This window comes from Anomalospiza imberbis, chromosome 24 (assembly GCF_031753505.1).
Source record: "Anomalospiza imberbis isolate Cuckoo-Finch-1a 21T00152 chromosome 24, ASM3175350v1, whole genome shotgun sequence".
NCBI lineage: Eukaryota > Metazoa > Chordata > Aves > Passeriformes > Viduidae > Anomalospiza > Anomalospiza imberbis.
Window position 1 is genome coordinate 1,001,177 of NC_089704.1, and position 140,387 is coordinate 1,141,563.

At 52.6% G+C, this 140,387-nt stretch overlaps 1 protein-coding gene and 2 long non-coding RNA genes across 4 annotated transcripts; 2 read left to right on the forward strand and 1 right to left on the reverse strand.

Annotated features, from left to right (window-relative positions):
- Positions 1-6,003: 6,003 nt before the first annotated feature.
- Positions 6,004-84,135, forward strand: ETS1 (ETS proto-oncogene 1, transcription factor). 2 transcript variants are annotated; one of them, XM_068172263.1, is made up of 10 exons: positions 6,004-6,138; positions 13,994-14,076; positions 16,281-16,425; positions 59,485-59,604; positions 60,070-60,270; positions 63,518-63,595; positions 64,662-64,907; positions 69,359-69,619; positions 78,822-78,940; positions 79,947-84,135. In XM_068172263.1, the coding sequence occupies exons 2-10, from the start codon at positions 14,005-14,007 to the stop codon at positions 80,160-80,162; spliced, it is 1,458 nt and encodes a 485-aa protein (XP_068028364.1). In that variant the 5' UTR covers positions 6,004-6,138; positions 13,994-14,004; the 3' UTR covers positions 80,163-84,135. The 2 variants fall into 2 exon arrangements, with proteins under 2 accessions (XP_068028364.1, XP_068028363.1); XM_068172262.1 differs by lacking the exons at positions 6,004-6,138; positions 13,994-14,076; positions 16,281-16,425 and adding an exon at positions 36,769-37,084.
- A 13,834-nt stretch (positions 84,136-97,969) lies between these two features.
- Positions 97,970-102,920, forward strand: LOC137462152 (uncharacterized). The gene is made up of 2 exons (XR_010993603.1): positions 97,970-98,190; positions 102,884-102,920. It is a non-coding gene; the product is annotated as an uncharacterized lncRNA (long non-coding RNA).
- Positions 102,495-127,297, reverse strand: LOC137462151 (uncharacterized). Its single transcript, XR_010993602.1, has 3 exons — positions 127,165-127,297; positions 105,842-105,928; positions 102,495-102,923 (listed from the first exon to the last, which is right to left on the reverse strand). It is a non-coding gene; the product is annotated as an uncharacterized lncRNA (long non-coding RNA).
- Positions 127,298-140,387: the final 13,090 nt, after the last annotated feature.

Genomic DNA, 140,387 nt, shown 5'->3' on the forward strand with positions numbered 1-140,387 from the left:
TGCTGCTCGCTTCAGGAACAAAAAATGTTTAATGAAGGTACAGATCATTTTGCATTGGTTTAGAGAGGCAAATAAAGCATTGAAAAATGTCCAGTTTCTGTTCCACTGGGAACATCTCGCACCTTCCCTGCCCTATGGGAGAAGCAGGATAACATTTCCTGAGCTGAGTGTGTCCCTGGCATGGCTGGGTGGATGGTGGGACCCAGGAGGGCTCAGCTCCCACCTCGGCCCTGCTGGGCTTGTGGCACCAAGCACGGAACCCTCACCATCCTTGTGTCTGTCAGCTGATGGAGAACACAAAGGTCACTTTGAGATGGGGAAAAGGCCTCAGGAAAAGGAGAATTTCCCAGGTTTATCCGCTCCCCACAGAACCCACCACAGATAAATCTCTTCATTCCTCTGTCATACACATCCTTTCTCCTTCTCCTCCCCACACAGTGGCATTCCTGGTGGGAAGAGCTGTAAGCCATGGAAGAAGAGCCCAGGGATTCAAAGGATGAGCTGAGCTGGGCTGGAGTGGAGCCATGAGTCCTGAAAAACAGATGGAACCTGGGATCACCCCTGGGGAGCAGGAGCTGGTTCATGCATCCAGCTGAGACCTGTGCTGGCCACTGCTCCCGGGGGTCCCTGCCCTGGGGAACAGACCCCACGAGGCCTCCAGGACTGCCCTGAGTGAGGCACGTGCAAACCCTGGGCTCAGCCTCTGCAGCCCCTCCTCCAGATGCTGCCCAACCCCCAGCTCAGGGAATACGGGCTCACCTGGGTTGGAAAACTCTCTGTGACCAGCCAAGCGTTCTCCCAGCATGGCCAAGGATCCAGCACTGACTTGTCCCCAAGTGCCACACCCAATCTGTTAAACCCCTCCAGAGATAGGGCTCCATCCTTAGGAGCTTTTTCACTGCTCAACACTTCCCCAATATTTTTGGAGCCACTGCTTGACAGGAAGGAGGAATTCCAGACCCAGGACACTGCAGCCACCACACTCTGCTGTCCAGGCAGGGCCACCTCCACCACAGACAGCCCTGGGGACACAAAGCTTTGAGATGTGCACAGGTGTCCTCAGAGAACCACCAGCAATAAGGAGAATTCCAGCTTCCCATCCGTTCCCATCCCAGCTCAACCCTCATAAGCTGCTGATTATTTTCTGGGTGGGTTTTATGTGACATTCTCAGTGCAGTGCTAATCTCAATTTTTTGAACAAGAAGCTGCAAAGGGAAGCAGTGAAGTGATCTCAAATCACCCCCTGCATTTTTCCATGGGCTTGAGAAGCAGTTGACTTTTTAAAAATGTCATGATTTTTATCAAGGCTTTGAATTCCACCCCGGCAAGATGCAAGGAATATTTTAACAGATAAAAGAAAATAAAAATATCTCTTGGGGTTTTTTTTGCCCCCAATGCTAATAGTAAGTTAAGTAATAAAGAGCAAGTGATTAACTGGCTGCTGAATTGGTTTTGAAATCTGGCCAGATGTGTTCGAGCAGGAATTGTTGGCTGATAGCATTTTTATAATTCTGATCTCTATTTATGTGCCTGCCTGGGAAAAGAGCACTTCTGAAATCTGGCTTTATAGTCCTCGATTAAATGATTCTGGATGAGGATTTTAATTTACAGTTTGAAGAGGGTGTGTGTGATGAAATCCTCACTGGTTTTTTGTCTGAGTGTATCTGACTAATCAAAGATCCTTCTTCCAACCAAGAGGCCAAATTCTTCTTGCAATGGGAGAACGTGTGAGTAAAGACTGATTTCCCAGTTAATGTTGACAGAAATGAGAATTAATTTACCTTGTTCTTGCAGCTTTCAGGACTTTATTAATGGTGTGAGTGGGCAGGCACCTGCACAAGGAGTTTGCAATGAAAATGTTCACATTGGCCTGTAGAAAAGGGATCAGGTTTTGTGCCAACTACGCAAAATCCACAAGTTTGCATCTCAAGGGCTCAGGCTGGAGATGTTCTGGTTGGAACTTCCCCTGAGATATTGCTTAACAGCAGAGTTAGAGCTGAGTGCAAACTTCTCACTTCCTCTTCCAGAGTGAAAACGTGACCGAGTCTCTGAATGCCGGAATGGATTGGGTGGGAAGGGCCTTAAGGCCCATCCAGTGCCACCCCTGCCATGGCAGGGACACCTCCCACTGTCCCAGGCTGCCCCAAGCCCCAGCCTGGCCTTGGGCACTGCCAGGGATCCAGGGGCAGCCACAGCTGCTCTGGGCACCTGTGCCAGGGCCTGCCCACTCTTACAGGGGAGAAAATATTGTTATTGGTGGGATTTTGGGTTTTCTCACCTCCCTACACATCCATGTGTTTTTATCCATGTGAATAGAGATGAAAAAGGAATTTTTCCCCTTGTCATTTCTCACCCAGTCCTGACACCTTCATATATTCCCTGTTTAAAGCCTGTTTTTACACAGATCTGATCTCCCTTAGGAAAGTGGGATGAACCATGGATGAGCCAGTTCATCACAATGATCTTGGCTGATGTGGAGGAGATCCACATGCAGCAGCTCCCAGCCTACAAGAGCATTGCAAAAGTGACTTTTGGGGCAGTTTAAGCATTCAGGATATTCCTGTGCACCCCAAATTTTTCTGTTTTAGTGCATATCCTGCACCTGCACATCCAAAGTAATGGACATCCAAGATCTGAGCTCCTGTCTGATCCAAGGGTAGAAAAAGCTCCTTCTCTTGTCTGGTCCAAGGGTAGAAAAAGCTCCTTCTCCTGTCTGATCCAAGGGTAGAAAAAGCTCCTTCTCCTTCTTGGGAGGGGCAGAAATTTCCCCTTAGCTCAGACATTCAGCATCCTTGGGCTCCATACAGGAGGGAATTCATCGGGGTTGGTCCAGAGGGATGAGCTCTGGTGCTGTCCCCATTGGCTTTTGAGGCCAGGCAGCTCCAGAGGGTGTCAGCAGCTGGGTCCCAGCTGTGCCCAGCTCTGGGACCACTGAACATCTGGGCACAGGCTGTGAGTCACGCCCGGGTTCTGAGCAGGGGCAGAGGGAACCTGGGCAAACCTGCCATGGATTTCCAGGCACAGGCAGCTCCTGATCCGGCTGTGTCATCTTCTCCCAGGGCAAACACTGGGAAGGTTCCTCCAGCTCACGAATCCTCATTTCACTCCTTGCCCTGGGGTAACACCAATAGCAGAGATTCAGGTGCTCAGGATCATTTTGTTGGTTCCTTCTCTGCTTTCCCAGAGTAAGATGGAAATGGTGATCCATGAAGGGCTCTGGAAGCTGCTCCCCTTTAGTGGTTTATGATCTACAGGCAGGAGCACAGGGATCTCTCCCGAGGGAGGAACCTGGGGGCTGCAAGGGAGTGGAGCTGGGGTAGGTGACAGTGGGTGACACTCAGAACTGGGCTGAATTTTGCCCAGATGATCCACGCTCCCTGCCCAGCTCCAGCAGACAAACAAGGAGCATCTCCAGGTGCAGCCACTCTCCAATGCTGCTGCTCTGAGCTCCTACCCCAAGTGGTGATGAACATTTCTCAGGTTATTGGGAAAGGGGCTTTTTCTGCTGACACCAGTGTGCTGCACCTTTCAACAGGAGCCTGAGTGCCCCCAAATTTAAGCAGCCTACGAGTGCAGAACCTGTGAAACATCCCCAAGACATCTCCAATTTGGTGAAACCATCAATAACTGCTGCAGGGAAACATTAAGGGATTGCTTTATTTTTTATGAGCACGGAGCAAACCCAAAGCAGCTGTCATGGAAAGTGCAATGACTTTATGATCAATTCCATGAGCTGCCCGAAATTTAACCCTAGTTTTTGTTGAGAGCTGAAGCAACTGGTTTGGGTGACTGATGTGACAGCAGTGACCCTGAAACCAGGCAACCACGTGGAACCTGGTGATCTTCACGGTCCCTTCCCACCCAAAGCATTCCATGACTGTGATTCCAGGTCCCAGCCTCCCAGCTGGCTGCACAGCCACTCCACAGAGCTGTTAATGTCTGGATTCTGCATCCCAGCACCCTCCTGAGCACAGCATCCAGGCAAGGACATCTTGCTCGCAGCTGCCAGCAGGGTTATCCCAGGAAGAGTTGCCCAGCTAAAAATTGATTGCTGAACACATTCCACTCCTTTGGAGCTCAGATGTGACAGAGCCTTTGTAGCAAAGCCCAGGAGGCTGGAAACCTTCCTGGGGAGATGGAACCCTGTAAATCATTTCCTGTGTTAAAACAGCTACAAGAGGGGGCCCGTGCCTGGAGAGTCCAGCAGGTAACTGATTTGGGCCACCTGGAGCTGTGTCTTTCTAAATTCAGGGCTAAAGGAGAGATTTATTCATCATTTGGCAGCTCCTGAAGGACCTGGGAATAGCTTTATGTGCATAAATAATGGGGTTTTTTGCTATTTGTCACTTTGTGCATTTTAGCAACCTCCTAGTCTGGGAGAGGGGGACAGGAGGGACTTTTATCCTGTGAACACTTGTTCAGAACATCTGATTTCTCTGGGGAACATTTGGCAGCAGGAGATGCTACAGGAGCCCTGTGCAGGCAGAAAATATCCACGTGGGAGCAAACACAGCTTTGGTTTGTACTTTGCAAATGTGAACTGTGTTGAGAGTACTCAAAATACCCAGGGTTGTGCTGAGGAAGGAGTCTGCAGGAGTTATTCCTCTCTCCACACACCAACCCTTCTGCAGTGACAGTGCTCAGATGTACAGGCTGCTTTGATTTTTTCGTGAGAGTGCTGCTAAATTCCCTGGAAATCACCCCCTCCTGCAGATTCTCTGCAAGCAGAACCTCACGGTGTCCGTGCAGCAAGGCAGTGAGAGCTGAGCCCACCTGGGGTGGGGGCTCTTTGCCGCTGTTCTGTTCCAGTTTGCCGTTAGGATCTCCAGGGAAATCCCAGCAGCTGCTCCCAGCGCCCCAGTTTCTCCTGGAGCAGCACACATGGAGCCCTTGGGGCCTGGCCTTTGCCCCTGGCAGGGGCTAGTCCAGGGCTGCTCATGGAGACAGCGGGATGGGATCCGGGCTGGAGCCGGGCAGGATTTCCAGCCTGGAGCCCTCTCCTGGAGGAAAAGGCGGCTCTGCTGCCCGGAGAGCGAGAGAGGGAGAGGTGGGATGGGCACGTCCTCCTGCGCCCGGGATTTGGGGTGCCACTGGCGTTTGGAGCTCCCTGGCCAGGCTGTGAAGAGGAAGACAGGGGTGTTCGGCAAAGGCCACCCCAGATCCTGCTGTTCCAGAGCCTCTGGAAAATTCCCAGGGGCGTTACAGGAGTGAGATCGCTGCACGCGTTGTTTCTGCCCCTCTGCCGGGTCCGGGCCAGCCGGGAATGTGCTCTCCTGCCTTTCTCCTGTCTGGAGAGGCCCCGGACACTTTGAGCACCTAACTGGGCTTTGGAGAGATGCGGGCTGGGACATCCACCCCTGGCAGAGCTGATCCAGTGGCTCCCAGTGCTGCCCAGTGAGCAAATTCCCTCTGCAGCTCCTCACGGAGGGACGCTTCCCTCAGCCTTCAGGGTTTTAAAAGCGAGCAGCGGCTAGCAGGGCACCTTTTCGGTTCCAGAGGTACATGCCGAGAGCTGGCAGGATTTGCAGCAGGCTGGATCCTTCCCAGGGCTGGGGGTAAGGCAGGAGGCAGAGCAGAGCCCTGGGACAGCAGCGGTGCCGGGGCCCTTTGGAGGAAGGGGTTTCTGCCATGGGGCACCTCCGGGCAGAGGCGGCTGCTGGGCTGGCATTTGCGATCGGGGCTGCAGCAGCCTCACCTGGCCGTGCTCTGCGAGCCTTAACTCGGTCCCTGGGCAGGAATAAACTCCGCTCACGGGACTTCGGGGGCTGCAGCAGCACTCGGCGGGCAGGCTGGAGCCTCGGGTGGATTTACGGGGCACGGCACCCAAAGGCCACCCCACGGCGGGGCTGGCAGGGCGCTGTACCCATCCCCACCTCCAAGCAGCGGCTGTTTTGTTTCCCCAGCGCCGTGACATCGGCCAGAGGTGGCTCTTTCCTGGCTGGCGGCGTTCGCAGCGCCCTGGCTGCGGGGCTGACCACTCCCCCTCCCTTTGAATAGCAGCCCTGCCTCGAACACTATGGTATTTCCATCCTCCCCGGCTCCAGCGCGGAGAGCACCAGGTAGCTGGGAGGAGAGCGGCCACAAGTGTGGGAAGCCGTGGAGGATATAAAGCTTTTCCCCGGGTCCTTCAGCTGAGCCGTAAGTGGTGAGGGGAGAGGCTCTTTGAACTCTTTCGGGGGTTGGAGGTACCTGTGGACATTTTCAGGACACCTCAGATTTGGTTTGTGATGATTTACTTTTCCTCTCTCTATTTCCAGTTTCACCCAGTAATTGATTTGTGTATTTGGTACTACAGAATCTTCTATAAATGTCTCAGATGACGCTTCCCTTTAAAAAAATTATATATATATACGTATATTTAGTACATAAATTTTATATGAACATTTAGGAGAACATTATTATTTTCTACATAGAGGTGGAAGGCTATGCACTGGTATTAGTACAGTGAATTAAATTTGCGGTTCCTTTGCTGTTCTGAATTGTAATTTGGTTTTGGTGTAATATGGTTTGGCTTTGCTGGGAGGGAGGGGAACTCCAAAGTGCCCAGGGTTGGACAGACAGACCCGGGGCTGATTCCTGCTTTGCAGGGATGATTGGAAGGATTTGCTATGACCCCTCCAGGTGTTTTCCATGGTGATGCCATCCCCTAAAGGGCCCAGAGTGCCACAGGTGCTAGCATTTGCCTTTGGGAGAAGCTGGAGTGTGACAACCACAGGGATGTGCTGCCATTCCTTGGGAAGAGCAGAATCCTGCCCCCCGGCCCAGGCATAGGGAATTGTGAGTCCCTGAGGAGCCCAGCCAAGGCCTTCCCCCTTCCCGTTAGTCTGTAAATCACTGCTGTGCATGTGGCCACGGTGTTGGAGTCCCCGACAGCTTCAGCTTCCCCTCCTGCTCTGCCAGCTGACACCTTCGGGGCTACGGGCTGGGGCCGCGCTCGTTTCCTGCTGCAGCCCGTTCCTGGCGCAGCCCATTCCTGCTGCAGCCCGTTCCTGCTGCAGCCCGTTCCTACTGCAACCCATTCCTGCTGCAGCCTGTTCCTGGTGCAGCTCATTCCTGCTGCAGCCCATTCCTGCTGCAGCCCGCTCTGCTGCAGCCCATTCCTGCTGCAGCCCGTTCCTGCTGCAGCCCGTTCCTGCTGCAGCCCGTTCCTGCTGCAGCCCATTCTGCTGCAGCCCATTCCTGCTGCAGCCCATTCCTGGTGCAGCCCGTTCCTGCTGCAGCCCGTTCCTGGTGCAGCCCGTTCCTGGTGCAATCTATTCCTGCTGCAGCCCATTCCTGGTGCAGCCCGTTCCTGCTGCAGCCCATTCCTGGTGCAGCCCGTTCCTGGTGCAGCCCATTCCTGGTGCAGCCCATTCCTGCTGCAGCCCGTTCCTGGTGCAGCCCATTCCTGGTGCAATCCATTCCTGGTGCAGCCCATTCCTGGTGCAATCCATTCCTGGTGCAGCCCATTCCTGCTGCAGCCCGCTCTGCTGCAGCCCGTTCCTGCTGCAGCCCGTTCCTGCTGCAGCCCATTCCTGGTGCAATCCATTCCTGGTGCAGCCCATTCCTGGTGCAGCCCATTCCTGGTGCAGCCCGTTCCTGGTGCAGCCCGTTCCTGGTGCAATCCATTCCTGGTGCAGCCCATTCCTGGTGCAATCCATTCCTGCTGCAGCCCATTCCTGCTGCAGCCCGTTCCTGCTGCAGCCCGTTCCTGGTGCAGCCCATTCCTGGTGCAGCCCGTTCCTGGTGCAGCCCATTCCTGGTGCAGCCCGTTCCTGGTGCAGCCCGTTCCTGGTGCAATCCATTCCTGGTGCAGCCCACTCCTGGTGCAGCCCGTTCCTGGTGCAATCCATTCCTGCTGCAGCCCATTCCTGGTGCAGCCCGCTCTGCTGCAGCCCATTCCTGCTGCGGCCCGTTCCTGGTGCAATCCATTCCTGCTGCAGCCCATTCCTGCTGCAGCCCGTTCCTGCTGCCTTCTGCTCTGCTGAGCGTGCATCTTTCCCCACCTGCCGTGTCAATAATGTTCTGGCAGGCCTGTTTTTTTGGGGCATTATCTGCTTGCCCAGGGGCTGGGGGTGTGTGGAAACCTGAGGTGCTCCCCAGCACTGGGATTTGTGTGTGTCCCTTGTCCTCAGGTTCGCCACAGAGCTTTGGGGGAGAGGACCATGAGCCCCTCTGGATCACAAAGCTCTTTCCCATCTGGCAAGCTGAGGGACAAAGAAACAGAAGGTAACCCCACCTTCCCCAGTGGTTTGGGGCCCTGTGGAAAAGCGGGGTTTGGTGGGATTTTCAGAGCAGGTTTGGGAGGCTGCTCCAGGTGTCCTGCTGAGGGTCCCACAGGGATCCTGGGGGACTCCCAGCTGGGCTGTCCAGCCCTGCCCAAGCCCCTGTGCCACGGGAGAGGCTGGGCTCTGTGAGATGGGGAAGGTGTGAGAGGGGAGGGATCCCCCTCTGAACAGTGGGACACTGATCCTGTTCGTTCCCCTTGTGCTCTGTCCCAGCTGAGGGCCTGGCCCATGGCATTGTGCCTGAGTCTGCTGCTTCACGGAGGCAAATTCGTGAGTGAAACAAGAGCTGACCTAATTAACCCTCCCTTCACATCCTCCTGCAGTTGCCAGTGGCTGCTGTGAGCCAGGGCAGAGCAGGGTGATTTAATGGCAACAACTCTGGCATCCCACCTAAACCCTCTCCTTCCTGACCCGTGCTGTCAGCTCGCTGTGCATCTGCTGGGGATGCTGCTGGGGGCATTATCTTCGCTTAATTAGCAGCTGAGTAATCGATGAATGCGCAGAGAGCAGGAGAAATGTAGAGAAAAAGCAGTTTACTCCAAGCACAGAGAGCCAGGGCTTTGTGAGACTGGGCCAAACTTTAACCACCCTGGCACTCTCCCACGGCCGCTGTCACCCATCCCAGCCAGAGCTCGTCCAGCCAGACGGGAAGGCTCCTGAGATGCCCTGATATCTCGCTCAGATCTGACAGGCACCGGGGGAGGGATGAACCCCCGCTGGAGCAGCCAGGGATGCGCTGACAGGCGGCCCCTGCCCCATCCTCCCCAGAGCGCCGATCCCCCGGCAGTCAGCGCCCGGACAGCGGCCCCGGGGGCTCACATCCTCGGCCTCGCCCCTCACTTTCCCCGGGTGACCTTCTCCCGGCCCTTTAACCTCGCGGGGTATTTCCAGCGGGTGCAGAAGGGCCATTGCTGCTCTATTGTTTACCGCTGCACCTCCTACTGCCCCGCCCGCTTGCCCCGCAGGAAACCGGCTGCGAACACTCTAAAGTTATAAAATCGTAAGAAATGGGGGATTTAGTGCGGCCAGTCTGTTCAAACCACGGTAGAAAGCACACTCCTATCCGCTGCTCCTGCCTTAGGGATGCTCCTTTTGTCCGAGGCGGTGCCAGGGGCTGATGAATGGGAGGAGGGTTTCTAAGATGCCAACAGATCAACAACCCCTTCTTCCCCTGGGAACGGGGCTGGCAGGCGGCCTGGAAAGTGCCCGGATCCCAAGGGTTAAAGCCTGGCGGAAGGATGTCATTTCCACCGGCTCTTTGCCCCACCCCCTCAAAGATGATAAATTATTGCTCCATGCAAAAATGAAGTGGTTATCACCGAGCAGCTCTGGGTCAGCCAGGCAGCCCGGGGAGGGTGGGGCTGTGGCAGGGGCTGCTGCAGGTTCCTAAAGCCTTGATTCACCTTCTTGAAGCCAGAAGTATTTTGGTGGGGTTGCTGATGCTGCCCCATCCTCCTGGCTTCTTGTTGGACCCCACAGAAAAGGAATTTTCTCTGTTTATTGGGAGGGAGGAAAGCACCTGAGCAGTGTTTGGAAGCTGCAGTGACACCTTCCCTGGTGCCCAGCTGGGGCTGGGGGATGTGGGATGGAGCTGAGTGTGATGCTGCACAGAAACTGGGGAACAGTCAGGACCTTGCAGCAGAGCCATGGATGGAGCATTAAACTGGGAAACAGAGATGGGACTTGACTCTGCCACTGGGAAGTCACTGTGGCATCGCTCCACTTCCCTCTGAAAACATAAAACTGAACAACAAACAACAACCATGAAAATACTGTGAAGTGTCTTCATATACCCAACAGACAAAGCTCACTTATATCTACTATTCATTTTCAACTCCTTCTCAACTTCTACAGGGGAGTGTGTGTTAATCATGAGCACAAACAGCTTTTCCCTTTTTAAACCAAGCTTGGTAATTGACTTTAAAAAAAAAAAAGAAAAAAGAAAAAAGAAAAAACCTTGTAAAGGTGGAAGGATGGATGTTGAAATGAAATTAAAATTTTAATTTAGTTTAGAAATGACCCAAGAGTGTAATAGCATCGGCTGGTACTTGATCAAGTCCCAGAATAAATGCTGGTTCTCCCACACATGTTTTCACAATAGGACAGGAATAATAAGAGCAAACAATAAGGCTGAAGTCAAGCTGTTAAATCATTAAGGATTTTACCAAACGGTTCAGATTCCCCTCTATTTACTAGCAGCTCTCAGCAAGCTGTGGCTCTGGATTATCTTGATGTAAATCTGCAGTGATTTCCTCAGTATCAGCCAAATTACCTGCCCGGAGAGCTCCAGCCTGGAATGGAGCTCAGCTGAGCTCCCTGACAGCATCCAGGGGAGGAGAGGAACTCTTTGGGCTCTTAGAGGAAGCTGAAGAGAAGCAAAATATCGCTCAGCCATCAGGAAAACTTGCTGACAGTGAGAGATGTTTTGGGCTGTGAAGTAGTTTCCTCTGGGAAGTGGTGGAAGTTCTGTTAAAATTAGCCTGGACAAAGCACAGCAGAGCTCCCTCTGTGCTCTCCCTGCCTCGTTTTCCACACTTGCTTTTCCAGAGCACAATTATTCCACGCACAGCATCTGCTCACCCGCCTTTTCCAGCAGGGCGTGTCACCTACTGGGTGCCATCCCTGCCATCCATAGTAGGGGCTTGGAATGGTCCCTTCTGGGATTCCATGATTCTAGGTTCTTTTCACAGCCTCCAGCCTGTGTTTCTCTGCCCTTTAACCATTGTCACCCTCAAAACCTGCATCAGGTTGGGGAACTGGTTTAATTTGTGTTTAACCAGGACTTCTCTTGAGCCCACAGAGATGGGGATGCAGATTGTTGCTGAGTTTTGTGTTGTGTTCCTGCCCCTCTCTTGTGCTTTTTAACAGCTCAGTCTGGAGGGGAAGAGAAACCAGAAAGCAAACTGCCTCTGAATGTCTTGGAACTGCTGTCTAGAGATGCTAATTCAGCTCTTGCAGGCTGGTGAGGGGGCTGCTGGGGCTGCTTTGCAGCTCTGGTTGAATCCTATTGCTATTCCTTGTTACATGAAGCCTGTCCTGGGTGTCAGGATGGCTTTGGTGCTGCTGAGCTCAGCGCACAGCCGTGGCCTCGAGCAGCAGCGTGTGCTGCTGAGCTGGAAGGTTCAGCCTGAGAAAGATGCAAACAACAGCCAGCGAGGCATGAAGGCGGCTCTCGAGAGCTGCTGCGAGCGAGGTGCCTCCACCAAAGGGGAGAAAACCCCAAACCAAACCCCAGCTGCCGCTGCACGAGCTGCAAAGCAGAGAACAGGGGACTGCTGTTTGACTGCTCCTTGGGGCTGTGAGCCTCACCCTCGGACACACGTGGGTGTCGCTGCGGCAGGTGAACAGCCCCAGCTCTCTCCGGCTCCGCTCCACCCTGTCTGTCCTGCCTTGTTTGGCAGCATCAACCTTTGCTTTGGGGAAAAGGCCAGCCCGTGTGTACCTGAGATGGGGCTGAAGGTCGGGGTCAGGTGTGTGAAGGGCTGGGACTGAGCACCTTGCTCTGCCTTAGGGGATGCCCTTAATGCCAGGGATGCTCCACCCTGGGAGCGCTCAAGGCCAGGTTGGGCAGGGACTAAAGCAGCCTGGTCTCGTGGAAGGTGTCCCTGCCCATGGCACGGGATGAGCTTTAAGGTCCCTTCGAACCCAAACGTTCTGTGCTCACTCAGGTTGCAGCAATGGGCTCCATGCACTTTGTCTGGCCCAGCTGCAGCTGCCCCAGCTGCAAGGAGATTGAAGCCAAGGCGTTTTAACGCCTCGTTAGGGCGGGCTGGCAGGGCGTGCACAGATGCTGAGATTAGTTAAGGCTTCTCAGCCACACTAACTCGCACTCGATGTGGTTTTGGGTACAGCACAAAGAGAAATAGGCTGGTTGTTCTTCCACCACGTAGGGGTAGTTTTCAGTCTTGTGAATTAAAAAAGAGAAGTTTGAAAAAAAATCTGGTGTTCGAGGCAGAGTTAGTAATAATGAGCAGGAAATGAGGATGATAATTTAATACTGTGCACATGCAGGTGTTTTGTGTTGGGCCATTACTCACAGGGCGCGGGGGAGATGCTCTGGGGTCCCTGTTTGCTGAGGTGCTGAGTGAGACACAGCCATAGCAGCTCTGCCCTTCCTCGGGGGTGGAGAACTGCAGAGAGATCCAGCAGCAGCAAAGCCCCTGGGCAAGGACTGGAGGGAAGGCTGGGAGACAATCCCAGGGCCTCCAGGAGATGTTCAAGGGTGCAGTGTGGAAGTGGAGGCTGGAGGTGATGTGGTTGTGCTGCTTCTGCTGGGAAGAATTGAGCACAAAAGGTGGAGCATGAGTCTGATGAGGGAGCTGGGAAAGGGGCTCAGCTTGAGGAAAAGGAGGCTCGGGGGCCCTTTTTAAAACAAGCCTGGATGTGGCACCGGGTGCCAGGGTTTAGTTAAGGTGTTGGTGCTGGGTTGGACTTGATGATGTTGAAGGTCTCTTCCAACCCAGTCATTCTGTGAATTCTGGCTCTGCACAACTCCCTGTAAGGAGGGCATCCAGGAGGAGTTCCCTGTTCTCCCAGGAAGCAAGTGATAGGAGTAAAGGAAACAGCCTCAGGTAGCACCAGGGGAGGTTTAAGTTGGAGAACAGGAAAATTTCTTCACTCAAAGTTTGCCAAGCACTGGCACAGCTGCCCAGGGCATGGTGCAGTCGCCTTCCCTGGAAGTGTTCCAAAAATGCATAAAGTGGCACTTGGGATAGTGGTGGGCCTGGCAGTGCCAGGTTAAGGGTTGGACCGGATGGTTCTGGGATTTTGTTGCAAGATAACTCAGCCAGGTGTTTGCAGCTGCAGTGGCCACAGCCCAGGGTTCTGCAGGAGTGCAGAGGGGCTCCCCAGGAGCCAGAGCTGTGTCCTCAGGGAGGCTAGAGCAGCCCCTCTGCCTCACCAGGCTGGGAACAGCCATTCCCACGGCTCCAGGTCCCATCCTGCCCAAGCCAGCCCTGCCCAGCCCAGGCTATTCCCCTTCCCTCTGTCCTCCCAGCACCTTGGAGTCACATCCCCCAAAACACTGACAGTGCCTTGGCCCTGTGTTTCCATTGGCATTGCAAGGAGAGAGGGAGAAACACCCGCAGCTCTGATAGCAGAGCCACATTGCAGCTCACAAATGGGTTCAGTGGTGATTAAAACTCCCAGCTAATGAGCAGCTCTGGCAGGAGGACTTGCTCAGGAGAGTGAATCCCGTGTGAGGAATGCCATGTGGGACTGCAAGGCACCGATTCAGCGAGGGAAACCTAAGCTCATGTGCAAAACCAGAGGATTTGTCCTGAAAGAGGCAAAGTTCTTTGTGAGACAGACTGGGCCTGACGCTTTCACAGGAAAGGTGTTGATCTCGACAAACTGCCTTTTTTTTTTTTTCCTCTCTCTCTTAAAAGAAAAAAAATGGCAACAATTTCCCACCAATTCTCCAGCAAAGGAAATATGATCTCATCTTCCCTCAGAACAGCTCCCTCAGCTTGCAGGTGATAATTCATTCCCCATTGTCAGGCTCTCCCCTGGTTACACTCCTGCATCTGGGTGCTGCATTGTTGATACGACCCCTCTAATCACAGTATTTCCTATTAATCCAGGTATTTTTCCTCTTAACTTTTCCAGCCTGAACTCGTTAAGGTGACAGTCTGCTCCAAGCTTTATACAGCTATGGAAAGCATGGATTTAGCTGGTGCTGTCTGTTTTTATGGCATGTAATCTAATGCCCCTCTCCATTCCTGCAGGCATCTCCAAGATGATGAGTTATTATATGGACACAACCATCGGCAATGCAGCTCCTTATCCTTTGGCTTGGCCTGGAATGATGGTAAGGAATGGACAGGACAAGGGGAATGGCCTTGCACTGAATGAGGGTGGGCACAGATTAGATTTTAGTAAGAAATTCTCCCCTGTGAGGGTGGGCAGGCCCTGGCACAGGGTGCCCAGAGAAGCTGTGGCTGCCCCTGGATCCCTGGAAGTGTCCAAGGCCAGGCTGGGGCTTGGAGCCACCTGGGATAGTGGAAGGTGTCCCTGCCCATGGTAGGGCTAGGAGTGAGACTTTAAGGTCCCTTCCAATCCAAATCTCCCCATGCCTCTATAAAAGACAGGAATTGGGGCTGGTTTCCCACCCCAGCAGTTTTCTCTCAGGTTGCTGTGATTTCTCCAGCCCTGACCCAGCTCGGTGCCATCTCCTGAGGATCCAAGGTTTTAGGTAGTTCAGGGCAGTCCTGAATTCCAAGTGCTTACCCAGAGCTTCTCTGACCCTCTGGAGCCTGCAAACCTCCCCTGGAAATGGGATCCTGGGTCGGATTTGCTGCGCTGGTGTTGGGAGGATTGTCAGGGGAAGCATTGTCCCGCCGCCTGCTCCTCCTGCTGACCTTCACCTGCGATCAGTGGGATCAGCAGAGAGCAGGACAGCGACTGGGAAAGGCTCCCGTGCTTTTCTGGAGCTTTGGGACCACTCCGGTGCTCCCTCTCCCGAGCCAGCTCTGTTCTCTTTGCAGCTGATGGGTGGTTGTGTGTAATAAAGGGTGCAGTGTGATCCTGGGACAGGTTGGGCAGGGATTTGCGCCTTTTTTAGGAAAATCAGATCCATATTTAGGGAAATCTGATCCATATTTCAATAAATCAGAGAAATCAGATCTCTATTTAGAGAAATGACATTTCTAACCATTTGTCCAAAGAACTGCTGAGCATTAGAGGTCAGATAAGCTCTGGGCTGACACCTCAGGCTGCACAGAACTTGTGCTAAAACCCAACATTTTCCCCAAACTGGGAAGAAAGGCCTGTCCTGAGCCATAAAATATTCCCAAGGCAGCTTAATAGTTTTCCTTTAAATGGTTCCGAGCAAGCATTTGGCTTTTAAATATTGATTTGCCATCAAGGAAATCTATTCCCCCATGGGAAATGGTAACAATGATAAAAAATTCAAACATCCTGCATTTATTTATAGGTATGTGCATGGTATTGTCCTCTTCCAGGGAGACAAACTTTTAAATGCAATGTATTTATTGTATGGTATATATGTATATGTGTGTGTGTCCATGGTAAATATATATCTAAAACATACACACAGATGCACAATATAAATATGCTGTGTACATATATATACACTCACTTTATATACATAAATATATCTGTATAAAATAAGTGTGTACAAAATAAAATTAAAATTACATCCTGGGATCATTTATTAAAGCTTTGTTCCCAATTTAAACAAATCTATGCTTCTAAATACCTCTAGATCTATGCATAATACATGTATTTTCTTTATAAAGTACAAATTTAGCTTCATATACAGTAAAAATAAATATGGAATTTATATAGAGTTATAAGCTAGGATTACATAGGTGTGGGTGTATAAATTCTTGTATCACCCATATAATCAGTACAACTATAATGTATTGTGTGTTAACACATAATAATACAGTATATTATGTAATGTTTGGGTTCTATAATAGATACAATGTTTATGTTATATAAATTATATGTGCATCTGTACATTTCATATGAGGTGTATAACTCGTGTACTCATGTGTGCTTACCACATGTATAAACGTTTCTGTGGACACACCAATAAAACCAATATAAACAACCCAAATATAAAGCAAATAATCCCAAATAATATCCCTATAAATAGGAAGAGCAACATAAATATGACATAAATATGACTCCCTGTCAGTGCCTGGGCAGGGCTGTGCTTCTGCACCCCCTGGTGACCCCACAAATTAGTGGGGTTTTGGGGCCTGCTGCTGCCTAAAAATGACATTCCCAGTTGTGGGGAGTGGAACAAACCTCTGCCACAGAGGGAGTCCCCATGGAGACCCCTCAAGCTGCCAAGCTCAGCCACACTCTGACCTTCACTTTTCTCCTCATATTGGTTTAAAATTTTTTTAAACCAATTTAAACCTTTTTGTCCCAGCACCCCTCAGCCAGATGAGCTGGGATCTGCCTGATTTTGGGGGCAGCCCCACTGCCCCCCGCACATTTCGGGGTCCCACTCCCCTGACAGCTGCCCTCTGCTCCTTCCAGAAACAAGGAGTCCCCGGTCCCTGCGAGGATCCCTGGGTGACGTGTGGCTTCCAGGCCTCCTGCTGCCAGCCCCGGCCGTGCTGCCCGCTGTGGGACGAGCCCGCCACGCAGGAGGTGCCCACCGGGCTGGAGCACTACGGCACAGGTAGGACACGGGGGTGGCACGGGTGGGACACAGGGGTGGCATGGGTAGGATACGGAGGTGGCACCTCCCCTGTGCTGACGGGCTCGGGGCAGCCTCAGCTGGAAAACCAAGCCTGAATTCTCACCAGGCTCTCTTTGTTGTGTCCCCTCCAGATTTGCTTTCTGCCCCAGTCCTGCCTTCATTTTCTGGGGTTTTTGCCCTTATTGCCACCCTCAGGCACAGCATCACCAGGTTGGTACCTGCCTTGATGGTGCCAAGGGTCTCCCTTAGTGAAGATTGGCCCAGAAAGCAGAAAAACCCTTAAATGTTTTTTTTAATCTGTTTTCTTCCTGTTGAAGTGATGCTGAAGGATGGGAGCTTCCTTCTTCCCTGCCATGGTGTGGGAGTGCTCCTCTCCCCTTTCAGCTGGTGATTTTGCTGGTTTTTGGAATTTTGAAGTTCTGTGTGCACGTCCCTTGCATGTAGGGGCAGCAGCCCTGCTTGCTGCTCCCTGGGAGGATCCCGTGGGCAGGGTGCTGGCTGCATCCTCTGCACTGCTCCTGCCATTTGCAGGACTGATGCTGTGGCTCCTGGTTAGTGGTTCTGCAAAGTGCCATCCGTGGAGGCTTGCAAGGAAACGGGGATTTCCAAATTGCCATTCCACTCTGCTGATTTTGGGTCTCTTGTAACTCAATGCTTTGCACTGGCACAGCGTGCCCAGAGCAGCTGTGGCTGCCCCAGCCCTGGAAGTGTCCCAGGTTGGGACACTTGGAACAACCTGGGATAGTGGAAGGTGTCCCTGCCCATGGCAGGAGGTGGCACTGGATGGGCCTTAAGGTCTCTTCCAACCCAGTTCTGGGATTTTTTGATTCTTTGGGAGGTTGGTGGTCACCAGAGCTGGAGAGGAGTGGCCATGCTGGGCCATCAGCTAAAGCAACTCCTTGCCTGGGCCCAGGGAATGCCTTCCCTGCCTGGGCCTGGCTGAGGTCTCCTCCTACACCTTCAGAGTTTGGAAGCTGTTAGAAAAGCACCAGTATCTGATTCTTTCCCCAGCAGATGAATTTTCATGCTGAGCTTGCACTTTGGGCCCTTTCTTGTGGTGTGCAAGGTGGGCTGGAGTGAGATGAGCTTTAAGGTTCCGTGGAAGCCAGCCCAGCCTGGGATTCCAGGACTCCTGGATGAGCAGCTGGCAGGGCAGATGTTCTCTGGCCTGGGCTGGGTGAGGAGGGAGCAGCTCAGGGCTCAGGTACCCCCCAGCCTGGCCTGGCCACAGAACCAACAGAAAGAGCTCAAGCTGCACAACGGTGACCTTTGCCAAAGGGCCAAGATGAAGTTTATGTTTCACTTCAGTCCCACATAAGCCTGTCCTGAAGCACTTAAATCCCGTGTAAGCTCCCTGGTGGCATGTGCTGCTCTCCTGGGAGCATTCCTGCTCCTCAGTGCTGCTCGCAGACCCCTGGGGAGGGAAAGCACTGATGTTCAGGGATTTTCTGCAGCTGAGGAGTTCAGCAGAACCAGTGACTGCTGAGTCAAATGTACACTTTGAAATCTCTCCTTGGCAAAGGCTCAGGCATTTGGGTTTTTATCCTTTCTCCTTTGGTGAGCTCTTGAGTGTGAGCAGGAGATGGACACAGAGAGCTGTGCCTGTGGCTGGAGCAAAGCCCCTCTGCTATTCCCAGGAATCTTTATTCCAGCTATTTGCTCAACTCCTGTGAGTGACCTCTCTCAGCATGATGTCAGCTCTGCTCTGATGAAATCTGCCCTGGCAGCATTTGGATTTGCTCAAACATTTTGCAAATCTGTGCCTGGAAAGTTTTTTTTAGGGTTTCTTTTCCCAACCCTCTCCCATTTTCTGTGAAAGTGCTCTCTCCAGGGACCAACATATCTGCAGCCCAGATCTTCCTTATTCCACCATGGCTCTGTGAACTTTCTTGTTGGAGAGGCTGGAGCCTGCCTCAAACATTAGTGAGGCCAGGGAAAGAAATCCAAGCTGTTGCTGTCTTCCACAGGTTTTGATCCAGCTTTTAGTGAGTTGGGATGAGCAGGACAGGCCCCCGGGTCTCTTGCAATACCTAAAAATTACTTTTCAGTTCTTCCTGTTGCAAGGCAAGGTGCTCTTTCTCTGATTTGTTTTTTACTGTTGCTGGTTCTTCAGTCTAGAGCAGTTTCTAATTTTAAATGAGAGGAAACTCTTATTTGTATATGGGGCCAGGAACAGCCTTTCATTTCTCCTTTGTGTCTCAGCTGCACATGAAAACCATTTGTCATCTATTCTTCTGCTGCACCAGAGGCTATTTTGGTTTTCATGGTCTTGATGTTGGTGAAAGAAACAAGTCAACAAGGAAAATGCAAGTGTGAATATATCCTCCTGCAATAGAAACCCACAACATTTCTAAGAGTTTGAGGGCTGCTTGCGTTTAGGGAAGATGCTTTGCCTTTGAAGCTTGGGCAAGTTTATTTACACTGTGCTTGAAGCTGATAAGATTATTCTGTGATATGGATAAAGGAAAGCCTGGTGTGGATTTAGCTCATAGATAAAGCAAGAAGGGGTGGAGTTTTTTTGTCTTGAAAGGCCAACATTTGAAAATGGACTGGAGTTCAGTTTTATTTGTCAGCTTGTACCACAATGTGTGGTGCACGTGTTGGGAATGTCAGTGCCCAGGGATCACCACAGGAGGGAAAGGCCCAGCCCAGAGGTGACAGAACAAGGCCCTCCAGAGGGGAGCTGCTGGCTGCTCACGGACAGGAGCTCTGCTCCTTGGCATCAGGTCTGTAAAGGCACCTTGACTGCTCCATCTGCCCCACAACTGCAGGTGCCCCGTGCTTGCCCAAAGTGCTGCAGGAAGGATGCTGAAAGCCACACTTAGCACCTTATGGTGAATTCAAAAGAGGATCCTAATGTTTCCCCCGGGAATATTTTTTGGATTATACAAGGTTACATGTAAAACTGGAGTGGAAGAAAAGATTTGCGAGTGGAATTATCAAAGCACTGTGGGGCTCTGAGCAACCTGATCTAGAGATGGCATCCTGCCCATGGTGCACAGGTTGGAGTGAGATGACCTTTAAGGTCCCTTCCTGCCCAAACCACTCTGGGATTCTGTGATTCCATGACAATTGCAGCATGGACACAGTGCTGCCTGTGCTGCCTTTAGGAGCCAAGGCCACTTTAACAGCCCCTTCCACTCAGAGTGGATTTGTTTTCCTTACTGATAGGGGAGATAAAACTGTTGTTAATGGCAATGAGGGATGGAACCACTCTGACTCCAGCAGAAGAAGTTTCTACAGCTGTTGTTCTGAATCAGCATCCTTGGACTGAAGGTACTCCCAGCCTTCTGGATACCTCTGAAGCATTTGGGGGAGTGCTCCTGGCTTCACTGAGAAACAAATCACAGCATCCCAGGATGGCTTGGGTTGGAAGGAGCCTTAAGGATCACCTCATCCCAATGCCCTGCCGCTGCCAGGGACACCTTCCACCAGAGCAGGTTGCTTTAAGCCGTGTCCAGGCTGGCCTTGAACAATCCCAGGGATTTTTTGGAGAGCAAAAAGCTGAGCTGGTGCTTCATGGGCATCAAGTCCTCGCAGCCTGGGCTGCCCTGGTGTTGAGCTGGTTTGGCCAGCGGAGCCCAGGCCTTGCAGCTGGAGGAACACCTCGGTGTGCTCTGTCCCCACTCCAAGCAGGGGTGGACCCTGTGATCCTCCTCCCAGCCCGGCTCCCAGCCCAGCCGGGGCGCGGGCCGGGGTCCCACGGGGCCACCCACATCCATGGCCAAGCCTCCCTGCTTCTCCCCACGTGTCCCCCTCCTTTGCCTGCTCTTCTCCCGGTGGAGAGCCCCGCAGGAAAGCGTTTTCTGTGAGCGCTTTCTGGGCCGTCTTCCAGGCCCACGCTCGGAGGAAGGGGGCTTGGGGAGGAGGAGAAGGGGGGAAGGTAAAGCTGACCAGGCTCAGCCCGATGGCTTCTCCAGCTGCAGAGCATTTTCTGAGCGAAGCTTTTTTTTTTTTTTTCTAATCTGCTTTTTTTTTTCATGTCCTTTTATCCTATTTTTAACTGCGGCCTCCTTCCTTTTCTCAGCCTCCTCCAACACTTCCCCCTCCCCTGTGCTGCGCTGCCTCCCCCGCACGCTCTCGCTGAGATGAATGGGCGCCTTCTCCCAGGGCACGAACAGCTGCTGCTCCTGCCTGCAGGACAGCCAGACCTTCCCCGGGCCGGCCAGGATCACCCCTGGGCCAGTCAGCCCTTCCCCGGGCCAGCCAACCCTTCCCTGGGCCAGCCAGGATCACCCCTGGGCCAGCCAGCCCTTCCCTGGACCATCTAGGATCATCCCTGGGCCATCCAGGATCACCCCTGGGCCATCCAGTCCTTTCCTGGGCCATCTAGGCTCACCCCTGGGCCATCCAGGTTCACCCCTGGGCCATCCAGGATCACCCCTGGGCCAGCCAGGCTCACCCCTGGGCCAGCCAGCCCTTCCCTGGGCCAGCCAGGATCACCCCTGGGCCAGCAAGACTCTCCTCACCCTCTTTAACAAACCAGGAGCAGGCAAATGCAGGTTGTGCAGGAAGGTGAAGGGAAGCAAGGATGGGGGGAAATGAGGGTGAGCCCCACGGGGAGGGATGCACTGGATGGGAAATCATTCCATGGCTCAGAGAAAGCCCTGCACAAAATCCTACCCTTCCCAACTTGCTGCAGCATTCCCTGATCCACAGCTCTCCCAGGCCAGGGGCTGAGTGAGGCTTCTGGGCTCTGTTGTCACCCTCTGGCCGCTGAGGTGACACAGCCTCTCTGGGTCTGGAGCTGTTTAGGGCCTGGCTGGAATGGGGGTTTTTCACTTTTCCTTTGTGGATCTTTGGGTACTCCATGGGCTGCAGTTAAAGGCCAGTCCCAGCTGCTGTGCTGGGACACTCTGGGCTGTTGAAGGACAGACAATTTTCTCTGTTAAGGGCACTTTCCATTCTGTTGGTGGAGAGAGGAGATCCCTCCACGCCTTGGGAATGAATTGCAGGGCTGTGGGATGCCTGTGGTGTGTCTGAATCTGCTGGGAAGCATGAGCAGTCCCTGCTTTGCTCTCAGGTCAGTGGGAGCTGGAGTGCCTGGTTCCTGAGGATCCTATTGTTTCCCAGGTGAGGAAAACACCCAGGGGTTCCTGTGACGCTCAGTGGTGCTGGGACCTGCTGCAGCTCAGCACTTGGAGAGGATTATTTGCACTGAGACAACAGAATGACAAAAATCCAGGCTTTCGGTTTTCCATTTGTTTCCTGCCTGACTCTGGAAAATTCCCTGTGCTGCCCGTCCAAGACAAAGCCCCAGGGAGTTCCCTGTGCCTTGGTCATCAGCAGAGAATGAGCTCAGAGCTCTTTTCCCACTTGAGATGCAGAGTCAGCTGGGGATGAGGGATCGAGCTCGGAACAGGGCGTTGGGCCCTGCAATGAGGCTGGGAGAAAGCTGGAGTGTTGGTGTGTGGGTTTTGGGAGAAGCCTGGAGATTGTTGGGATTCTCAGGTATAACAAGGGGGTGGGAGCTCAGCAAGAGGCAGAACTCAAGTTTGGGAGCTGCAAAAGTGAGCAGCAGCACTGAGAGCTCCAGTGTGCCTTGGGGAAGGGACAACGGGATGTCCAGGAAGAAGGGATCTGAGCCACAGCCTGCCCAGGGTTTCTGTGATGCCTTTAGGCTGCCTGCAGAAGAGACCTCATTTTGGGGTGCCCTTGGAGCAGGACTGACACCTTTATAGGGATGGAGTGAGCTGGATGTACCTGCTGGATTTTCCAGAGGAGGAAACCATCCTGCACCACCAAACACTTCAGGCAGGCCACACAAAGCACAGATTGGGGGAAGGGGGGGTGTGCTGTTTGAGCTTTTCCAAGAAAATTCCTCGGAACTGTGACCTGTGGGGACACTGGGCAGCACACAACCCTCTCCAGAGGGTTTAGTTGCCCGTGGCCAGCCCTCGTAGCAGCACTTAGGGGGCCTTTGCTGGGCTGGTGAGGAGCAGGGAAGGCAGCAGAAGTGAGGAGAGGTATTTGGAACAGGCTTCCCAGAGAAGTGGTGGAATCCCTGTCCCTTGAAATGTTCCCAAAAAAGTGTAAATGTGGCACTGGGGGACATAGTTTAGTGGTGGACCTGGGACCTGGGGGAATGGTTGGACTGGATGATCTTAGAGGGTTTCTCCAGCCTTTAGGATTGTCTGATTGTGATTTCTCCCTGGATGGACAATGGGATGCCAGGAGAGCACAGCAGGGCAGGCAGAGGGGCTGTGAGGAGTGGGGAATCCAGGACCCTGTAACAGCCTGATCCTTTCAGCTGCTGGCAGCTTGGAGCACCTCTCTCTCCCTCCAGATGTTCCTTGTGTTTATGGCTGCTGGAGCAAGAGCCTGAACTCTCTCATTAATGCGTTTCTCTCTCTCTCTCTTCCTCACATTGAAGCCAGAAGTCTCAGCTCTGAGGCTGCAGCTGGGAAGGAGCTGGGGTGAGGGGTGGGAGAGGGGAGGGAGGTGTGCGCCAGCCTCCCGTCCCATTCAGCTCCCCCTCCGCTTCCCTCCCCCCGAGTCCTCCCAAAATACACATGCCCCGCAAAAAGAAAAACACTGGCAGATTTTTTATTTCAGAAAGTAAACACTTAGGCCATGGGGGTCTGGAGGTTATGGGAAAAGAGGAAACCATTGGGCTAATCAGGCCGGGACACACTTCCCCTGCTGAAATAAAGCAGAAATCGCTGCCTCACAGGGCGCCGCTGTGGTTAACCCTGGGGCTGCCAGTGCCATGGAGCGTTTTCCCTCAATCCCTGGGATTTGGTGCCTTGTGGTTCACTCTGCTGCTCCCAGTGCTGGGAGCCCAACTCTGCCCACTCATTTTCCCTTAATCCCTGGGATTTTGGGGTGTGTGGTTAACCCAGGGGCTGCCAGTGCCATCCATAGAGCGTTTTCCCCCAATCCCTGGGATTTGGTGCCTTGTGGTTCACCCTGGGAGTGAACTGTGCACTGTGGTTCAGTGCTGAGAGCTGGACCCTGCCCACTCATTTTCCCTCAATCCCTGGAATTTTGGGGCTCATGGTTAACCCAGGCACTGCCAGTGCCATCCAGAGAGTGTTTTCCCTCAATCCCTGGGATTCAGTGTCTTGTGGTTCACTCTGGTGCTCCCAGTGTTGGGAGCCCAACTCTGCCCACTCATTTTCCATCAATCCCTGGGATTTTGGGGTTCTTGGTTAACCCATGGGCTGACAGTGCCATCCATGGAGCATTTTCCTTCAGTCTCTGGGATTTGGTGCCTTGTGTTTCACTCTGGGCTAGCAGTGCTGGGAGCTGAACCCTGCCCACTCATTTTCCCTCAGTCCCTGGGATTTTGGGGTGTTTAGTTAATCCTAGGGCTGCCAGTGCCATGGGGCTCTGCGAGCTGGACCTTGCCCACAGGTTTTCCCTCAGTCCCCTGGTTTTGGTACCTCATGGTTCACCCTGGTGCTGCCAGTGCTGCAGAGCCCTGGGAGCCCAGAGCTGCCCACATGTTTTCCCTCAATCCCAGTTTTTGGGGTGGAAGGAGAGCCAGCACTCCACAGAAGTCCTGTGGCCCTTTGGGAACGAGCTGTTGGGAATTTTTAGTAGGAAATTAATTTTTTCTCTCTGGTTTATGAGCCATCCTATAGCATTTGATCATTATCCTTGCCTGAGAACTCTGCCTGTCGGCTGCAAACCTCTGCAGAGAGGAAATCTCTCTCTGCTTGGATCAGCGGGATTTGGGCAGTTTCTGCAGAGCTTTGAAAGGTTTTCAGAAAGCTCCATTTTCCCATCCTTGCCAGATTTGCATGAGGTGTATAAATTATTAGACCGTGGATTCTTTGGTCATAAACCCTCCAGGGAGGGATCCTTCCTGCCCTCTTTGACTCCAGTGTCTGCAGAGCACACGGAATGTGGGATCGGGCCGGGAGACGGGAGACCCTTGGTGCTCCCACAGGACAAGGAATGCTCTTAGCCCAGGTCAGAGCCCAGGGACCTTTGTACCAGCTTACAAAGAGATCCCAATTATCCTTCTCAGAGCCTGGCCTTGGACTTCCCAGCTCCTTTCCCATCCTGAGCTGCACACTGGGAATGGGCATGGGAATGGGAATGGGAATGGGTGTCACTCCCAGGTCTCACACCTTTTGCAGCTCTGTGTGTTTTTGGAAAGGCTGGCTGGCTAAGCAGGTAATAAGTGAATATTAGAGACTGGCCATTGCTGGCAGCCAGGTCTGTTTCATCAGACCTTGCGCCAGGGATTGCTGACTCCCTTTGCATCATTCCAGGCTGGGATTGTCAGAGAACCCGGAGAGACTTTGCCCCCAGGAACTCCAAATCTTATCCCGATGCCCACACTGCCATGTAGACCTGAGGGAATTCCCAGCACCCTGAGCTGTCCCACAAGCCTTCCCTCTGCCTGCAAAGCAAAAGCCAGCACGGAACAATCTCTAGCCAAGGGAAAGTGATCTTTCCATCAGAGCAGAGAAGGTTTTCCCTCAGTCCTGGGAGTGTGAGCGGGGGTGGTGAAAGGTGCCGTCACCGGTTCCTTGAGCCATCAGCCCCGCTCTTGCAACATTCCCACCAGGAGGCAAATCCCAGATAGCCGCAGTAGGGGAGCTGCAGACCTGCCGGGTCCCACCCTGCTATCTCAAGAATGCATTTGAACAGGAGCTGTTTCTGCAGCCTCTGGAGGTCAGGGCTTCAGATGGAAATCAGGCTCCAGAGACAGTCCCACGGGGCAAATTTCAGGATTTTTGGAGTTGGTGTTCAGCACAGATAAGCCCTCGAGAGCACAGATACTTTATCTGAGCCTTATCTGAGCTATTTGCATCACTTCAGCCTGAGAAACTGCTGTCAGACGTTTGGGGGAGGGAGAGGGGCAATTAGGATGGTCTTTCGGTTCTTTTAATTGTTATTTCCAACACAGAAACACTTTCAGAAGGATGGGACTGTCCTGTGGCCCAGCACAGCTCTGGGAGCTTGTCCAGGCTGGAGAGGGGAAGAGCAGGAAGAAGTGCCAGGCTCAGAGAAGCAAGAAGAGCATTAGGAGGGATATTCCTTGAAAGCCCTGTAAGGGATTGCATCTCTGCTCTCCTAAAATGAGACAGAAATCAGCCCGGGCTGCCCCTGCTGTCAATTGGGAATGGAAGTGATTCCTCCTTTTCTGAGCAGAGCCAGGGCTGAGCTTTCCAAAAGAGCTCTCTGCACCTCCTTTTCCAGAGTCTGCTTTGTGCCTGTGATGTTTCTCACCTTACCTGGAGCCTCTGGGGGAAATATGGGGTTCCTGATCTCTTGCTGCTCTGCCAGACCCCTCTTCATCCCAGCTTTGCAACAATGGACTGCAAGGACCCCACAGGGCAACCTCCTCTTCCCAGAGGGTGGGGGGGGGGGTCATTCACCCAAGCTCCCAGTCCTGGTGCCTCTTCCCAGCACCCATGGTCATGGAAACAGAGAATCCCAGAATGGTTGGGCTGGGGGACCTTAAAGTTCATCTTGTTCCCCAGTCAGGGACATCTTCCACTGGACCAGGCTGCTCCAAGTCCTGTCCAGCTTGGCTTTTCATGGGAGAAGGGTTCTCAGGGATAATATCTAGGAGACCAGACTGATCTTACAGCTGGATTTGGAAGATCTTGGCTCTATCACTTACCAGGAAGTCTTTAGGCATCTAAAGCCCACTGCCTTCCCTTGGAGTGAGATCCCTAAATGCCTGCAGCCTCTCCTGTGAGCCCCTGCACAGCAGTTTCTCACATTGGAGATGCAGATGATTAATTCAGCGCACATTTTATTGCCATACTTAATTCAGTGAGGTCAGGAGAGTGGCTGAGGGTCCCTGGAGAGCAGGGCTGTGCAAGTGCTTCAGATTACACACAAAAAGAGACGTCTGAAGTGAGCCTTGGCTGCTGGCGTGACCAGCCCTGGAGCTGCCTGCAATGTCCCCAGCACGTGCTGGACTTTTCCAGCCCTCCGGATGGACCTTCCCCCGTGGGCTTTGGGATCAATAGGCTTTGGAAAAGCTGCACTGGGTCAGTTATTGGCTGTTGGACCAGAGCTGGTGCAGCTGGTCCTGGGAGGGACAGGCTCCTGTGGAGGCAAGCAGGGATAATGAGGCCCTGCGAGTGTTGGGATGAGTTCCTATGGTTCCTCTGGGGGACAGTCATGGGACACTCCAAAATGGCTTCAGGGAGGTGTGGGAACAGCTTGGGATGGAGGGTGGACTTTGCACGTGGGCTTATTTCCAGCTTTAGGCTCATGAAAGGAGCTTCTCCAGGGCCTGGGAGCTGCCTTTGGAGACCTCTGATCCCCAAAGGTCAGACAGGACTTCTCTTTTGATGTTTTCCCTTCCCCTGTGATGCTGCAAGGACAGGTTGGGATGCAAAGCTGGGATCTCCACAAATCCCTGTCAGGAGGGTGGAGCCCAGTGGGGGTTGGTCTTTTCTCAGGGTGACAAGGGACTGGACAAGGGAAAACAGCCTCAAGTTGTGCCAGGGTTTGGTATTTAGGAAAAATGAAGAAAATTAACTGCTCCACCAAAGGGGAGGTTTGATTTCTAAGGAGATCCAGCCCAAACTCCTCCTTAACTCAGCAGCAGTTCTTTTTCAGAAGTCAGGAATGCCTTTCTCCCAGGTCTGTGTGATTCACTCTTCACATCTGAGGTTCAAGTTGGGCCAGGGAGCTCTTGCTTGGTCAAACTGATGTCAGCACTGAGGTAGAAAAGGAAAAAAGGAAGAGATGCCCCAAGGGACCCTGTTCATGGAAAAATTCTAATTTGGTCAGTTCCAGGCATCTTGCAGAAGAGTCTGTGCTTGGGAGATTTCAACCCAGTTTTCCAGACTCCAGAGACAGGACTAATTCTGGAAGGCAGTGATGGAAATAAAGCTGGCATCTCCTCCTGCCCTGGTCCAGCTCCTCACCACCAACTACCCTGGGGTATCTGTGACATCTCCAGAGGTGACCAGACCTGCTCTTCCTCTGCTTTGCATCCAGCCCCTGCCTGACCCCAGGAGAGCAGAGGCCTCCTGTGTCTGGCAGCTCCGGCTGTGTTTCCATCCAGGCAAACAGCCACTCCGTGGAAGTAGGAGCAGTTTTCCTTGCTCTGCAGTAATCAGACTGACAGGATAATGAGGCAGCCCAGTAGCTTTGCTTTGCCTTTTCCTTGTGCCGAGTCCCAGGCTGGGTGTCAGCTCAGTCCCCATATCTTGAGGAAAAACCTCTCTTTTTTTTCCTCTTTTCTCCTTGCTGCTGCTAAAACTGACAGACTGTTGGGCGGAAATCACCAATATTTTGTCTAAACCAAATCCAAATATTTCCAGCCAAACCTCAGCGTTTTCTGGTGCTGATGCACTAACAAATCTCCGTGGGAAATGCCAGCAGGGAAAGCAGATGGAGCAGTGGGCTGGAGTGTTCTGCTGTCCTGGCTCTCTGCTTGGGATGTGTGGCTGAGGGGCTGCGAGGAGCGGGGTGGTTGAACCCAGGAGCTAAATTTGGGCTGCTCAGTGTTTATTCAGAGCACAGTGGTGTAAACAGCCGTGCTCTGCTGGCCTGTACGAGCAGCCTGGCCCGGGCACTTCATCCCACAGAGTCTGCAGCAAGCACCGAGATTCCCTCCCTGCTTTCCAGGAGCAGGATGTGCTGCTTCACCCCAGCCACACTCCGAGCTCGGGGAATGATTTGAGAGGTTTCAGCCACCTGCTCCTGCCTGCCTGCCATCACCCTGCCCTTCTCCCCTACATTTGCCCCCAGCCCCTGCGTTTGGCACAGCCATACTTCCACAGCCATCCCTCTTCCCAGATCCCTGCCCCGGGCCTCACAGCTCCAACAGCGCCAGATCAAGGTGGGAGGACATTCCCCTCCACAACCACCTGAAGTCAGGGCTTTTGGGGCTCTCCCACGCCTGCCAAGAGCACCTCGCCCTCACTGGCCGTCGCTGCCGCTCCTCACTTCATTAGCACCAGGGATGTTTATAAATGGCAGGATAATATTTTTCGTTTCCAGTTTGGGTTTCCAGGGCAGCCACTTTCTGAAGCACTTAGGAAGTTTAGAGAAGACGAGGTTATATAAACGGTTTTTCCCCCTGGGCCCTTATTAATCAAGTGGCCGTGGAGCCATTCCCAGAGCTTTGGGATCGAGGGCACTGGCTGGGTGAGGGGAGGCAGCTTTTTCTTGGCTCCTGCCCTTTATTTGGGAGCTTGGGATGAATGGAGCTCTCAGACCTGGCTGTGGGGTTTGAAGCTGCCAGAGGGCTGAGGAGGCTGCTCCTGGATTATATTAAACTGGGTTTGGGGCTGGACTCCTGTGTAGCCCCTTCTGAGCCTTCATGTGAGCCATGGCATCTCTTTTAATGATGTTTTTCCTGGCCCTGTGGATGCATCCCTGTAAAATTTGGTTATTTGGTGTAAAACCTTTGCATTTCCTGAATGAAGGGCAAATATGATTTCAACAACAGTGTGTATCAAGTTGATCCCCGTGCTTTTCCAGTGGAACCCTATGGGTGTGCCCATACACTGATTAATAATTCCCTGACGCATTCCTAAAGCTTCCCAGCTTTTTGCCACCCAAGCTCCACCAACAGCTGCTCCCCAGGGTGGGATTGGAAAGCAGGAGCCAGCTTTGGCTCCCATTAGTACAAAACCAAGCTCTGCCTCCTCCTCCTCCTCTGTGTCCTTCCTCCCGCTGCCTCCTCTCCACAAGGAATGAGGGATGGGGATTTTCTGTTTGCCTTGGGTGGATGGAGCTCTGTCTGCAGCAGCAGGTCCAGCTGCTTCCAGCCTGGAGCTGCAGGTCCACAGGAAATCAGCTCATTAATCTGCTGCCCCACCTTCCCAGTCCTCCAGCCAGGCTCTCCCAGTGTGAAAATGATGATTGAAATAGCCAGAGGTGGGAAATGATGATTTAAAGAGGGTAAAAACAATATTTGCAACTATTGCTGACTGGGGCCTTGACAGAAGGGAACTGAATTTCTTCCGGGTCTTGGGAGCGTGTGAGGAAAGGTGCTGAACATCTGGAGTGATTTAGGAGTTCTGGGCTGTTGTGCTGGAGCTCAGCCCAAGGAGCTGGGCTGGGATGGGGAGAAAATCCTCTCGTGGCTTTTGGCTCAAGCTGGTGCAGGTTGGGTGTTCAGAAGGTCCATGTCCACCTCCCCCAGGGATGGTTGTGGTGGCCCAGAACATTTCAGGCAGCCCTGGGGTGTTTGATGCATCATCTGAGTGGATTTTCTTCACTTCCCAGAACTCCTTTTCGGATTGGAAGGAAACTCCAAGCCCCAGAGGTTATTTTGCTTCATCTCACAGAACACAAATCAGCTTCCCAGCTTCCCTTTGGCCTCATCCTTATCCGAGACCTTCCCCTCCCACAGAATCCTCCTCGAGGAGGTGAACTAACTGGGTGAAAAGAGCTTGTTAACAAATTACTTTTAATAGGCCTTTTTTTTTTTTCCATTCTGCAATTCCTTCCCATATTAAAAGTGCAAAAATAGAAAGTTTTAGCTCTGGTTGAATGACACAACATTTTCCTTGTTTATTTTCTTTCCACTGCTTTAACCCAACGAGAAGTGTGGGAAAAGAAAAAAAAAAAAAAACCTACAACAAACTGCTCTGTATCAGCCAGGAACATATTTAGAAAAAATATTTGCATCTGATTTTTTCTTCCAACCACCAGCAAAGCATGAAAAATAATAAATATATCATTTGTTTTCATGGCTTTTGCTGCAGGCAGTCGGGAGGTGGATAGGGAAGCAGAGTGTGCTGAACCCTCTTGGATGCCAGGATCTCTGTTCATCAGCTTCCTGAAGATGGGATGAGGGAATGGCTTCAGCCTGGAACGGGGTGGGTTTGATGGGATATTGGGAAGGAGTTAATCCCTGTGAGGGTGGGGAGGCCCTGGCACAAAGAAGCTGTGGCTGCCCCTGGATCCCTGGAAGCGCCCAAGGCCAGGTTGGACAGGGCTTGGAGCAACCTGGGACAGTGGAACCCATGGCAGGGGTGGCACTGGATGAGGTTTAAGGTCCCTTAAACCCCTGAAATCCCCGGTGCTGCTGCCCGTGGCTGTCCCGGGGTGACCGTGTCCCCTCGGGAGCCGCAGTCCCCTGCCCAGCAGCTGTCTGTCCCCATTCACACCCGCAAGGATTTAGGACCTCGGCGAGCTAATCAGGAGACGCTCCCGGGGAGAGAGGCGTGTTATTTAATTAGCTGCACAATGGGCTGGCTGGGAGGCACGTGGTGGCTCTGATGGCAGGAGATAGATGTCCTTTTAGCCGGGCTAATTGTTGGGAAATAGCGGGGGCTTTGTTCAGCCCCAGCGTGGGCTCTGTGATCTCGCAGAGCCCAGGGGCTGCCCGCTTATAATTTTAGACAGATCTATTCAAGCCTGCCCTGCAGCGCGGGGCCGAACAAGCCGAGCATTGTTGTGGAGCCAGGAGCTGTGGCCAAGAAAACCACCCCGAAAAACCCAAACACGTGTAGAGAGGAATATTTCCCTGGCGTTTATTCACTGCCAGGCCAGGTTGCCAAGCGCGGACAGTCGCGGGAGAGCTTTCCAGCGCCGGGCGAGAGTTTTTCCTCTTTGAGACGCATTGGCAGCGGATCCATCATCCAGGAGCGATGCTGGGGGCGGCTCTGCTGGCAGAGCCTCTCTGGGGAGGGCAGTTCCAGGGCTGTGGGTCTCATCCCGGAATTTCTGTGTTCCGGGCACGGTGTACGTGGGATAATCGTGCCCATCCCTGAATTATCTCTCTAGTGTGCTCTTGTCACCTCGTGGCCTTGGCAGGACAGTGGCTTGGGATGGAGGGACCTTGGCTGCTGGATCTTGGTGGGTTGTGCCTTGCAGGGTCCTGTGGAACAAGGGATGGAAATCCCAGTTCTGTCTCCTGAGCTCTCCCCTCAAATCTCTCTCTGGAGAGACCCCATCACGGCCCCCAGCCCCTGAGAGTTTCCTTTGGGACTGCTGAACTCACAGCTCCTTGGGAGGGTAAAAAGTGTCATTAAAAAAAGGGGTGGAGGCACAAAGGTGGGAATAGTGGCCAGGAATTAAACTTCCATGACTTGAACCCCTCTGTCCTGGCCCCGGCATTAACCCAAGGGTCACTGCAGTGCGGTGGTTTATTTTCCCGGGCTGATCACTTCCAACTGGCTGCCAGCATGGGATTGTCCTGGTGGCTGCCACTTCTCAGGCTGTGGACTCTATACCAGAGCTTGGAGCTGGACTGACCTCCCCTGGGAGCTGCTTGTGAGTCTCTTGGTCCTTGGTAAAGTGAAACGTGGATGTCCCTTGGTGTTTGGCAAAGCAGTGGGTGGTGTTTTGGTAGTGATGGGTTTTTGAAAGATGGAAAGGGCAAATAAGCGTCAGTGATCACAGTCTGGCTGTCAGGAGACCATTTATGAGCAATGATTCCTTTGGCTCTCCTTTGTAATCCCCCCATGTATCCCAGGGAAGGGAATTTCAAAGGCGACCAGGGATCAGTTCAGTAAGGAGAGACTGGTGAATGCCAAGAGCCCAGCCACAAGCAGAGCTGTGCTGCTTAAACCTGGGCTGCTGCTTTGTGTGTGCTCTGAAGGAGAGAGATCTGAGAACAGAGAGATCCGAGACAGGAGATCTGAGCAAAGGCAAGAGAGGTGTCCTGCAGGTGGGATTTGACGTGTATTGGCTGCACATGCTTGGTGTAATTGGGAATATTGGGAATTCAACAGCAAAACCCTTCAGGATGTGTTTACCCAGAGCTCGGTGCTGTGACTTGAGCGGAGCGGGAAGATGTCCAGAGAGCAAACAGGGCTGCAGAGCAGTTTACGAGGTTTTCCCATCCAGCCGCTGCTTCCAGCAGGGACACGAGTGGGTGACAGCACCCCTGCCAACGGAATTCCCATCGGGATGGCATTGCCGGAGCCCAGAGCAGCTCCTCAGGTGCGGGATCAGCACCTCCGGGAGGCCGGGAGCGGGAGGCACTTGGAGATGCTCGAGAAGCCTGTGAGGCTCACTCGGGATCCCCGCCGTGTGACAGGGCTGTGGCTCCCGCAGCTCTCCACGCGGGCTCTGTGTGCCGAGCCCTGACCCCCGCTGGCCACAAAGCGGCTTTTGTGAGCCCTCCCCGCCGGGACTTAATGAGAGCAGGAGCCGCGGAGGCTCGGAGCCCGGGGACAGTCACTCACAGGAGGGCATTGTGGCCGCGATGGCTCGGGGCTGGGCCGGCCCAGGGCCGGGGATCCCAGCGGGAACACTGCCCTGCTTCTCCTGCCCCCAGCGCCCAGGCTGGGGGAACTCTCCGTGCCTCCAGCCCCGCAGCGAGGGGACCCCAGGGGCCACATCTGGGCTACGGTCAGCACCTCCGGGACCCTGCGCTGCATCTGGGAGCGGCCCGGCACCCGCAGCCCGCCCGGGGGCACACGCAGGATGTGCCACTAACGAGCTCTGCTTCCATGCCCGAGCCAAAACCGGGAGGCTGGAGCCAGCAGGGCTAACCCAGCCTCCTCTTACCAAAATACTCCAATACTTCCCAGCTATTACGGCGCTTGAAAGAATTTCTCGTATCATTTTAAATTCCAGGAAAGGTATCTCCCAGGGGAACGGCCGCGGCAGCTGCCTGCTCTTTCCTCTCATTGCACAGGGCCACCTCCACACCCAGGGCCACCTCCCTGCTCTTTCCTTTCTTGGAGTGGTGGCTGCTTCTCCTTCCAACAATGTCCCCGTTACGATAAATCCTTTCATGTCTCCGTTTCTCCCTGGAATTGCAGGACAGTTTTTTTTTTTTTTTTCCCTTTGCTCCTGATTTTTGTCTCATGCCCTCTGGGTATTGTTTACTTGACATAACATCAAACCCAATCCCTGACCGCTCGCGGTCATTAAAAATCCCATGGCAGTTTTGGGGAAGGCTCCAATTTGGCTAATTACGTTCTGCCATAAATATCCCCCTGCAGTTTTAATTGGATATGGTGTTCTTCATTTCCTGGCCATTACAGCTGGGTGGATGCTCCACGTTATTACGTGGCCGTTGTGTTTCACCCATGTTTCGGTAGCAGCAGTGCTCGGAAAAGCTCCCTCTCCAGAAGTTACACCTAATTCCTGCTGGAATGAGAACGGGGAAATGCGAGGGAAAGGAGAAGCTGGCCCAGCTCCACGACATCTGAAGGAGAGCCAGCAGCTGCCCCGGGCTGGGACAGGAGTGAATTTGGCCGTGGAGAAGTGAAAGAGCCATCCCAGCCAGGAGAGAGGTCATGGAAGAGCCGTCCTCGGGTTCGGAAATCACAGCAAAGGCTTCGCTCTCCTAACACCTTTCCTCAGTGCTAAATGAATAATAATTATTCTTGTTCTGTTAACCCAAGGTTAGTCAGCGGCCCTGGGAACAATGGGGCATTACTGCCCATCCTTTCTTTGTTCCCAGCAGTTGCAAACAGTGGGGCTGCGCTCCGGAGGGAGGGCAGATGGTTATCGCCCATCTTTGGGCTGCAGGGCCGTTCTCCAGCCCGGCATCCTCCCTCCCGGACAGAGCCTCAATGGATATTCACGTTCGGTAACGACACAGTGGAAAACGAGGGTGAGACTTGGATGGGGAAGAGGAAAGATTTTCCTAAAGCCTGTGAGCAGCAAATAGGAACCAGTTGCTGAGGCGAAGTCATGTTTGGCAGGTCTTGGACTCAGAATGGTCACATCCCAGCTGAAGAAACTAATCAATGGATTCCTTCCATGCCTTCTGCGAACACTGAGCCATTGAGCGGCTCAGCTGGAGCTCAGAGCCAGGGCTTTCATGTTGCAGCTCTGAAGTGAACACAAATTAAGGAGGCTGCTGGGATGGAGTTTGAAGGAGAGATTCAGCTGCCCTGGGAGGAAACCTCTGTCCACAGCCACTCTCTTCTCTTCCTCCCCTTTGGGGATTTTTGCCTTGGTGTTACTTTTGGAAGTATTTCCAGTTTCCCTGCGTGTAGGGGTTGCCATGCATTGCACCAGCAAAATGGAACACGGGTTTGGGGAGGCACAAGGGGCCGAGGCAAAGCTCAGAGCTCCTCTGCAGCCATCCTGCACCAAGCTGGGCTCAGTGTCATCGGCTTTGTGGGATCAGGGCTCAGCCGGGATGCCAGGAGAGTGTGGATGTCTCCTAATAAAAGCCCCACAAGCTATGAGAAAAGTCTTTATTAGAGCCTCTGTGCTGGTCCAGAAGAGAAGGATCTTCAGTACAGGTGCCATGGAATTCAGCCAATCCTCGAGAATGTAGCACTGCAGGAGCGGCTGAGCCAAAAGGGGAGCCCAGGGGGGCAAGGCTAAAGCAGAGACACCTCAGGGCAGCGCCGCCTCCTCTGTTGCTGCATCTCAACCTGTGGCAGCTCCATCCAGGGCCTCTCTGCCCAGGAGAGCTTTGTGCTGTGTGCCACCAGCAGCCTGTCCCAGTCTGTGTTTGGGCAAGTCCCAGTGACCTCGCCGCGCCTCCTCCTCTGTTTCGGTCCGGGGGTTGTGGTTTGCTGCAGCCGCGCTCCGAGCGGGCGAATGATCCACCCGGGGGTCATTTCCATACGGTTGGGACCGCAGGTGCTTTCTGATGGCTCGGTCAGGCAGCTGCACAAACGGCACCCCCAGGCAGCCCCCTCCCCTCCCTGCCGCGGCATCCCAGCCCGGGAGCGCAGGAAGGGAAGGGCTGGGGGCTCTGATAACTGCATCAGGTTTCTCTGCTCTGGAGGGATCAGAGATCAGATAGAAAGGCAGCTGTTTCTCCTGAATCCCCTTCTGATTTTCAACTAGAAATGTTCTGCTAAATCTCCTCTCTGTAGTTTCTTCCTTGAATCGTTGCTGTACAGGGTAGAAAGAAACCCAAAACGAGGGCAGGTGCAAGCACATGATCCTGTCATGGAGAGGGACCACATTTTATCCTTGCAGCGATCCTCTTTCCACCTTCGGATTTCCAGGTTCATTCCTGTGGTAGGTTTCAAACCACCAGCTGAGGTTTCCAACCCTGTGCTCTGCCTAAGCACGGCTCAGGTTCTCCAGAGCCCTTGGGAATCAGTGGAGGGAAGTTTTTCATCACAGTAAATCACTGGTCCCACTCCACTGCTGCAGGAATAGTTGTCCAGAACTCAGCTTGCAAGTAAATTGCAAAAAAGATTGCCTGTAAAATTGGAAATGTGAGAGGCTGTCACTGGGTGAGGAAGATGAACTTGGGGCTGGAGCTCCCTGCCCAGCTTTGCCAGCTTTCAGCCCTCCTGCTGCTCGATCTGCCTGCCTTGGCAAAGCCGTGTGTGTGCAGCCAGAGCCGCCTCTCCTCGTCTGGCCCCGGCAACCTCGCAGCTTCTTTCAGTTGCACAAACTCCCCTGCTATAAATACGCCGTGGTGGCTGAGAAAGGCCCTGCTGCAGAAGCAAAATGATCTGAGCTGCAGCGTTTGCATCTGCAGCTCATCTTTCGGGGCCTCGGGAGGTTTCAGGGGTGTTTGCAAGAGGGACCCTGGTCCATCCTAAGGGCTGGGCAGTGACCATGACCCCAGGCAGCTGCTCCTGAGAGCCTATGTTCACTTGAGCCCATCTTTGATGAGAGCAGCCTGATCTGTGCCAGAGTCGGAAGCTGTTAAAGACTTTCGGAGTGACAGAACCACAAGAGCTGGTTGCTAATGACTTTTTTTCTCCGTACCGGTAAGCTGACATCTGTGAGTCATACTCTCCTTCTGCTGTGCCGTTTGTGGTCTCAAGTTTGTGCTACCTAAATACAATCAAACAGATTTCATGTGAAAACCGATATTCTTCTGTTAACTCCATGCTGTACTGGCGCGACACTCATCTTGCATCTTCCACGTTTTCTATCCAGTCAGTTCCCAGCTCTCTTTGGCCTCCCACCTCTACCAAGCAGGCCAGGAACAGCCACCCCGGCTGTCACCCTCCACAGCACAATGTGCACTGCTCTGCCCTGGCTGTGCCCCTGAGTTTGGAGGTTCTTGTGGGTGTGAGAGGATCAGGCTGCTCCAGGCAGGATGGTGGGAATGTGAAGGGGAGATGGAAATGTGAGGAGATGATGTGAGCATGAAGGGGTGATGGGAGCCGAAGGGGTGAGTGTGAAAGGCAACGGATCATGTCGAGACAGGCAGGGTGAACACAGCTGGCCTGGTTTCAAGAACCATCGGTTTCGGGCAGCGGCTCCAGCCAGGGCTGCTTACAGCCAGCGTGCTCCAACTCTTAACCCGTCCTGTTTGGGGGCCGGGGTGCGAGCAGAGCTCGGGGCGGAGGCGCCCTGGATGCGCTGCCCGCCCTGCGTCCCCGGACCCCCGCTCCCCCCGGCAGCGCCGGCTCCGCTCCCCGCAGCGCCGGGGCCCGGGGCCGCCTCCGGGGCGGGCCGGGGCGGGTCCCTCCGCCGCTGTCACCGCTCGGGGCCGGCCCAGCGCCCTCCCCTCGGCTCAGCCCGGCCGGGGCGGCGGCGGCGGGGACGGGCGAAGCGGAGCGGAGCGGGGAGCGCAGCGCAGCCGGGAGCGGAGCGAGGGAGCGCGGAAGGAAGGGAGGAAGGAAGGAAGGAGGAGAAGAAGAAGAAGCAGGAGGAGGAGGAGAAGGAGGAAGAGCAGCGGGAGGAGGGAGGCAGCGCCGGCCGCGCTGCCCCGGGCGCCCCGCTCCGCGCTCGGCGGGGCTCAGCCGCCGCCCCCCGCTCCCGGCGCGACGCCCCCGCGGCGCTGCCCCAGCCATGAAGGCGGCGGTGGATCTCACCATCATCAAGACGGAGAAGGTGGACATCGAGCTCTTCCCGTCCCCCGGTGAGCGCCGTGTCCCCTCCGCGCCCCGCTCCGCTCAGCCCCGTCCCCTTCTCCCTGCGAAGGCGGTGGCGGGAGGGGTTTGGCCGGGGGGGAGAGGCTCGACCGCTGGGGACGGGGTGGTCAGAGAGGTCGGTGTGGGGTTTTTGGGGGGTGTCTTTTGGAAGGGAACACGCAGCGCACCCCAAGTCGCAGCGCAGCGGCGCCGCCCGGGCTCTGCCCGCTGCGAAGGCGAATTGACTTTCCGAGCGCTTTTATGACTTTCCATTCCCCTCCTTCTCTTAAAATCCATCCCGCCGCCCCTCCAGCCTCCTTCCCTCACGCTCCTGGCATCCTTGCCGGGATGTAGGGAAGCCCGTCCGGCGGGGAGGCAGGAGAGATGCGCTCCGCGGGGCTCCCCGCCTGTTCCCATCCTTAGCTGGGATGTGCGTTCTGCCCATCCCTGGCTGGAAATGTCTTGTGTGGTCCAAGCACTCGTGGTATTTGGGAAACACAACTCCAGTGCTAAATACTCTGGATTTAGCACGTTTAATCCAGGAAAACCCGCCGCTTTGATATTTTCTTTTCGTCCTTCTGCAGCTGGAGAAATGGGTGGAGAGGGGGTACAGAGAGCAACACGTTACTGAAGGGAGGCGAGAAGGGTTTTTTTGTGTTGTAGCGGGGTGGGTTCAGCTGCTGCTGGCTGTGGTTACTGCTCCGAGCCGAGCCCTGACCAGAATAAGGGCTGCTGTTCACACACTGGTGGCGTCTGGCTGCTCGCTGACCCCGGACGCTCAACTCCTCTCTGCCCTGCCCAGGCGAGGTGGAGGATGGAGCTGGGAGGACCCGCAGGAAAAAAAAACAAAAAAACAACAACAAAAAAACCAACCCTTTTTTCTGCATTAAACGAGTCCTGTTGCTTCATGTCTCCCTGCTGCAATTCCCACTGCACCAAACTGGAAGTTTGCTGAATTTTGTGCAGCACCGTTGTGGCGAAGAAAAATCAAATTAAAGATTGAGTTGTACCTTTCTCTGCCGGTTAGGAGGTTTCTAGGAAAGCCAGAAGGGAGGCACAGCTCCCGCAGGCATTGGGATTTTGGGCTGCATGTGGAAATAAAATGACAGCTGAGTGCTGGAGCCGCACAGGGGTTGATGCTTAGACTTCAGTAGATGCTGGTGCAGCATCAGCTGGGCTGCAGAGGGCTCCGAAGGCAGCACCCGCCTTGGCATCAGCCGTCCATGGGCTCCGGAGTGCCCAGCGCAGGAGCCTCCCTTGGGATTCCCCCTGCCGCCCTCCCTGGCCGCAGGGAGCACCCTGTGCTGCTCAGAGGATGCCAGTGCTCCCTGCCCCGGCAGCAGGGCTGAGCCTGCCTCCTGGGGTGGGCTGGGGAGCGCCAGGCTTCAAAATGCCCGAGGGATGCTAAGAATGCACCTACACAGCTGAAATGAGAGGCTGGAGTGGAGCTGTTTGTGCCTATTTCCGAAAACTTTGGGGAAGACTCATTCCTGTCCTTCAGCCCCTGAGGGCAGCTTGTTTGTTTGGAGGGGGAAAACAGGATAGGAATAAACACCTGGACCATCAGGTTGGGGTGGAGTTTATTTTTCACTCTAGAGTAAAGTATCTGTTAAAATTTGTACTCTCCTGGTGTGGGTGAGAGCTCTCACAGAGGCTGTGTGTGCTTTGGGTGCCTGGAGCAGTGCAATTCCCTGATGCCTCAAGGGAGGACTCGGAGTTTCACCCTGCCTTAAGTTCATTTTCTTCTGTCCCTGAAAGCTCTTCTGCAGCTGATGTCAGCAAACAGCTCTTAGAGCTGACCCAAAGTTTAAGCTTGGGCAGGAAGAGCGCTGAAAAACACAAACCCAAGAGGTAGAAAAGCGCTCCCCCCCATCGGCCTCAGCTGCAGCCGCTCCTGTGCTGGTGGCTGCGCTCGCTGGGAGCCACAAAGGTCAGCGCTGTCAATTAGCTGGCTTAACCTCATTTCCCCTCCAAGTCGCAGAGAACGCTGCAGCTTTCTGGTTTGGTGGGATTGATGGTGAGGGAAGGAGTGAGGATGCTGCTGGGCTGTGTTCCTGGGATCCAGCCAGGGGAGGAGGGAACATCTCTTCTCTCTGCTCCTGGAGGGCTCATCTGCTCCCCGATGGCTCCTTCAGCCCTGAATCTGCCACCAAGTGTTCCCATCGTCCTTAATTCCAAAATGGGCTGAGAAGGACTCCAGCCCCTTGTCCCTTCACAAAGCAGCCGTGCCGATGTGATCCATGGGGTTAACCTTGGGCAGGGAGGGTCCCTGCAGCCAGAGGGTTTCAGTTGTGCAGGATGTTTGATGTGCCAGGTGTCTGATGCCCCGTGAAACTCTGTCCCCTCTCACCCCCCAAACCAAACCCTGCTCCACCCCACACCTCTGCCTGCAAAACTCCGGGGAGATTTGTGGTGTGTCCAAAGGGTTTAAAAATAATCTGGGAGGGATGTGGATCTGTAGAAAGCTTCCAAAGCCAAATCTTCCCTCTCTGCCCTTGCTATTACCAGCAGGAATGTGTGAGTGAGATGAGCAGGTCAAGAGCCAGAACCCCATGGGGGTGGGTTCTCCTTCAGGATGCAATTCTAAGTGCGTGGATATTTTTATGAGGATGTGATGGAAGGGTAACATCACTTGTGGTTGTACTTACATGGCTGATCCACCAATGGCTTGGTGGGATGTTTTCTCAGGCAGTAAAACCCCAAACCACAAAAAATTCAATCCCAAGGGAACTTCACCTGGGAGCTGATGACGTCTGCCCTCCACAAATCACTTTGTTTCCTGCAGCTCGGCCAAGCTGCATTTGCTGGCTGTGGGCAGAGTGGGAAGCAGCTCAAGCCCTTGCTGGGAGCTGTGGGGTGTAACTGGGGCTCCCAGTGCTCATTTCTTGCTCAGGAAGCTGCAGATTTGCCTCCCCCGAGGTACCAGAGCAGGGCTGCAATCCCAGGTGTTGTTCCTGGGCATCCCAGGTGGAGTAGGGATGCCAAACTCCCCATCCTGCATCCAGCCTTCCTTCTGTCTCCTTTCCCTGCAGGTGTGTTACGGGAGCAGCGGGGGATTTGTTCCTGGAAAAAGGATTTGCTCCGTGCACACGCAGCACAGAAATCCGGGTTTTTTGGCTCTTCCCATGCCTACCCTGAGGACAGCTGGGACATGGACACGTTGTTTCCATTGGCCTGTGCGTGGGTGGCATCCCAGGGGTGTGTTTTTATCTGGCAGGAGCTTTTCCCTCTGTTTAGGATTTGGGACAACATCGCTTAAGGCTGAAGCAAGGTTTTCCCTTCCAACCCAAACCTCTGTAAGGTTCTGGTTCTCCTGCTGTGGTGGTGCAGGGTACAGGGAAGCTCCTACACAGCTTCCATGCTGCTTTGGGATGTAGGACCTGCCTGAATCGTGCTTCTCCCCCTTCCCACAGCCGGGTCAGGCTTTGCTTTCACTTTCAGTGCAGACAAATAAGGGAGTTCGCATTGAAAACCAGCCTGGCAAATGCAGAGCTCCTTCACAGAGCCTCGCCGCGGGCAAGTGGCAGAGAAAATCCCCCTTGTTTAGGTTTTAGGAGGGGATCCTTCATTCTGTCCTCTGTCTTGTCTAGGGAGGACAAGTTTGCAGCCATCCCTGGCTCAGGTGCGCATGGAACGGGGTCACAGCTGGATCAGCCCGACCAAAGGGGGTCAGTTTGCTGAGCTGCTCGGGGTGAAAGTGCTCAGGGACATTGTTCTCATTATTCTCAAAAAGACAGGTTTGATCCTGCGTTATCCTCGCAGGGCTGAACCCTCCAGCTGTGTCAGCTGCTGTGTGACTCAGTTTCCCTGCTGCTGAGAGGCGCTGGCTCCTGCATGGCCACCTTTTCTTCCCATGCGGGATCTCCAGCATTTCCCTTCCTGCTCTGGCACGTTCTCTGTCCTCCCTCTGCCTCAGTGGGCCTGGGAGAGCGCTCACCTGTTCTCCCGGGCACACACGGGATGCCAGAGCCTGGGGAAAGGAAAGCACTGATTGGCGTCTCCAGGGCTGCAGGGAATCGCACCCGCATCTTTTGGAATGCTTTGCTCTGCAGGGCTCGGCTGGGGATGCTCTGTGTGGGCCGGAATGATCAGCAGCGAGGCTGAGGCTCAGCAATGGAGGGCTTGGGGCCGCTCTCGCATTTTCGGTGCTGATTGCCTGCGGAGGAGGTGAGAACTCAGCTGAAGAAGAGCAATTACCTCTGTATGCGCTGACAAAATGCCCATTACTGTGGTATCCAGGCGGGATGCGGGAATGAGAGCTTCCCAGGAGGGGGGACTGGCTGCACTTGGCTGCCACCAGCTTCAAGTTTTTTAGTGTCAGCTTCACACCAAAGCTCGGAAAAAGGGTGGAAAGAGGGCAGCTCACGGAGCTGTCCTTCAGGGACACATCCACAAAGCACATCCCTGGTTTTTAACCTGGGTACAGGGAAGGAGATTTCTAGGCAACAGGAGCAAACCCCGTTCCTTTCACGTTTCCATCCCGAACTCCCCAGAGCACACACCAAGTGTGTAATTACAGTGTCGTTACATGAAGTGGCCCCTAATTTGCCATGTAATTACAGCGTGCCGTGCTTTGATAGGCCTTACAGAATGCAGGGATAACACAGGCTCACGCTGGAATGCTGTGCTCCAGCTCTCCAAAGCGAGCTGCTGAGACATCCTAAGACTTCCTGCGCTCCCAAATCCAGGGCAGATTGCTGGCAGGCAGGCAGCGAGTGGCTGGGACTCCAGCAGGACTGTGGCACACTGAGCTTTGCCACGGGATTATCACAGAATCCCAGAATGGTTTGGGTTGAAACCCTTAAAGATCTCACCTGGGGGACCTCCCACTAGCCCAGGTTGCTCCAAGCCCTATCCAACCTGGCCTTGGACACATCCAGGGATGGGGCAGCCCCAGCTGCTCTGGGAGCCAGCTCTGGATTTGCTGCTGTGGAACTGCAGGCTTCCATGGCAATGATGGGAAAATGTGGAAATCTGCAGTCACATTCCTCTGGAATGGATCCTGCTGTGTGAGGAGCTGGGGGCAGCTGGATCAGGCTTAGGGTGCACAGGTTGTGCCATAGATTAAACCCTCAGGTGGGTGTGAGTAGGACCAGACTGTCTGAGTACATTTCAGGGATGTGAACTGGCAGAGCTGCCACCCTATATGGCTCTTGTTAGTCGTGGCACCAGGATCTGCTGGGATTTTGGGGAAGACGGGAACAAATCCAAGTAAATCTGTCCCAGATAAGGCAGGAGAATCTCTTCCTTTTTGCACTATCAGTCAGTCCTTGCATGGCACAATGTGAGGAAATGGCATGATTTAGGACAGCAAGTGTCACTGCTGTCCCTGATCCAAAGGATGCAGCTCTGGCACCCTCCAGGCTGACAAGTCTTGCTTGGTGGAGCACCTGTGCTGGGTGGGAGTGTGCCAGGACGCTGGGGAGGTGCACAAGGAGGGGATGAGCTGGATCTGCTTTATTTGAGCACTAAAATTCCCCTGGAGCCAGGGCCTGACTGTTCACTGATCCCGCTGTGCCTGGGATCCCTGTGGGAACTGGGGTATTCCGTAGGGGCAAGGCTGTGCCTCTGCAGGCCAAGCCCCGACGCCCCAGTTTGCTTTTTGCCTGGGAGTTCCTGGTGGATGCCAGTGTCTCCAGAGCCTCCTGGTGCAGCTCCAAGCCCCATCCCAGCAGGAGCCAGTGGCACAATCTGCAGCTGATCTGAGCAGCACAGCTGTCTCACAGCCAAAATTCAGGCCTGCAGCCCTTTTTTTGTAACCCCATGCCACAGTTATCCATCTCAGCTCTTTTGTTCCTCTTCCGTGACTAAGCTGCTCACTGCCTGTGTTTCTTTTTTTTTCCTTTCATTGTGTAGTTTATAATCTTCCAACGAGATACAGACAAAAATTTGTTTGCAGCGCTGGCCAAGAAGGCTCTTGTTTCCCTGGCACAGGGCCATGCTTACATCTCCAGTCAAAATACTGCTGGTTAAACAATAAATATTTATTGATTCTCCTACGAGCTCCTGCATTTTTCCCAGGTGCAGTGGAATTTGAGGGGGGGAAGCACTTGAGTGCTGCCCATGGCAGAGCTGGGAGATGGCTCCAGAGATAACGGGCCTGGAGTGGGATCTCTGTCCTGCAGAGGAGATCCCTTTCCACCCCTTGGAAAGCTGGGATGGGTCCTGCTGCACAGCCCTGCAGAGCTGCTCTCATCTCTCCAGCTTTCCCAGCTTTGGGGATTTGTGCCTGCAGGCTTCTGTGGTAATTATGGGAAAATGTGGAAATCTACAGTCGCTTTATGTGCCTGAATATCTCTTGGAACAGGGGAGGGACAGTCTGGGATGGGCACAGTTGGAGGCCAAGTGCACAGAGATGGCAAGAAAAAAATAAATCCTTGAATCCTGGAATGGTTTGGGCTGGAAGGAACCTTAAATCTCACCCAGTTCCACCCCTGCCATGGGCAGGGACACCTCACCCTGGCCCAGGTGGCTCAGGGCCCTGTCCAGCCTGGCCTTGGGCACTGCCAGGGTGGTTTCAGTTTGTAATTTGGTGTGAGGGCTCAGCCGAGGTGTGTCAGTGCAGCCACCCCCGGCTCTGGAGCCACTGACAGGCTGCAAATGTTGCCTTGCAGAGCCTGAGCCCTGCACGGCGGGGCTGAGGTGGAGGCAGAGCCCCCGGTGCTGCACTCAGAGCTGCTCCAAGGTGTTCATCCTCTCCAGAAGGGTGGCTGGCTCAGAGTAGCCCTGGACGGGTCAAACCCTGCTCTCTCACTATCATCGCTTTCTGAACTGAAACTCTGCATTTTTATGTTGAGATTTTGTTTTTTTTTTTTTCAGTCAACTGCCAAAAATCCAAGCCCTGATTTGCTCCTCTGTCCCATGTACATCCCCAGCTCATGGGAGCAGTGCCCCCTGTGCAGGACCAGGCAGGTGACACATTTTTCCCTGTCCCCTGCCCTGGCTGTGCTGACCTTGCACAGTTTCCTGGCTCTCCAGGCTGTCCTGCTCTGTGCAGGGCAGGTGGAGCCGGTGTTTGCAGGAAGGCAGGAAGCTGGTGCAGCACAGCCCCTCGGTCCCACATCTGGTTCCTGGAGCTCATGGATAAATATAACCTGCCAGAAAAATATCACAAACACACCGAGAAACAGCAGCTTGCTTTCCCAGAGAGGAAAATCCCCTGGTTTCTGTGGCTCCCTCTGCTTTGGGAATGAGGATTGGAGTCAATGTGACAGACCCGGTTGTGGATTGGGATGTGCAAATCACCAGGCTCTGTCTGGCTCTGAACTGGGCTCTGGGGCTGTAATTCCCATTCGTTCATCTCCCAGTTGCTGCTGGGCACAACAGCAATACCTGCTCCAGCAATTCCCTGCTTTCCAGCTTTCCCCCTCATGTTTAAACCTTTCCTATAAAGCCAGAAGAGGCAGAGACCTCCAGCTCAGGTGGCTGGTGCAGGAGCCCCGGGGTTATTTGGGCTGGAACAATGTCCTGGGAGGGTGTGCAGGGAGCACTGCTCTCCTCTGGGCTGTAGCTGTGTGTAGGATATCTTCCCACTGAATCCCATGTTTCTGGGATGGCTGTGGGGCTGCCTTCTCACCCCAGCTGAGCATCCAGAGCTTGTTAATGAATAAAATGCATTTTCTTACACGGAGGGGATTCTAAATTGGCTCCACATGGGTTCTGTAGGTTGTCGCACTTTCCCGGAGGGTGATGGCATGAGCAGGAATGTGGGATTGATGAAAGAAGCCAGACACTGAGTCAAAAGCTCCCCCTCTCCCCTTGCCGTGCCCCCTCTCTCTCCCCCCATCTCATCTCAAATACTTGACGTGATTCCAAGGCATTCTTCACATGGCTGGTGGGGAGTGCAGGAGAAGCCAGCCCAGGGACTGAGCTTTCTTTAAAAGCTTCTTTCTGAAGCTTTGGGGCCTTGCACCCCAAAAGATGTTGAGAAAAGTTTTGATGAGACCTTGTTTTTAGGGAAACTGAGGCGCAGCACTCCCATTCTGCTGTGTCAGGGAGGTGGGAGCATCCTCAGCTGGGTGCTCCAGGTCTCCCTCTGCTTGCAGGTGCCCTGTGTTCCACTGCCTGGCTCCTCCCTGCTCCTCCACAGCAGCAGGCAGGCCTGGAGCCATCCACCTCCTGGAATTCCCAGTTTGGGAATTCCCAGCTGGGTGACTGGGACAGGCTCAGCATCCCTGGGGAACCAAGTGTCAGGCACGGCAGGATGGGGCTTGCTGCCATTCCCCCGGGATGCTGCCTCTCCTGGCACGGCCTGGCAGGATAACCCTGCTCACTCAGGGAAGCTGCCCCTGTCAGCAGCAGACCCCAAAAGCTGGAGCTGGACACTGGGCAGTGCTTTGGGGGTTGTTTTCTGTTGTTTACCCCCCGTTGTCAGCACTTTTTATCACAATAATCAAACTGTGGCTTTTTGACCCACATGAAAGTTATTTTCAGAGGTGCCTGCATGTGTTTGTGCAAAGCCACTGAATTTTGGTCACTGCTGTGGAAGCAGCAGGGGGATTTTTGTTTTCTTACCTTTTAGTTTTGAGCAATTATTTACCGAAACCTGAACCCTCTGAAGAAACAACTTGCAAAAGCTGAGTAGTCCTGGCTTTTTCCACTGGAAAATTAAAAAAAGATGGAGTGGGACACGTGAAATTTGGGTCTTTTTTTTTTTTTTTCCCTTCTTTTTTTTACCCATTATTGTTAGAAGCGGTTTGAGAATGTAATGCCAAGAGCTTTCTCTTTTCAAGTGCTCGAGGCACGTTACCCAATTGCTCCATCCCTCAGACTGCTCCATGAGGTCAGCAAACACAATTCCTCCTGGTCTGCAGCTGGAAATGAAGAAAAACTCCTCTGCTCAAGCCCTGGCATCAGCCCCAGGCAGCAGAGGAGCCTGGCATGTTGGCAGCGGCATCGATGGCATTTCCCAAGCCCATCCTTGTGAAGGGCTGCCAGGAGGTTGGGGCTCGGTGTCCGAGGCTGTGCCGGGTTCTGGGAAGGCTGGGAAAGTTTCCCTTTCCAGCGGCAGCAGCGGGGTTTGGGATGCGGAGCTGTGCCGGTAGCCGCGGCCCGGCGGGGCCGCTCCTCGCTGGGGCTCTTTCCATCCCTTTAAGCGGCTCCAGATTTGAATTTGGCTCCAAAGGCCGGAACATGAAAGGCCCCGGCCCTGCGCCTGTTTGCCTTCGAGCGGGATGACTCGCACCATTCTCGCTTCCAAGCAGCCGAGCCCGGAGCAGCCGGGGCCATATGGATCCTATAGAGTGACCCGACTGCCCGGCACTGCGGGATGGGGAGGGGAGGGATCAGGAGGGGCTGCCCTGAGCCGTGTCACCCCCGGGCTGGAGCCTTTCCCCCGCTTCGGCATCTTCAAGGGCTTCTGCCTTCCGTGGCTGTCCGGCTGCCTGTCCCAGGCACTCACTGAGAGCCTGAAAGAAATTTCAGAAAGAAAAGAAGAAGGAAAAAGAGGGATGAGGAGGAAAAGGAGGAAAAGGAGGGAAGGGAAGGGAAGGGGAGGGGAGGATGATGTGCCTTTAAGCCGCGTGTGTAACTGCTCGCTAATCTGGTGACTAACTCCGTGCGCGGCTGCCAAGCCGGGCTCCATCCCCAGCCCAAGGCTCGGGAGTCATCGGGTCCCTCCCTGCCCCATCCCGCGCCCCGCCGGGCGCCAGCCCCCCCGGCCCCCCGCACTCCCCATGGCAATTTATTTACTCATCTGGAGGGCACAGCCCCGGCGGTCTCTTGACTCAGCAGTCCGGGGCCGATGGGAGCTGCGGGAGCAAATTCCAGGCAAGAAATAATCTCATGACTTGTCTCGGAAAAGATTGCTCCGCAAAGATCCCCTGACGGTCACGGAGCGCTCCGTGCCGGCCCCTCCGGCAGAGCCTGACCAGGCTCCCGATTTCCCAACCTCGGGCAGCCGGCCAAGGATCCGAGGGGACTCACTGCAGCTTTCTCCCTTGGAAAAACAGGGATGGATTCGGAGATAGGGGATGGCACCGGGGCCTCGGAGCTGATGCCTATCCCCCTGGGACACAGGGAATGGGGAGCTGGAGCTGGCTGGCCAGGGCAGGGAGCCTAGAGCTTGGGGCTCTTTTGGTTTTTGGGGCATTCCTCCTTTTCTTCCCCTCCACTTGCCAGGGAGGGTTTAAACCCTTCCTTCATCCCCAGGCAATTTTGATTCCTCCATCTGTGTTTTTGCCCAGGCACTGGCATCACCCCCAGGAGGGCTGGCACCGAGGATGACTTTCGAAGCACATTTATCCTTGTTTTTCCCCCCCCCCTCCTGTTGGCTCTTTTTCATCCTACATTTCTCTCATCCTGGTCTTTTTTCCCCCACCTCCTCTCCATCCAGAGTAACTGGAGTTCCATCCCTCTCTGAGGGCTCTTTGGGAGGTCTGATCCCATACCCAGTGCCTTCCCGTGGGCGCTGGGAATGGGGTGGGATTACACCAAGTAGGGATTTAAGGATCTTTACAAACCAGCATTTTTCTGAGAGGAAAGCCCCAGGGGTGGGCAGGGCTGTTGGGCTGGCAGCTCCTGTGCCTCCTCCTCAGCTGGGATCAAGGCTTGGGATCACTCAGCTCCTGGGGCCGTGCCAGCTCCATGGAAGGGAGCTGGTCCAGTGCACGGTGCCCTTGGAGATGATGGGAGAGGAACCAGCCTTGGATCACTGAGGAGCCACTCCTGGAGCACCAGGAGCTCGGGGCCAAGCTCCTGAGGGAATCTCACACCCCTCAAACCACACATCCAAGTCACTGCCAAAGCTCCTCCAGCCTCTTTAGGGCTGACGGAGGATTCCTGGAGTTCCTGGCAAGGGCTCCCAGCTCCTGAGTCCCAAATGCCGGCCCCTCCACCCCCTCCTCCATGGAGTCTCTCCTCAAGAGCCTCTTGGCGTGAGCAGCCGAATTCAATCAGCCCTTTCACCATCTGCTCCCAGGCACTTCTGCCGGGGAGGGCTCGGGGCCAGGGAGGCTGTAATTCCTTAATAGCTTCCGGATGCTTCGCGGGGTGGCTGCGAGGCCTGGGAGTGTCTCAGCCTCTCTCCCCCAGCCCTCGCCGAAGTTTCCAAGCTCAGGCTTCCTCTGGGCATATCCGAGCACCTCCAGGCGCTCGCATTTATCCCTGCCTGCCCTTTGCTCTTCCCGGTTGAGGCCAGGAGCTGACATAATCCCATCCTGGACAACGCTTGGCTCTGGGATGGGGATGACTGAGGCTGATGGGGCAGCCCAGCTCGTCTTTGGCTGCCTTTCCCAGCTCACTCCCACCTTCATCTTCCCAGGGCTTGGTCTGGCCCAATCCCTGCACTGGTCCCTTCCCTGGTGGGAAGTTTCCTAGAAGTAGGAGGTGGAAAAGAACTTCTTGGGGATTGGGAAAACCCTCGCTCCTGTGCCTGAGGATACACCTGGATGTTGCACGGTGTAACACACCTGGGCAAAGCCCAGGAGCCCTGTGCTCAGCCTGGGATGGAGATGATTAATCTTGGGACTCTCCTGAAAAATCCCCTTGGTTTTCTTGTCTGCTTAAAAATTAATAAAAACAGGAGAATTGTTCCTGGGAAATTGTGAAATTAAATTACTTTGGCACCGCTGTTCCTGAGGCTGGCGTGGGCTCCAGAGCTTTGGTTCCCAAGTTTTTCCCAGACCCTTCCCGGCCTCCATCACTGTGGGAGCTGAGCTTGGACAGGGGACAGGGAGGTGAAGTGGTGCAGGGCTGGCAGGAGCATCCAGGGATGGCCTTGTCCTGGTTCCCTCCTGGTCCCAGATGGGAAGCTGACTCTTGTTCTCCTCTCCGCAATCCCTTGGCTTTCACGGCTTCCAGCCCAGCCAGGAAAAGGCTCCTGTCCTGTTGTGGCTGCTGGGATCAGCTGCTGCTGTGCAGAGCCTGTCCCGGGGCTGGGGGGATGTGCAGCGTGTGGGACATGAGTGGTACACATGGAAGTGTCAGGTGGTGGCATCAGCAAAGCCACAGCCCGAGGAGGTGGGGCTGGCTCAGGTGGCAGAGCAGAAGGAACACCGAACACCTTTTCCCTCTCCTGTGCAGCAGGTTCTCCCTCTCCTCCCTCCCTGGGAGATGCAGCTTGGGAAGGCGCTTGGAGTGTGCAGTGACTGCTGTGAGCTGCCCTGGGCAGGGGGGGGTTCAGCTGCAGGAGGGCTGCTGGGTGTATTTGTGTGTGTTTGAGTGTGTTTTTGAGTGTGTACTTGTGAGCCCTAGCCAGGGACACCCTCAGAGAGCGTCATGGCACTTGTGAGGGCAAATCTTCAGGGCAGTAAATCCAGGGATGCAGAGGAGTCAATCCATAACCACACAGGGGAATTGGAGACATGGATCCTTACCTGCCATCTTTTGGCAGCTGCCAGTGGAGTTGACTGTTTGTTCTAAAGAGTTATAAATAATTTTGTTGATTAAAATGATTGATTATCCTTGGTCTAATATTATTTAGGCAGAGCAAACAGTGCTGAGATTTACCAGCTGCTCTCTGACCTCCCAACCCTGATCTGTTTGCAGAAAGCCTGTGCAATTATTTGTTTGATTTCAAAGCTAAATATCCTAATCTTCACTCTCCGCCTTTGGAAACTGCAACTGGCACCGAGACAGCTCGGGCTGATAAGGGAGGGCAGCCCTGGAGTCCTCGTGTGCAGGGACTTCCCTGGGCACAGGGGGGGGAGAGGGGACATGGGGAGGACAGGTGAGGACAGGGCTCCTGTGAAGGAGCCTGTGAGGCTCCTGTGAGGTGAAGGAGTTCTTGGGCTCCTCCTCCTCCTCTTCCTCCTTCTGCCCTGCACACGCTGACGGAGTGCTGCCCTGGGCAGAGCCCAGCACTCCCAGATGTGGAAGGAGGGGAAGCTGTCCCAGCCTGGAAGGAGCGGGGCTGGCGGGGCACGGCAGCCGCGGTCCCCTGCCAGCCGCGGGACGCGATGCGACTTGCCGCTGCCATTGAGCAATCCCGGCTGTCTGGCTGGCGCTGCCCTGCGGGGAAGGGGTGCCCGGCAAGGCTGCGGAGGAGGGGGTGGGACAGGCAGGAATCTGCAGCTGCCGAGCGGCGCAGGGCTCGCCCAGCACCCGTCGCCCGCGGCAGCGAGCGGAGGTGACCCGGAGCTGCCGAGGCTGCCTCCCTCCCTCCCTCCCTCCATCGTCATCCTCTGATCCTTCCGCACCGCCGCCTTCGTGCTGGCAGCATCCTGTGGGGATGTGCTGGGCTCCAGGAAGCCGTAGGAACATCCCCAGGGACGTTCCCCATGAGTGCATGGACACTCCACGCCATCTCCGCAGCAGGTCCAGCTCTCACAAACATTCCCGGAGGATGAATGGGAGCTGGTGAGCGCAGCAGAGGCTTTGATGTGTGGACATATGTGGGGGGTTGAGCATCACCCCAGCCCCAGGGCAATGCCACTGTCCTGCCATGTGCTGCCTCGTGGCTGGCGTGACTCGGCCTGGGGGCAGGGGCTGGGCCTGGACACAGAGGGATCAGTCTGAGCAGGGAAATCAAGGGAAGGCTGGGCAATTCCTCGGGACAGACAGATTGGAGGTGTTTGGCTGAGCATCTCCGTGCCTAATCCCTTCCCAAGGCAAGGGTAATTGAGGCTTCTGTGAGTGATTTCCCAGTGATTTCCCAGCAGCAGGGCCAGCTCTGGAGTCCATGGGCCTCAGAAATGTCTCCTGTCCTGGTGATGGGCACACAAATGATGGGGTTTTATCCAGGGCACGGAGTCATTGCACATGGATCATCAGGACTGTGGGATGAAAACATCCCGAGCTGTGAGGTCATGTGTGGCTGCTCACAAAGTGTGCTGGCACAGTTTGTTCTTCAGGAGTGTCTGAGCCAGCTCGGAGGGCTGGGATCCTTTGTGAGTGATGAAAGAGCTCAGCTTGAGTGAAGGTTCCTTGGCCTTCCTCCTGCTGCGAGGGGACAGCCCTGCCAAGAGATCTCAGCCTTCCCATTTCACACTTCCCATCCTGACAGCATCTTCCCCACATGATGTTCTGCCAGTTATCCTCAACCTGGCCTTGCTACATCCCTGCTCTCCCTTGCTGGGAGACTCTGGTGCATGCTTTGGCAGCCCCAGCCTGCAGCAGCAGCTGGAGGTGTTGGAGCTGAATCCCCTTTGTGTCTGTCCCTATTCCTGGATGATGATGAAGGAGAGGGAGATGAATATCTGCAGAAGAGTCTGAGGGGTTTTTTGGATGGATGGATGGATGGATGGATGGATGGATGGATGGATGGATGGATGGAGAAATGTTCCATCTGAACTGCCTGGGGAGTACCTTGGGAGCATCCCATGGGTGCTTCTGCAATCCAGGAAAAATCCATGGCAGGGTTATGGGGTGGGTTCATCCTTCTCTTGGGACAAATCCTCCAGTCCCATCCCTTCTTCACCAAAGATGCCAGAAATGGCAACATCAGCCAGGGAGCTGAGGAGAGAGCAGCAGAATTCCTGGGTTTGACCTGGCTGGAAGGGAATGCGAGCTCCCAGGGACGGTGGGTGTGGATGACCCGGAGCTCCCTAAGTGCTGGAGCCCAGTGTGGGATTGCTCTGGAAGGCTCAGGCTGGGCTCCTGCAGCCCTGCAAGGCTCCAGGGGCACAGCTGGCACTGAGGGCTCCCGGCCCAGCCCGGGGAGAGTGAGGAACTTCAAACAGCTTCTGGTCGCAGGCGTGAGCCCTGTGAGCACCCCGGCTCTGTGCCAGCAGCAGGGCAATATCTGCTCGCCTGCTCGGTGCCAAGCGCTGGGGCTCGGCAGGGACTTCTCCCTTTTTTCCCCATTGCTGTTGAGCAACCCGAGCTCTGTGGGGTGTGAGCAGTGGGGTTTGCTTGAAAGGAGCATCCCCCGGAGGTGGGGCATGACCTGGGCTGGCTGGTTCCACCTGACCTGCTTCCAGCCGGGCTGGGTGTCCATTACAGGCTTTTCCAGGCGTGTGTGTGCCCTGCCCGGGGATTAGAGCTCTTTAGAGGCGCGGTTAGCAGGGATTAGGGTGATTATCGGGGGAAGCGTGGCTCACAGGTTTGCGCCAGCCTGGGAGGGTCCTCCCAGCCCTGCTGAGCAGCGATCCCAGCCTGGAGGTGAGGTGTTAATCCTGGCTCCAGAGGGGACGCCGCTCCTGGGATATTCCATTGGGAAAGAGGCAGGGAAGGGCTCTTAGGGCCCGATGACTGCTGGAAGAGGCTTTGCCTCCTGAGCAGGAGGGGTTTGGGCAGGTGGAGGTTGCTCCTCGCTGGCTGCAGCCTCCTGGCCTGGCTGTCTCAGCCTGGAGCCTCCACAGGGGTTTAATTAAGCTGGACTCTGTCCCCAGGCCAGCGGGCTCGGAAAAGGCTGGTGGAAGTTTTATGTTGTGATGCATCTCATCCTAGAACCCTCGGGTGGCTTGGGTCTGGAGGGACCTTAAAGCTCATCTCATTATCTCATCCCACAGGCACCTTCCACTACCCCAAGGTGCTCCAAGCCCTGTCCAGCCTGGCCTTGGACACTTCCAGGGATCCAGGGGCAGCCACAGCTGCTCTGGGCAAAGCTGATGGAATTTGATTGATGACCAATCTTGTTTCTAACCTCTTTGTTGGATCCGACGAGTGCTGTTAAAACATGGCCACGTTCCCCAACCTCAGAGGTGGCTGAAATGGGGAGGATGGGCTGAATCCCCAGCTGAGGGAAGCCCCTGAGCTGCTGAAGGAAGAGGAGCTGTGGGCCCTGGCCCTGCTGAGCTGGGGGAGCTTTCCCATAATCGCAGTGAGCGTTGACTCAGGCCTGTGGTTTAGCTCAGCTTCAGCCCTGGCCTTTCTCTAGCACTTCATTCCCTCATCTCTCCCACAAAAGCCAAGGACGGAGTGAGCTGCCCACCAGGCTGCTCCCCTGTGAGCTCCTGGGACTCTCAAGGATGCTGCTTTCCCAGCATTGCCATCCAACACCCACGTTACAAAGTAGGGAGAGCGAGGGAGGAGAGGGAGCTGGAGCCTGAGCAGGGCGGGCTGTGACTGGTGGTGGCTGCAGAATCCCTTCCCTGGGCCTGGTTCCTCACAGCTGCCAGACCCCCAGAGCCAAAGCAGCCCTCCCTCACCTGGTGGCTGCTCTGTGTCCACTTTTCCTCGAGGACATGTCTCTGCCAGGCCAGGCTGCCTGTGGCACACAGGGCTGAGCAGAGCAGAGCATCCCAGGACCTCACCCGCAGCTGAGCCGTCCCCTCTGGTGCTCCGAGTGCTGAGAGCCCAAACCTGGGACAAAATGCTTTTATCTGCATTTAGGGAGGACAGTGTTCAGGCCCCTTTTTTAGGGGAAGAGCTGGCCCCCATGGCACACCACATCTCCCTAAGAAAACTGCTGAGGGCCAGAAAAAAGCCGGCTTTGTTGGGCTTTCTGCAGTGCTAAGCACTGTGGGCTTTCGGTTTCCTCTCTTGTTTTTCTCTTGAAGCCCAGCTTTCATCTCACAGTATTTATTTTTCACTGCTTGAAGGAGGGAAAAAAAAGACTTATTTTTCTTCTCTCTTTTATTTTTTTTTTGTTTAAGAAATGTATTTATTTTAAATTAAAATAGCAAATGTCTGCACCTTTTGTGCCATCCTTGCAGAGGGAAGCAGGGCCGGTCTCTGGCATGTTGATGCAGGAAGGAGACCCAAATGTCCCCCATCTGCTCCCATCTCATCCCATCCCATCCCATCCCATCCCATCCCATCCCATCCCATCCCATCCCATCCCATCCCATCCCATCCCCACAGCCACAGCAAACACCCCTTGCTTTGCTTGTCCCTGCTCCCCATCCAGATTTCCTTCTGGTCCTTTTTTCCAGCTTTCTGTTCCACTTTCCTTTCCCCCCCCCTCGAATCTCACTGCCCTTTGGGTCCGAGGAGCCCTAATTGGAACAGGCCGGCTCCTCTCCTGCTTCCTGCGTGGGAGTGAGAGGCAACGCTTGTGAAAACAGTTCAAAAGTGCACACAAATTTTTGCCTAATCCTGCCTAAATAACAGGGGGCTCAGCCAGGGTTGTTAGCCCGGGTGTCCCTGCTCCAGGGCGGGGGCACCTGGGAAAGGCAGAGCTGCCCGAGGGGCTGGAGGTGCCTGGGGGTGCTGGAAACCCGAGCTGGGGACATGGAGGCCTGGTGGGGACCTGGTGGGGACCTGGTGGCTCCGCAGTGCCCGGCGGCCTCGCTGGGGAGCGTGGGAAGGGTCTCAGCTCCCGGCCCCCCTCTCCTCTGATCCTGAGAAAGGTTCTGGGCTGCTGAACCCTCCCAGCTGGGGAACCTTGGGAAATCTGAGCTCCAGCTTCCCCCAGCTCCAGCTCTGCCCTGCTTTGGATCCCAGGGAAAGCTGGGACAGAGGGGCTCAGGGAGATGAGCTCGGGGTGGGCTGCGGGGGAACCATGGGCTTGGTGGCCACGGAGTCACTGTGGGCACTTGGGAGGAGGGTGGGAGAGTGAACCCCTGTCACCCCTCTGGGAAACTCCTGCTCCATCATCATCCAGCAGTGGGAGGACATCCTGGAGTGTAGGCAGCTCCAGAAAGATGGGATGGGGGCTCCAGGGGGATCACAGCTGCCTCAGGGCTCAAGGATTGAGGTTTCTGACGGACACAGGCACGGATTCATGGAGCCCTTGGATGCACAGTCCCTGCAAATGATCTTGTGTGAAACCAACGTGCATCTTCCCCCTAATTTAGTAATGGAATCCTGGAATGGCTTGGGTTGGAAGGGACCTTAAAGCCCATCTCATTCCACCCCACTGCTATGGGCGGGGACACCTTCCACTGTCCCTGGCTGCTCCAAGCCCTGTCCAGCCGGGCCTTGGACAATCCCAGGGATCCAGGGTCAGCCTCAGCTGTTCTGGGCACCCTGAGCCCAGGCTTCCCCACCCTCACAGGGAGGAATTTCCTCCTAAAATGTAGTCTAAATCTAAATCTAACATAAATCTAAATCTAAACCTACCCCGTTTTATTTTAAAGCCGTTCCCCCTTCCCCCCGTGCCTCTGCCAAGCCACAAAGGGGCCTGGAATCTCCATGACATCCATGTGCTCTGGGCCTGGGAAGGGGAGGCTGAGGAGAGCTTGGGTTCCTGCCCTTGGTGTCCATCCATCCATCCATCCATCCATCCATCCATCCATCCATCCATCCAGGCAGGGACAGGAGGTGCTCTGGGGTCAGGTGGCTGTGCTCTGACCCTCCCTACATCCATTTCCAGCAGCTACTGGGTGAAACCCCACACGGGGACACACTGGGGCTCTGATGGAAAAAAAAGTGAGTGGCCGAGGGGAGCTTGGAGGAGTCACTGACCCCGAGTGGAAACTCGGCTGAAAAATGACTTTGCTCCCACCCTTCTGCTCTGAGCATCCTTTTTTTCCCTGTCTGCCATTTATTTTCTTTCTGCAATCAGCTGCAAATGGCTTTGGCGTGCAGAGGAGTTCTGTGCATTTGAAGGTCAAAACCCCTAAAGTTTGTAAATCCGAGTCCTTTAAAAAGATCAGATGTGTGGAAATAGTTTACACATGCAGGGCCTGGTGGGAGCAGAGTGGGAATTTGGCTGGGAGATGAACTTGGTGGTGTTGGCCTCTTTGCTCCTGGTTGTCTCTCAGGCTCCACGTGCCCCTGGCTGGGGGGTCTGGGCAGGTCCCCCTTATCACAAAACCCATCCAGGGCAATGTCAGGGTGTTTTATGCTCTTGTGTCTCTGAGTCCCATCCCCAGGGATGTCAGGGAGCTGAAGGGGCCTGGTTTGGAGAAGCCATGGAGCCTCCAGACCCCTCTTTGCCTTGGAAAGCTGCAGCCAGATAAAAGCTGTCCCCATGCAAGGCAAATCCTGCATCTCTGCTCTACAGATGCTGCAGATGCTGCTGACATAACTCTCCAGGGTGACTGCATCTCCTGGCACTGTTTAAAAATCAAACCACAGCTCCCTGCCTGCTCTCCCAGGAGGGAAATCAGAGGCAGCTCTGTCGGCACAGGACGAGGACATGGCATCCACGCAGCCGGGTGCACGTGGCAGCTGTGTCAGGGGGGCTTTGATGGGCTCGTAAAAACCAGCCAGAAATCCCAGTCTGGCCCCTGCTGCTGAGCTTGCTTTTGGGATTAAAGCCCCAGCATTCCTAAACTTGGTTTAGGTGGAACAGCTGGGCCTGATGCTGGCTCCCACCCCAGCCCCTGCACGCAGCCCTGTGCTCTGTGGGCAGCACTAAAGGAGAGGTTTTATTGGTGCAAGGTTTGATTAAAATCTTGCAAACAGGTTTCAGATGACACTGAAAGCTGATACCGGGGCAGCTAAGCCAGGCTTGTTGCTTTTGTTCCTGAAATTCTGCTCAACTCTGACCTTTAAGCATCCCAGACTGGAGGCGAAGGGCTGGAGGACATTGCCAGGGTTTGCCTCCATGGGAAGGAATTTCCCTGCACCAGCAAAGTTCACAGAGTTATAGGATGTTCCAGGGTGGCAGGGATTCACTGAGTCCAAGTCCTGGCCCTGCACAGAGCTGGGTGAAGCCCACCATGCTCCTTGCACATAAACCACCAGTTTTAAAATAAATAAATAAATTCAGTACCCCCAAAGCAGCAGAAACATAATTTAGAGTAAAAACTGTCCATCCACCCCATCATTCTCAAGCCACCCAACCAAGCCTTGTCCCCAAACACGTCTGCAGAGCTTCACACACACGTGTGGTTTCCCTGGGTGAGTTTTCCCCAGCTCTGGGACACTGCTGACCCACCAAGGCTTCTGCAGGCTCAGGACTTTGAGGCTGCTTGTCCTCAGCAGAAATTCAAACAAGTGGCTGCAACCTCACTGGAAAGAAGCAGATGATGTTTTAGTCCTGAATCTGCCGAGCACAATATATTTTGCAGAAGCCTTGAAATGCACATTTGGGTTGATTTGGGTGTTTAAATAGAAAGTGTCCTCTGGCATGGTTTTTGTTTCATTTGGGAACAGATTGTTGGCTTCCCTGTGACCTCTCCCTGGGAATCACTTTTAAGTCTCCCCTGTTTTGACAGGTTGTTTGTGCAGAGCTCAGCATTCACCTTCCTAAACCGAAAACTTATCCTCCCGCTACTGAAAAATTGATTTGCTGGGTTTGTGCAAAGCCAACCCCATGGATCCTGCATGACCAAACAGCAGGATCAGGGATGGGCCCTTTTTACTGCAGAGATAAAAATACCATTTTTCACCCTGCTCTTGGTGTCTGGCCTGAGGAGCTCACCTCCACACAGGTTTTCATGGTGATTCAGTGTCAAACTTGGGGTTAGAACCGTTTTCTCAGCCTGGCTCTGACTCATCTTCCCAGGGCAGGCAGGAGCTGCTGTTGAGGCAGGCAGAGGCAGCAGATTCCTGGGTGGTCCCTGTGACCACAGAGCAGGGAGAGCAGAGCATTCAAATGTAACTTGAGGATGAAGGGAAAGGGGCACCGAGCCACTTTCTCCCAGTGTTATCTCAAGCAGCAGATGGGGAACAGAGATAGCGATGGTGGCTGCTCATTTTCCATGCCCTCTCCAGCCAAATCCAGTAAATAATGAAGTGTAATTTGCCAAATAGCCTTTGGATGTGGGATTTGCTTTCAAAGGTCCTGATCCTGCCACTGTGGAGGCAATCCTGGATTTGTGTGGTGGGCTGAGGGCAGGAATTGTGTCCTGTGTTCACCATGTTGGGAATTTCACTGTTCCTACCTGAGCCAAGAGTCTGCAAATCATTTCTGGAGAGCCTTGGGGGCTTGGCTGGAGGATTTGCAAAGGGAAGGGAGAATTTTTGTATTGGAGCTGAGAGATGGAAGGGGCAGAAGTGGGGACAGAGAAGTTGCTCTGGCTTGGCAGTGGAATTGCGTTGGGAGCATCCAGGGGATGATCTGGGGATGCCTTGCAGTATTGTCATCCCCACCCTGTGCTACAGAGCTGCATGTGGAGGTTTATCCATGGAAAACCAGGATTGTTTAGGTTGGAAAAGCCTTCCAAGATCATGGGGTCCAACCATTCCCCAGCACTGCCAGGCAATCACCAGCCCATGTCCCCAAGAGCCACATCCACAGGTTTTTTAAACATTTCCAGGGGTGATGACTCCACCACTGCCCTGGAATTCTGTTGACCCAACGCCCAGATTCCCACTTGGAAAAAAACCCAGTGTTGGGTTGTTTGGTCTTTAAATGATGCCCATGAGTTTGGCTGGGGAGGAGTTGAGTGGAGCAGGAATTCCAGACTGGGGCAGCTGGGTTGGCTCTTCCCAGTGGCTGCAGCGCTGCTTCCATCCCTGACTCCCTGTTTTATCAGGAATACACCAACACTGCCTGGAACAGGCCCTCAGCAGCATTTTGCAGGTGTAAAGGTTTATTAAATCAGGAGTTTAACAAACTTGGAGCAATGGAAAACTGTGGTGGTTGAGTTTCCACAAGACACAAAATTCTTGGATTTTCAATGTCTGCGTCCAGATATTCATGAGAACACCAAAGACTTCGCCCATGGTGTCATTTTTCCACTGAGTTTTCATGGAAAATTTCTACTAGGCTGCAGAGCAAAACCAACCTAAGGTGGAAGATTTCCATCTCTGCTGACCAAAGGCAGTTTTTAGGGTGGTGGTTGTTCAAGACTTCCCTTCTCCATCAAAGATGTTTTTCAGGAATACTGAAAGTACGGGGAAAAGAGCCAAACCTCTATTTTGCCTCAAATGGTTGCTTTTATTTGTGAGACTCTTTGGCTACAAAGCTTCATCTCCTTCCAAATAAATTAGAAAAAGGGATTTAAAAAAGGAAAGGAAGAGGTTTGGTCCTTGTCAGGATTGACTCCAGGCCTGGCTCTTGGCTTGGCCCCGCTGTCCCATGGGATGGCTGGCGTTGTCCATGACTCACTCAGTGCTATGGAGCTATGGATGTGCATGACGTAACTCTGGGCTAATGTGGGATTTTCCAGCTCTTTGTTTCCCTTCCCCCCTCAAATGGGTATTCTGCCACTCCTCCATCCTGTCTCAGCCTGCTGTCAGCTCGCTTTTTCATGGAGTCTTAGAATCAAGGAATGGTTTGGGATGGAAGGGACCTTAAAGCCCATCCCACTCCACCTCCTGCCTTGGACCCTTCCAGGGAAAGGGTAGCCACAGCTTCTCTGGGCAACCTGTGCCAGGGCCTCCCCACCCCCACAGGGAAGAATTTCCTAGGATAAAGAATTTTCTAGGATTCCTTAATTTTCTCCTTGCTTTTCTTTGCACTGGGATGACAGGGTGGTAATTCAGGGATGCTTTTCTCCCTCTTTCTTGCTCACCCTGGTGTGGGACTCTTTGCCTTCCTCAGTGCCTGGAGCTGCTGAGCCACTTGCCAGGCTCCAGACACACCTGGAATGCTGAAACCCAGCAGGCAAATGTCTGAAAAGGCCTTGATATCATCATCCAGTAACACATTCCAGAAGCATAGGGACACCATGTGCACCTGGCTAGCATTCCCTGACATCTTTCCCAGCCCCATGTCCTCATGGCTGTGTTTCTCTCCTGCTTCTTTCAGACATGGAATGTGCAGATGTGCCTTTATTAACACCCAGCAGCAAAGAAATGATGTCCCAAGCACTGAAAGCCACGTTCAGTGGCTTTGCCAAGGAGCAGCAGCGGCTGGGAATTCCCAAAGGTAAGACATGGCTTCCCATGAACGACCACAGTACCCACAGGGGTTGTCCTCCTCCCAGGCTGCCCAGAATTCCCTGTCTGCCATCTCCCCTGCTGGTTTTTGGAAGCTTCAGCTGGAAAAACGTGGACAAGTCATCTCCACTAAACAGAGAAACAGCAGGGACCCTTTACCAGAGGCTGGTGACATGGATAAACCAAGAAAATTGGAGAAATGGGTGGGAGAAAGGGGTCAGGGAAGTGATGGGATTTTTAGAAATCCCAAACAAATCCAAAGTTTGTTGCTTGGATGAAATGTTTCCACGTTAAGGCTGAGCCAGACTGGGCATGGTGCTCCTCACACCCTGCTGCCAGTGGGCTGCCAGTCTCCAGCGATGAGGCTGTGCTAGTGCAGGGCAGCTGCAGCACTGTCTGTCCTGTTTTCCTGGGAGCACTGCCTGTGGGTGCTCACTGCTGGATCCCTCTGCAGACCCCCAGCAGTGGACGGAGACGCACGTGCGGGACTGGGTGATGTGGGCAGTGAACGAGTTCAGCCTGAAGGAAGTGGATTTCCAGAAGTTCTGCATGAACGGGGCTGCCCTCTGTGCCCTGGGCAAGGAGTGCTTCCTGGAGCTGGCGCCTGACTTTGTGGGAGACATCCTTTGGGAACATCTGGAGATCCTGCAGAAAGGTCAGTCCTGGGGTGTCCTGGGTAAACAATTCATGGCAGCCTGGCTAGCCTGGTTCTGGGGCTTTCCACAGACCAGGAGGTGTTCACCTTGAGCTTTAATCCCAGGAAAAATGCCTTCCAAAGCCCAGCTTTTCAGCAGGATTCCAAATGGGCATCCCAACGGCAGCGGGCAAGGCGAATCCTGGCAGTGCCTCAAAGGGGCAGAGTGTTTGTGCTGGCTGCTTGGCAGGGATCCCCAGTGGGCAGGGATACTCTGCCTGCCTGGAAACCATGCTGGGATTTTCCAAAGCATTTTTCCTCAGCCTGTTCAGCTCCTGTTGTGAATTTTACTATTTCCTCCACTGGAACTGGGTACAGGAATACAGCCAAAATCCTACCCAAATTTCCCAGTGTCAATTGGAAGCTGCTTTGCTTTGTTCCATGTTCAAAAAAAAAAAAGGATGTTCCATGTCCCCAAAATCAGCATTTCTGGGAGGAAAAGCCATCTGTGCCATTCCCTGCATGACAACATCCAAGGGCATTAACTTTCAGTGACTGGGGGCACACATTTTGATTTAGGGTGTTGATTTTCCATGTCTGGATGCCCAGGAGCACTGGGATGGTTTCTAAGGAGCAGGTGAGGAGCTGAGTGCCTCTACCTGAGCCACAAGCAGGAGCTGCAGCACACCTGGGCTCTTTTTCCAGCTCCCTTCTCTGGAGAGCTGTTTGCTTTCCTGGAATGTCCCCTGTGCTGTCCTACTGACCCTGGTGGCAGGAAGGGGAGGGGGAGCACAGTTATTCCTTCCAGGAAACCATTGACAAATGGATGTTAATTGCCCATTACTAATTTTACTGCTACCTGTGGTTTGCAGAGGGTAAACATGGCCCTTCCCGGGCTCTGGGCAGGCCAGACTGTTTTCCTGCTCTTGGGCTCTAAATCTGGTCTGTCCCTTTTGTTTTGCATATTTTTCGTGGAGTGCTTGGATCAACACTGATCAGTTTAACCAAATAAAGCCAAGCCTTGTGGTCAGCCCAATTTCTCCTTGCAATGAGCCATTGCTTGCACCTTCCCACAGCCCTTCTTCCCTGCTGTCCCTGCCCATGGTTGGGAGTAGCTGGTCTTCAAGGTCCTTTCCAACCCAACCCTCCTAGGATTCTGTAATTCTGTGATTTTTTGGGCCCTGCCCACTGGAGAGGGTGGGATGTGCTGCAGGTACTGACTGAGGCACCAGGGCTGAGTTTGCACCTCCTTCCTGCAGATTCCCCACACATGGAGGTGGAGTTGATGCTGTACATTTATGGCAGAGGGGAATCATAATTTCAGACAGCACTGACACATGTGGGTATTCAGGCACTGCAGTATTGATGGCACAAAGGCCTGGGATAGGGAGGAGTTTTTCAAAGAGGCCTGCTGCAGCTCTTCTTCTGAAAGGCTGAAAATGAATAAAGCTGTATTTCTGTCTTCACACTGTTGCTATTGCCCTGGGAAGCCAGAAATCTCCGTTGCCTGTTTGGTTTCACTGATGACTTTGTCACTCTTGCACAAGCAGGGCCCTTGCTCCTCTGGTGGGCTCTGAACACATTTCCAGTGAGGTATTTAGTGGCTGACAAAGAGCTCCCAAGGAGTAACCAGACTCCCCCCAGGACTGCTTTCTGTTCCCTGTGAGTGCTGGGGCTCATCTGCAGCCCTGACCAGAGCTGTGCTGGTGCTGTACAGACAGAACAGAGCTGTCCCCGCCACGTCTCTGCCCATGCAGGAGGAGCTGGGCTCTCCCTCTGCGCCTGGATGTGACATGGGAAGAGATCCAGGTGTCTCCAGGCTCAGCCAGGGCTCCAGCTTGTCTCTCCATCTTCCCCACCATCATCACTGGGGGTGTTGGTGCTGGGAGTGGTTCTTAACCCCGAAATGCCTGCTGTTACCTGTGCTGCTGGCCTGGGGTCGTGCTGGGCCAGGCTGTGACCCCGCTGTCCCCTGTGAGCACTGCGTGACTCACGTACCACAGGCTGCTCAGGGTTTAAAAACAGCACATGGGTGCCTTTTCCCTGCATGGATTTGGGTATTTTCAGGCTCACTTTTCCATAATTCCTCCTAAAATAACCTCCTCAGTTACCAGCAGTCAGCAGTGCCCTGCACTTGACTCTAAGCACAGCCGAAGGTTGTCCCCTGCTCTGTGGTCACCCCCTGCCCCTTGGCAGACACTGTGGGGAGAGGAACAGAGCATTTCTCATTAGTCCTCTGTGTTTGCACAACCCTTCCTTTTGTTAGGGAATATTTTCCAGCCTGCAGTCCCCAGGGGAGAGGGCCAAATTTAGGCTCCTCACAGGCAAACGTGCGTTATCTGTGCTCAGCTTCTCCAGAGCCAGGGCAGAAACAAACCCAGCCCAGAGCTGCCCGGGGGCCTTGCTTTGGTTAAAGGAAAGAAAATCTCCCATCCCAGTACCCCTGCTCAGAATGCCATGCTGGAATGAGTCAGGTGTTCATGGAAAAAATTTTCAGGGTAGGGTGGCTTTTACATGGGAAAGCAAATTCAGCACAGCCCAGGAGGAGCAAAGTCATTGGAAAAAGCCACAGGAAGCAGGGAATCCATGCTTTGACGTGCTCCGTGCTCCCTCCCAGTGAGTTATGCCTATGGAAAGCTGAAATTTGGCATTTTGTCCATATATACATGGAGGAGTCTGCGTCAGGAGTGGGGTCGGGGACAGTGAGACAAAGCAGTTTTGAACATGGAATGTTCTGCCTGCATCAGGTGCTGCACAGGCTGGGAATTCACATGGATTTGGGGTAAGAGGAGCTGGGTTTGGGATGGGTCCCCCACTCCCTCGTACACACCTACTGCTGGTCTAAAAATAGGGCTTTTCCAGGAAAACAACTGTCCTTGTGTGGGGAGTTTTTCCAGGAGCTCACACATGGAAGTGTGCTCAGCAACCCTCAGGAGAAGGAGAGGTGACAAAGCCTGAGGCAGGCAAGGAAATTATGCAGCTGGGAGCTCAGAGCCTCCTGGAGCCCTGGCTGAGAAAGTTGTTGCTGTTCGGTTTGGGCTGGTTTTGTTTAAGTTCAGCCATACCTGCAGCAGGAATTCCCAAATAACCCCACCTACCTCAGGTTTCTGTGGGATTTCAGCTCTGAATTCATTTCTGTTGCTCAGAACGTCCCAGTTTAACCTGGGGAGGAGATTTTGGGAAGTTCAGGGCTCTGTGTGTCACAGCAAGCCTTGCACAGCTCCATGTGCCTTCGACTGGTGACATTTCCTTCCTTTCCTCTTTGCAGAAGAGGTGAAACCATACCCAGCAAACGGAGTGAGCACCACATACCCCGAGTCCCGCTACACCTCAGACTACTTCATTAGTAAGTCTCAATTAGCAGTGTCAATTATCACCATTACCATGCCTGGAAGCACCTTTGAGCAGAGGTTTGTCTGCACCACAACAGGACTGCACCTGCAAAGGGGGAAGTTGTTTTTCCAAGGGTTTAGGGTTGATTTGGAAGCCTCCTGTACTTTTTGGTGGCTGCCTTGTGTGCCAACATCTGATTTTTTTCAAGCACTATTTGTCTGAAGCTGTAACTCAGCCGACTTTGAAAGCAGCCTCAGCACACTTGAGTTTGGGAATTGTAAAAAACGGTTAAAAAAGGGAGGGAATGGGAGGAGAAGGCTTAATTCTGGATTGGCAGGGGGGAGCCTAGCAAGGAAAGGGATGAATCTCCACCTGCACTCCTGCACTTCCCATTGCCATTGCTTTGGGGATGTTCTTTAAAGGCATTGGAAATCTGGGAGATATTTCATGAACCAGCAAAAAGCCTAACTGACCTGAAGAGGAGAGATTTGGATGAGGTGTGAGGGAGAAATCCTTCACTGTGAGGGTGGGGAGGCCCTGGCACAGGGTGCCCAGAGAGGCTGTGGACTCTCCATCCCTGGAATTGTCCCAGGCCAGGTTGGTTGCTCCAGGCTTGGAGCAACCTGGGAAAGTGGAAGGCATCCCTGCCCCTGGCAGGTGTGGGATTGGATGAACTCTAAATTCCCTTCCAATCCAAAACCATCTGAGATTCTGGGATTCCATGACTCTGTGGATTGGGATTCCAGGCTCTGGCACTGGGGAGAGGTGGCTGTGCAAGGGACTCACCTTTCCCAATCAGCAATGAAACATTTTTACCCTGTTGCTCCTCTGCTGAGTACCTCCACTCCCCAGGATTTTCCAGCTTTTTCCTTCTGGCAGCTCCCTTGGGAGGAATCTGGTGCAAAGCACTTTGAGGATGGTCGGGGGTGACTTATCTTGCTAAATTGCTGCATTTTTAGACCCCATCTCTGTAGCTTCTGGACCCCTCACCCAAAGCAGTTCCTCAGGGTGGGGGTGGGCGATGCTCTGGGTCCTTGGGGCTGGTTTTGGGTGGGCTTTGACTCCTGCTGTGCCCCCAGGTTACGGCATCGAGCACGCCCAGTGCGTGCCCCCCTCCGAGTTCTCCGAGCCCAGCTTCATCACCGAGTCCTACCAGACCCTGCACCCCATCAGCTCGGAGGAGCTGCTGTCCCTCAAGTACGAGAGCGACTACCCCGCGGTGCTGCTGCGTGAGCCGCCCCAGGACTCGCTGCAGACTGACTACTTCTCCATCAAGCAGGAGGTGGTGACTCCAGACAACATGTGCATGGGCCGTGCCAGCCGAGGTAAAGCTGGGCTTAAACCTGGGCCTTGTGGGAAATGAATTTGGAGAGAGTGTTTAGGGTGTAAGGCTTACACGGTATGTGTTTGTAGGTGAACTTGGAGATAAGAAATGCTGACTTAGAAATGCTGTGGAATAGGACAGATATTGTTGAGAGAGAAATGGAGTTAGGGAAAAAAGTTTTAAAGGATAGCTTTGTAAATAAGACTAGATACTTTGGAGAAATAAAAGCATGAAAGTTCTAGAAAAGGGTATTGTCCGACAGGGGCTGGCTTGGATTCCTGCTCTTCTCCCCTTCCCTCCTGAGGGAATGGCTCTGGGAGCACTGAGGGAGCTGTGCAGTGATGACACAGCCCTCTCCCAACACATGCTGGCTTCCTTGGGGGCTTTGAGCCCTCCCTGCCCTTCGCTCTAGAGAAAACTTGAGGAAGGTCTCCTCTCCTCTCCTCTCCTCTCCTCTCCTCTCCTCTCCTCTCCTCTCCTCTCCTCTCCTCTCCTCTCCTCTCCTCTCCTCTCCTCTCCTCTCCTCTCCTCTCCTCTCCTCTCCTCTCCTCTCCTCTCCTCTCCTCTCCTCTCCTCTCCTCTCCTCTCCTCTCCTCTCCTCTCCTCTCCTCTCCTCTCCTCTCCTCTCCTCTCCTCTCCTCTCCTCTCCTCTCCTCTCCTCTCCTTCCTCCCTGTTTTTGCATCCTCTACAGAAATGCCATGTTTCTGGTGCTGTGAAATTCAACTGAGCTTTTATGTTATCAGGGAGGACAAACTGTTGGGTGCTTGTAGAAATCCCATTTTTAGGATCCCAGGCAAATCCCCCCAGATTCTCCACTAGTTCTCATCAGGAATTGCTGTTGAAGGCTCTGAAGAGTTTTGCAGTCTGTGATCCGAAGTCTTTGTCCATTATGTCCAGGGATTTGATGGCTGCTTGTTTGAAATATTCTGCTGTAGCCAATTCCTGAGCTTGGATACATGGTGCAGATGTCAGGGGCTGGGGCAGCAGCAGAGCTAAGGACCCCCCCAAATGCTCCTCTCCAAGAGTGATAGGTACACGATTCATATTTGAGATGGGATTTAAACACCTGAACACTTGGGAGGATCTGAGCCCAAATACCTTCCCAATTAATGCTGTGAGACTGGGAACACGTGGGGCCCACATGTCTGATTGCTTTGTGATCACATCAGTGATGGCAGGCTGGGCATGTGGCTCTGTCTCCGTTCAAAGCAAAAAGTTGAATCCATCGAGCTCAAAGTCCTTCACAAGTGGGATCATTATCTCCAGATTCCAGGTAGGGAACCTGAGGCACAGGGCAGAGATGTGACCCTGCCATCCCCTAAAATGGAAGCCAGGCATCCTCAGCCCCAGAATTCGTTACGGTGACGTGGTGCTGGGAGCCAGGTTTGATGTGCAGCAGTTAAACCCATTTATCCAGAGAGCTGAGGTTGAGCTGCCTTCCCAGGAAAGGCAGAGCTGCTTTCCAGGGCTGCATGGCACATGCAGCTCATTTGAACTTTCTCACTCTTTTTCCAAGCTGGGAAAGCCAATTAGAGGGAAGTTGTTTTTTGTGCTGTTGCCTCCTTCTGCGAGAGGTGACCTGAGCCAGAAGGGCAACAGCATTTTAATTTAGGGTAAACTTCTCTTTTTGGGGTTGTTTTTCTGCCTAAATTTCAGTAATGTCTTTCCCTTTTCTTGACCTTTTCTTTAACACAGGTGATTTCATCATTCTCACAGTGCAATGGTTCAGGAAGGCTTTTGCAACTGTACCTCGAGCCTGTTCTCAGGGGCAAACCTAAAAATGGTTTCAGGGGAGGGTACAGAGAGCCCTGGCTGCTGCTGTTAGCAAAGACTTGAATGCTGATTGCAAGAGGCTGTGCTCACACCAGTGCTGCATTTCAGCCATGGAAGGGCCTCTGGGGGACACAAATCCTCCCAGGGCCGGGGGAAAGCCTTAATACAAAGCAGAGCCCTGTTAATTTATATTTATGTCCCTCTTTACCTTTCACTGTCTTACAAGGTTAGTCTGACACAAAGTCAAGCCCTTCAGCATCACCTCAGGGTGAAGGTTTTGCAGACAGTCGCCTTCTGTGGGGCCTTTAGGAGGAAATTTTGGGGTCCCATAGGAGTTGTTTCTCTCTGCCCTGTCAGCAAGGGCGGCTGGTTCAGCAGTAGAGATGCCAAACTCATTTAAGCTTCTCCTGAGTAAGTGCAGGGCGTGATTGTTCCAGCTAGGTGGAATTTAGGTGAATTTTCAATGGATTGACACAAATCACATCTCTGTCAGATTTTAATTCCTTTTCTAAACGAGCCTGTGCTTCAGGACTGCTCAGGGAATTTGTTATACCAATTAATGTACACACACAGAGCAGTGTTGTGTTCTCCTTAGGAGGATTCACGGAAGGATTGGAGCGTAAAAATCCTTAAAAACCAAGAAGAAAATAGAAAAGAGTTTGGACCAGGGCTGTCCCAGCAGAATGAAGCCAATGAATCCCAGCTCCCAGTGATTCCAGGCCAGCAATCAGAGCAGGCCCTGCAGTAGTTGAGTCTTTTCACAGCAAGTGCTCTTCAAACTACAACACAACAAATATTTGGGGGCGTGTGCCAGCGCCCTTCCACGTTCCCTGTCCCCCGGGATTTGCTCTCTGGGCCCAGGCTGTGGGTAGCTCTGCCAATGGAAATTTCTCCAGGAGCTCTTGCACAATCCCAGCAGCTGTTTTTAGCTGGGTTTGGGAAATTAGTGAACTTGAATGATCCTGTTACGCTTGTAGCTTGTCAGGAAAGATGTTGAGCAATCAGTAGAGTAGGGAGATCAGAGGCTGCAATTTCAGTTTGTTCTTTGGGGCCTTTTTTAGCTCTGTTTCAGTACAGGGCTGGCTCTGGGGATGTAAATCAGCACTGCTGAGGATCTGGCCTCTCATGTTCTGGCTTCAACTAAAAATACCCCAGAGAGTGACTTTGACACAAACCAGCTGTGCTCACCTTACCAGAGCTGGAAAAAGCTGTTGGAGCTCTCAGCCATTGGCTCTCCTCCTCCATCAAACCTGCTGCTGGCTGGGGATTTGGGGCTGGCTGGAACAGATGGCAGCAAAAGACTGCTGTGTAGTTTGGGAAGAAACATCCACATTCAAGGAGCTGGGTGTGCCTGAGCAGTGTTTGAATAGGCCTGGCAGATGTAGTGGGGGATTTATTGGAGACCTCCAATATCCTTCAGCAGCAAGAGAATCACAGAAATCAAAGAATCATAGAAAAGTTTGACTTGGGAGGGACCTTAAAGTTGGTTCTACCCCTGCCATGGGCAGGGACACTTTCCACAGTCCCAGGCTGCTCCGAGCCCCAGTGTCCAACCTGGCCTTGGACACTCCCAGGGATCCAGGGGCAGCCACAGCTTCTCTGGGCCAGGGCCTCACCACCCTATGAATAAAGAGGTCCTGGAGTGCCCATGTTTAGGCTCCTGAGCTCAGCCTTGAGTATCTAAAGGGAATTATGTCTCTGAAATTGGAATTGAGGGACCATTTCCAGTCAGCCCCAGGCACCAGTCTTGGGTAGAGAGGCCAGATTTGGGATTTTCCCCTGTCTATCTCTGCCTTCCTCTTTTGCCTGAAGTTTTCCAGGGCTCTGCCCTGCTCTGAATGGCAAAGGTAAAAATATTGCAGCTCTGGGCTGTGCTTACTTTGGAGAAGGGATGTAAAGGAACAGCATCAGTTGCTCTGTGCCTGTACAGTGCCGAGGTGAGGCAGCCTGTGCTGGCCAGGTAAAGCACTCTGTGCTGGCCAGCTGAAGCAGCCTGTGCTGGCCAGGTGAGGCACGCTGGGCTGGCCAATTGAGGCAGCCTGTGCTGGCCAGGTGAAGCAGTTTGTGCTGGCCAGGTGAAGCAACCTGTGCTGGCCAGGTGAGGCACGCTGGGCTGGCCAGGTAAAGCACTCTGTGCTGGCCAGGTGAGGCACCCTGTGCTGGCCAGGTGAAGCAGCCTGTGCTGGCCAGGTGAAGCAGCCTTTGCTGGCCAGGTGAAGCAGCCTGTGCTGGCCAGGTGAGGCACTCTGTGCTGGCCAGGTGAAGCAGCCTGTGCTGGCCAGGTAAAGCACTCTGTGCTGGCTAGGTGAAGCAGCCTTTGCTGGCCAGGTGAGGCAGCCTGTGCTGGCCAGGTGAGGTACACTGGGCTGGCCAGGTGAGGCACCCTGTGCTGGCCAGATGAGGCACCCTGTGCTGGCCAGGTGAAGCAGCCTGTGCTGGCCAGGTGAAGCAGTTTGTGCTGGCCAGGTGAGCCACGCTGTGCTGGCCAGGTGAAGCAGCCTGTGCTGGCCAGGTGAGGCACTCTGTGCTGGCCAGGTGAAGCAGCCTGTACTGGCCAGGTGAAGCATTCTGTGCTGGCCAGGTGAAGCACCCTGTGCTGGCCAGGTGAAGCAGCCTGTGCTGGCCAGGTGAAACACCCTGTGCTGCCAGGCCCGTCTCACCTGCTGTGCCTCCCCCAGGTAAGCTGGGAGGCCAGGACTCCTTCGAGAGCATAGAGAGCTATGACAGCTGTGACCGCCTGACGCAGTCCTGGAGCAGCCAGTCCTCCTTCCAGAGCCTGCAGCGCGTCCCCTCCTACGACAGCTTCGACTCTGAGGACTACCCTGCCACCCTGCCCAGCCACAAGCCCAAGGGCACCTTCAAGGACTATGTGCGGGACCGGGCCGACATGAACAAGGACAAGCCTGTCATTCCTGCTGCTGCCCTGGCTGGCTACACAGGTAGGGCACCACCCTGGGAACCCCTCTGTGCCCCCCAGCACCTCGGGGAGCACCTCCCCGTCCCCAGGGCCAGAGTCTTGGGGCACTCTGGGCTGCCCCGGCTCACTGTGGCTGGTGCAGGGGTGTGAGGGAGGGTTTTGGGGTGTCTGGGGTCAGCCCAGGGCTGCATGTCCTTCGAGCATGGGCATCCCACACATCCCACAGCTCATGGGGGATGTGGCACCTGGCTGGGCATGGGGCATGCAGTGCCTTGTTCTCCATTTGCCCCTGGCTGGCTGTGGAGGAGCTGGTTTGGTTCCTGAACAGGAGTGCTGCAGAGCCTCCAGCCCCCGTGCTGGTGACCGGTGGGCTCTTGCTTGTGGTTTCCCCCTGGGGCAGGAGCAGCCTCATCTCCAGCACTGCTGTGTGTGTGGGGATGGATCCTGTCCCTCTGGCACAGAGGAGGCCCCGCTGTACCAGTGGTGAGGCAGGGATGGGGCTCTGCCAGAGCCATCCCAAACATTTTCCATTCCCTGAGCTGGGAGAGATGAGAAGGTGATAGGCCACAGAAACTCTGGCTCTTTATGACAGCCCTTCAGCAATCTGGCATCTCCAAGGAGAGAAACTTGGTGGGATGGGAGTTCCAGCTAAAGCTGAGCTAATCCTTTCCAGCCCTTCTGTGCCATGGCTTTTCCCTGTGCTCTGAGGAAAACTCTGGGGCTGCCTCCTGCCAGTTCCCCTGGCTCTGCACCTTCAGATCTTTCCTGCCCCAGCTGGGAGCAGCTGGTGGAAAGAGTTTGTGCCGATAAAGATCATCACCAGGTTCAGAGCAGATCCTGAGGCGCGGCTGTCCCCGAGCGTCCTCCCACGCACGGCTCCTCTGGGGCTGACTCGAGCCTTTGTGAGGGTGGGGAGAGGTGCAGCAGGGAGGAAAGGTGGGCAGATAATTTTAGGAGTATAAAAAAGGAAGTGGTTTGTTGCTATAGCTTTAGTTAGAAAGAGAGCTCAGCCCTGCCTGCTGAATGAGACTCTACCAGTCCATGCAAAATATGAGAGTGCTCTGCATTCCTGAATGGACTGGGGCTCGGGGGTGTGCTGGGGAGGGAGAGGAGGGACTGGGACCTGGGGCTCATTCTCTGCTGTGCCATGGAAATTGATGTTCCTGACAAATGACGCCACTGAGCACAAGTTGCTCTTTTTGTTCCTATTTTTATTCCTATTTTCTCCTGACAATGCCTTTCCCTGTGGCACCTGGAAGTGCTTTGGGTATGCAGGAGCCCAGGATGCATTTGAACAGCTGGGGAAACTGAGGCACTGAGGCACCAAGGTGCTGGCAAAACTAAGAGCATTCTTTTCCAAGCTGGATATTTCCCTCCACATTTGCTGTTGCTCATGGAAAAGAGTGCAGAAGAACCACCCCTGGAGAGAGGCAAGGAGCTGAAGTCAATGGCTGGGCCCTGTGTTTTTTCCAAGGAATATTAGCACCCCAAAGGCTGTCCTTGGAGCAGTGCCTTCGGGAAGGGGAGACTCGGGTTCATGCAATGCCAGAGCACAATTCCAAACGCTTTGCTCTGTGTAACATTTTCCCTCCTCTCATTTCCAGCCCCTCTTGGAGCTGGGAGGAGAATCCCTCGGCTCAGGCATTTTGGTGGGATCAATAAGTGGGAATGCCTGATTTTTTTTTTATTTTATTTTTGAATTGATAGCCTTCACTTGATACGCTTTAAATGTGGAGAGGAAAATCTGGAATCACTGGGAATTCTCGAGCTGGAGCTCTGTTTGGTTTGCCTGCTCTGAAGGCTGCTGAGCAATATTTAGTGCTCAAGCCAGCAGAGACAGCTTTTGCCATTGGGAAAGGTCCCTGGACAGGTGACCCTGGCAGGCAGTGACTCCAGAGATGTCCTCTGAGCCATTTTAAAGCCCCCAGACCTTCAGCTCTGGGTTTTCCAAGCAAAGGGAGCCGGAGCTGGGTTGCTGTGAGGTCAGGGCCTGGGGAGAGTGAGTAGAACATACTGGGTTTCAAACTGGAGGAGAACTGGGCACCCCCACTCTCTGGGTCTGTGTCAGCGAGGAAAACCCCGCTCAGGCTGCCCGCTGAGAAGTGCTGGAGGTCTGGCCTGGGCCAGCCGAGCTCAGAGTGGGGACTCAGGCAGAGCTCAGCCTCTTTGTGCATTGCCGTGCTTTACTCTTACTTTACTCTGGGGAGGAAGTGCTGTCTGGCAGCCAGAGCAGAGGAACTCAGAGTCTGGGCTCTGCCTGTGGCTCTGCCGAGGAGGTGGAGCCTCCCAAGGAGCAGAGCAGGGCTCTGCCAGCCCAGGAGCCCGGAACACCGAGACCTTGGCTTTCCATTTCCCACTTGAGGACACGCCAGCACCCAGCCCCCTCCTCGTGGTGGCCCTGCTGGACCTGGCAGGGTGAAGAGGGACATCGCATCCCTCATCCCCAGAGCTTTCTGTCCTGACTGTAAGGACCCGACAGTCTTGTTCAGGTTCTGTTAGCAGGCCCCGTTTCTGTGGTGCCCAGGGAGGTGGCCCCAGCACATCTCTGATGGTATCTGCCCCAGAGGCGCCTTTTGGGGTGAGAAGGTACATTTTGGCGGAAGCTCTGTTTGCGTTTGATGTGTTCTTCACCCAGCTCTGAGCAGCCTTTCAGAGCTGCCTTATCTGCCCCCACATCTTGACCTATTTTATCAAGTTGCCATGGTTGCTCACAGAGAAGTTGATGCAATTTTCTTATCTTTTTTTTTTTTTTTGAAGGAGAAATGTAATTGCTCAGGAGTTAGTGAACTTCAGTTTCCATCTCTGCAGAGAGGGCCAGCCCTGGACACCTGGGTTTGGAGCTGGCTCAAAGCTTGGACAGCTTGAATTTTACCTGAGGGAATGGCTGGAGCTGGGCCAGGGCAGGTCAGGCTGGAGAGCAGGGAAAGGTTCTTCCCCAAAGGGTGCTGGCACTGCCCAGGCTGCCCAGGGAATGGGCACGAACCCGAGGCTGCCAGAGCTCCAGGAGCGTTTGGACAGCGCTCCCGGGGATGCCCAGGATGGGGTTGTTGGGGGTCTGTGCAGGGACAGGGGTTGGACTGGATGATCCTGTGGGTCCCTCCAGCTCAGGAGATTCTCTGATTCTGGGATTCTACATTAAGCTAGATTTTATTTTCTTTGCCGTGACACAGTGCATCCATGAAATCCAGGCAAGGGATGGCTCAGGATGTGTGTTCACTGCTAAACCTCACGCTGGCTCAGCTGAGCTCAGTCTAAGCTCCGTGCTTCAGCAGCAGAGCCATGTTTGGTGTGAGTGGGCAGACATCCCTCTAGTGCCTGAGCCCAGCTGGGCCAAAGCCAGCTCAGCTCTGCCTCCCCATCCCCTGGGGCTGTGCCCTAGCTGGATCCTGCAGCCTCTGGTGACTCCCATGGCCACCAGCATCCTGCAGGAGCCCTGGCACCAGGGGGGTAAACCTCAGCTGGATCTTTGTGCCCTGTGTTGGTGTTTGCAGCCCGTGCTGCTACTCCCCTGGTGCTGCAGGGCCACAGGAGGCTCAGACCTTGCTGGTTTGCTGTGGCCGTTCAGCACTGAGCTGGTTTTGGGTTCCCTCGAGCAGCTGTGTGGTTTGGCAGCCAAGTTATGGGGTTTGTTTGCTCTGTGGTGGGCAGGACTGACAGCCCGGGGCTTTCCATCCACGGTGGTGGTGCTGCCATGGCCCAGAACTGCTGCTCCACATCACTGAGCACACTGCAGGGCCATCCCTCGTGTTCCAGAGGGGAGGGGAGAGGGATGGGAGAGCTGAGGTGATCACAGCAAGCCCTGATCCCACAGATGCAAGGCTGGGGTTGTATGGCTGCTGCTGCCTGTCCTCTGCTCTGGGCCTGGTTAGGGAGGTGCTGATCCTTTAAAGCCAGTCCCAGCACTTAAAGAGTTAATGCCCCTTCCAGCTGATGTCACCCATGCCCTGAGTGTCCCTGAGCATCCCCATTATCCTGCTGGGCAGTAGGAATTCAGGAGGCAGTGCAGGAACAGCCTCCTTCACAGATGTTATCCCACCCTGAGTGCTCTCTGCTGAGCTGGACCTGCCCAGGCCAGACCTCGCTGAGCCTCGCTGTCAGCACCCACAGGGCTGTGCCATGGGGCCCAAATGTGCCTCAGCCCCGTGCAGAGTGCGAGCTGGCTGTGCTGCAGAGCCTGGAGCCTCCCCAGGCTGTGTTTGTGAGCGATGCTTATCTGTGACCCAGCAGTGAAAGCACAGCTGCTGTTTTGCAAGAAAGTCGAGGGGTGCCAAGGAAAGTGGGTCTCTTTCAGGACAGCTCAGGTGCTGCTGCCCCTCCCCCTGCTGCTGTGCTGCTGCTCTGGAGCCTCCACAGGCGAGATCCCCCCTGTGCTGTGGCCATCAGCACCCAAAGATCTGCCAGCAGCTGCCTTCCTGTCCCTTTTCCTGCCACGCTCCAGTGCTCTGGCTGTCCTTGCCTTCCCTTCCCCAGCCTGCGCTGCAGCATTCCTGGATTCCAGCACCTTCCCTGCCCGCACTGCTGGAGCAGTGTCCATGTGGGCAGCTGCAGCCACGGCACAGGAGTCACAGGAGTTTGGGAATGCAGGCACCCCCTTCCTGTGCACAGCAGCACAACAGCTCCTCTGGGCCTCCCGGGATGCAGGGGATGGTGTCACCCTGCCCCTCCTGGCTCATGTCCTTCACCCGCCCTTGCAGGTGACTTCAGGGTGGTCACCCAGCAGCTCCTGCCCCGTCTTGCCTCAGGCAGGGCCCAGGGGGCTCAGTGCCCTTCTGGCCTCCCCAGGGTGGGACTCAGGGTGGGCCCAGGGCCGGTTCAGTGGCTCCTGCCCCACCTGCCAGACGTGCAAACGAGAGCAAAGGCAGCCCCACGCGCCGCTGCCCAACCGTGGCAGAGCTCAGCTCTCCCCAGGGCTCCTCCAGCCCGGGGAGCGATGGGGGGCAGCAGCTCAGGCTGGGTCTCCTCCAGACACCCAGCTGGTGCCGCTCAGCAGCTCGTGGCCTGCAGGACCACCGTCAGGGGGATGTGGAGCTCACAAAACCCCTGGAGCTCTGCCAGGTGCCTCTGAAGTCAGCCTCTGAGTTCAGGGACAAGGCTCTCAGGCACAGGGAGTCCCATGCAGGGCCAGGAGTTGGAGTCCATGATCTGTGTGGGTCTCTTCCCGCTCATGAGATTCTGTGAGATCAGTCCTCCCAACACTCCCTTCCTGAGAGCAGAGGAGCTGCAGCAGGAAGCAGCTCTGGCCTGGCCTGGCCCCCTGGCTGCTCTGCTGCCTGCAGTCATGGCCATGTTTCTCCCTAAGGAAGGAGAAAGGAGCCTCCTGGGTCCTTCCCTACTTTTTCACACCTGCTCTTTGGAGATGTTCCATCCAAGCTCCACCACTTGGCAGTGTCTGATGCCTGCACCAGCCTGGGCAGGAGCTGGGCAGGAGTTGTGGGAAGTGGTCTGACGAGGGAGTGATGGGGACCAGCACTCCCAACACTCTGGAGGATCTGGGGACCGTGGTGCCATCCAAGGGGGAGGGCAGGGTGGGCAGGTGAGTGGGGCAGGGGCTGTTTTGGAGCCGTTGCCAGGGCCGATTGTTTTGTGGGGTTGGAACCACAAACCGCAGAGCGCCAGGCAAAGGTGCCTCGCTGGGGGTTGGTGGGTGGGGTTTTTCTGTCTTCTTGTCTTGTTTGAACCAAGGGAAACAAAACAGAGGCCGTTGGGAGGGGTAGATGTGTAAAACCTTCCCGAGAGAATCGACAGGGCTGGGGTTGTGCCCTCCCTGTTTGGTGCCCGTCTGCCCCAGCCGGGCGGTGCCACCATCACTGTGCCACTGGAACGGCCCCACCCGGCAGAGTTTGGTATCCCCGTGGTTGGGAAGGAGGTGCGGGACCTGCCCTGACCAAGGAAGGATGGCACAGGGATGGCGTGGCACCAAACCCTTTGCTCTGGGGACACCATCAGGGCTTGGTGCTGAGGGAGCCCCTCTCGGGCAGCGGTTCCCAGTTCCCACAATTCCGACTGACACCCGGCCCAAGAGGAATATTTTCCCCCTGACGCCGCAGAATTCCTGTGGTGTGACAGTCCCCGCTGAAGGACCCTGTTCAGTGCCACCAAGGCCAGACAGGGCCCCCATTGTGGGCGCTATTTTCAGCAGCCCCGTGGGTGCAGGAGGTCACAGCGGGGTGGGAGGACACCCCCACCCCTCTGAGTCCTCCCCTTGTCTTCTGTGGAGCAGGGGCTGCCCCCGATCCCCAGCCAGGGCTGGGTCTGCTCTGGGAAGCCCCTGGATGTGTGTGGAGGGAGCAATGCCATAAAAGCTGCCTTGTGCCCCTCCACCTCACGCTTGGAGCTGTGTCCCAATCCAGGCTGTGGGAACAGGTGGCTGTTTTGGGATAACCAAGGCAGCAGATCCCATGGTGGGATGCATCCGCTGGCCTTGGGACAGCCTGGCTGTGTGGAGTGATCCCAACCTGGCATCCTGATGGGGATTTCCAGCCCTGGCTGGGATGAGGGGAAGGGTTGGAGCACAAGGGATGGAAAATGGGCGCTGCTCCCAGCTGCTGTGGATGAGGAGGTCTGGGGTGCAGGGACAAGCCCTGCTTGCCCTGTGACATTGAGAGGAGGCATTGCCGCATGAGCCACCTGGAAATCCTGTGGGAAGATATTCCCTGCTCCTTGCTGGCTGCAGAGTGGCTCATTTGTGGAGATCCCCCTCCCAGCACTAATTACAGCTGCAGCAGATGATGCCCTGACCTCCAGCACTGCTCCATGCTCTGTTCTCCTCCCTGCCAGCGCAGATTTGGGGCACAGGCCTGGGCATGTGCTGGGGTTTGGCTCCTGCCACCTCGCTGCCATCCCGGAGCAGTGCTACATCTGCCAGGCTCGACTGCCTCCCCCTCGGGCAGGGAGGGGGTGTTTACAGGAGCTGGGACATGCCTGGAGCCCTGCACAAACACATTCCTCACATAATTGCCTGTCCAGCGAGAGGAATTTGGGGTTTTACGCGTGTCCTGCAGGCAGCTCAGAATAGACCTTGGGAATCCCTGTTCCAAAGATGACACCGCTTCCTTGGAAATCCCAAAATACCCAGCAGGGTGGCGCTGGGGGCGGTGGCAGGAGCCTTACCTTGCTTGCTGCAGAGAGGGCAAGAATTCCTGGGTTTCCCAGCACCTCTTCGTGCCTGCTGGCAACCATACAGGAATGGCACTGGCCATTGGCTCACGGTTAGTGAGGCTGGAACCTCTAAAGATCCTGCAGGGCCAGGATGGCCCAGGCGTGTTTTGAGGGCAGAACCCAAGAACCTGACACTCAGGTGATGCATTTCCATCCCTCTTACTTTGGGGAAGGAATCAACTAAAAATCCTTATTCTTCAGTTGGCAGGAGAGAAATCAATGGGAGGGGATGGACCTGGCCTTGGACACTTGGGCTGTGTCTCTGTTAACTCGATTTGGGTGTTGGATGCTTCCTGGCTGTGTGGGGGGAGTTGGTGTAAGGCCAGATGGGCCAAGAGAACTCACCCCCTTGGGAATTCACCTGTGGAAGACCTCAGGCAGCCACTAAACCTTTTTCCCAGTGTTTTCACTGCATTTAGAGCTCACTGCTATAAATAGGCCTGAGCCTGGAGATGTGGTGGCACTTCAGGCCAGGCTTTTCACTCCTCCCTTTCAGCAAGAGGTGAAGGCATCATCTGGATTTCCTCCCTCATTTTGGCATGGATAATCCAGCTCCATCCCTACTGGAGAGCGCGGTTGTCAACATCTTGGCAAGCTCCAGAGGAGCAGCGGGCTGGAGCCTTTCGCTGCTGAGTCCCTTCCCATTTCCAGCAGAATGAGTCGGGAGCTCCCTGCCCTGCCCTGCCTGTGGCTGTGATAACCCCCAGGCCTGGTGCTGACAAAGCCCTGGAGCGGTTCCACAGGGATAGCAGGAGGGAAACAATTTAGGAAGGGCTGGATGGGACACAGCCATTCCCGTGTCCTGGAGCCAGCTCTCTCATTTGCTCCTCCCCAGCAGCTTTTGAGTAATTTCAAACTTTGTGGAGAAGGGGAGCAGCCCTCCCTTTCCTCCGTGGGTTATCCCACAGCCACAGCTCGGACAGCATCCATTGTCATTCCTGGAAACAGGCTGGGCTCCATCCCTGTTTTTGAGCCCATAACTCATTTTTTCCCCTGCTTGAAGCTTTGCTCAGTTCTGTCAGCACTGGGATTACCCCAGCTAATCCAGACTGTGAAATTCCCTGTGGGATAAATAATTTCCTCTCTCCTCAGGCTGTCTCATTATAATTATTGCCATTATTAATGATCTATTGCAAGCTGGGTTTAAACCATAGAAGGGTCTCTCCCAAAACACCTTACCCACAGCTAAGGGCAATACTTGGGGTGTGGCCACATTTGGAAGTTGCTCATCAAAGAAACTTTAGCTCCAGGGCTTCTCCTCTACCTTGGATTGGGACACGAGCCCAAGGAAGAAATAAATATTTCAAAACTTCTCCATGACTCCAGCCAAACCCCGCCGCAGGCTGTTACTGGGTGCACTGGGACAAATCGGTGATGGCCAGAGTGAGTGATTGGAGGGGAGGTGGAGACCAGGTGAGGAAGGAGAGGTGGAATGCCCATGGCATGGGATGCTCTGCATCACCTCGTGCCTCTCCAGCTGGGCCGGGGAGAAGCAGCTGCAGGGAGGTTCCTTATGGGTTTTCTGAGGCTGTGCCAATGAGGAGATCCTGGGCTGGGGAGCTCTGTGTGCCCCCGCCCTCCCCATGAGTCTGCCGAGCCCATTCCTGCAGCAACACGCCCTGGAAAGAGGCCAAGGAATTCTCGTACCTGGGTCCCCCTTATCTCGATCAGCAGCACAGAGCAAAGAGTCACGGTCGGGAAGCGGAGTCTGCCGGAGTTCAGCCGTGGCCGGCGGCTCTTTGGCACTGAGGGATTGGCACTGCTCCGGTGCCAAGGCAGTGACTCCTCCTGTTTGTGTGCCAGAAAAATAATCCTATTTATGTAACTCCACGTGAAGCATTCCAGGGCATGAATATTCAGCTCTTCCTGCAAATAGGAAGTTCTGTTACCTATAGGGATTAACTCCCAGCTCAGCTCCTGCCCTGTGGCTGCTGGTGGCTCTTTTTGACAGGAGAAGGCTTTATTTGAGTCAGTGAGCACCTTTTGTATGGGAATTTCCCCTCTCTGTGATAGAACAAACTGTGTTTTCCTGGCATTAATATCCCGTGTTTCTTTTGTCTTTCTAGGCAGTGGACCCATCCAACTGTGGCAATTCCTGCTGGAACTGCTCACTGACAAGTCCTGTCAATCTTTCATCAGCTGGACGGGCGATGGCTGGGAATTCAAACTTTCAGACCCAGACGAGGTAAAGTGCCCTGGAATTAAGTGCACAACCCAAATTCCTCAGAAATATTGGTGTGGATAAGCCTCTCCTCCTCCCTTTGGGCAGCCACTTTGTTCTGGTCATGGGTATGTTGTGGGGAACCAAGGAATCAGAGTCCAACTGAAAGTCTGATGAAAACTGGGATGCAGTCACCCTCTGGAAGCAGGAGTTTGTGCCCGAAGTTGGTGGGAAGTAGTTGGAACACCTTAGGAAGAGGAGCAGTGGCAAAGCTCTTCAGATAGGCTGGGTACAGGTGAGGGGTGACTGTCCCCTGCTTTGGGGAACTGATGGGATCTTTGTCCCCTCCCCTGACTGGAAGGTGGGAGTTGGTCTCTTCTGCCAGGTACCAGTGACAGAACAAGAGGAAGTGGCCTCAAGTTGCACTAGGGGAGGTTCAGGTTGGATATTAGGGAACATTTCTTCATGGAAATGGAGAAATGGAAATTTCTTCCACTGGAGGAAATTCCATCTTTCCAAATGGAAATTTCTTCCATTTCTCCTGGCACAGCTGCCCATGGAGTCCCCACCTTGGAGGGATTTAAAGGCTCTGTGGATGTGGCACTTGGGGACATGGATCAGTGCTGGGCAAAGGTTGGACTCCATGATCTTAGAGGGCTTTTCCAACCTAAATAATTCCATGAGTGACTGGAGCCTGCCTAAGTGCAAAAGTGACTGGCACTGGGCCATTGCATGTTGGTGTCATCTGGTTTGAAACTGGCAGAAGGTGGAGGAGGAACCTTGGGAAAAGGCTGAAGGACTTGGGATATGAGGATGTATCTGAGATACCACATGAAATTATCCAGATAAATCCTCATGGGATGCTCTGCCATCTTCTGCCATTGCACAGAGGCTGGTATTCCCAAGCATCAGTTCTTAACGATGAGGAATTCTGTGAAAATCCTCCCCCTTCCTGGTGGGAAGGGAACATCCCCACACACACGCCAACCGAGGCAGGCTGACCTTTCCTCCCTGTCCCTGCTGCCTGCAGGTGGCCCGGCGATGGGGCAAGAGGAAAAACAAGCCCAAGATGAACTACGAGAAGCTGAGCCGCGGGCTACGCTATTACTACGACAAGAACATCATCCACAAGACGGCCGGGAAGCGCTACGTGTACCGCTTCGTGTGCGACCTGCAGAGCCTGCTGGGCTACACCCCCGAGGAGCTGCACGCCATGCTCGACGTCAAACCCGACGCCGACGAGTGACAGGGACACGGGGACAGCGCTGTCCTCCGGGAGAGCCCACGGGACTTGTTTGGTGGTCCTTTTCTTATTGATTTTCGCTGTTCTTCTGCTCGTTTTTTTCCGAGGGCCGCTCAGATTCGAGGCTTTGAGGATGTCGGGGGAGAGGGGGGAGGAAGAGGAAAACTTTGGGGAAGGATGGGCTTTTTGTTGATTTCCTGAAAGTTCCAAGACAGGCTTTTCTGGGGGAAAATTCTGAGTTTTGAGAAAGCCAGGAAAATGTAGCTCACTTAAAAAACCAACAATCCCCTCCCCACCCTTGGCTGTTTAGAAAAAAATGTGACTGAATGGATCCCTTTGATTGCTCATACACAAACTGACAGGTCAGGAATGACCATATTCCTGAGGATTTGATGAATTTTAAACTTTTTTCTTTTGAAAAACCAAAATGGGTGAATATTTTTGCTTTGGGGAGGGGCAATATAGGAAAAAAACCAAGAACTGTTGTTCTTGTTCCATCACCTTTCTGTCCATTGTCTTCTTTTCTACAAAAGAGTTTTTCCTAGGAGGGATCAAGACTTTTTTTTTTTTTAAGTTTTATTTTATTAAATTTTGTGCCAGTATTTGTTTTCTTTTTTTTTTTTTTTTTCTAAATAGTCTTAAGCTCTAAGATGGTCTCAGTATTGCAATATTGTGTGTGTTTGTTTCTGTTCTGCCAACAGAGAGTTTTATCCCAGGGAGGAAAAAGAGAAAAAGAGGAATTAGTTTATGTAGACCCCACTGGAGAATTGGAATGCTGGGACTGGGATGGGAAGGAAGGTGAACTCCAGAGTGGCTCCTGTTGATGCTGGCTGGGGGTGCCACTCCTGTTTCCAGCCCCACACGATGTGCTGATAATGCTGGTTGAAATCTCTGTGCTTTTTTATGTCTGGCTGCACAAATCCTCTCAAAATTTCCATGGAAAATATCTTTTTGGCATTTTCCATATCACTTCTTTTGCTCAAGGAACACTTTGGTGCTTACAGATTTTTTTTTGGGGGGGAAGGGAGGAAAGGAGAGAAATTCCCATGTTTTCAATGTGGTAAATGGAAAATATGCAAGTTAATTGAGGGGAAAAATCAGGAAAAAGTTCAAAACTTAAAGGGAAATGTTTTTTCCTTCCTGTTTCAAGCAGCTCTGTCTTTATGGCCGTGTGTGGGCACAGCAGAAAGGAAATTGTCCCTGCAAATGGGCCCTTTATGGCTCTTGGGCTGCTGCTGCCAGCAATCCTGTCAGGTTGTGAGTGGCACGGAGCACGGTGTCACCAGGGGTGGCTGTGGGATCAGGCTCAGGGAAGCTGCTCCCTCTGGCCTCCAAACCCTTCCTGCAGCTGGTTTTCGCTGGAGGGGTCACTCCTGCTGTTCCCCGTGCTCCCTGGGATGCTCTGGGCAGCCCGAGACAAGGTCCCACCACCCTCGGGTGCAGTGGTGGGACTTGGAGGGTCAGAGGTTGTTCCCATATCCCAATACAACCCCAAAGCTAGATCCCCACAGATTTGGCTTCCCAAGGGAATCTTTCACTCCCCTGGGTGTTTGCATTTAACGGCAGCATTTTGTACTTCACCAAAATCCCTCCTCTGAGTGTGCTTGGGGCACAGAGTTCATTCCAGTGGCACTGTGGGACAGCTCTGGGAGTCAGGGGGTCAGAGCCTTTCCAGAGGTGCTGCAGAGTGCTTCCTGCCTGATCCCAATGGACAGGACAGGAGCCTGTGTAAAATACCCAGAAGATTCAGGCACAGCCCCCCATAACAGGGACAGAGCTGGAGGGGAGCCCAACCCCAAAGTGATGCCCAGAGGTGCTGGGCTCTCCTTTGCCTCCGGAGCAGGGGGACCCAGCACCTCTGTATCCTAAAACTGGGCATTTTAGGGAAAGTCAGCCCCAGAATTGCTGTGTCCTTATAAAAGGTGGAGTTGGAGGGAAATGAGAAGGCCAGGAGGGAGCTCCTGCCAAGGGAGTGGAAGCAGAGGGGGTCCAGGAAGGGAGGTTCTTACACTCGGGAGCTGCGGCTTGTCCGAAGGAAAGGGTGGGATGGAGGGAAAGGAGGGCAGAGGGCATGGAGGGAAGGTGAAGGGAACCCCAAAGGAGGAAAGGGATGTTGCCCACTGAGAAGTGGAACTCGGGCTCATCTCCTTGGGCAGGCAGGGAGGAGGAGGATGGAGGCAGCCTGGCCAAGCTGGAGGGAGGAAAGGAAAATTGGGATATCATGGATGAGACCCGCAGAGGTGAGGCTCTGGGACAGATCCAGCCTGAGCCACAGCTAGGCAGCTGGACAGGGAGCCAGGAGAGGTGTGAGGGCACAAGAGTGCACAGGGAGGAGCTGGTAATGAGCATCCCAACAGCATTCAGAGGGGTTTTTGGGATGTTCAGGGTTGCTGCAAAGTGCCCTGAGCTTGCCCATCATGGGTCACTTCAATTCCCCTTGCACCCTTAGAGAGGGACTCCCAGACATCCCAGCTCCTGCCCCTGGCATGGGCCGTGTCCCAGGACATCCCTCCTGCTGTGCTTGGATGCTCCAGTTGAAAAAGGAAAAGAATGGGACAAAATTTTCCTCCAATAGGAGGAATTGCACATTTGGCTACAACCCCCTGCCCCTGCCAGGCTAAATCCCTCATCCACTGTTTATTCCAGGTTTCCAGGCTGAGCCTGTGTGTTCCAGTGATTTTAGGGAGATGGTTAAAGGTAAGGAAGGGTGAGCCATGGGAAGCAGCTCTGGATTTTTGGAAGAAGCCTCTGGCTGGAGTTTCCCCATCGTTTCTCCCAGCCCTTTGCCCTCCCAGCTCACAGCCTGTGAACAGTCCCAGACACATCAACTCTATAATTTCCTATTTTCCTTTGCTTTTATTCCTGTTCTAGAGGCCATCCCAGAGATGGGTGCTGTTTATACACTGGAAATGTGCAGATTTCTCTTTGTTTCTTTTGCTTTGGTTCCTTTTTCCTTCTGCTTTTCATTGCTGGTCTTTGGCTAGGGCTGTGCTCAACCCTCTGAGCCCTCTGAGCTCCTTCAAGTCCATGAAAATTTGGTTAATTCCCGCCTGCTGGCCCAGAAAGATGGATTTGAGAGGGATGATGGAGATCTGCCAGGGCTGGGACTCCCTCCTGTGCTGTTTCCTCCACACAGGAGTGAATTTCCCCCTTGCAGATACTGTTGGAAACGGGGTCATTTTGTCTTGGTTTGGAATGTCTCAGGTGCTTTGGGTGAGATTTTGGGATATTTTCTGTGTCCTGGTCATTCTCTGCTGTTTCCATGTGGGTTGGTGTTCCCTTGGCCCCTTTGGCAGTGCCTGAGCCCTGCTTGCAAACAGCTTTGGGCGCGTTAACAGCTGATATTTGGGAACTCAAAAATAAAGGGAAAAACTCCAGTAATGATAAAACCACCCCAATAATGATAAACCCCACACCAATAATGACAAAAGCCACAAGCACTTTCCTGCTGCCGGTCCCTCTCCATCTCCATGGGTGGGATCACCATAATCCTTGGACTCCGGGGTGTATCCAAGTGGAGATCCATGTCATTCCCACACTCCCACCATCCCGATCCAGATGGGATCATTCAAGGGGAGAAATAACAAAACAGGGCAACTGATAAAGAGTAATGTAAAATTTCACTTTCTCCTGTCTTCCCAAAGCAACACCTCCTCCAAAAAACAGTCCCAGAAAGCAGCAGTATAAATCCAGGTGCTGCAGGAAACATCTCCACTTTCTGAGTTTTGAGTTTTTGGAGGGGTTTTCTCTGAGGTTTTAGGATTCAATTGCTGGTTCCTTGTGAACATTGGAAAACTGGGATGCCTTGGTGTGCTCTGCTCCCTGGTAGGGTCTGTGTAACACCCAGGAGCTGTTGTCTACATTCCAAAGAGGTTTAAATAAAGGATAAATCTATGTATACATATATGTTATAATGGAATATCTCCAGGAATTAACTGCCTCAGTAAAAAAAAAAAAAAAAAAAAATCAAAAATAAGGAAGTCTTTTTTTGTTTTATTTTGGTTTTACACATTTTTTTAAGCTGATAATCTTAGAAGAAGTAAAAAAAATAAAAGATTGTTATATTGTGCTGTTCGACTATTTTCCAACGTGTATTTTCATATAATTTATATTTTTTAAAAGTGGGAAAAAAGTTTAAAAGTGAGATTTAAAAAAAAAATAAAAAAACAAGGAAAAAGCAGGTGCTTTTTTAAAAAAACCTGAGCTGAGGTAGCTTAGAGATGTAGCGATGTGTGTGTGTGTCTGTGTGTTGTGTCTGATTCCGTTTGGTTTTTTTAAAGGATTCAAAAAAAAAAATCCCTCCTCCACTGAATTCCTAGAGAAGGAGGGGATTGGTTTTGTTTTAATTGCTGATGCTGGCACATCATTTTGCTGGAGAGTTTTTTATATACTGTAGCCTTATTTCATATCGTATTTTAAACCATGTGAATTAAAAGAAGAATAATTCCTAACCCTTGGTGTCCGTGTGATTATTCCTTGCCTTTCCTCTTTAGATCTGAGGCAGAAAGAGGGAAAACAAAAAATGTAGAAAATCCAGCAATTTCTCTGTTTTCCCCATTATTGAAACTGGGGTTTTATGGGAAAGAAGGGCCTGGCTGACATCATGGTGGGGTGATGCTCCTCATGGCTCCCTGTCATTTTGGGATCGTGGATCCCATCCCAGGCTTTCCAAACCCTCTTTCATCCCAAGTCCTCACTGGGAGCATGGGATATCTGTGGTTCACCAGTCTAAATGAGCTTTGAGAGGGGCATTTTCCTCAGCAGGATCTCAGGGTGTGGTCACCAACACAAAGATGTGTTGGGAATTCGCTTTCCTCCTGGAGACGTCGGGCTGTGGCCCATGGGGAGAAGAAATCCACCTTGACCTTCTCCAAGTCCTTCACAGTGTGCTTCAGATCCTGGGAAAAAAACCACGTTTGGATCCATTATGGAATGTCCTGGGTTGGAATGATACCTTGGGTTTTGAGATTTGCTGTTCTGTTTTGATGTGCAGCCTTAGCTTTATATCCAGTGTTACTGGGATCTTTTCACAGGGTGGTGAAGACAAAACAATCCTCTTCTAGCTGGAGACTCGAGGACAATCTCTTCAAACTTCAGGCCCAAAACACAAACAATGGGAAAAGAGGAGGGCGGGCAAGCAAGCAAGGAGGATGAAACTTCATAATTTGAAGCTGTTAATTGGGCAGTTAACTCCTATATGCAAATGGACTAAAACTTATCAAAATATGACATCTCGTGGCCAAGCCCTCTTGTGCTTCCATCTTGGAGCCATCTGGGCATTGCCAGGACTGTGGCTTGGGTCCTACCAGGGAGTGGCCTTTGAAGGCACTTCAATAAATATCCACTTTATTCCTCTGAACTCCATCTAGCCTCTGTTCCAGCTCCTTAAGGACTCACAACGATTCCAGCTCCCAAGCCTGCACAGGAGTAGGGATGCTTTTTCCAGGGAATTTTATGCTGGCTCTGATGTTTCCTTGGCCTCATCGAGCCAGGAGGAAAACTGTGCTGTGCCCAGTTGGACGGGGCTGGATTGGAGCCTGACCTCTGGAAGTGGTGATTGATGAATCCAGCATCTGGGAGACGTCCGTGGGCCAGGAGCTGATGCTGATCCATAAAAGTCTGCGTGATGGGAAGTTCCCAAGGGACGCCAGTGACGCTGGATTGGCTGAGTCAGCACGGATCGGATCAGAGCCATTGCTCAGGAATGTGATGCTCGGGTTTGTTGGATACCAGGAACAGTGGACAAGTCACGGGGGAGATGCAGAACCAGGATAAGGAACTCTCTCAGTTTATACTTGCAGCTCTTATACTTAACTCTCTCCTTGCAGCCGTGCAGGGAACAATCCCGGGATACCGAAGGATGAGTGTGGAGAATCCTGATGGTCCTCACGGCAGCCGGGGCGTGCTCCCGGGACATCGCTGCATTCCCGAGGCTCGGAGGGGACGGACCCGAAGCGGGGACAGCCCTGGGACAGCGCCCGGCCCGCTCCATCCTTTCCCTGCAGCCGCAGAGCTCCAGGCAGGATCGCTGGGGCGGCCGCGGGCCCTTGATCCCGGCGCGGCTTTTTCATCGCAGCGGGAGCCGCCGGGGCTCGTGCCCGGCTGTCCCGGGAAAATAAACATCCAGCGGCTCCTTTCGGCTCCTTTCCGCTCCTTTCCGCTCCTTTCCCAGCGCAGCCGCTGCGGAGACTCCGGCTGGGGGAGCAGCCGAACCCCGGAGGGGTGAAGGTGCCCCAGCTCTCGGGGATTTTTCCTCCTTGCAGAACCTGGGGATGCCGCAGGTCCCCCCCCTACCCCCGCAGCCCGAATCCCGCATTCCGCAGGGATCGCAGCCTGTGGAACGCTCCTACCAAAAACACCCACGGGCCGGGGCAGCCCCCGCGCCCATTAACGGCCCCGCGTTAATTATTAACCCCATTGACCGCCCCCTGCTCCCCCAGACGAAGCACGAGGGGATGAGAAGGGGGGGACACGGAGCAAATGTGCCCCCCTGATGCCCCTGCCCTGTGCTCACCCCTCCTTTTCCCAAGGGTCTCCATGCCACCACCGGCTGCAGTGAGATTTGGGATGGGGAAGTGGAGCTTGGGGAGGGAGCCGGAGCTTCTCCCATGGAAAAAACCATCACAGCCACAGCTCTGCTCCCCCAAAATTCGTCCCCTTTGCAGCATCCTGCAACCAGGCTTTTAATAAAAAAACATAGGAATTTGGAATCATAGAATAGAATAGAATAGAATAGAATAGAATAGAATAGAATAGAATAGAATAGAATAACTCAGGTTGCAATTCAGGCTGCTCCAAGACCTTCGAGTCCAATCATTTTGTAGAATCATGGAATAAATTAGCTTCATGATAGATTGAGCTGAGAGGAAGGGGTTTGCTAGGAGTGATGCCCTCGCCAGCAAAAAAATCCTGCCTGTGTGAGGAATTGCATCTGGAGGAGGATTTTTCCGGTGTGTTGGCTGCTGTGTGGCTGCTCAGGTGTGGGATTGAACAGAGCCAGAGCGGGCAGAAGGGTTTTCCCAGACTCCAGCATGTGATTATCCAGGGATGCACACATCCAGCAGTGCAGTGGAGCAGGAGGCAGCATATCCCGAAGGATCCCTGTGGGATGGAGGGGATTTCTGGGCTGGAAACACCCTGAGCTGCTGCTCCAAGGGGAGACCAGCGAGGAAAAGGGACATTTTCAGGTTGGTGTCTTGAAATGAGACATTGAAATCGGTGTTTGAAGGACACTGAGATGGAAACAGGAACAGGAATTGTTGAAGGCTGAAGTGAGGGAAGGGCTCTCTGGAAATTCCTGAGATCCCAGGGTGGTGGAAGGAGGCGGTGAAAGGAGGCAGTGAAAGAGAAGGATGAATTTATGGGGGGGCAGTAGAGGGATGCAGAGGGAGAGGGGGAAGGAGAAGGATGGGGTGCTGAGCAGCGGGGGATGAGCTTAGCTCCTTCCTGGGTGATGGTTTCTGGATGATCTTTTAGATCCCTTCCAGGCCAAACCATTCTGTGATTCCCTGTGGGGTGTGCACACCTTTCCACACATCCTGCTGGTGGATCCCAGGCACAAAGAGCATGTCACATCAGGCAAACGGAGATTTAGGGCTGCTGGGAGCACTGGGACACCTTTGGTGCCCGTTCCCCCTCCCGGGCTGGCCGTGCCGGGGATGCTGCCGTGGGATGCCGGGGTTGCCTTTCGGAGTCAGCACTTTCCGCTGTTTGCTTTCCTCCCCCGGCTCCCTCCCGCCGAGCCCCGGCCTCTGAACCTCGTCCAACAGCAACTTTCGTCTCTTCCAGCGGCCTTTCCCCGCTCCCGGGAGCGCGGCCGTTCCCTGGCCTCGCTTGAAAGGCGCTCCCACAATGAGCCTTTGTGCCAGGCTGCTCCGGAGGGCAGGAATTCGGGATTGCGGGACACGAGGCCAAACAGCCTGAGGGCCTCGAGGGGAGCCCAGGGCAGGGGTGCTGCCCCAAATTCTGCATCCCTGGGGTAGGGATGCTTCCCAGGTAGCTGCATCCCTGCAGAAAGGATGGTCCCCAAAGTGCAGCGTCCCTGGCAAGAGGATGCTCACCAAGAATCCCTGAACAGGGATGTTCCCCAGAATTCCCCATCCATCAAAGAACGATGTTTCCTAAAATTCTGCATCCCTGGGGTGGGGGTACTCCCCAGAATGCTACATCCTTGGGGTGAGAATGCTCCTGGGGTCAGGACATTCCCATAGCTGATGTATCCGTGGGCAAGGATACTCCCCAAAATCTTGCATCCCTGAGGCAGGGATACTCCCCAAAATTCTGCACCCATCAAAGAAGGACACTCCCCAAAAACTTCATCCCTGGAGTGCAGGTGCTCCCCAAAATTCTGCATCCCTGGGGTAGGGTTGCTTTCTGAGTTTTCCATCCCTGGGTGAGAATACTCCCCAGAATTCTCTATCCCCGAGGTGGGGATGGTCCCCAGATGCTGCATCCCCTTCCTGCCTTCAGCATCATTTTGGGAAGGGAGGAGGACACTCCCAGCCTGCTCATGCTGAAGTGAGCTTATCTTTCCCTTAAGACAGGACTATCTTTCCATGGGGTAAATTTCCCGGTTTCCCATTCCCTGAGCTTGATTTGCCCTTGATGGACCCAGGAGAGCCTCTCCCTCCTCCTCCATGCTCATTCTTTAACTGCCTTCCCACATTCCCCTTCTCCTCCAGCCCTCCTGCCATCCCAAACTCTCCACCTTCCTCGCGGGCTCATCCCTGGCATCCTCCATCCCCCATCCTGCTGCTCCAGCTCCGGCACAGTGGAAAAAGCACGGCAGGAATGGTGCTGTGGATTTTCAGCCTCCATTAATGACATTTCCCAGCTGGAAAGCACGAGGTGAAGCCAGAGCCATTGGCCTGGGCTCAGGGCAGACCACCAACGTGCCCACCACAGACCTCCAGCGAGCCCGCGGCTCCCAGCCCAAATCCAGGGGCCTGGAGGGAGCTGGGAGCAGGCTGGGAAGGCTGGAGGGGAGAGCAAAGTCTGCTCAGCTCCACCCCTGCCAGAGAAGGGTTTCTTTTGGAGCAGGGAATCATCCTCTGCAAGAAAAAATAAAACTAAAATTCCCCACATTGAGATTTTTCTTTGGGGTTTTTATGTTTTTCCCCCTTCCCTGTCCTGCTCCTGCAAAATTCCCAGCTGGTGCTGGCATCGCTGTCCTCATGCTGGGGGCTCTGCTCCAGGGGGATAATCCTTGGCTGAATGGACCCAGAAAGCCAAGCAGGGGGATCTGGCAGCAGGAAAAGGCTTTGCTCCTTTTCTGAAGGGCACGAGGAGCTCGCAGGGATCTCCCAGTGGAGGTTTGGGATTCGGGATCTGTGATTTGGGGAGCTCTTGGCAAGTTTGGCCTCTTTCACCATCTTTGCCTCAATTTCCCCAAGTGCAATCCCAGATCCCAAACCTTCCCAGCCTGCCTTAAACACATTGGGTGTCCCTGTTTGGGGATGGGATGGGATGGGATGGGATGGGATGGGATGGGATGGGATGGGATGGGATGGGATGGGATGGGATGGGATGGGGTGAGGTGGGATGGGATGGGATGACTGCTCCTTCCAGCCCTACCGCCACTGTGGTGTTTCATTTTTCCAATCCCCTGAGTCCACAGCCAGGATCAACCCAGCACAGCAGAATAAACCCATTTCCACATTGCTGCCACCTTTCCCCACCTCTTTCCCAGACATTTCCCAGGAAAGTGGAATGGGGGACACTGGGGATGTTATTTGGGGTTTCCCTGGAGACACCACGCCCAAAACCTGGGAGCTGGGACCATCAGGATCCTGTGGGAAGCCTGGTGGGATGCCCTGCCCAAACAGCTCAGGGCATTTGCTTCCTGTGAGCAGCCCTTGCAAGTGGTTCCCCAACAAATTCCAGATGCTTTCCTGGGAACATGGGGAACATCAACACGGAGGATGAAAAGTTACCCTGGGTCATTCTGGACCTTAATGATGTGCAAAAGCTCTGCAGAGCCTCATTCAGCTGGATCCATTCTGCTCTTTTGGGGTCAGGACACTGGAAATGGGGTTGGTGATAGTGGCTGCACCTTGGGGACAGTAAAGGCACCTGGAGGCACTGTGTCCCCATCCTGTGCCCCAAACCCTGGGATAAGGTGACCCTTTGGGGCCTGGACTGAAGGTGTTTTGCAGCACCTGTTCCCAATTCCCTGCCAGCTCCTCTTTACCCACCCCTCCAGGCCTTTCTCCTCAGCATTGCCCAGTCTGGCCAGGTGGAAAGTCCTCCTTGGAGGAGAACTCCCCATAAATCACTGGGATCTGCATCACCATGCTGGGTTTTCATCACAAATCCCCCCAAAAATAGCAAGTGGGGGAAATCTCACTCTCAGCACAAAGCTGGCACAACCCTGGTTTGACTATTCCCTCTTCCGTGAAATCCAGCCCTGGCTCAGCTGCTGGCACAGGGTGAGATGGATGTTTATTTTTCCTTCTCCCATTCTCTGGATCCTGGGGTTGCTCCTGTGAGGTCCCACTTTCAAGGCAGAGCCAATTCCCAATGATAAAAATAGAAGGCAGGGGCTTCCTGCCAGCGAGGGAAAGAGGAGAAAGGGGGATGAAATACCAAATAAATAAGTAAAAGTGACAGAGTGGCACTCACAGAGCTGCAGGAGGATTTGAGGATCCAAGGAACTTCTGGCTGGGTGGGATCAACACAGGAAAAGGGATCAAATGGAGCGATTTTGTCACCATCCTTGGGTGACACAGGGGAAAACCCCTTTGCTGGTGTGAAGCAATGGATTTATGCCCTTCAGTGTGAATCCAAACCCTCCAGTCCCTTTCCCAGCTGGATTTGGAAATCTCTGTCACTGCTGACCTATTTAAAGGCTGTGCCAAATGTTGGTCTGGGATGTGCCAAAGGGTTTGGATCCCACGGTGTCCAGGCTGATGTGGGTTCTGTGGGATTCCAGCAGCTTCCCGAGGCCCCCTGGGACTCCCAGCACCCTCGGGTGCCTTTCCAAAGGGTGGATAAGATGTGATGGTTCTGTTAGGATGAGATGTGTGAGGCTCTGTTTGGTGCTGCCCTGGGGTTTGCCAGGTTTTGGGAAGATCTGTCATGGAATCTTTTAGAGTTTGGGTTGGAAGGGAACTTAAAGCTCATTCAAATCCATCCCCTGCCATGGGCAGTGACACCTTCCATTATCCCAGGTTCTCCAACCCCCTCCTGCCTGGCCTTGGTCACTTCCAGGGGTTTAATGTGTACACATCCTTATCTCCCCAGTAAAGCAGGGGAAAGAACCAAAAAACAGTGCCTGGTCTCACGGCTCTGCCAATATAATTCTGATTTTGGGGTGAAAATCAGGGAATGTGAACCGGGAGCAGCAGGAGCATCCCAGAGCTGTGACAGCTTTTGGGCTCCAACAGCACCAATATTTACAGCCCAAGTGGAGGAGCTGCAAAATTGGCAGCAGTTCAGGAGAGAGCGAGGAAAATTATTGGAATGAGGCTCTGGGAGCTCCATTTCTCTCCCTGTGTGTCGGAAAGGATTTATCCAACTCACAGGCTCTCTTCCTTCACGGGGAAAGGAAATTTGGCCATGAAAGGTTGGGAGGCAAAAACTGATCAGTGAACAAATACAGAGTGCAATGAGGAACAAACAGAGTGGCAATGAGGAAGGTGTTAATTGGTGAGGTTCATTAAGATCTGGAAGGATTTGCTGTGGCTAATTTGGAGCCTGGGGCTCATTTTTACTCCTCATCTGACAAATATCTCCTGTAGCTCAAAGAAATCATTCCTTATAGCAGGACACAGCAGCTCCTTGCAGGGATCACATCTGGCTGAGGTGCTGACCACAAACCTGGGATTTTCACACAAGTGTTGGGAGTCTCTGCAACTGAACCTTATTTTGAGTTGGAAATGTACCTCAGTGCCAATGGCAAATCCATCCTGGAGTGCTGTGTCCAGCCTGGGAGTCCGACATCAGAAGTGGAGCTGCTGGAGCCAGTCCAGAGGAGGCCACAGAGATTCTCCAAGGGCTGGAGCCCCTCTGGAGCCAGGCTGGGAGAACTGGGGGTGCTGACCTGGAGAGGAGAAGGCTCCAGGGAGATCTCAGAGCCCTTCGAGGGCCTAAAGGGGGTCCAGGAGAGCTGGAGAGGGACTGGGGACAAGGGATGGAGGAACAGGACACAGAGAATGGCTCCCACTGCCAGAGGGCAGGGATGGATGGGATATTGGGAATTAGGAATTGTTCTCTGGCAGGGTGGGCAGGCCCTGGCACAGGGTGCCCAGAGTAGCTGTGGCTGCCCCTGGATCCCTGGCAGTGCCCAAGGCCAGGCTGGACACTGGGGCTTGGAGCAGCCTGGGACAGTGGGAAGTGCCCCACTGGAACGAGCTGAGCTTTAAGGTCCCTTCCAACCCAAACCACTCTGATCCCATGATCCCTCCCTAATCCCAAGATTACCACATTGCAGCAGCAGCAAAATGGCATTTTGCATGTTCCCCTTCCCAACCACCTCGTGCTGCACCAACCCAACCCAGAGCTGGCTCCCATCCCCAAAACCTCCCAACCTGAACCCAAAATTCCCGTCACAAGCAGACAGGACAGGAAGAGCTGGATCTGCCTTTGCCTGGTCATGGTGAATCATCCGTGGTGAGGCTGTGCCAGCTGCTTGCTCAGCCACCAGCAAGGAGGGAAAAACTCCAAACAAACCCAACAACTCAACAAAAATCCGTTTGCAATTCCTCTCAGGAAGAGCCACTCCGTGTATGCACATGGCTGGCAGGAAAACACGATGCTCTTTCCATAAGAGCATTCCTGATATCAGCCTGGGGATCTGTGCAATCCTTCTCCGATAAAATTAGCAGCGAGGAATGCGCAATTCCTACTGGGATGGCTTATGGAAATGACAAACAGAAACAGAACAAATCCAGGTTTGGTGTGTGGATTTAAAAACCTCAGCAGCTGCAGCGCGGTATTCCCCCTCTGTGAGCTTCAGGGTTGTGGGAGAGGGGGAAACGGGAGCACAGGCTGCTTCCAGGAGTGGTGCATTTTAGTGAAATTGGTTTAATAAAAAATTTGGGTTGTGATTCAAACTTGTTTAACCACACAAGAAAAGCTGAGAGGAATCACTTGGGGACTGGTTTGTCCTCACCCGGGGTTTGCACAGATCTGCAAGTGGCCGTCCCTCCCCAGTGTGGAGATGAAGAAGATTCCTTGGAGATAAGGCCTGGATTAGCTCAGGGATCTGGTTACAAGAAGAATTTGAAGGATTTCACCCCAAATCTTGCCTTGTCCATGACCAAAATGAGATGGCACAGGGAGGACACCAGCACAGAGCAGGTGATTGTCCTCCAGAGCTGTGTGTTGGGAGGAGCCACACTCCTCCCTCTGGAGAGCACACTCCTCCCTCTGGAGAGCACATCCCATCCAGTCTCCCAGCCCTGCTGACAATTTTCTCATACATTCCTTCTCAGCCCTAGCACTCCTCGTTTGGGGTTGCTGTGACTCCAGAAATAAACACAGGAGGTTCTGCTGGGGGATAAAAATGCCATGCGGTTTTCCCTGCCCGACTTCTGTGTGCTCGGCTTCCAGATGCTCCAGAAGGGTCGGCTTTGGGAGAGCAGTGGCTACGTGGCCTGGGAAAAGCAAGGCTTAAAGTGAGCCAGTGTGGTCCCAAAATTCCATTCCTGATGTTAGGAGCAGGAGTTGATGGAGCTGTGGAGAGGTGGAGTGAGCTTGACAACGTGAAGGTGCAATGGGAAGGAATTCTGGTGTTCTATGTGCTTTCCTTGTGGATGATGAAGATTTTTCTGCAAAGGTGGATTTGTTCCAAAAGCACCGAATCAGGATAAGTCACATCCTGCGAGAGATCAGAAGTGCTGACAAACATGAACTCAGTTTTGTCTTCCCTGTTTTCCTAACAAAACACAAGGAGTTGTTGGAGACACCTCAGTTCCTGGTTGCTTTCCTCGTCATGTTCTAGTGACACGGACAGGCCGGACCCAGACATGTCCTGGTTTGTGCTGGACAAACCCTGTCCAGGAGCTCCATCTCACCCATGCATAGCCACCAAATCCACAGGCATGGTCTCTGACTCAGTCCTGAAGCCCCAGCACTGGGATGGGATAGATCTTGGGGGACTCCAGATGAGGAGTCCCATGGTGTCTTCCCAGGGATGGAATCTCAGCCTCCAGCAGATGCCGTTTTGGGAACATCCCTGGAAAACCAGCCAGGCAGGAGACCAATAGATCTCCTTGGGAAAAGCAAAGCCTGGAGCAGGAAGCTGGTGACCAATGAATGGGCGTCCAGCACAGGGCCTCTGAGCTGGGAAGATCCCAGCCTGTGAGCAGGGCTGCCTAACCCAATCCAGATTTCCGTAGGAAATAACTCCAGGACACTTCCACCACAAACTATGCACTGCTGCTGCTTGGATGAGTCCGTACGCTGTCAGCCGGGCTATTTTTTCCCCATCCTCCCTTCCAAGCATTGTTCCAAGGCCGCAGCCAGTTGAGTGCCCTGGGAAAGAACTTTCCCAGCACTTTCCCTGTCCCAGGAAGGACACGGCGGGAAGCAGACAGAGGTCTCGCCGAAGGCAGCAGGAGGCACATGGGGGGTGTGGGGTGATTCAGGAATGTGATTCTGAGGAGGGAATGCCAGCTCTTCATCCCCATCACCAGAGAAACAAAGCTGGGATCCAGTTGGTTGCTCAGGCTCTGCACACGGAAGTGTGGGCTGGGCTGGGAAGCCAAAGCCTGGCTTGGGAAAGACAATATCCATGTGCACTCCAGGAACAAGGATGAACATAAGAGACTGTGACCTCCAGCAGGGCAGAACAGGCCAAGGCAGCCCCAGCTTGTTCTCCTCTTCCCAGCCGGATACTGGGAGCTGTGGAATGTGTGCCTGCCCCGGAGTGCCATGGCTCTGGCAGCTGCTTGGAGACTTGAGCTGACACACAAAAGGAAAGCCTGAAAAAATTCTTCCTGGAAAAGGCAATAATCCCTCAAGACAATTCTCCAGGTGAAGAATGGGATTCCTGATAAGCTCTTTGTAGAAGTTGTCTGCCTTGCATAGAAATTCTGGGATTGGCATTACAAAAGAGGGGAAGGAATCAGTGCAGAAATACAAATTGTGTGGGAGTAAAAGGGGAGAGTTTGGCTTTGAGCTGAAAAAATCAATTTTCTTGGAGTGGAGAGAAATCAAATGAAATCAAAACATGTTTTGATCAGCTCTCCAAAAAATTCCAGGATCTTTTTCTCCCAAAGGCTCCTGGTACTGGAGTCTGTAACCCAAGAAGCTTTAGCAGCATGGCACAAGGGCTCAGGAGGCGCCCAGAGGGAGGGAGGGAGGGAGGGATGGATGGATGGATGGATGGATGGATGGGTGATGGATGGATGGATGGATGGATGATGGATGGATGGATGGATGGGTGATGGATGGATGGATGGATGGATGGATGGATGGATGGGTGATGGATGGATGGATGGATGGATGGATGGATGATGATGGATGATGGATGGATGATGGATGGATGGATGATGGATGGATGATGGATGATGGATAAATGGATGGATGGATGGATGGATGGATGGATGGATGGATGGATGGATGGATGATGGATGGATGGATGGATGGATGGATGGATGGATGGATGATGGAGGGATGATGGATGATGGATAAATGGATGGATGGATGGATGGATGGATGGATGGATGGATGATGGATGGATGGATGGATGGATGGATGGAGGGATGATGGATGGATGGATGGATGGATGGATGGATGGAGGGATGGATGATGGATGATGGATGGATGATGGAATGATAGATGGATGGATCTCTCTGGGAAGAGGGAGATGACCCAGCCAACCTGATTAGGTTTTGTGGTCCAGGGCATTGCCACTGATGTATCCCAAACAATTTGGTGTCCATCCAAGCCTTTGGAGATGCCTGAGAGAGATGGGATGGATGGATCCATCTGTCTGGGTAAAGAGAGGAGGTCCAAAAATCCTGACCAGGTCTTGCTGGGGCAGGGCAAGGCCATCAACACATCCCAGATAATCCATGCACTTCCATGGTCACCTTCTTTTTCTGGAGAAGGAGAAATCCTATTTCCAGGAGCTGCAAACAGGGCAATCCCATGGGATTTTAAGGCATTTGGGGTTTTTTCCCAGAGGTCCAGGCTGACTGGGGTGAGGGCAGTAGGAATGAATCCCCTGGGCACTCCTTGGCCCCTAAGCAGCAGCTGCCTTGGCCTGGAGCCTGGGAAAGGATTTACAGGGACAAGAGCAAAGGATAAATTTCACCTCTGGATCACTGACAGCTGGAGCTACCTGGAAGAGGGAACTTCCTTTCTAATGTGCTGTTATTGGAACATCTGTTGGAGAAGGAGTTTGGGGATCCTGGGCATTTCCTCCTGGGGCTGATCCAATGAATCTAGCATTGGGAAAACCGTGAGCACAAGCAGGAAAACTGTGGAGGTGCCTCTAAGGTGCCTTTAGCAAGGGTGGTGGAGAGTTCAGCCTTCCCAGGGGAGATTTGGCATGGATTGTACAGCATTGCTTTCATCCCAGCTTTCCTGATTCTTCCTGAAATCCCCCGTCCCCCACGATTTGGGAGCAGCCAGCTGTGGTCTGTGAGAACGAAGTATGAAGCAAATGAAAGTATAAGGAATAAAGCTGTATTTAGTGATGCTTTTCCTAGGAAGGAATTAGCTGGGAATAGCTGGGAATCGCTGGGGGTGAGGAAGAGGCTGGTCCTGGTGGTGGCTTCCTGGATGTTTCCAGGATTTATAGGCACACAGGGAAGAAGGAAAATGCTCTGATCCACTTTGCTTTGCCTCTCCCATCACAAACCTCTCACCCCCAGCCCTCCCCATATCCCAGCAGTGGCTTTCCCACAGAAGAACCCAGGATCTGAGCATGGAGAAATCCTCGGCAGATAGCAGGGAAAACTGGGATCTGAGTATGGAGAAATCCTCAGCAGAGAGCGGGGAAAACTGGGATCTGAGCAGGGATAAATCCTCAGCAGAGAGCAGGGAAAGCAGGGGGACCCCAGCAGCTCTGGGGGTGCCCTGCCCTGCTCCCATCCTCCTGGAGAACAGCTTCCAAACTCCTGCTGGAAATGACCCTGGCTGCCCCACAGGAACTAAGGGGTTCACCAGAGCTGGTACCAAAATTCCCCAAATCCCTGAGCAGCATGGAAGGCCTGGGATCTGAACGTGGTCCCTGGCATTAATCACTGTAATAGAAACCAGAGCTGGCTCTGGGCCCACTGAGTCCAGGCAGCCCCTGCTGAGGCGTTGGGAAATTCACAGGCTGAGAACGGGCAGTGAGAGAAATTCCAGGCAGGGCTTTGATTTTTTTTTTTTTTTTAATTAAGTGGAATTTCAAAACTGGAAAAACATAAAGGGAGTAAAAATAAAAACAGCAACAGCAAAACCCTCAGTGAGCTGCTGGGCCTGAAAGTCCCTCCTCTTCCTCCTCTCCCACCCTTTTCCACCTCCCTGGACTCCATTTCCCACTCCCTACATGAAGTTCAGCTGGATTGGTGGGAGCAGGGAGGAAGGACCTTGGGGAAGAGAGAAGGACAGGTGGGGCCGGGCTTGGAGCAACCTGGGACAGGGGAAGGAGTCCCTGCCCATGGCAGGGGGTGGGACTGGAGAAGTTTTAAGGTCCCTTCCAACCCACACCATTCTGGAATTCCATGATTCCATGAAAAGCCTCTTCTGATCCACCTGAGGAAGGATTCCATGGCCTGGGGATCAAGGGGCAGTGGGTGGTGTCAGAATCACACCATCCTACTAGACCTCAGTCAGTCACACTGGGATTTATGGCTGGGCTTGATGACCCTTAGAGGTCTTTTCCAACCCAAGTAATTCCATGATTCTGTGATTTCAGGTGCTGCTGCTTGACAATAAACATCTCATCCCAACCCTTTGGTCAGGAGAAGCAGAGATGTCACCCAGGACGACAAGATTGGGTCTAAATCCTTGCTTCTGACCCTTCTCCATCCCTGGGCACCTCACACTTGGATTTTTCCCACTTCTCCAGCTGTGTTGGGTGGGATGAACTCAGGTAAAGATTGCTGCAAGTGAAAGGATCTCAGGAAAACTTAAGAGAGAAGGATTCTTGAAACACTTAATGAGGCTTGTCTTAATTATCTCCTCTCCCCACTCTCTAGGAATTGGTTGGAAGACAATGGGGAGAGAAATCTCTCCAGAATTTTATTGGATGATGCCAAAATGTGAAAGATTTTTTTTTTCAAATCAGAGTCCAGAATCATTTGGAAATCACTGGGATGTTTCAGAGCATCAGGGCTTGACATCCAGGCAAAGAAAATTGCAATCAGGGAAAAAATCCACTCCAGCTCCCCCTGCAGCTTTTTCCCACCAGAAGAAAACTTGGATGTTTTATAGAACTGTTTAATAACGTGATGACAATCCCAGCCCCTGCTGCAGCCTCAGGCTGATCCCTGGGGGATTCTGAACTCCAACCAACTCCAAATGCCCTGGTCCTTCCTCCTGGAGGAGTTTTCCCTCCAGTAGAGTTTTCCATGTGAAGTGGGGGAATTTTCACTTTTTCTTTACATTTCTGCTGCTGGGGCAACACACGTGGGGGTGGCACATGGAAATGTCACTTTAAACATTGGAATTTTTGTTGAGCTCATCTGGGCAGCAAGTTCTAGCATGTCCCAAAGATAAACAGGGAAACTGAGGCACACAGTGCCTGTATTCCCAGTGATGCCCCTGGGGAAAAAGACAAGAGGGATTGCCCCTCCTTTTTACCTTTGTTGTCATCCTCTCTCTCCCAAAAATATCACAAAAGAGGCTGAAAATCATCTGTTTAATCAGACCCTCATTCTCAAAGCTGTCCTGAAAACACAACCTCGTGTGTCCCAGCACTCCAGAGCCTCTCCAGGGACAGGGCTGTGTTTATCTGGGATCTGAGAGGAAAATGGGGCAAAGCCCAACAGTTTCTGCCCACGCATGGCGGCATTGAAAGAGATCCTCCATCCCAGATGGATGTAATTAGGGGCAGGCAGCAGAGAAAATATTCCACAGGTGCTGTGGGACCTTTATGGAAACTTCAGACGTTGCTTTTCCCAGAGCTCCCAGTCCCACTGTCCTGAATTATGGCTGTTTTCCCATGTGTGCAACCCAGCCCGGGGGTTTAGGGAACACTTGCTGGAGGAGATTTTATCTTTTTTTCCCTTTCTGTCTTCTGCTGCTTTTCCTAATTTTATGCCTAGTTCCATCCCAAAAAGGTGGTTTTCTTGGATTCTTCTCAGTTTTCACAAGTTTGATCCCAGAAGTGCAGCCAAGCACCTCCCTCTCGCTACCTTGAATTCCTTTCTCTGGCATCTCCCTCCTCATGACTTTGAAATAAGCCCTATTTTTGTCCCAATTATCCTACATGGATAAAAAATACCAAGTTTTTGCAAGGAAAGCACCGCAGGGAGGCTCTGGTCACTGCTGGCCGTGAGAACTGGGGCTTTTAGGAGGGGGGTTTTGACTGGTTTGTTTGATTTATTTTTCCTTCAGTGGATGCAAAGTGAGTGGGGCAGCCTTGCTCCATGTGGAGAGCATCCCATGTGTCCATGGGCAGCAGCTTTGATTTTGGCCAGGGTTGTGTGAAAACTTGCATGAAATTGCCTGTCTCATTCCCAGGATATGAAGTGGAAGGCAAAATCCAACCCTGCTCTGTGCCTCAGTTTCCCCACCTTAAAAATCATATCAAGAATGACTTCTCAGTGGTTTGTTTTGTTTTGTTTTGTTTTGTTTTTGGCAGAAGGGATCCCCATGTTGTTCATTTTAGGTCCAGGGCTCAAAGTTGAACAGCACCAGTGGAAAGGATGGAAGGATGGGAAAAAACACCAAAAAAAAAGGGGACAACTTTTTTTCATGGCCATGCAAACAGCACAGCAAATTCCCAATTTTTGCAGGGGCAGGAGGAGCCAGTTTTTGTCCCTCCCAGTATTTTTAGCAGCTGCTGCCTGGGGCAGCTCTCTGCAGTCACTCACCCCGTGTCCTGTTGAGGACTCTGGTGACAATGCCCCGTGCCTGGGGTCACTTCCTGCGGGCAGGGCCACACTGGGAGCTCCTGTTTGCCATCTGCTCCTGCTCTGCCGTGGCCTCTGGGGTCAGCAGCGCCTGTCCCCTTTCACCCGGGAACAGGGACAGGGAGCAGCCTCCCGCCTCCTCTCCATTCCCCCACTGCCACCCCAAAGCCCCCAGCAGGAGTTTTGGTGTCGGGGTGAGCTCCGGGCCCCATGGGAGGTCACACATTTGGTGACCTGTCAGTGTGTCCTAATCCAATTCTTTGACCTGTTGGTCCCAAAGAAAGCGGCTCTGCCCGTCAGGGAAGCATCACCACTCCAGTGCATGGCTGAACCTGATGGCATCCACCTTTCCTTTCCTCCAGGAATTTGGGGTCCAGCAGCCAGATTTATGCTGAGGGTGGAGATGCTGGGCTGCAGCACAAGCTCAGCCCCATATAAGCCACCAGAGAATCTCCACGGCAGCTTCCAGAAGCCTGTAGGAAACTCTGTGACTCTTCCCTGCTAAAATGGAGGGTTTGGCTTCCTATTCAAAGTGATCAGCTCTCCTCCTTCCAATAAAATGGCTTTGGCTGAGAGATGAGGGAATCTGGTCCTCAAAGGAGCCATGGGGATGGAGATTCAGCAGCAGCAAAGTTCAAGGCCAGAGAGCTTTGGGGTTTTTACATGAAACCACACCAAAATGTCAGGAAAATTTCTTCCCTCTTGTCCAGTGTGTGGATTTCACCTCCTGCCTTATTGGGTACCCCCAGGTGAGGACAGTCAGGTCCCTGTGGGCACCTCCAGGCTTGGGCAGGAGGATGGAGCATCCCTGGGAAATCCAGCGTGTGGTTTTAATTTTCCTCCTGCTCCAGAGAGAAAAGGAAGGCCAGAAGATTTATGGGCTCCCTGTTCTTCCTGCAGGTTTATAAATAGGCTTTCTCAGGTGCTGGGCACATGGGGGCCTTGGGGGAACGCCGAGAGGGATCAAAGCAGCACAGGGTCCCTCCTCCTCTCCCCTCTCCACGTGCCTGATCCCTGCTCCATCTCCAAAGGGCCGCAGAAACCTCTCTGCTTCAGCCTGGAGATTCACTGGGGTGATTTTGCTGCCTGAAATCCCAAAATGAGCCCCCTTTGGAGCAGCAGGACTCCCCCTGGCTTTGATGTTTGCCCTGGGAAGTTCGGGTTACCTCATTGCTGTGGGGGAGAGGGAGAAGCTCCAGGAGCCCCCAGGAGGGGACCCCACCTCTCACTTCTAAAAAAGTCTTTGGGCAGAAGGAAAGCAGCTCTGGGAATTAAAATTAAAGCAAAATATATAAAAAATAAAGCCAAGGAAGTTGCTTCCACATCATCATTGCACAGAAGCAGGTCAATAACTCTGTCCATAACTTTGGGTTTTAGCATTCATTTTCACTTGAAACAAAATTTGTAATTTTTACAGAGATGTTTTCCCAGTATTTTTTAAACTGAAAAGAACTATTCTTTTAGAATAGTTCTATTATTTCTATTCTATTTATTTTAGAACATTTTTTAAGTTCTAAAAGAAACATTTAATTTGAAACCTGAACCCCACTCACAACCAACTGCTTCAGGAGAGGAAAGTGAAGAGCTGGGGAAGGCAGAGATGGCAGAGAGGGGAAAAGGGTTTTGAAAAAGTGAGGAAAATAATTTCTATGGTTTTGTTCATTCCTCTTTTACCTGAATTTCTGTGTCCTTAATTACAGCATCCAGCTTCTTTGGGAGGCTGGAAGGCAACACTTGGCTTTTCCAAGGAGCTGTTGAAGTGAATTCCCAGGAACGGGAAAAGCAGATTATTCATACCAAAAAGTAGAAGCCTCTAAGGAGCCTTTATAAAAAGAAAATAACAACTTCAAACCACACAGAGCTCAGGTTGTTAAGTGACATTTCTAACTCAAGCTCTGGCTTTGAAACACCACCTGATTCCCCCCAAAACACTCAGGGTCACCAGGACATACCCGGGGAGATGCCACCTTTTGGTGAAGCCACCACCACACAAACCCCAAGCCATGGGTGGGGACAAAGCTCCCGAAAATCCTCTTTGGGAAAAGTCCTGGCAGCCTCAGGAAGGTGCCAGGAAAAAGCTGACTGATGGTTTTCTGCCAACTTTTTAATGCTTTTTAGGGAAATAGGCATTTTCCCCCAATGCTTTTTAGGGCAAAGGGAGTTTCCCCCCAGTGCTTTTCAGGGAAAGGGAACTTCTCCCCGGTGCTTTAGGGCAGAGAGAGTTCTGTCCCAGTGCTTTTTAGGAAAAAGGCAGTTTTCCCCCAATGCTTTTTAGGGAAAGGAGCATTTCCCCCCATTTTTTTAGGAGCATTTCCCCCAAGGCTGGAGCTGTAACAGGGAATAATTCTCTTTCCCTGCTGCCAGCAATTAGCACACGATCTTTATCTCTCAGCGTTAAGGGAGTTACAAACACGCCTGGGGCTAATCCTCCTCCTGCCCTGCAGCACCCAGGGACACCCCAGCCCAACCCAAGATAACATTTTCCATGGGGAAACAGCTTCCAGAACGGCTGATGGCAAAATTGTGCCAGGATTAACCTTTCCAGACCCCTCTTGGAGTTTGGAAAGTGGTTGGGGATTTTTTTCTCGGAGATGTCAGGCCCAGGAATAAATAGATGAGAGAAGTTTTCCAGCACTCGATGATTCAAATCTCCTTCCCTTCTGCTCACAAAGGGTTTTTTAGGGATTTTTTTTTTTTTTTTTTTTGCAGATGCCTTTCCTGATTTCAGCGCAGATTCTCAGCAGAGGGGCTGTAAATGGAGGATTAAAACTCTTCAGTAAACAACGCTGCTCCACACACACTGGGAGAAGATTTCCAGGTGATATAACTCCACCAAAGTCAGCAGGGATGGAAAATCCTCGTCAAGAGAATTGCAAAATGAGCAGCTGCTGGTTTAAAGTCACTGTTTTACTACCAAATGATGAAACAATGGCTTTTTAACTAATTAATGTGGTTTAAATCTGGCTTTAAATCCTTTTTTTTTTGCCCAAGCTCTGGAGCCATCCTGGCCGCCCTCTCTGCTGCTGGGCTGGTTTGGATGGGCAGGGGCACCTTTAGGGCTCACGGTGAATGAATCCCAGACTTCCCAGAGAAAACAGGATCCTACAGCACCGGGCTTCCCACTCCTCGGAGTGCTGGCCCCGAGGCCAGCTGGATTTCGGGGATTTGAGCACTTGCCCGGCTCCCTCCAGGCCCCACAGCCTGTGCTCTGCAGGGTGGCATCTCCTGGGTTCGGCAGAGACCTTTTCCAGGCTGGCACTGTCCCTGGCATGGCCATTGCCACCATTCCGGGTGCCCCAGGAATGGGCAGATCCCCTGAGAGCAGCAGCTGAGCCCTGCTGCCACCCCCCTCCCCAAAACTCAAGGTGGGTTCAACCCCACCTTGGAACAGCCCCAGGAGCAGCTCCAGCCCTGCTGACACACCCAGGAGCTCCAAGGTGTCCCCAGGAGCAGCTCCAGCCCTGCTAGCCCATCCAGGAGCTCCCAGATGTCCCCAGGAGCAGCTCCAGCCCTGCTGGCCCATCCAGGAGCTCCCAGGTGTCCCCAGGAGCAGCTCCAGTCCTGCTGGCCCATCCAGGAGCTCGGAGGTGTCCCCAGGAGCAGCTCCAGCCCTGCTGGCCCAACCAGGATCTCCGAGGTGTCCCCAGGAGCAGCTCCAGCCCTGCTGGCCCGTCCAGGAGCTCCCAGGTGTCCCCAGGAGCAGCTCCAGCCCTGCTGGCACATCCAGGAGCTCCCAGATGTCCCCAGGAGCAGCTCTAGTCCTGCTGGCCCATCCAGGAGCTGCGAGGTGTCCCCAGGAGCAGCTCCAGTCCTGCCAGCCCATCCAGGATCTCCGAGGTGTCCCCAGGAGCAGCTCCAGTCCTGCCAGTCCATCCAGGATCTCCGAGGTGTCCCCAGGAGCAGCTCCAGCCCTGCTGGCCCATCCAGGAGCTCCCAGGTGTCCCCAGGAGCAGCTCCAGCCCTGCTGGCCCATCCAGGATCTCCCAGGTGTCCCCAGGAGCAGCTCCAGTCCTGCTGGCCCATCCAGGATCTCCGAGGTGTCCCCAGGAGCAGCTCTAGTCCTGCTGGCCCATCCAGGAGCTGCGAGGTGTCCCAGGAGCAGCTCCAGCCCTTCCAGCCCATCCAGGATCTCCCAGGTGTCCCCAGGAGCAGCTCCAGTCCTGCCAGCCCATCCAGGAGCTCCCAGATGTCCCCAGGAGCAGCTCCAGCCCTTCCAGCCCATCCAGGATCTCCCAGGTGTCCCCAGGAGCACTGAGGTGTCCCCAGGAGCTCCCAGGTGTCCCCAGGAGCAGCTCTGGGCTGCTCAGCCTCACCCCGAGGAGCTCCCTGGCACTCCAACGCTCCAGAGCCACGAGGCAGGTGTGGGAGCAGGGGTTTAACCTGGGCCGGGATTAGACTGGAGCAGAGCTAAGCCCAGCCTGGCAGGGCTGATGGAAAGCAGATGCTGCCCTCATCAGCTCTCCTGTCCTGAGGGCCTGCTGGGAAAAGCAGGAGCAGAAGCAGCTCCTGGGGGTTTTCTGGTGGGACAGCATCCATGGGAGCTGGAGAGCAGCGGGGGAAGGCAGAACCCCCCCGGGAGCAGGAAGGAAGCAAAGGGGGAAAGGGAAATAGAGAGAAAAGGGGACAGAAGGATGGGGAAGGCACCAGCTCCTCCACAGAAGAGGCTGATGGAGCAGCACTTTCCTTGTTGGGAGCAAAAATTTCCAAAATAAATTGGAGTTTTCTTGCTCTTCCCTGTTTCTCTTCCAAAAATGATGAGTTTCCACCAACCCCAAAGCCAAAATCCTTCCCCATACAGCACGTATGGCCAACAGGGCCATTTTTAGGATGATTCTTATTTAACCTGAGCATCTTCCTTTTTTTAATAAGTCAAAAAATAATCTTACAAAAATGTGGTTTAGGTAAATGGATAAAAAAAGCCATAGAAAGGGTTGTATATTCTGTGTAATTTTCTGTTTTGGCAATTTTTCCTGTCTTCCAGGATCAACTCAGGACTCAGGGAGCTGCTGGCTGTCTGCAGCCCCAGTGAATGAACAGATTTAACCGGGCAGGAGACCTGGATTGCAGCCTGGGAATGGGGATGAAGCAGCTCTGGCCCTGCAAAGGTGAGCAGGGAAAAGCTCAGCTCCTTCTGCTGCCACTCCCACAGCTGCAGTTGTCTCTGCACAAGGTCTGGGTGATCTATTAAACCTCTCAAATCAGGATTTAATTTAGTTTTAATAAGACAGTTTGGGAGATGTTAATTAAATTGAGTTGTTAAAGCCACACGGGCTGGACTTAGCTGGTACATTTCCTTCTTTATTAAGTCCATTAAAAAATAAGGGAAGATAGAAGGGAGGAAAAAACTGTTTGGATGCAGCAGCACATTCAAATAGTTTATTTTTCATTTGAAAAGAATAAACACCAAAAACCAGGTGAGCTTGAATCCTCCCAAGATCAGCAAGGCTTGGCTTAAGGATGAAGCCAAAATGATGAAATACATTGAACCCAAGTGTCCAACAGATCTCTGCACCCTTAATCCCAAAATTTCCTCCAAATTCCATCCCCCATTGCTGGATTACCAATGGGAGTGATGCTGGATCATCATCTCCATCCATCCACACTCCAGCAGGGAAAACTACAGGAATGCAAGTTTTTTGTCATCGTATCTAATCAGATTTTTCTTACCTCTGGCAAAAAATGCTTCTGGGAATGTCTTCAGTTGCAGGAATTGTCAGGGTGATTGGGTTAAGCTGAAGAAAAATTCCCAAGTGCCTTAGAAATGACAAATATTTTATTAGCTGGAAGTGTAAGCAGCTCTAATTAGCTAAGCAGGCCTGAGTTAATTGATTTATAAGCTTTAGAGGATGTAATGCACTGGTGAGACAATCCAAAGGGTCCTGGGGAGGAAATCCATCCTGCACTTCCCAAATGATCCTGTTCTTTATGCATAGAGAGCCCCTGGTCCTGCCCCGAGGACTGCAGAGGATGTTGAACCCACCAGGTTTATCCCAGCTCTCTCCTGCTTTATTCTGGAACTTCTCTGGATTTTTTTCCTTTTCCAAAGCCCCTCTGGCTATTATTTATGGTGTACCAATGCTGGCAGCTCCTGCCCCCTCCCTGCCAGTGACTCCTGGTTGATTTTGGTCCTTCCCCACCCTTTTCTGCTCAGTGCATGGATGGAAAGGGATTAACAGCACCAGGGAAAAATTCTGGGGATCTTTCCATCCACCAAAGCTGGAAAACACAAGGAAACACTGGAAAATAACCCAAGAGCCCCTTCTCTCCATGCCTGTTCCCTTAAAAGAGCTTTGTGCTGGATTTCTGATGGCTCCCAGTGCAGACCCTCTCTGCTGGCCCCTTCTTGTGAGGACTAAGCTCTAAAAATCAGGAAACCTATTAAAATTTGTATTAATGAAATGCATCCCTTGTGCCATACAGGCGTTCACTTTTCCAGGTTTTCAGCTTCCTCCTTCCTCTGTTGAGGTCGGGATTGAAGCACTCGAGATGATGTTTTGTGTTCAGACTCGGGTGTTTGTTATTTCTTGTCTATGTTGCAGTCTCACAGCAGTGAGTTCTGCAGTTCTTCACTAACAAGGTACAAAATGGTTCATCATCTTTCTCTACAAGGTCTTTTAAGACTTAACTGTCCAATTAAGAAATAACACCTAAATTATTTTCACTTTTAACCCAATAACCAACCACCTGTAATGTGGACTTTTCTGTCCAATTACACAAAACCACCCAAACCCATGGAGAAGAAGGTGAAGAAGAAGGACCAGCCTCCACCCTAAAACCTCCATCTTGCCTTATATATATATTCCTGTATTCTAAACCCCTAAACTCCAAGTTTTCCACCCTGTGACGTCACACACTTCTATCCAAACTCCACACCCACAATCCCAGTTCTGTCATTCCATTTTGGGAGCCTTCTCCATGGCCTCAGGTCAAATGCAGTGTTCTCCTGGGGGTCAGGGTCTGTCAGCACAGAAAGTCTGAAATTCTCAGCAGCCAGGGTTCTGACAGAAAAGATCCTTGATCCCAGAGGAATTGCTGGGGCAATGGAGGCAGGAATGGGACAAGCTCGGTGTGGATGTTCCTTATGCCTGGTGGCACTGCTGGATTAGATGGATGTGCTCCCAAGGATGTTGGATTTAAGCTGAACATCTCCAGAACCAGGTTTTGCAGGAACAATTGGAATTGAACGGCCTCAAGCTGGACTTTTTCCAACATGTCCAGAGCCACCAAGGGTTCCTGCTGATGTTCCTGTTCCCTGTGGATAACAGGGAGATGCCAGTCCCCTCCTCCCAGCCATGTTTATCCTCCCATCTCAACAATATTCTGCTTGTCCTGGTTCCTCACAGCCTGGATGATCCCACAGGGAATAAAGGGGGAAAGGCTCAGGGCTTGGGGACCTTTCTGAGAGGGCTGGTGAGGAAAGGACTTGGGTTTTCCTGGTGTGGGGAGAGGGATGATCTGCATGTAATGAAAGGGAAATTCCACTGCCTGTAGCTGCCCCTCACCAGGCAGTGAAATAAAGTTCTTTCCCTTTCCAACCCCTTTAATTCTTGTTTTTTCAGATGTTCCATGTGAACCCAGCAGGGCTTGATGGCCACAGAACAGGAATGCTTTGGGAAGTCTCCTCTGGACATGGAGGAACTGTGGGGTTTTTCAATCACACCATCAATGTGTGACCCTGTTCTGCCTCTGCTTCCCTTCATTAATTAGGGATGGAGTTATGCCCCTGGATCCCTGGCAGTGCTCAAGGCCAGACTGGACAGGGCTTGGAGCACCCTGGGACAGTGGAAGGTGTCCCTGCCATGGCAGGGGTGCCACTGGGTGGGCTTTAAGATCCCTTCCAGCCCAGAGTGGTCATGATTGCATGGATCCGTGACTACAGACTTCAGGTCAAGGTAGAAACTTTATTTTTCTCCACACGAGGGAAGGAATCTCTGTCTCCAGAGGGTTTATCCATAGCACCAGGACCACCTGCACTGCTGGGAGCTTCTGCAGGGGCTCACCTGGGAAGTCCAAGGTGGGAATTAATGCAGAGGAAATATTTGGCATCACCCCATGGTGGAATCTTCCAGCAGCCTCCTGGCTGCCATCTGTCAGGGATGTGGATCTCCAGTTTCACTTCCACCAATCTCCCGGCTCACCTGAGGCAGGTGGCCAGCTCCATCCTGCATTTTGCCCTGAGAAAATCCAATTTTCCTGCTGGAAACTCCCCCATCCCACCACGCCATGTTCCTGGATGCACCAGCTCCTCCAAAAGCCCTGCCAAGGATTCCCTTCCCCAGCTGCTGCCTTGCAGGAGTTTTCTGGGGGCTGGAGGTGATGGAGGGGATTTGTGCTCAGTTTGCAGTGCCTGCAGCAGGTCTGGCACAGGAGGGCAGAACCCCAGCCCTGAGCAGCTCCAGCCCACGCTGGCACAGGCTGTGGGTGGATGTTTGGATGGGGTCCATCAGCTCCACTTCACAGACACTGACAGCCAGACAGGGGCTTTCCATGGAAAATATTTTGCTTGAGAGTTAAAATAAAATTAGCAAGCGAAAACTAAAATCTATTTTTTTTTTTAAAATATTTGTTTTACTTAGGAGTTCTCATTCTGCCAAAGCCAACACATCCAAAACCCTTCCAGGAGCTGTTTGATCCCATCCCTCCCAGGGACTGGGGAAACCTGTGGCGTGCATGCACCAGCCTTCAGCTGGGTTTCCATCCTGGTGCCATTCCCAGCAAAGGGAATTCAGATCCACACATGAAGGCTGGTGTGATCCCACTGCCTCCTTTATGTGGGATTATTCTTGTTATCCATCCTTCTCCCCATAAATAATATTACCAATGACCTAACAAATTAGACAGCATATTTTATTTTTATATTAAATATTGGCTAACAGGAGTGGCATGGAATTTTTTTTTTTAATCCCCAAAAAATCCATTTGGGGACCAAATCTGAGCCTGGACATTTTTTTAGGTTCACAGAGTGTTTCAGGGATGTAGAAGAACTTGAGATAGCCCAGATTTTATTGCCTGAGCAGTCCCAGGACAAATCCCTGGATTTTATTTTTGTATTAAATATTGGCTAACAGGAGCTGCATGGAAATTTAAATTTTCTTACCCCTATTTTGCGGGGGGGGAAAAAAAATCAGTGTTTGCAGGCAGCTGTTCTGTCCAGATGTCCCAGTGCCAGGCAAGCCAAGCAAACACTGAACAACCCAAAACAACGCTGAAAAACCCCAAAACCTTGGGCTGGGCTCCGGGGTAGGAAACATCTGGAATTCTGTTTGGCTGGCCTGTCAGGGGCTGATAAAGGATAAATGTGGAGTGACAGCCGTGGGCTCTGCACATCTGCCAGGGCTGCAGGTGGGATTTTGGGGGGAATTCCCCCTGGACAGGCCAGGAGCAGGAAAACCCCCCACAAACCTTGCAGCTCCGTGAGTCAGGGCCATTGTTTGGCTGCATGTCCGAGGGGGAAAACACGCCTAGAGTTCCTCCAGGGATGGATGGAGGCCGCCAGTGACGTCCGCAGCTGGAGGGGGGCTGAGGGCTGGGGACAGGAGCAGAGATAATGATTTCTCCAGTTTGGATGAATGAGTGGCTGCAGTGGGGGTTTCCTGCAGCGCTGGCTCCACCCGGCTCTGCGAGGGGCAGATTAGCGCTGCCAGGGCTCGTGGGTGCCCTTGGGGTTTGCCTTTGCTCCATTCCCGGGGCAGCGACCCCTCCGGGCTCCAGGGCCTGCCCAGGGTGCTGGTACGGGTTAGGGTTTGGCCATGGGGTAACTCTGCAAACTGTGGGGTTAATGATGGCTCTGCTCACCAAAACCCCTGGGGAAATGGGGATAAATCACCCCCTGTGCAGTGCAGAGGGGACCAGGGTGGGGACTTTCCACCCTTCTGCCCACCCTGCTGGTCACACCCTAGTCAGAGCAAACCCTAGTGTTGCTTTGCCTCCTTTTTGCAATTTTTCCTCTTTCTAGAACAAGAAAAACACCTTTTCCCTCCACCTTGGCTCTCCCTCTGCCACACAGCACCGTAGTGAGGACTGGGGAGCCCTAACACTCACCCACCCATCCGAGCAACTGGAACAGGGTCAGGTCTGATTTTCTTGCCATACCTTTTCCCATTAAACACCAAGCTGTCTTTTGTCGGCCTGAGCTTCAGCCCTGCAGCAGAGAGGAGCCCACAGCCCATCCTGTTGTGGCCGAGCTCTGTCACAGAGGTCACCACGAGCTCTTGGCAGCCCCAGGTCTGCCCCTTGCCAGCGCTGATTTACCCCCCCAACAATAAAAACTATCTGGGAAAAAGGTCTCTGCTGCTGGAATGAACAGTTCCACACACAGGATCAGCACAGAATGGAGACTTTTTTCCCCTTTTCAAAATACAAAACACATCCAAGACTTGTCTGCGTCAAGGCATGGCCATGGCCTGCTGAGCTACAGCACTGCCTGTTCTAGGAGATTAAAAAAAAACATTTGGGGCCCAAATCTGAGCCTGGACGTTGTTTTGGGGTCACAAAGTGTTTCAGGGGTGTAGAAGAATTTGAGACAGCCCAGATTTTATTGCCTGAGGAGTCCCAGCACAAACTCTCCAGGGTTTGAAGCTGAAGGTGGCAATAGCAATAGGGTGTCTTCGAGCTCATCCCGGGTTAACCCAACTGTTCCCAAACCCCAGGGGCTTTATGGCTTTGCTGGGTCCATCCCAAGGAACCGTCTGTGTCCCTGCGGGAAGGAGAAGCAGAGCTGTGCGGAGGTCCCCGCGGAGGGGCCGCCCGGCTCCGCTCGGCGCTGTAAACAGGAAAGCGCGGAAGCGGGAGCGGAGCCCGGCTCATCCCGGGCTGCGCACACAATGCCGGCCCGGAAAGGGGGATTATAAATACCCGGGGTCAGGGCCGGGCTGCGCGAACAATGGGCAGCGGGAGATGGAAAAGGTGCAGGGGACGAGCACGGGGCCAAGGCCGCCCCGCCAGGCGGTGACGCAGCTCAGCCCCTGGGCTTTGGGGTGCAGCCGGCTCCTGCAGGGTGATGCTGTTCCCAAACCACGTGGTGAACCCCCAGAAAGTCATAGAATCCTGGAACAGTTTGGGTTGGAAGGGCCCATTGAAGGCTGGGCTCTCTAATTACCTAAGGCAGGGTTAGGTAATTCAGTGAGAGCTGGCAGCTGGGGTTTGGGTTTGCCAATTGCAGCTCCCCGTGGCTAGATTTGGGGTTCCCATTCCCCAAAAAGGGGTGAATCCATCCGTGGATGCTGGTTGGTTGTGGAAGGGGCTCGGGGGAGCCAGTGCGTGGCTGGGTTTAAATTCCCACCAAGGTTTAACTCTGAACATCCCGGCAGGCCGGGGAGGAAGGGGCACACCTGTGCTCCACCCCGAGCTTCCCAGCACTTCACAAGGACACCCTAAATTCATCCAGGATCCCCACGCCAGGAGTGTCCAAGGCCAGGTTGGACAGGGTTTGGAGCAACCTGGGAGAGGGGAAGGTGTCCCTGCCCATGGAAGGGGTTGGAACAGGGTGAGCTTTGAGGCCCCTTCCAGCCCAAACCACCCCAGGGTTCCCTAGGACCTTACACCAAGGCAAGTTTCAGTAGAGGGGTTTGGGAGCTGCTCGTGGATGATGTGGACAATGGAATTTGCTCTTGTCAAACCATGTGGAGGCAGCAGGATTCAGCATCCCATGGGATTTTCTGTGCCCGTGCACTGCGGTGCTCCCCTGCTGCCTCCTCCAGCCCAGAGCCTCCTCTGCTCCGTGCTGATCCAAAGGCGTCAGAGGAAGCGAAATCCACGGAGAGATAAACCCCAGGCCGGGGGACGCGGCAGGCTGGGCTCAGGGGGAGGGTCAGGGGCAGCCCAGCAGCGGCACCTCGATAACCAAAGCCGGTCAGGGCCAGCAAGAATTCCAGGGAACATCCTGACTGCTGGGGATGGCTCTGGAGGGAACCCGGCCCCCTCCTGTACCCCGGCCCGGTGGTCCCAGCACGGGGATGCTCAGGAGCTGCTCCGCCGGGAGCTGCTCCCGACAGCAGCCCCGGCTGCGATTCCTGCGGGTGCGTGGATTTCCCAGCTCGGAGAGGCACTCTGGCAATGGGAATGGGAATTCCTGCGTGGATTTCCCACCCTGGAGAGGCACTCTGGCAATGGGAATGGGAATTCCTGTGTGGATTTCCCAGCTCGGAGAGGCACTCTGGCAATGGGAATGGGAATGGGAATTCCTGCGTGGATTTCCCACCCTGGAGAGGCACTCTGGCAATGGGAATGGGAATTCCTGCATGGATTTCCCAGCTCGGAGAGGCACTCTGGGAATGGGAAAGGCAATGGGAATGGCAATGGGAATTCCTGCATGGATTTCCCACCCTGGAGAGGCACTCTGGGAATGGCAATGGGAATTCCTGCGTGGATTTCCCACTCCGGAGAGGCACTCTGGGAATGGGAATTCCTGCATGGATTTCCCACCCTGGAGAGGCACTCTGGGAATGGGAATTCCTGCATGAATTTTCCACAGCGGAGAGGCACTCGAATGGGAATGGGAATTCTTGTGTGGATTTTCCACTCCGGAGAGGCACTCTGGGAATGGGAATGGGAATTCCTTCGTGGATTTTCCACTCCGGAGAGGCACTCTGGGAATGACAGCGTCCCCTGGGACTCGCACTCCTGCTGGAAGGGCTCTTTAACCCCTGGCTGTGACGTGGTTGGAGCATTGCTGGGACCATCACCGAGATCTCCATGAGTTTGGCCCTGGGAGTCCCCAAATTTAGGTCAGAAACAGGGCTGGAGGCTGCTCTGCTCTCTCGATTTGCCCTCCTCCACCACTGCTCCCACAAATATCCCATTTCCCACCTCGAATCCCTAATGGTGTCCCTGAGGAGGTGCTGGAGCTCTCACTGCTGTCCCCTGGGAATGCTCAGGGATGATCTGGAAGGGCAGACGCTGCTGGAGGCACAGATGTCAGTTGGGAATGACAGATAAAGGCTGGGATAACATCTCCCGACATCCCTGCTCCATCCCTGCTTGACTCCAGCCTCCCTGATTCCCCCCTGTGTGTGGGTTGGGAAGGACTCAAGGCAGCCCCTAATCCCAGGACAGGGCTGTGGAGCTGAGATCCCGGGCTGGAGAAGCCAAGGCTGTCCTTGGCTTGTTCTGGGACATATTTAAGCTGCAGACTTGAGGATTTGGGAAGGTTTGGGTTCAGAATGTATTTATCCCTGTTCCCAGGCCTGGAACATCCCCAGGCCACTCCTGGGGACCTTCCTCTCCCTGTTTGCTGAGCTGAAACCCAAATATCCAAGAGAAGAATGGCAGGAAAAGCTGTTCCCTTCTTCATTTCATGGAAAAAGAGTTTAAAAAATCCCGAGAGAACTGATTGTCACTGTTCAGCCCCAGCTCCAGGAGGGTCCTGCAGCCCCTGGGAGTTATCCATGGCAGGAGGGTCACTGTGAGCTGAAATCCAGCCTGGGAAGGGGAATGACACCCATGCAAGTTGTATTGATCCCTAATAACTTCAAACAGGTACAAATGTGCCCAAAATCTGGATTATAAATAAAATAATGGTATTGGCAGCTTCAATCAGGGGCTGAAATGGGAGAGATTGCTGTTCTAGGAGCCTTGGAGGAGCCTCTATATAAAAATCCTCCCAAATAACTGCTGGGACTTAATTTTTTTAAAATCATGGTTTTTTGGAAGGGATTGAGTGATGCACAAACAATTTTTAGGGCACTGGATATTATGATAAGCACAATAAGGAAAGCACCAGCATCACTTAAAGCACTTTCTGGGCCCTCTAGCGGTGCTGGCTGTGCTGAGAGTCATCTCTGCTTCCCAAAATGACACCAAAAATCCCAGTTTGAACACTTTGCCTGCTATCTTCCCTCAAATAAGCAGAAAAAGGCCAAATGTCTCCTTTTCCCTTCTTTTCTTAAAGCACACCGATGGGAAGAGCTGTGAATCCGATGGGTTGGGATCTTTCTCCTTCACTCTTTGAATTAAAACCAGGGAGTGAAACTCATTTTCAAATTGAAAAGAAACCCTTTGGAAACTCTGAAGGGGGAGAGGTGCAGTGGGAGGGGAGACTGGGCTGTGCAGGACCAGCCTCTTTTCCCAACCTTTACTTCTCCCACTTTCCACTTCAAAGGAAAATGATGTTCCCAGGAGCTTTGGAAGCTCTGAAAAATGAGGGATTTATGAATTTCTTTCCAAGCCGTGTTTCTAAAATAAATAAAGGTTGAGTTTGGCTGCAAGGGGCAAAATATTTGAGTTTTATTTCCTGCCTGGAAGCTGTAACTGGTTTAACAAAGGGGAGAATGGAAAATGGTGACTTGAAAAATGCCTTCCTTGGCGATTTGGGAGTTAAATATAAGATAGAGATTAAATATATGAGATAGAAAAATATATGATAGAGATTAAATATCTATATAAAATTGACATATAAATAGATAATAAAGTATTGCCCGTTTGCCACTCTGGCCATCATATCATACCCCAGATTTTCATGGGAAATGTCCAGTTTTGTTAAGGATGGCATTTTCCCCCCAAAATTGTCAGATTATGCTCTTTTCTGACCCAGAGATGGGGCAACTGAGAGGCAGTTTAAAACCTTTCATTTCATTTTCAGTCTCATTTGAAGGGCGAAACAATACAGATGTTATAATTCACACTATCATAATCAGAAGCTTTTTCCTAATTACAATACATTATAAGTGTTTATTGGCCTATCAGATTTAGCCACACCATGCTGTGAATTCCTTAGAGCCAATAATCTAAAATTACTCCTCGTGGGTGCCAATACAATGCATCTTTCACAGTTCTGTTTCTCTGAAGTATACATACATACAGATGCACACTATGTGAACTTTCTGTCAGGCTTTGAGAATTCTCTACAAATCCATTTCCCACTCAAAATAGCTGGTTTTAGGGGCTGCAGAGGAGAGGCAGCATTTTTAGTGGGCTGGATAAGGATTTGGGGTAGCTTTCTGTGCCTGTTCCCTTCTGGCTTCTCCACAGCCTTGAGGGAGGGGGTAGGAGAAGAGGATGCAGGAACATTTTGTTGGATATCCAAGGGAATAACTCCCATGGAGATCTACAGTCCATTCTCAGAGGGACTTCCCAAAAAGTCCTTTGTGCCACAAGGAATTACCTGCCCCAAATCCCTCTCCCATCCTTTTCCCACCCTCTCCAGTGTGGAGGGGTTGGGGATGAGCACATGGCATGAGCTGGGACAGTCCTCAGCAGCTTCCCTGGGTCTGGAGGGACAGAACACAGGGAATGGCCTCCCACTGCCAGAGGGCAGGGATGGATGGGATACTGGGAATCAGGAATTGTTCCCTGGCAGGGTGGGCAGGCCCTGGCACAGGGTGCTCAGAGCAGCTGTGGCTGCCCCTGGATCCCTGGCAGTGCCCAAGGCCAGGCTGGACAGGGCTTGGAGCAGCCTGGGACAGTGGGAAGTGTTCCTCCCATGGCAGGGGTGGAATGGGATGAGCTTTGAGGTCCCTTCCAACCCAAACCATCCTGGAATTCTGTGATTCTGTTTTCTTGATTCCAGCCTCCCTGATTCCCCCCTGTGAGTGGGTTGGGAAGGACTCAAGGCAGCCCCTAATCCCAGGACAGGGCTGTGGAGCTGAGATCCCAGGCTGGAGAAGCCAAGGCTGTCTTTGGCTTGTTCTGGGACAAATTTAAGCTGCAGAGTTGAGGCTTTGGGAAGGTTTGGGTTCAGAATGTGTTTTGCCTAGAGGTTCACACCTGTGCTGTGATCCAAAGGAGTCTGCACAGGGAACCCTCAATCCAGCATCTCCCCCTGAACCCCACTCTGCTCCTTGGGATGTCCTGGGCTGTGCTGAGCATTGCTCCCTGGAATCATCCAGGAGCGGGTTCTGTGTGGGAAATGGATTTGTAGAAAACTCTCAAAGCCTGACAGAAGGCTCACACAGTGTGCATCTGTATGCAAACCTTGAGACAAGGAGTGCTGACTTAGAAATGCCATGGAATAGGACAGACACTGTTGAGAGAGAAATGGAACCAGAAACAAGTTTCAAAAGGTGGCCTTGCAAATAAGACTGGATACTTTGGAGAAACAGAACTATGAAAGATGCATGGTAATAGGACCTATGAAAGGTAATTTTAGATTTTTGGCTTTAAGGCATTTACAGCATGGTGTGGCTAAAGCTGATAGGCCAAGAAACACCTATAGTGTATTGTAATTAGGAAATAGTCAGCTTCTGATTTTAATGCCGTGAATTATAACATCTGTATTGTTTCACCCTTCACATGAGACTGAAAATTGAATTAAAGTTTTTAAAAGGCCTCTCAGTTGCCCCATCTCTGGGTCAGAAAAGAGCTTAATCTGACATTTTGACAACCTGATCCAGCTGAAGAGGTCCCAGCTCAGGATTTCATGTTTGTTTCCAGCCCAGGGGATCCAGTTTTTCCAGGATTCTGTGGTGGGTGGATGATGGTGCTCCATTTCCAGGGGAATTCCCAGGATGGCAGGAGCTGGGGATGCAGCAATGGATACCCAGATTTTTATGGCTTTTCCCTTTTCCGGAGGAGAAGGCAGGAGGTGGGGAAGGTGGATCCAGGGACAGAGGATCCTGGGAAGCAGGAGCTGGAGCAGGAGGGGGATTGCCAACACCCCACTTTTTGGGATAAAGTATTTCTGCTTCCTGCTGGCTGGAACTAGGGGCTGAGTCAGAATTCCAGGGCTGAGTGTGAGGATGGAGCTGTGCCTTGGTTTGAAAAGCCAGGTGTCTGCTAAGGAAGGCAGGAGCCTCCCCTGAAATGGAAAATGTAAACCCCCTCACTCCAAATTGTTGTAATTTTGAAATTGAGGGGCTCTCAGGCAAAGATATGGAAGCAGGAATAACAGTTCTTTAATAGAGAAGAAAATAAAAATTAATTAAAAATGCAGCAATACAAACCAACACTGCCAGAGTCAGAGCAGGCCCTGGCAGCCTGTGGGTCAGGCTGGTGGCAGCAGTCCCATCCCATGGTGGCTCAGCCCTCCTGCAGTGCCAGCTGTGCTTCTGCTGGAGCAGGGATCCTGCACAAGGCTGGAGTTTTCCTCTGAAGCTCCAGGGCTGGTGGGGATGGGCCTGGGCTCCCTCTGGGAATGCAGTGGGGAAGAAAGCTGCTCCTCTGGGAATGCAGTGGGGAAGAAAGCTGCTCCTCTGGGAATGCAGTGGGCAAAGGCTGCTGTGGGGTTCCCAAAGTCAGATTGTATCCAGGTAGGAATGCTTGGCTCCTCCCCTGGGCAGAGCATCTCCCCATGGGATGATGGAATTTTCTCAGCCATGCAGGGACACTCACTGGCCATGAACAGAAGATAATTAATGATTAATGGCCCATGAACAGAAGAGATCTCCTGAAGGGAGGATTGGTTGTAGGAGAGATAAAGAAAACTGCCCAATGAACAGCAGAGAACTGCCCCAGCTCTGACAGATGGCAATGGAACACACACATCTTGCAGCCCGGGACAAGCTGCTGTCCTGGACCTCCTGCCCCAGTCTGGGAATTTGGGAGGGTCCCAGGTGGGATCTGATACTTGCAGGGAGCCTGGGATTCCTGCTGAGATATGAGGCACAGCAAGAAACTCAGAAGTTTGGGAAAAATTGAAAATATTTCTGGATTTTTCCATTTTCAGGTGAATTCTCCTCATCTACCCTGACACCTGGACACAGCTGGGCGGTGGGGCAGAGGCTGACATGACAACAAACAAGATTTTTTTTTTCCTTTTTTCCCCATTTTCCCAGGAAATGCTGCCCAGCTCAGCTGTGCCTCTGGCCGAGCATCTCCATTGGAGCAGAAGTTTTTTGGGAAAGGAGCCCAAATCCAGAGGTTGCCAGGATCTCTGTGGGGGAAAAGATGCTCCGAGTCTCACCTGCTTCATTTTATAAATTATCCAAGAGTTTCTTTAAGGAGGGGACCTTCAGGAATGGGGTTTGGAGAGAAATATTTCTATAGATAAGATTACTTTTTATTTATTTGTTTGTTTGTTTGTTTGTTTATAATATCTATTTATGCAATAAATATTTCTCTATATAAAGAGCTTCCTATTAAAGAAAATTCACAATTATTTAATATTATTTTATAATATTTATACATTATGTTACATATTATTTAAAGCATTTAATATATACAATACATATAATGACTATTAAACCTAATATACAGAATATACAGAATATATCTCTATAAATCAGGGTTTGGGGAGGGTTTTCCCCATCTCTCCATCATTCCAGAGGGATTATATATATATATATATATATATATATATATATATATATATATATATATAAAGGTCTCCTTTATTAAAGAAAATTTATACTCATCTAATAATATTTATAATATATAAATATAACAATAATATGTTAATAATATTATTATAATTAGATATTATAATATATAATAGAAATGTGATAAATTATATATTGCAATATAATGTATAATGTATAATGTATAATAGATAATAGATAATAGATAATAGATAATAGATAATAGATAATAGATAATAGATAATATTATAGATAAAATATATAATATTGTAAAATATTATTATATATTACAGATATAATAGATTATATTATAATAATTATAACAATATTATAATACTATGAGACCATTACTGATAACATTATTTATAGTGTAGATTATTTAGATTATTTAATATGTACAATTCATATAATGACTATTAAACACAATCTGCAGAACACACAGAATCTATTTCTATAAATCAGGGTTTGGGCCGGGTTTTCCCATCCCTCCATCTTTCCAGAGGGATGATGGTGGTCCCTTCCCAGGGCTCTGGGGCACAGCGAGCGAGCAGCCGTGCTGTTATTTTTGGATTGCATTACACAGCTCCCAGATGGAAAACCTCCCTCCCCGGGGGTAATAAAATGGATTAAAAAAGGAAAAAAAAAAAAAAAAAAAACGAAAAAAGAAAGGTCCTGACCCCATCAGCAGAGCAGGAACAGCATTTGTTGGGGAGAAAATCCTTTTATGAGGTGGGGAAGAGGAAATTTGGAACGGGAGATGGAGTGAGAAGGAAAATGGGGATCAAACACGGCAATTCCGTTCACTTGGAGCCTGTGGGATTTTACAGGGGCATGGGGAAGGGATAGAATTCCACCAGGCCTCGGGAATAATGCACTTTTCTGGGTGAAAACAGGCAAAGAGAGGATTGGGCACAGTGCTCGGGCCTGGGATGCTCCAGCCCTTCCCTGCTTGGAAAACAGGAGAGAAGGATGGGGGCTCTTTGCTATTTTAGTGGAATTGGACTCAAATTCTCCTTCCAAGACCATGAAAACATTTCCTCATGGAAATGTGTCTGACCACAATAAAAATTAACAGATCCATGGAAAATGGAGATTGCACAAAATGCAAATTGTCACTGGGGGCGGATGCTTCCTTCCCAGTGTTCCCATAAAAAGGAGGCTGGGAAATTTGAATGTTTCTGATCCTGGAGGTTCCTAAAGAAGCACCTGGATTGGGGGGGAAAGGGAGTGGCAAGGAAAGGGAGAATTTATTTTCCTCTGGAATTCCTGCTGCTCCTGGGCATTGTCTGAATTTCATCAAGGGGCAGAAGGGACCTGCTGAGGATGCCTTAAAATATCATTTATTAAACAGATCCTGTTTAATAAAACAGTTTTCCATGGGAAAAATCTCCTTTGCCTCCAGAAAAGGGGGAATGTGTCCAAACAAGGGGTTGATCTTTAGAGCTGAACTTGACCTTTCCAGCACAATTCCCTCCCCATATCCAGCAGTCCAACTTTCCCTGGACAGAGGATTATTTTCTTACTGGTTTATCACCAGCCCCTGGCTTATTCCACAAGAAATGTGCTCCAAAAATCCTCCAAGAAACGTGGAATATTTGAGGTGGCCAGGATTCTTCAGCTCCTGTGGGCTGCCATAGTTTCCCTATTTTTCCAAACAGGGATTTTCTTTGCCACCCTCCTTTGAAGAAATGATGCAATGCATGCTTTGTTCAGCAAAGAGACTAAAATCCTCCAAAATAAAGTTTATTTGAGCCTCTGGGCCAGGAGTTTTGGAGTTTTCATCTCCAACCTCAACCCCTTCCAGTGGATTTGCAGCGATCTGCGAGTTTTTATGGCAAGACCGTGGAATCACAAAATCCTTTAGGCTGGAAAAGGCCTCAAAGATCATCAAGTCCAACCATTAGAGTTCATCAAGGAGCAAATCTGGAGGAAGGACTTGGAGCTCATCAATCACTTTCTCCTCCAACCCAGAGGTTTCTCCACCCTCAGGAGCTGGAGCAGGAGCACCAACCCAGGTTCCTCCACTTTTAATGGGAAGGGAAGGGAAGGGAAGGGAAGGGAAGGGAAGGGAAGGGAAGGGAAGGGAAGGGAAGGGAAGGGAAGGGAAGGGAAGGGAAGGGAAGGGAAGGGAAGGGAAGGGAAGGGAAGGGAAGGGAAGGGAAGGGAAGGGAAGGGAAGGGAAGGGAAGGGAAGGGAAGGGAAGGGAAGGGAAGGGAAGGGAAGGGAAGGGAAGGGAAGGGAAGGGAAGGGAAGGGAAGGGAAGGGAAGGGAAGGGAAGGGAAGGGAAGGGAAGGGAAGGGAAGGGAAGGGCTCAGCTGCATGAAGATGTTCAGGTCAAGGAGCACCTGGGACTGGTTTTAGGTCCAGATTGGAGCAAACTTTTAACAAAGTCTTGTTAAATCCAGACTTGCATCACTGCAAACTGAAACTTTGCTGCATGTTCAAAAGTCAATACAGGACCCATATTTCATGTTATATTCATATCATATTTCATATCTCCAGGAGCCAATAAAGAAAACAAATTTCATATCATATTTTGCATCTTCAGGAGCCAATAAAGGCCCCACATTTCAGATTGTATTTGTGTCATATTTCACCCATCACAGGGTGCTCGGTTGCCACGCAACCTTTATCTTGATCTACAGAGTTTCACTCAGCTCCTGGGCAAAGCAGCTGCAAACCAAACCCCCAAAAACTCAAAAAAAACCCCCCACCTTTGTGCCTCTAAAGCAGGAACTGTCACCGAGCTGACCTGCAGCAGAGGTGAGAGGGAAGCTCTTTTCCCACCCACCCCAAACCAGTGTCACGGATGTCACCACTGTTTGCTCGGGGTTTTGATGCCCCTGGCAACACTCAGAGCTCAGCAGGACCCACGGAAATCTCTCCTCTGCATCTGCAGCGTTTGCTTTTTGGAGAGGTGCAACAGAGAGAGAGAGAGAGAGGTTTGGAACTGCTCACGTGTCTGGGTGTCACCCAAAACCTCTCGGGCCTCTGAAAATGAAGCCAAATATGGCCCAAAATGTGGGGCCTTTGTTGGCTCCTGAAGATGTGAAATATGATACAAATACAACACAAAATGTTGGGCCTCTACTGGCTCCTGAATAATCAAAATATGATTCAAAATGGGGGGCCTTATTGACTCCTGAAGATACAAAATATTATTTATTAAAAATATCAATATGATACAAATATGATATAAAATATGAGGCCTTTATTGGCTCCTGAGAATGCAAAATATGATACAAACATGATATGAAATGTGGGGCCTTTATTGGCTCTTGAAGACACAAAATATGATATGAATATGATATAAATAGATGGGTACTTTACTGACTCTTGAAGATAGAAAATATGATAAAAAATGTGGGTCCTTTATTGACTCCTGAAGATGCAAAATATGATACAAATATGATATGAAATTTGTGTCCTTTATTGGCTCCTGAAGATATGAAACATGATATGAATACAACACAAAATGTGGATTCTTTATTGACTCCTGAAAATGCAGCAGTTTCAGTTTGCAGTGATGCAAGTCTGGGTTTAACCAGACTTTGGCTGTTAAAAGTTTGCTCCAATCTGGACCTAAAACCAGTTCCAGATGCTCCTTGACCTGAGCAGCTTTGTGCATTTGAGCCCTTCTTTTCCCCTCTTTTCCTCTTTTTCCCTCTTTTTCTCTCATTTTTCCCTGTTACCAGCTCCCTCCAGGTGCTTTTGGGGTGGCAGGTCCCAGGAGTGGCAGGCCCCTGTTTCAGTCCCGGGGCACCTAATGGCTCTTTGGTCCTGGGTGTTTCTGAGGCCCCATCCAAAATCTCCTGGACCTGGGCACTGAACCCTCCCCTCCACCCCTGCCCCCCTCCCGTGGTGGGATCTGTGGTGGTACCTGCACCTGAGTGAGGGTGAAGCTCTGAAATCACCTGGAATCTTGGAATTATGGTGATACCTCAGGTTTAGCTTTTCTATTTTTCAGATTCTGTGCTGCTTTAGTGTGTGGGTCTGGGCTTCACATGAGGGGATGCTGAGCTCTCTGCACAGAACAGGGAGACAAAACAATTCCTTCTTTAGCTGGGGACCAAGGACAAATGATCCAAATCTCAGGCCCAAGAGCACAAACAACGTGGGCTGGAGAGAGAAAAACAAGCAGGATGGGACTGCATGGGCTAAAGCTGGAATGGGACAATGAACTCCAATGTGCCAATGGAGCAGAGCTGATCACAGTGAGAGCCCCCGGGAGCGCTCGTGCATTTTGGGACCATTTTGGTTCATCTTGGGTGCAGCCCTGGCTGGGCTCTGGTGCTGCCCAAGGTGCATCCATTGAGGAGATCCTTTTCATAAATCCCTGCTTTATTCTGTAGCTCTGTCCAGCCTCTACTCTAGACCAGCCTTCCCAAGGCATCAGTGGCATCCCAGAGTGCTTATGGCTGGAAAGGGACCTTACAGCTCATCCTGTCCCACCCTGCCAATGGCAGGGGAAATTCCACTCTCCCAGGTTGCTCCAAGCCCCATCCAGCCTGGCCTTGGACACTTCCAGGGATGCACCCAACCTGTGCCAGGACCTCACCCCCTCATCCCATGGAAACCCCAATGCTTTGAACTATATTGTCTTTCTAATATCTGTGGTTTATTATTTTATTTCTGTCCTTATGGTGAACAAATTGCTTTTTAAAATTCTCTCCTATTCTGCAAATATTTACCCAGGGCCCTCATTCCAAACCATGGAAAGGAAGAAGGTGCTGGAGGGAGCTGTGGGAAAGGGACATGGAAAAAGGAGAGCTTCAGTTTTGGTTCCCTCGGGGAGGATTTTTGCTTCTCTGGCCTTTCCCCACTCTGCACAGCAAAACAAATCCACAAATTCATAGGAAACATCCTTAATAGGGAGAAAAATCCTCGGGAGGGGCATCCAGGGCTGGGGAAGGTGGGGAGAAGAGGAGCTTGAAGGTGACACTGCTCCTGATAATTCCCTCATAGGCTCCTGTGACTCCTGTGGGATGGGATAAGATGGGATGGGATGGGATGGGATGGGATTCTCCTGTGGGAATACACATGTTAACCCTTTCCCAGCTACAGCTCAAGATCCCTGGCTCCCATTGGGATGCCCTCAACCTTCCCTTTTCCTCAGCAGATGCCAAAAACCCTTTGCAAATCCACAATGGGGAGTGCCAGGAATGGATCCACAGCTCCAGCCTGGAGTTTCCTTCCATGCTTTATTCTGATCGAAGGAATTTTCTCCCCCCTGAGTGTGGTCCAGACCTACAAATATCCACCAAGGAATATTCCCTGGAAAATGAAGGGGTTTGGCCAGAGACATTTCTGGAGAAAACCCAACAATTCCCCTCTGTCCCTGCAAGATGATCGATTGTAGATCGACCTGCAGGGGGTTGAGAGTGACACCAGCCCCTCCCAGCACTGCTGGGCTGCTTTTCCCAGGGGATTTGTGCACCCTGGCAGGATGGGGATGGACAATGACCACCTCAGAGCCAGGATCTGCAGCGCCAGGCCGGCAAATCCCTTTGGCCCCACTGCAGCCGGGGCTGGGCTCCTGTTTATTGGCAGGGTCCTGACCTCGCCCCGTTTATTTTCCCGCCGGGATCTGGGCATGGAAAGGGGATTTGTAACGTGACACTCACAATAACACAGGCGGGACAGGGCTCCCACAGGCACAGCTGCTTCCCGGGATGGACCTGCAGCCACAGGAGATGCTTTGCTCAGGAAAAGAGGGGAATTCTCCCACAGTTCTGCTTTCAAGCTCCTTTTTTTATTCGGATTTTAAAAGAGAGGAAGTTTCTGCAAGCTCCAAAAGAGATACTTTGCTGATAATAGGATCTTTTTGCCTAACAGGTTTCCAAAACCAATATTCATGGCCGTGGAGATGTAGGCTCAGGTTATAATTAGGGCCAGAGAGAGGCTGTTGAGCATGGCAAGTCACGATTTTACAGTGATTTATATGCCTTTAAAGAAAGAGTATTTTTGGGCTTTGCAAAAATCAGAAGATTTACAAATTGCAGTGTTAAATTACCCAGGTGCCTGGGTAATACAAGGGATGGAAGGGTCATGGGAGGTGGCTGCTCCGTGCTGAGCCACATCAAATAATCCGTGACAAAAAGGAGCTTCCAGAGGGCTTCCCTTGGCTTGGTGGGAGAGTTCGGGGTTAGTTTTAATCTCCAAACACATTGCTCTTCCCTCCATATGGATTGGGGGATAAAGGAGGGGAAAAATGAGGACAAACTGACAAACTGTGGGAATGCTGCGCGTGGAGAACCTGCGTTTGCATCCCTGCTCCAGGCCTGAGGGGGAGAAAGCAAATCTTGGGATGCCAGAGGGGAAGGAGAGGTGTGGATATTCTCAGTTCAGTCAGAGAGAAAAAGAGGTTTTCTAACCAGGTGAGAACCTCGGAGACAGTTGGGAAATAATGTAAATAATTCTCTAATCTATCTTGTTGTTCACATTGTTTGTAGATATGTTCTGCCACCGTGCGTCATTCACGGCACACCAATGGCGTGAGATGTTTTTACTCTAAGACCAATGAAATCAGTCTGCATGATGTTCTCTATAAATAGAGCGATGCATTTGAAATAAATCAGAAGAAGTGTTCATTCTCTTGCCTTTTGACTTGGAGTCATTTTGTTCCCGTCCTGCTCTGCGGCGACAAGAGGCATGGGAAGGGCCTGGAGCACGGCGCCATGCCAGGGACCCAGCTCTGTTTGTGGCTGCAGCAGGTCCTGGGACATCCCATACCTCGGGCAGTATTTCCTCACCTGTCAGGATGGAGACCTGGATCAAAGGTTCTCACCCCATTCACACCCATTCCACATTCCCAGTCCAAACCCTTCCAGGCCTCAGTTTCCCCGGGAAAGCACCATGTATGGCTGTGTGGATCCCATCATCTCCATGACATTTCCCCTCATCTTAAACGCTGCACAGGAGATGCTGAGCCGTGGAAAACACAATGTCCTGGATGGTTTTCCTGCACTTTTCCTACTTTTCCTGCTCCAGTTTAAAACTGAAGCCTTTCCATGTGCACTGAGTCCAGCTCATCCCACCCCTCTTTTTGGAGTTTGGAGAGGATCTCAAAGCTCCTGACTCTCTCTATGTATCCTCTGTGGTTGGGCAGGGATTTTCCAAGTCCCTGAGGTGCCCAAGGTGAGGTTTTTGGGATGGAATGAGGTCTGAAAACCTCAGTTAAAAGGAAAAGAAGTGGAGCTTCATCTGTAAAATGGGGATTTGGGGCTTTTGGGAGAAATGTGAGGAATGGGAGACACAGGAACAGCTCAGGGGACCTGACATGGTTGGGAACAGATATGGAGAACATTACCTTGGCTTTTAGAGCTCATCCCAGCTTCCAGCACTCCCTGGAATGAAGCCAGAGGGGCTTTGCTTAGATTTGAATCCCAGATAAGGGGTGCTTCCTAAATCCAGCCCTTCCACACCCCAAATTTGCAGGGGGGCTGGAATACCTGCAGTGGTGACCCACACCCCCATCCCCAGGGGTTTGGGGTCATGGACACCCCCAGATTCCCAGCCTGTTCCTCCCACACTCCTGGCACCCTCCAGTGGCAATAGGGACAGAGCTGCTGCTTCCCTTGGGATTGGGGTCAGGGCCCCTGCTCCTGTTCCTCCTGCCTGCTTCCTTCCTATGGGAAGCTTTGGGATGCTGAATGTGGGAAAGCCAAACCCCAAATGATGAAGAGCCTTAGGGAAAGGGAAACTCTGGCTCTCCTGGCCCACAGGATCCCAGGAAGGTGTTCCCAGGTGACCCAAGAGGTTAAATCCCAGTGCACCTGGAATCAGCTGTGGAACACTGATTTTTGGGAAGCACCTCTTTTGCTCTTGCCCACCTCCACCAACCTGCAGACAAATTCTGTAAGAAACTAATTTCCCCCTTGGATAACTCCTTAAAATCGTGGGGTGGCTGAGATTTCCCTGGAATTTTATGTCCAGATCAGAATATTCCCTCTTAAACACCTGCACAGCCAGCCCAGCTCTCACTGCTTTTAGGGCTTCTCAAGCAGTAAAAAAAGGACCATTTCCACCATCCTGTGTGTTTGGATCTTTTTCCCTTCCCGGGATTGTTTATTAAATTCAAACAACCCAACCATCTTCCTGTAAAGATGCTTCCCTTAGATCCAGAGTTTGCCAACGATCCTGATTTAGAGTCCCAGGAATGAGGAGCAAAGCTGCAGCTCTTAGTAGTGGCATAAAAATATGCTTTTTGCATTTATTTTTTTTAATTAAACCTTGAAAATCTTTCAGAAAAACCCAATTTTTCCCTAAAAATTCAGAACTGAAAGATCACCGATGATTTTTCAGACCCTGGTGATGGATTTCTGTGCTCCTCTCAGGAAATTGCATATGAAGGAACATAATTCATACAGGGCAGAAAGGGCAACTGTGAAAGGAAAAAACTACTGGAAAATTTTAATTTCCAGGGCTTTGGACCAGCCCCCCCCCCCATGTCTCTATTTCTTATAAATCCTAGGAAAAAACTTCCATTTGTCCCCAGAAATGTTTAGGGATGTGTTGGGCTTTATTTTCTTTTTCCAGGGTGGAGATGAAATGTGTGAGATGGAATTTCTTGTTTGGACTCAGATGTTTATCAGTTCTTATCTCTGTTACAGTCTCACAAACCTGAGTTCTGCAGCACTTCACTATAACAAACTAAAAACGGAGCCCCATCTCTCTCTCTACAAGGCCTTTTTAGGCTAAAATATCCAGTTAATAAATGACACCTAAATTATTTTCACTTTTAACCCAATAACCAGCCACCCATGCCCGCAATGTGGACTTTTCTGTCCAATTACACAAAACCACCCAAACCCATGGAGAAGAAGGTGAAGAAAAAGGAGAAGAAGGAGAAGAAGAAGAAGAAGGTGAAGAAGGAAAAGAAGAAGGTGAAGAAGAAGGACCAGCCTCCACCCTAAAACCTCCATCTTGCCTTATTACTCTATTCTTATTACTCTATTCTAAACCCTTAAACTCTAAGTTTTCCACCCTGTGACATCACACACTTCTATCCAAACTCCACACCCACAATCCCAGTTCTGTCATTCCATTTTGGGAGCCTTCTCCACGGCCTCAGGTCAAATGCAGTGTTCTCCTGGGGGTCAGAGTCTGTCAGCACAGAAAGTCTGAAATTCTCAGCAGCCAGGGCTCCAACAGGGATGCATTTCCATGTGCTGGCACATCCTACAGACATAGAGCCCCTGATGCCCAGTGGAAGCAGCAGCTCTGTAGCACCCAAAATTCCCTGGTGAAGACAGAGCTGGGAGGTGGGAATGTTTGTAAGGAAAGGAGGTTTTTACATGCAAAATGGGATTTCTCTTGGATCCCAGGGAGAGCAGGGCAGGCTGAGGGATTGCAGGGGAGGAAGGGGATTTGCTGTGGCTCTGCAAGGCATCAGAGGGATGCAGAGAGGGCTCCTGGGGGTGATGGATGTTTGGGGCTGGATCCAGGGTGATGGATGAGGGTGGCCCTGGAGGCTGGGAATGTTTTGGGGGTGTTTTTATCCCAACCCCTGCACTCTCCATAACCCAGGAATGAGCTCCTGTTCCCCTCTGGACAGGGAGACCCAGGGAAGCACCAGGGGAGGGGAGGTGGGAGCTGCCATCCCTCTGCAATAACAAAGTGGGGAAGACCCTCCACTAATTCCCAAAAAATGGTAAATTAGTGGATCCCACTGTCCATCTCCTTCCCAGACCTTCCTTCCACCTCCTCCAGGATATTTTTATCGGCCACAAAGTGAGACAGAAAAAGCCCAATTCTGTCACTTCCTATTATTCCCAAATAAAAACCAAATGTTGGGCCCAGAGTTCAGATCAGGGGAAAATCCACAAATCTCTTGGCCGTCTGGGATCTTTTGTTTATCGCTGCTTTTAATCCCATTTTTTGGGTCTCCTGGGCTCAGGGAAGATAAATGAGGTGTGTCAGGAGCTCACCTGATTAACTTGGCCCATTCAATGGGGTTATTCTTCTCCAAGGTTGGGCTGAAAAGGGAACAGCAGGAATTTGGGAGTGCAGAGTCCCAGTCCCATGAAGGCAAAAGAAAAGGGCTTTGGGGTTGGTCTTTTTTTCTGCCCAGGACACTCTGCAGGGAGAAATGTCAGCAAAAAAACCTCTGGATAAAGCACTTTTTCCTTGGATTTTTGCTGCAGGTCAGATTTGGCCTTGTGCTGCTCTCATTCCCCCCCCCCCCCCCAAGCTTTTCCCACAAATGTCCATAAAATCTGTGCTGTAGGCATTGCAATGCCACATCCACCCTATTTCCTCTGCTTTTTCTGAGTTCAGATGGAAAAAGAGGGAATTTTGCTATGCTTTATGGGATGGGAAGGGGGTTCTGTAGGAGCCAGAGAGATGGAGACCTGGCATTCCTGGCAAAGCCCCAAAACTGACCCCAAAATCCTTTCCCATGGGTCCAAACAGAAGTGTGGAGATCACATGGGCACTGCCTCCTGTCCCAGCCAAAGAAATCCCCAAATTTTCCCCAGGACTCAGGGAGCCAGGACTTCTCCTGCTGTTTTTTCCCACGTGGAACCCGAGGCTGGCAGAGGCAGGAGGAGTTTGCTGTGCCCGTGTCCCGCTCCTGCTGCAGGATCCGAGTGAGGGATGGGGAGGACACGGGAAGGCAGCCCTGGGATCTGTCAAACCTGCCACGAGCTGGGGCTCGGGAAGGGAACGGATTAACTCTGCTTCCCGGCTGCAGTGAGCGCTGCCTCCCAGACATGTTTTTGGGCATCCCTGCAGGGAGATGCAGCCCCGCCCCGCTGGAGCCTTAATCCCAAACTTTATCCCCCGACCCTGGGGCATCTCTGCTGTCTTTCTGCACATGATCGGTTTTAATCACTTTATCTCCCCAGGTCCTTGGAAAAAGCCTCCGTCCCTTGCCATCTGCTTTGGGTCAGGGTCCCTGGCGGGAGGGCTCCGGGATGCCCCGGGAGGGTCGGCCCCGCCGCTCCTGCCCCTCCAGCAGCCGCTGCCATCGCTCCTGCGCCCAGCAGCGCTGGGAGAGCCCGGGATTCCAGACAAAACCCACCCTGCGCCCGCTCTGGGACAGCCAGCTTCAAAATTCCCCCTGCAACACGAGTTTTTCTTTATTTAACAGCAAGCCAAGTCGTTTTAGTCCAGATTAGAAAGGCAGAGTTAGGATTCCCAAAATATTCAGCTTTTCTCCAGCACTTGGGCGTTGTGGTGGGTGAGTGATGCTCGTGTCCGTGCAGGATTTGTGCCTTTGGAATTCTTTTGGGACAATCCCACATTAAAGGCACACCTTTAATTCCTGCCCCAAATCCCAACAACCCTTCAGGCTCACCCCATCCTCAGTGTGGAGCTGAGACCTGACGTGGCAAAGGCACCATCTCACCTCCTCCCTGGAAATCCTTTCCAGGCCTGGCACAAGAGGGAGACAAAAAGCCAACAGCAGCCACAGATTTGGGTTGGAGACCTGGTTTGGGAGGGAAAATAAGGGAAAATGTTGCATTTCTGTGATGAGAAGCACAAGGTTTTAGCTCTTCTTGTATTGGGGGTTGAGCAGGGAAATGGATCCAAACAGCCCCTGGAATTCAATGTTCATTTTCCACTGATGGATTGAAGTGGAATTTGGTCTCTTGGTGAATTAAATCCCTTTTCTCAGCAGCCCAGGAATCTGATCCAACAGGCAGAGCTGCAAAAGGCAGAGCTGCAAAAGGCAGGCAGCTGTGCCAGGGTTGCACTCCTGGATCCTGACCTGCATCCTGGGATTTCAGGAGCCCAAAGCTGGCCCGGATCCCACCTCACTCCAGCAGCAACGCATCCAAAAGCACAGTGATCCTGTGCCCCTCCCTGATCCCAACTCCCTCCAGCACTGAAAGCTGGAGAGAGCACAGAAGAGCCTTTAAAGCACTCAGGATGGACTCAAAGTGTGGCTGCAACGAGCTGTGAAATCTCTGGGCAGAGCCAGGGCTGGGAAAAAGCAGGGGAAAATCTCTTCCAGAGGTTTCAAAGGTCCAAAACCTGAATTTCGTGGCAAGAAAAGAGCAGAGATTAATTCTACTGCAGGAGAACTCTTCCTTTCCCCCTCTACAAGTGGGATTAAGCTCTGGAGAAAATTTCTGGAGGGGCTGATTGCTAAAATTAGCCTGGAGAAAGTTTGGGAGATGGAGGAGGGAGAAGCATCCACAGTGCTGGAAGAGGCTGAGCTGCCCTTGGCCTTTGTGTGTGGGGTCCAAGCAGGGCTTCAGCCACTTGGGTTGGCAAATTAGGCTTTTTTTACCCCAAAATTGGGATGCTGGCAGACACCCTGCCTGTGATCCAGCTGGGAAAATTACTGTGGATATGAAACACTGCCCTTGGTTTCAACTTGCTGACACCGTGAAGATGGTTTTAATTAAAACTCGTTAACAGCAACCTGTTCCTGAAAATGAGCATGGCTAACCCAATTATGGAGCCGGTTCCTTGGAGATGCTGCTCTTCCCAGAAGCCCAGCCTGGACAAGGGTGTAAATCCTCACCCTGCTCCAATTCCCAGCTACAGAGGTGAAAATCCTGAAAGGAACAAGGAGAGTTTGGGGTGTTGGTGACTTTGGAGAGTGGGAGCACAGGGAAGGAGGATGCTGTCACATGCCAAGAACAATCCTCTCCACGGGACCACTTCTCCTGGGAGGTCTGTTCTCTGTGCAGAGCAGTGATTTGAGCTCTGCCACACATTGGGGGGTGAAATGGATATTTTGGGATAAAATATCAGCTTGTCTCTTGGGCATGAGCTTTAGCCTTGAGCTTAGTTTTGGGGTATGGAATTCCCTCTGTACAAATCTTTCCTCTGGGACAGGGGAAGGCAGGCAGGAACACCAGGAACACCATACCCACCCCAGGGAAAGGGAAACCCCAGTGAGCTGGAAAAACAGCTCAGCCAAGTATTGGCTGCACTCATAGGTGAGCTGGTCCTGAGAGCTGGCTCTGGGGGGCCGAGCACCCTCAGCATTGTCTGCATCCTCTGCATCCTCAGCATTCTCTGCATCCTCTGCATCCGCACTGCCAGGTTCTTTGGGTGCCTCCTCCCCATCCCCATTCCTGTCCCCCATCCCCATTCCCATCCCTGTCCCTGTCCCCCATCTCCATCCCCATTCTTATCCCCATCTCCCATCCCATCTCCATCCCCATCCCCATCCCCATCCCCATTCCCATCCCTGTCCCCCATCTCCATCCCCATTCTTATCCCCATCTCCCATTCCCATCCCCATCCCCCCCATCCCCATCCCCATCCCCATTCCCATTCCATTCCATTCCATCCCATTCCCATTCTATCCCATCCCATTCCCATTCCCATTCCCGTCTCATCCCCATCCCCATCCCCATCCCCATCCCCATCCCCATCCCCATCCCCATCCCCATCCCCATCCCCATTCCCATCCCCATTCCCATCCCCATTCCCATCCCCATCCCCATCCCCATTCCCTTTCCCATTCCCATCCCTCCCTCCCGCCGGAGCTCCGGGCAAGGAGCAGGAATTCTGAGTGGTCCCTTCCCCCGCCCTGCAGCCCCGCTCTCCATCCCCCACAGGCAGCTGGTTCCCATTACCAGGAGGCTGACAAGGTGCAGGAGCCTCCTTGGCAGGGAATTGTGACGAGAGGCAGAGGCCGGCCGGGTGTCTCTGATGGGTTTCCGGGGCTGTTATCGGCCCGGCGCGACCCCTCCCGTCTGCCCGTGCCGGGGGACCGGGGGCTGCAGCGGCTGAGCCCGGCTCGGGAGCTGGGCTGGGATATTCCCCAAGGCCGCCTGCTCTCGGTTCAGCCTCGTGCTCAGCGTTTCACCTGTCTGCAGGAAACCTATCCCTGCTGCAGCCGGCCTGGATAACTTCCAGCCTTTTATCTGGCGGCAGCAGAAATACCCCAGCTGTGTGCTGGGGGGAATAATCTCCGCAGGCCTTCCTCCATCTCGGCGTTTCTTGTGCCGAGATGCCGGGCCCCTGCCCTTCCCCTTGGCACGGCATTCCCGCGGCATCCCTGGCTGCGGGCGGGCAGGAGCTGCCCTGCTTTGGGTGGGATGGTTTTTCCCATCAGGGCACCCATTCATGCAGGAGGTCAGCTAAGGCTTAAGGATTAAATAGATTTATTCAATAAAGCAAATAAATAGCTGCCCCAACTCCTGGGTGTCCACAGCTTCTCCTGCGCCTCCCTGGATGAAAGCAGCTCCATGGCCACAAACACGACCAGCACTTCCATGCCCCCAGACAAATTAATCACCTCCTTCCCAGGCAGACGCATTAAACATCATTTTCCAGCTCTGCCCAGGCCCTGCCAGACGTGCTGGAAGCCGCGGCGGCTGGAAAACGCCCCGTGCCGCGGGGGAGAAGGAACCACCGAGGGTCTGGGGCAGCAAATGCCATTTGTCTTCCCTCTTCTCCGAGCGTGCTACACGAAGCGGTTGCTTGGCTTTAGCTGGGTTTGTGGGATGAGGTCATCCCAAGGGATGGCTCTGGGATGGGTCAAATTTGGGGATCCTGAGTCAGAAATGGAATCATCCTCCCCAGCCTGGCTCAGCAAGGAGCTGCAGCCACCCTTTCCCACTCCAGTGGAGATCTCGGTGGTTTGGTCTCTCTAGAAACTCCTTGGGTTTTTCCAAGCCTGGTTTATCCATTTCAATTGTCCTTCATTAGTTAGTAATCAGGTAATTACCGCCCCTTTAACTCCAGCTCAGACAGCTCCTGGCACTGCACATTCCCGTAGCCAGCCTCATTAGTGAGGAGATGCCATCCTTCTGCATCATTCCATCCTCTCCATCATTCCATCCTCTCCATCATCTCATCCTTCTGCATCATTCCGTCCTTCTGCATTGTTTTATCCTTCGCCATCATTCCATCTTTCTCCATCATTCCATACTCCTTCAAGTGCCTTCCTTCTCCAGCTTCCATCCTTCTCCAAATGCCATCCATCCTTCTCCAGCATCTTTCCAGCTCTGGCCACCCTGCCCAGGCCCTGCTCCCTCTTCCAGCATCTGAGCTGATGAGGCGGGGCAGATTTTGGGGAGCAGGGAGATTGCTAGTCTCAAAAACGGAGGGAATAATGCCATAGAATCCTAGAATCCCAGAATGGCTTGGATTTGAAGGCTCCTTACAGCTCATTTCATTCCATGCCCCTGCCATGGGCAGGGACACATTCTACTATCCCAGGTTGCTCCAAGCTCTGTCCAGCCTGGCCTTGAACATTTCCAGGGATGAAGCAGCCACAGCTTCTCTGGAAAACCTGTGCCAGGGCCTCCCCACCCTGTCCTGCTCCCCCTCAGCCACACACCCTCGTTTCCATTTCAATCCATTTGCATTTTTTCCCATCAAACCCACCAGTCCTGTCCTGTTTAACATCAGCCACACCTCACTGCCACACTCCTGACATCTTCCAGGGCCAGGCAACACCTGCACGTCTGCAAGAGGGAGGAGAGCTCCTGCAACAAACTCCTGGCTAATTTTTTCCACATTTGCTTCATTTTTCCTGGCAATCCTGCCTCAATTTACATGGATGCTCCTCTGGAGCCTTCCTGGAAACGGATGCTCCAGAGCATCCTCCATAGCAGCACAAACTCCTGGTCTGCTGGAGCCAAAAGTATCTTCTCCCACCTCTCACTCCAAAACCTTCCTGGAGTCCAGCACTGAGAAGAACAAGGATTTGGGGGCCAATCACTTCTTTGTGGGAATTTAAAGGAAAACAGCATGTTAAGTTCCTGCCTGGAAGGATCAAGTCCAAGGGCAACCTCTGAATGGGACCTTTGGCACTGAACCCTCTTGGTGTGGCTGCTGTGCCCCAGCTCTGTCCTGGGGTTTTCACACCAGTGCTGGGTTTCAGGGGTGTATTTTATTTATCCCAAGTGTTTGTTATCAGTTTATCAATAAACAGGGAGAGTTAACCCTGTTAGAATGGGGTGACTCTCCCTCACAGTGTGGCAGGAAGAGGGGTTTGAGTGTTTGGGGTCTGACCAAGGGCAGGTAGATGGAAAATCCCAGTCCAGGGTAAATTTTTCCTCTGGAGGTGGCAAGGGAGATGCTGTGCTGCCCTCAGCCTGTCCCTGCATTGTGTGCTGGGGCACACTGAGGGCTGGGAGCTTCTGCACCCTTAAAACTTTCCCAAAGCCTGGAAAGCATTGCTCTGTCTGGATCCAAAGTGGTTCTGAAGGTAGAGCTGTGTAGGAATTCACTCTGGAACGTACTTGTCCTGCTTTGTGTGTTAGCAACAGCAGCAGCCAATGCTTCAGCAGAGGACTGGAGCCAAATTCAGTGTCCTCTATATTCTGTACATGTATATTTTTTCCCCAAAGACCACCACTTTTTCCCAAAGTAGGACCACTTCCCAGTGCTCCCTTTCAGTGGCATCCTCCCAATAATTCCCTCGTGGATGAGCAGTGTGCTGAGCCCTCACTGATTCCATGGGGATGAAGGATGCACAGGGCTCCCAGGATGATGTAGGATTTGGTTTTTAGGGAAAAATCCCACTATTCCATGAACAGTTTGACTGAAGTGGTGGTCTCAGGTTGGAAAAGCACTTCAGGATGAAAGGAGTGATGGAAGTGTCAAATATTATCCTAAAGAGCTCTGTGAAAACTCCTGGATGTTTTAGGAGCACTGCCAGGAGAGAAGCAGAACAAAATCAAGCTCTTCCAGAGGATTTCTTTTTGGAGGCTTAACATTGTTTAAAGAGCAGATAACGGGGCTGAGAGCACACAGCCCTGCCTCCCATCCCTCACATCAGGAGCGGGGCAAAGCTGGGACCCCCAAAATGCAACAGGAGGAAATCTGGGATCACTCCAGGACTTTCCTGTGCACAGGCACAGCTGGTCTGGCCCTGCCCAGAACCTGCAGCTCCAGGGCCCTGAGATGCTCTGCAGTGGGTTCAGGAGCCCCCAGCCTGCTCGTGGTTCCTTGGGCCACCTCATAAAGTGATGGGGACAGGACAGGGAATGGGTCCCCATGGACAGAGGGTAGGGATAGATGGGATTTTGGGAAGGAATTCTTCCCTGTGAGGGTGGAGAGGGAATGAGATGGAATTTCCAGAGGAGCTGGGGCTGCCCCATCCCTGGCAGTGTCCAAGGCCAGGTTGGACAGGGCTTGGAGCAACCCAGGACAGTGGAAGGTGTCCCTGCCCATGGCAGCAGTGGGACTGGCTGAGCTTTGAGGTCCCTTCCAACCCAAACCATCCTGGGATTCTGTGATTCCATGATCTCCCAACACTTAGGTGCAGAGACAGAGCTTGGGGGACTCAGAGGAGGCAGAATCCACTGGGCCAGGCTGGGGCTGTTGTGCCTGCAAAGCTCCCTCCTGTCACTGAGTGATCCCAATCAGAGCACCATAAACCTGGGATTGCACATCTCATCAGTGGGATCACAGGGAGAGCAGGAAATGAGCCAAGTTAATCAAATTAGACAAAAGACGAGTCTGAAAATCCCCTCTGGGGAACAATTTTATTGGTGCCTTGCACTCCTGTGGAACATTTCTGATGGGCAGTGCTGGAACACTGATCCATCCCAGCGGCGCTGCGTGAGTCTGAGGGAAGGGAGAAGAACATCAATTCCAGCACCACAGTCCTGTTAATCTGGGCTGTACAAGGAAAAAATCAAGGCATTTCTCCCTGCAGTGTTCTCCCTTTGCTGAAATTCCCGTAAAGCTGGTCTTGTCTTCCCTGCAGATCAAGCAGAAGATTTTGGTCTCTCCTGTCAGAGCCCTCGTGCTGCTGTTGCTCTTTGCTTGTATCCAGCACAATGATGAGGAGCCAAATCCCTCCCCTCCCTGCTCCAGGTGACAGAAATACAACTGGAATGAGCAGGACACCTCTTCCTGTCTTGATCTCACATTTGGTTAATTCCTCCTGCCTTTCCTCTACATTCCTTCTGGTATTGATATTCTGATTTCTCCTGCAAGTCCTCACAGAAGCCTGGCCAAAACAGAGAGGAGGAATGCAAAGAACTGTGGATGTATCCCATTAATCCCAGAACTTCCAGACCACCCAACAATACAGAAACCAGATGGGGCTCGATGGTGATTCCACCTTTCTCACTCTATTTGGGGTTCTGCTGTCCCCACCAGGCTCATTGGTGCTCCCTGAGCTTTTACAGAGCTGGGATCTCATGGAGACATCCCAGAGCTTTGCCATGCAACGCCCAGGGCATGTTTAGAAGCCTCTGGAGGAGCCATGTCAACCCAGCAGCTGCTCTTTTGATATTTGGGGCATGGGGTGCTCATCCTGCTGAGAACTGGACGAGCCCCAGCCAAGTCTGAGGCCAGGCTGAGATGAGCTGGTCCCACAAGGAGCTGATGGTTTTAAGCCAGGCTGGGATGAGCTGGTCCCACAAGGAGCTGATGGTTTTAAGCCAGGCTGGGATGAGCTGGTCCCACAAGGAGCTGATGGTTTTAAGCCAGGCTGGGATGAGCTGGTCCCACAAGGAGCTGATGGTTTTAAGCCAGGCTGGGATGAGCTGGTCCCACAAGGAGCTGATGGTTTTAAGCCAGGCTGGGATGAGCTGGTCCCACAAGGAGCTGATGGTTTTAAGCCAGGCTGGGATGAGCTGGTCCCACAAGATGATGGTTTTAAGCCAGGTTGGGATGAGTTGATTCCATCTCTAAGCAAATAAAAGACAAAAGTCTTGGAATATCTGTGCCTGAGTGTAAACCAGATTGTTTTTCCCACTCCTGTATTGGAGGTTGTCAAAGTCAGGCTAAGAGAGGCTGAGAGCTCCTGGAATGGCCCCATTAATGCATCCAGATTCACCTGATGAGACGCAGGGATGCAGAGCCTCAGGTCCATTTTTAGTGGTGGCAGGGTTGGGTTGCCCCCGCTGCAATCCCCTCCACAGCTCAGGCTGAACACCTGGGAAGGGCAGGGCTCAAGGAACAGCTCCGAGGCTCTGTGCAGGATCCAGACACTGACACTGGAAAACACCCAGGATTTTCCAAAGCATTTTCCACCACCCAGACCCCACCAGCTCCTCCCCTGTCACCCACCATGAACTCCCCACTCGCTTCTCAGCCTCCTGGAGCTGCTGGAGCCCTGTTTCCCTCTGGGTGCAGAGAGGGGGAGAGAGTTTGACTTGCAAATCTCGTTTCGGTTCCTTGTTGAGAACACAGCATCTCAGCAGTGCCGTTTCACTGAAGTTTCTCCAGCATCCTCCATCCCCTTGTGCTCAAATGGGGATTTGGGGATGCAGCAGAGACACCTGGATTGCAATGCCATGGATAGAGCCACTTTAATGACCTTGATCTCCAAATATCCATGACAAACATTCCCATTCCCACCTGCTCCACAGCTCAATCTCCACATATTCCCCTTTAATGAGCTTTTTTAGGAGAAAAATCCACACCCACCTTCAGGACTGAGTAACTTGGATGGGTTTTCAAAAATTTTTACATGTGGCATCTTTTTGTATTAAAAAAATACCCCAAGCTCTGTCAGAAAGTGGCAGTTTTGTCACAACTGAAACCATTTGCAGGAAAGGGCTCTCAGACGAGTTTCCTGTTTCAAAAAGAAAACAAAAAAATGCTCTCTGAATGTCCTGAGATTGTAAAAAACATCCTGTTTTGACATTCAAAGAAAATTTGTCTTTTGTCTGGCAACAAGTTTGTTAAAGAATAAGGATTTTGAGAAATAACAGGGGGGGAAAAAACCTCACTACCCCACCCCAACCTAAATTTTGCTTCAATGATCTGGGAGAGCCCAGTTCCAATTCCAAGCCTGGGATTTATGGGTGATGAAACAGAGCTGCTGGCTTTGGGAAGCAACCAGGTGTTTGGTGGTTCAAAATATGGGGGAAGAAATTCCAGTGTGGTTGGGTCACCTGTGTGGTTGAACATTGATACTTCAGGGATCCAGGTTTATGTGGGAAAAATCCAGTAATATTATAATCTACTCCCTGCAGGTCCTGGTGAGCAGTGGGAGCCTGCCTTACCCTTGGAAAGCAATGGGATATTGATTTTAAGGAAATAAGAAAGAGCAGGTTTTGGGGGACTGAACGTGGGTCTGTCCAAACTGCCAGTCTTTCTTGTCCTGGAAGTGTCTCTGGGATGCTCCTGCCACTTTGGACCAATGGGAACCTGCCAAAATTTCCTCCTCACTCCAAATCTGGGTGCTCCCAGCTCCCATTCCAAGCCTGGATGTCAGGGATGGGATCCCAAGGCAGCTGAGCCGAGGTGTTTGCAGCCGTCCCTGGACTCTGGGAGTGAAAGCAGCAGCAAGGAGCCAAGGGAAGTTCAGGCCAGGTCAAAGCAAAGGGATTTTGTGCCAAATTATTTATTTTCGGAAGAAGCAAATGGTTTTTTTGACATTCAAGAGGAGTTTTTTGGGTGAGGAGTAAACCCTGCTGTGCTGGCTGCTTTTAAGACTAAAAAATCCATTTAAATGTTTTAAAAACCCTACACCAAACATTCTTCTGGGCAATAACAAGAAAGAGTAAGGTTTGTCAGGACATTTTTTGCCAAATTTGTTCAAAATTTTAGGTTCAATCTGAGCTGGTGAACAATTTTCTTCTTGCACCTCCTCCAAATCTGCCCTATTTTAGCAATTTTGAGCACAGCAAGCATTCTGATTGGAGATTATCCCCACAGCACCAGCCCTGAGAGGTTTGAAATGCCTTTGTGGCTCTTAGGGATTCTTGGTAGAAAATGGGATGCAAAGAGTTGCTGGATTTCATGATTTATAAGCCCTGACACTCTAAATTCATTAGGCACCAGTGGACAAAATGTAAATCCAGGAGCAGGGAAGGAGAACACGGCACTAAGCAGATTCCAGATGATGGATAGCCAAGTTCCCACGTGATGAAAGAGCCAAGCTATGGAAGGTGTCTGCAGTCACAAACCAAAGTCTATTAAAGCTCCTTTTTCTGGGAGTACTGAACAAAGCTCAGGAGAAAAATTGGATAAAATAAATGCTTTTGATTTCCTAATGCGTTCTGAGCTCAGGCCAAGGGCTCAGCTGGTTTTCCTGGGAATTACACTCGGCTGTGTGCAGGGAAACAGCTCTTTAGCCTGGAACAATCTCTGGAGCTGCTGAAATGCATCCCAGCTGGGGGATGTCACCCTGGCCTCAGCAAAGCCTCCCTTCTCCACAGATGGAAATGGGATCAGCCTGGGAGTGCTCCATATCCAGCACCAGCCCTATAACTGTGGGGTTGGTGCTGCTTAAAGCCTAAAGTCCCCTCTGTGGGAGAGGTGCTGCTACAACTTGTAAGGGCTGAGCAACCTGGGAGCATCTCCTGGAAGTGACAGGAGGGGACCAGGAGATGCTGTGGAACAACCCTGCAGGGTTTGCTGGAAAATGGGCCCACACCAGCTGGGTTTGGGCACCCTGGGGATGAGATTTGGTGTCTGTGCCCCCTGGGATCCCAGCTGTGTGCAGTGGGCTCAGCAATATTGCACCTCATATCTCACCTCTTCCATGTTTTCCTCTGGAAGTTTTGTTCTTCCCTCTCATTCCTTTTTTTTTTTTTCCTACTTTCCCCCCCACCCCCTTCTTTTCCCCTTTTGCCAACATTTCCTGCCTGTAAATGAGAGCAAGAAGGAGTTTTTGGGGGGAGCAGGGTTCATATGGACATTTTTGAGCTCTGATAGAGGCTGGAGGTGCTGGCAGCTCTGTCAAAGCCCGGCTGATGGCTTTGTGATGTGGGCTCTGGAATGTCCCATCTGGGAGGGAGCCGGGGCCAAGCTCACCCACTCACATATTTTTCCAGGGATGTGTTCCTGCACATATGTTCAGGGACAGGAGAAACCTGTTAAAGAGATAACCCCAGCACATCTCAGCTCCATCCTCCTCCCAGGCCCGCTCCGGATCCTTCTGCTCCTCCCAGCCCTGGCCATGGATACGGACCAGCCCTGCCAGGAGAGGAGCAGGGGAAGTTCTCCCTGGAGCCCAGCCCAGGATAGCACCACGTCAGAGTCCTGGAGTGCAGTGGTGCCAGGAGGGCTCCACGCTGGGAGCAGCAGGTTGGTAAGGGATGGGAATGCCATCCTGGCGCTGTCTCTGTGCTGGTTCTTGGCACTGAGGGCTGGAT

Bases quoted from the DNA above. Each gene is read 5' to 3' on its own strand.
- ETS1 (XM_068172263.1), top strand. From the start codon at position 14,005: ATGATGAGTTATTATATGGACACAACCATCGGCAATGCAGCTCCTTAT. The intron at 16,426-59,484 runs GTAGGACACGGG...TGCTTCTTTCAG, and splicing joins GCTGGAGCACTACGGCACAG to ACATGGAATGTGCAGATGTG. The intron at 64,908-69,358 runs GTAAAGCTGGGC...TGCCTCCCCCAG, and splicing joins CATGGGCCGTGCCAGCCGAG to GTAAGCTGGGAGGCCAGGAC.